Source organism: Hemibagrus wyckioides, linkage group LG18 (genome assembly GCF_019097595.1).
Source record: "Hemibagrus wyckioides isolate EC202008001 linkage group LG18, SWU_Hwy_1.0, whole genome shotgun sequence".
Classification (NCBI taxonomy): Eukaryota; Metazoa; Chordata; class Actinopteri; order Siluriformes; family Bagridae; genus Hemibagrus; species Hemibagrus wyckioides.
The window spans coordinates 22,156,395-22,282,177 of record NC_080727.1 but is presented as its reverse complement, the minus strand read 5'-3'; the positions used below and the strand labels follow the sequence as shown (position 1 = coordinate 22,282,177).

The window sequence follows — 125,783 nt, the reverse complement described above, 5'->3', positions numbered from 1 at the left end:
TTATTAATTTAACATCATTTCTATTTTCTTTGGATTTGCCGGTTTCAGTTTATAGCTGCTAAATGAACAGTACTTCATAACATATTTACAAAGCATGAATATCACAGTATAGACCTCGTGCTCTACTCATGTGAGTATCATTTAAATTAATTAATTAATTAATTAATTTATTTATTTATTTAAAGATTCTATTTATAAATAGCCAATCAATTAATTTTTCCCAGCTAATGTAAGTAAGAGAAAAATACCAAAAATCTAAATTAGAAATACATGAATTCAGTTGTTTTTTTGTGTGTGTGTCCTAAAGTGGGTATGGTGGCTTAGTGGTTAGCACATCCGCCTCACAGCTCTGGGGTTGTGGGTTCCGTTCTCACCTCATGTATTCCAGGGTTTCCTCTGTGTACTCCAGTTTCCTCCCCAGTCTAAAGACATGTGTTACAGCTTGATTGTCATCTCTAAATTGTCCATAGTGTGTTTAAAGTTGTGTCTTTGGCACCTTATCTTGGGTGTCCCCCATCTCCTGCTCTCTCAAGTCCTCTGGGATAAGCTCCAGGTTTCCTGTGTAGTATAAACAGTTGGTATAATTGGAAGTTCTCGGTGCAGAATGACTTGCGTAATAACATTTACACGATTTCACGTGATGACTGGAAAGAAAACTGTAAAAAAAAAAAAAGAAAAGAAAAGAGGATTTCACCATGCTCTGAAATTCAGCGTGAATCTGGAATATGGGAAACAAAATCGAATTCACTCCAGTTTAAAAAATAAATAAAAAGTATAAAATAAATTAACATGAATAACATTCACTTGTGAAGTATAAATTCTCTTCTCAATCAATGGATTCTTTTTAGCAGTATATAAATAATAATAATCAGTGTGAAATGTAAAATAAAATTTTTTTTCATTTTAGCACGCTGGTTTAGAATTTCAGGAACGTCGATTTTATATCAGCGAGCGATTAAAGCAGATAAATAAACCAGTTGTGTGTAAAGGTTTATGTGTAGTTGTGTGCCATGTGTTGTGAGTCGATTTCACAAATTTGCTTTAGTGAATTTTGTATCGGATCCAAAAGAGGAAACGATCCGAATACCACCTATGAAGAACTAGTAAAAATAAATCAGATTTATTACTCTGCAGCAACATGTACCGATTGTTAATCTATATGCAAACAACACGTGTTTGGCAGTTACGAGATGGAACTGTTCATAACCGAATCCTGCCGAGGCTTTGCCCCTTTTGGAGCTCCCTGCCGGTATTTTCAGTGTTAGGTCCTGAGTTCCCCCGTGAACATCTGCTCTTTTGGATGCGATCAGTTTTTCCCCACACCTGCACTTGATGGAGCTGCAGGGCATCTTTAATCGAGCTTACTATCTCTCCCCCCCATCGTGACCCGTGTTTACAAACAAGGCTGGCCTCTTGATGTGGCATGTGTCAGTAAATACCAAGCACACTTACACTGTTGTTGGACTAGAGGCAGCTTGTCGCAATTCACATATCCCAATTAGGGGAGCCCACTACAGCTGGTTCAGACAGGATTAAAGTTGTTGTATCAATAAAGATAAAAGTGGGAGCGTGTGGTGAAAGGACCGGGTTGGACAATGCTCAAAATATAGCTGTAGCTGTAGCTGTGTGTGGCTCTGTGTATGACTAACACATGCCTCCGCTATCAGATTGTTTTATATATATATATATATATATATGTAATGTGAAATGTGAAAAACTGGTGGAGATCATGGAGCCAAAACCCTTGCAGATCGGGGTTATTCCACCAAATACTGATTTCTTAATGTTATTTAGCCAAAGCATTAACACAATCTGTTTACAAATTATTTGCATTTTGTTTTATTTGAGTTATTAAAGCTCTGCAGATACTGCATGGGTTATTTTGATGTGTTGTCATTTCCTCTAAATATACACTCTAAATAACAATAGTTTTTAATTTAGTAATTTAGGAGAAATATTGTCAGCAGTTCACAAAATAAATGAAACAAAACTATTCATCTCACCAATACAGAAAAAAACATAAGAAACTCATTATTTTGCAGTGCTCTCTTATTTTTTTTCCAGAGGTGTCAACTAATATATCTCATCGCAATTTCTTAAATATTGTATAGAATGACTGAAACGTACATTTGGAGATACATTTATTTGACGGAATTATTTGTCAGAACTATTATAAAAACAGAAAGTTTGACTCCTTCGCTGAGACGAGGACGTAAAGCACAGCCGGGTGCTGATCTAAATCAGGCAGGCAGGCAGGCCACAGTAAATATCAGGCACACTTTCGTTGTAGCTTAGATCCAATCAATTAGATAAGTGTGATAAGTCCTAAATGGGGAGAATTTTATTGTGTGGAGATAGTAGAGGACTATGTTTTGGAAATAAACAGTACATAGAGGAAGGAGGTCAGGAATGTATACGGCAGAAGTGCCAAGAGCAGGAGACTGCAGCACATGCCACCTTTATCTGCCAATCAGAACACAACTGATCATGTCATTTACACACTGGACCACTGCGGGACTTCATTACCCAAATGAGATAAACATAATATAAATGTAATTAGGGCATTCAGCCTGACATCCAAAGGTCATTATCACCCTTTCTGGCATTACCGGTATAGTGTAGGTATATAGCTTGGATAATTTGCATTTCCCCCCATATACATTTTAAAGTGACGTGCTTTAAAGTAATGCCAGAATCTTTTTTTTTTTTTTTTTTTAGATCCTAATGGATCTTTTGATTGATGGATCATTAACTGTTTTTGTCGGTGCCAGAAATCTCTCATTCCACCACAAGTCTTTCTCTTCCATGACCAGATCTTTGGGGTGAATAGTTAATTCCGTTTATTGTGATAAGAACAAAAGTGGTTAATGAGTAAAAAAAAAAGATCCTTTAGGGAACCTTAAACTGTATTTTTCATCTGTCCATTGCTAAGTTGCAAATCTAAAGCTACTTAAAAACCATGCTGGTGTCAAAAGAATTCCAAAGCTATGAAATTTTAATTCACGACTCAATAATAATAACAATAAACAATTATGAAGCGTATCAGGGTCGTTTTTTTATTGACATGAAAATGATAAGCTTCATTTTTTTTGTTTGTGTTTAAAGAAATTGATTCTTTACAGTCTTAAAAAATAAGGGTTTTTGAAGGTCCCACAAGGTTTCCTATGATAGTAAAGGATTCATTGGCTAAATAAATAGGCTTTTATTTTCCTAGAAGGGTTAGACTTGGACTCCGGTCTGATAGAGGAACAGTAAGTTGTTTGGGATTTCATTTTTCCCCCCAAAAAGACAACTGAAATCGAATCTTTTTGCCTAAAGAGTTTATATTTTCCATTATTTTTTTAGATGGACCGTTGAGAGAGCTGTTAAAGACTGAGAACCATTAACGATCCCAAGAACATCTTTATTATTATTACAACGAGTACAATACACTGAAATTAGACTAAGAAACCGTGATGTTTCGCGTCTTTTAAAATGACTTGTACTGAGGGATGCGGTGTGTGTGTAGTAGCAAAGAATCCATTATATTAATATCCGTGTTTTTGTAAAGGAAAGCTGTGTGGCTGCTGTGGCCTGCCTCGCCAGAGGGAAAGAGTTTGAACGCCGATTCCAAGGCTGGGGAAAGTTAGCCAATTGATGACATCAGCATTTCCAAATGGATTTTTTCTGTGGGAATTTTTCACCACTGGCAAATCCATATTTGAAACACAAAGAGCCTTTTGTTGTAATTGTTATTTCTAATAATTGGGCATAATGAGCAGGAGAAACGTTTCTTTCAATTCCTTGTTTGTTTTAGACGACATGGAACCCCTCTGGAATTATTACTGGCAAAATAAACTGCTGCCTCGATCGCATTGATATTCAAATCAGAATTAATGAAAAATAATCTTTGTCTAATTGTCTGAGATGAGCTTATATGATTTCAGTCACGATTTTCAGCAGATATTAATGATTTATTAAGCAGATATGAGCAGAATGTACTGACACAGATATCCCTCACTGGGTTAGGTTGAAATTGTATTGTATTGTATTTTTTATTTTTATTTTTTGGTGAGTTTTCTTGTTTTAACCTAAAAGTTGTTGTAATTGTGGGGGACTGCACCTTGAAACCCAGATGAACAAGTTTTGCATCATTTATCTTTTTTTTCCCCTGCTGTCAAACCAGTCTTTTTCCCCCTTCTTTGAGAGTTTGTTGTTTAACGGATCCTTTGGCTATCCCCTTCGCACACCCCCACACCCGTCATGTGGATCAGTGACTAAAATAACAAATACCTTCTGTCTGCCACCAGCACTGACTTTAAAGCTTAATTAATTTTTATTTGCATTTTTTGTTTCCCCAGCGTAAAATATCTTGTTATTGTTTTATCAGATTTTGTGTTGTCAAAATGACTATGTATATATATATATATATATATATATATATATAGGATAATGTAAAACAAAAAGCTCTGTAATGTGTATAATGCGTATCATTCATGTTTCTTGATTTGTGTGATATAAATTACAAGAGAATGTCAGTTTCATTTTGTTATTTATTTCTGCACAGAATCATATACACACATAACTATATATCACAATAACAAAATATAAAAAAAGGACACAAATACATTAGAGTCAGTGCAGTTGAATGTACTACAACAAAACGGTTCATACGCTGGAAGTATTTTACAAAAAGAAAAAAACAAAATCGTCAGCACATTAAAAATACTTAGTCGTCTTCTGAAACGAGATGCAGTTGGAGATGAGAGTTGAGTGTGCGAGCATTCACACAGCCAGGGTCAATAGGGGGAAGGGGAGAGCTGGTCTATTAGTGCTGGATCTGCTGACTCAGACAACACTGTGGGAAATTAGGTAACTGTTTCAGCCAACTGCCTTGTCAAGTGCCAGGGTGGAAAACACACTTCTGACCTCTCTTCTACTCTACACGTCGGTGCCTTCCCGTGGATACACCATGCCAGCAGAGTCCAGGCCTGGGTAGAGATTGCTGCTGAACTGGCTAAGGATTGAGTCACTGTAGCTGCCTGTGTAGTGAGAGGGCGAGGAAGAGATGCTCGTTTGAGGCGGGGGAGGAATCTGCGCCTCCCACTGTGGTACCGTAGCACTCGGCGAGTAGGAGCTGAAACCCCCGGCCGGAGAGACCCTTTGAGCGTCCAAAGACACACCCAGTGGCATAGAGGGGAGCAGAGCACCCTCTCGCATGCTGCTTGAACCTGAGACCATCTCATTCATCTGAGACAAGAAGCCATTAAGGCAGGGGGCTGCGGCTGCTGAAACCGGAGACGGCGCTCTCTCGGATTCGTGACTGGTGTTGTTCAGGTCTTTTGGGCTGGACGCAGTAGAGTCTGTTTCCGTGTAGCCTTTTCCCTCTTCTTCAGGCAGGGAATCGGATTTTCTCTTTCTCTTGCGACGGAAGTTACCGTTGTCGAACATTTTCTCGCAGTTTGGGTCCAGAGTCCAGTAGTTGCCTTTTCCTGCGCGCAAATATTATGGAAATCACATTAGGACCATAAGCATTACTTGATTTGAAACACTTTGATACGATGCTTATCTCATGATATAACGAAATGAAAAGACGAACGTCTTACCTGGGTCATCATCATCTCTTGGCACCTTCATGAAACAATCGTTGAGTGAAAGATTGTGACGGATGGAGTTCTGCCAGCCGGCTTTGCTCTTGTTGTAGAAAGGGAAGTTGTCAGCTACGTACTGATAGATCTGACTGAGCGTGAGCCTGCGATTTGGGGCGCCGTTTATTGCCATGGCGATCAGAGCCGAGTAAGAATATGGTGGTCTGACAAGTTTCATCAGGTCTTCTTGAGAAGGCAAAGAAAACCAGCCAAAACCCCCTTCTGCGCCCCCCATTCCTCCAGCACCAAGATAGGGTCTCTGCATCCCGTAGGGCTGCGGCCCTCCTGCGAGGTTGGCCGCAGCGTTCAGCCCAGGGCTACTGAACCACAGGTAAGGGTTGGTGGGCGGGGTGACATAGTCCACCATGTCACTGGCAGAGGGCAATGTCTGCTGTGGGCTCGGCAGAGGCGGAGGGCTGTAGAAGTTGTCGTTGTACAGGCTGTACTCTTGTGGTTCCTGGCCCATGGTGTGGAATTGGGGGGACAGGGCTTGTGGCACAAACGACGTCATGCTCACCCTATTTCTGTCCGTTGCCTTCGGTTTTTCAGGTCAGAGAGGAAAACGAGCTGTTTGAGTAATGCAGTCTTCCTGGTCCCACTGTATATCCAGATCAGGTGGGTTGGTCAGGTGCACCATAACCTGCTACCTGTATCACCTGGAGTATTTATACCTCTTTGGCTACACCCTCTCTAATCTGATTGGCTGCTCCATGGACACCTCACACCAAATTTGTTTTTGACGAAATTAGAGGCGGGGTGGAAAACACCTTTGAGAAGTCAAGCTTGGAAGCAAGTTCTTGGAAATTGCCTCAAATTAGGAATTGTTGAATTGCTGCCACAAATAAAAATAAAAAAATGTTGTATGGCATACCGCTTTACTGAACCGTATTAACAGAGCTCAGGGTACAGGAATGACTTTAGCGCTTCCAAGAAACACATTTAAAGGCTCTCTATCACTTTTCTAGGTCTCACATTTGGTAAAAAAAAATTTGTTTGATTGATTTTTAGACAAATATAGACTAGTGCTATTAGCCTACATTTATCACTGCTTATTATTAATCAGGTCCAGTCTATTTCTACATATTACCCTGAATTAATTAGACTTGATATGTGTGAAGACAATTATTATTGTTAACCTTAACAATAACCTCTGTTAACAATAGCATTTTTTTTTACTCTTTTCTGGGTTTGTATTTGTTTTTCTATCTATCTATCTATCTATCTATCTATCTATCTATCTATCTATCTATCTATCTATCTATCTGTCTGTCTGTCTGTCTGTCTGTCTATCTATCTGTCTGTCTGTCTGTCTGTCTGTCTGTCTATCTATCTATCTATCTATCTATCTATCTATTTAAAGAAATAATTAATAAAGCAATTAAAATAACATAAATTAAATTAAAACAACACACACACACGCACACAAAACTAACCTTTTTTTTAATCGGAAAGAAATCTTTAAGCTTTTAGTTTTTAGAAAAAGCTGCAGCTTTTGTCTAAAACAAAACAAAACAAGAGGAAACGAAACGAAACGAAAGCTCGAACCTTCAACCACACTAACCAAAATGTCTCCTTTCTCCTCCTACAAAATACATAAACAACCACTCCAAGCATCACTTAACGTTAACCAAAAAGAAATGTTTCAGACCTTTTTAAAAAGTTTTTCAAACTATAAATAAATAAATAAATCTTTGCGCGCACCAGCTAAATGTCCACACACGGTCAGACATTTCAAACATTCCTATCCTTGTGGAGACATTTGGTCCCCAACAAGATATAAAAACACAGCACTCCCCCTCCCTAACCAGACGCGCGCGCGCGCACACACACACACACACACACATCACTGGAACTCTCCGTACCTTTCTTCGTGCACAGTGAAACCGGATCCGCGGTGAGGGCGTGCTCGCGCGCGCGCGCGCCATTCACCTGCTCGTGGAAAAGCGCGTGGCACATCAGCGCGCGCACCTGCAGCCCGCTGCTCCACTAGAGGCGAGGAATACATATCAAGGTGTCATTTACTGACTCACACAGAACATGACTCTAATCGCAAGTCAGGATGATTCCCAGAAATATGTTTTCTTTCTTTTTTTTTACGTTTTTAAAATATTTGCATAATATATCCCGAGTCGAACGTCAGCCATAGTCAAAACCAACACCGTCGTGTCATATCGTCTGTATCAATTACAGGCTAATTCGAGGCCTTATGGGATATTTACATAGCCCACAGCAATAGTTGTCTCCTAGCTCTAGCAAATCGTATTATCGCATTGTCATTTTATTAGGCTGACATGTTTAACAAATCACTCGTAACTGAATCCCTTTGTGCAGATACGCGCCCAATCCCTGATGACAGTTTGATAGTTTTTGTTTTTTATCATCTGCAGGTCGTTTTTTTTAACTGTCGAGATATTAATTGGAAATAAAACCGAAATCTTTGGCTTGCCAGAAGTGTCTCTCATGGAAACAGACTACTTATTATTCCTAAATAGAGTGCATATGGAGGATGTACACCAGGAGAGGTTCGAGGCGCAGAGGATTTTATTCAAGCAAGAAAACAGAAGAAGAGACATCCAAGCATTTCTGTTTGTTTGACCATACATGCAAAGACATAAATATTTTTGAAGAATATTTGTATGGAAATAAAAAGTTTGATAGGTTTAGCTTAATCCATGATTGACTCGTGCACTTGGTTTTTGTTTTTTTGCACTGGTGGCTGTCCAGTCTCCAGTTCTATATCTTCCAGTATATGTCTCTGTATACTTTCTTTTGTTTATCAGGCTGTGTAGAGCAGCACAGAATTACAAAATTTTTTTTACAGATCAGGCATGACATTATGACCAAATATGGCTTAATATTGTGCTGATCCTGTTGAGGCATGGTCTCCGTTAGATCCCTGAAGGTGTGCTGTGGTTTCTGGCCTCCATGTGCCCCACCTCGTAGCTTACAGGACTTAAAGGATACTTACAGGATGTAAAGGATAATTTAATAGATAGTGACCACTGCAGACCTACAAGAGCTGCAGTTTTGGAGATGCTCTGATCCAGTGGTCTAACCATCACAATTTGGCCCTTTTGGTCAAACTCGCTCAAATCCTTACGCTTGTCCATTTTTCCTGCTTCTAACATCAACTTTGAGGACAAAATGTTGACTTGCTGCCTAATATATCCCACCCACTAACAGGTGCCATGATGAGGAGATCATCAGTCTTATTCACTTCACCTGGACATAATGTTATGCCTGATTGATGTGTATTCATCTATAGCAAGACACATATCCAGCATATTGCTACGACATCAAAAATGTACAAGTAACAAAAAATGAAAACAATTCTACCGCCTCTTTATGATCCACCTGAGAAAATATCTGTTCAGAGTGATGTATTTTCCCTCTCATCAGGCGTGATTTAACTGCCCGCTCTACTATGTTGTCCTTTAGAGAGTTAAAATCCAGCAGGGTGAAGCAGAGTGCACTGGTTTTGTTGGCCTGTTCCACGGTTTTTAGCATCAATCAGCAGCAGTGGCATCTGCATGTGTTGGTTGATAATTTCAGTGACGCTTTTAAAAACCTGGTGAAGAAGTTTAAACATTAGTATAGTTGAAATTTTACTGTGTATATAGTGCAAATACTAAAAAACAAAACAAAAGGTGGTACTTAATGACCAACGTTACGTAATCAAGTGCAGGAGTACCTCGTTAGACTTAAGGCCAGTACCGAGCAGGAAGCCATCCTGCGCTTTGCGGATCTGAATGTTGAAGACTTTGTTCTGGTAAAGCACCATGAGTGTGTAAGGCTGACTGGCCGAGCCCTTTGAGCTGTCCCGTACTAAGAATGCTCCATCCTAATACAGGATCAACATGATGCAGGTGAAAATATCAGGAGTTAACCAGAGCATTTGGGTCTTAGCATTATAGAGAAGAAGAAAAAGAAAGACTCACCATGTTTACATGTCTTAGATTGCCTTCTGCCTGACCACGTGTAACCTGTCCAACATACCATGCAGGGTTCATACCCTACAGAAAGACAGAGAAAATATTTTCAATGGGTATACCTGATAACAAGTGCATCAGTTTATCGTTATCAGCTATACCCAATATCTCCCATGTCCATCAGTTATTAGGAACAACTATAGGCATTTTGGGTTGTGGTCAATTTTCAGCAGTGATGCTGACATGGTAGTGTGTGTGGTGCTGCTATGAGTGGATTAAACACATGAGCATTCCTGGGAACTAAAAAAGCAACCAAATATATCTAGCCAACACCAGTGCTATGGTCAGTAAGGGACACTGATAGAGAGTTAGACAATGATTGATACACTCCAAGATGATCTAAAATGTTGCTGATGTACTGTAGATTATCATTACAGAGGCGAATAACCAGACTGGTCTGAACTGGTAACTTAAATATCTAGTCTTTACAACCATAGTGAGCAGGAAAGCAACTGAGAAAGCACAACAGGTCAGCCCTTCAGGTGGACAGGCTAGAATAGCAGAAGATCACATCATGGTCCACTCCAATCAGCCAAGAAATGGAATCTGAGGCTACAGTGGGCACAGACTCACACAAACTGGACAAGACCAGGTGATGTTTTTCCTAATGATGATGTTTTTGCTCCTTTATAAGACAATATACATCGAGTGTTTATTACTGGGACTGGGGGAAAAAATCAAACCCTTTTTCCTTAGCTGTAAAGAACACTGGTGCTGCTTTTTAAAGCAGTGTGCACTTTTTTTAGTTCTATTTCTGTATATTTTTCAGCATGTTTCATTACAGTTCAGCTTTCTTATTTAAAAAAAAACTTACTAGCATGGACCTGAAGTGCTGTTTCTTCCTGACGGAACTCTAATGAAAAGGCGCCACCTGCTGAACACTCCACATAACAACAAGTTCTAACAACAAACTCACCTGCTCTCCTCTTGAGTCTAGGTCAGAAGGCCTCATTGGTTGTGGTGGAATTCTCGAGTTGACCCCTCTCATTGCTGTCATTCAGGAGAAATTGGTCAGGTTTATTAGTAAGGTTAATTGGTTTATTTGGTCAAAATCATGATTTTGTAGAGGTTGATGGGACGTACCATCTGGCAGTCTTGGAGGTAGAGAGGCAGTCTGACTAATACTGTATAAAAAAAAACAAAATATATATATGTATATATATATATATTATACACTTTAATATCTAAGGAATAAACCAAAGTGCTGTTAGGAAAAATAATAAACAATGGATTGATTCCTGAAGTTAATTAATTTCAGCACAGAAATTTGTCAACATTATTAAAAAGTTTATTAAAGAACCACGTGTTTTACTTTTTCTCAGTTTATAATTACATTCGTTCTGTGGAATGTCTCTGAAATGAGATCCTGTTAACAGTTATAGCATGACCTCATTATCTCTCTCTCTCTCTCTTGCTTTCAATCTCTCTTTTGCTCTCTCTCCCTCTCACTACCCCCCCTCTCTGTCTCTCTCTATCTATCTCCCCTTCACATTCTCTCTCTTTCACTCTCTCTCTCTCTTTCACTCTCTCTCTCTCTCTTTTGTTCTCTCTCCCTCTCACTACCCCCCCCCTCTGTCTCTCTCTATCTATCTCCCCTACACATTCTCTCTCTTTCACTCTCTCTCTCTCTTTCACTCTCTCTCTTTTGCTCTCTCTCTCTCTCTCTCTCTCTCTCTCTCTCTCTCTCTTTCACTCTCTCTCTCTCTCTCTCTCTCTGTCTCAATAAAAACTAGACATTTGACTTATTTTATCATGTTAAAGTAATCTACCATTTTGTATTTAAACTAAATGAGCGGTTGTTACAGAAACCTTCAACATTACTTAATCCTGAATACTAATTAGTACAAACAATACTATTAGAGCTGAAAGTGTAGAAAAAAACGTCAGAAATGAGAATTCAGCATCACTGTGGAAAAGAAGAGTTGATCGAGGTTCGATTAAAATGAAAAATATGCTGTCAATAACGCTGTCTAGACAAACATGCTGTCTAGACAAATACACTTGTTTGTATGATGAATAATTATTGTATTGAGGATAAACAGTGTAGAAATTAGGTCAGTTTTAAGGAACAACACCTCAACCACTTCAACTCTAATCACTATTCTAGGCATCTAGGCATCACTTTCAGTGAATTTGCACAATGATTCTTGTACCGAAGTTACCTGTCAGGTGGACCTCCGGATCCGTGTGGTCTTGGTGATGGATTCCTGGCGTGTTTGGAGTGAGGAAAGGTGAAGCTGGACCTGGCACCTGTGAGGAAGAGGTGGTATAGAGGTATATAGAGGTATATATAAGAGGTATATATCGATTGTAAACACGATGTTTTAATCAGAGAGAATCGCTGTGGCTAAAACAATGTGATGAAGAACTTACCATCATCAAAGAACTGTTCAGGAGAGACAGAAAACAGACAAAAACAAAAAACAGTGTAAAAGACTGATAGACATATTTGCTAGCTGTCATAAGAATGAGACAGAACTGTTAACTTGACAAGAAAATAACTTATAATAATATAACAATGAATCAAATTCCAAATAAATGAGATACAAAACCTGAATTTTAATGGACATAAAGGTCTATGAGCTTGAGTAATGTAATGCAAAAAAAGCAAAGGAAAAGAAAAAAATTAAAATACCTCAGGTCTGGGGTCAAGTGTTTGTCTGTCCAAAAAATAAATAAAAAATGTTATTATATATTATACGATTTCTGCCACTCTGTGCATTTTAAATCCAGATATTTGACTTAAAAAAGGCAAAAACGATTATACCATATGACAAAATTATGCAGACATCTGACCATGACCACAACATCCTGACAGTGCCCATTAAACCCCAAGAGCACCAGTGAGGAGGAATGGCATGCGATCAGCACACACCAGTTCCTCCCAGTGTGTTCATTAGGGTTGATGTGGTGGCTGTGTGTGGGTTGCTTGAGTTTGTCCACTCCTAACCAGACCCACAATTTCTTCATGGAGCTCTCTTTGTGCACAGGAGCATTGTCATGCTGGAACAGGACTGGGCATTTTAGTTCAAGTGAAGGGAAGTTCTATACAATTTTGTGCTTCTGTGCAACTATGTGGTAACAGTCTTGAGAAGGACCACATATGGTCAAGCATCCACATATTTTTGGCCATATATTGAATGTCAAGCTTCTTTCAGACTGCACTGCCATGCAAAGCCCATACATCAGTAACAAAGTAGACCTAAGTGAGAATAGCTCACCTGGCTTGACTAGGAGCAACAGAGGAAGCACTTCTCCGCACTCCTCCTGCAGTTGGTACTGGAGGTTTGGGCATTCGTGGAGGCTCCAAAAGTTTATCCATTTGAGCATTCCTGTTTATGGAAGCATCACATTTAACATTTAAAAAGGTAGAATAGCCAACCTTACTATTACTGAAAATACAGATATGTGCTGGACTAATAACTTGAGGTGTTGTAGAGAGACACCTTCATCTTTCTGCTTTTCTGTAATACATACGTTACACATTCCAGCGCTAAATAGACTAGATACTATTATTGTGGCGGAAAAATGTGATATCCAAATCGATAAATCCGAGTAAAGCTTTTACTCTACAGTAAACATGATCGTTCTCCATTTTCTCGCCGGTTAGTTATCTGCCGATTCCCACCCACTGATCAGTTCTCCTCTATCGTATGACATCAACCAGGGGTAGCGAAAGATAACATGCTTCCTCCATGACACATGAAACCAACCAATCAACCACATTTCAAACTACTTCTCATTCTGCATCACAGGGCAGTGTAGTACACTCAAAGGAAAGTGTTATCTGCCCTTTATCTGAGCTCATGGATGCCCACAGTGGCTAGTGTTACTGTGACAAAGATGATATCATTCCTCCCATCCAGAAAGCATGGCCTATTTTGCTTCTGTGACTTTCAGACACGATTTGTGAGGCAGAAATGCACACTTGTATGGGACATCATCTTTTTAATTTAGCATAGCCACCAGTCAGCATAGGTGCTGGTGAACCGCCAAAACACCAAAACAAAGCCAAGCACCCACCTCAAAACTGTGCCATCCACAAACACATTAATACTTAAACTGAAAGCCCATGCAGAAAGAGACTGACATGCAATGATGCAAATGCACAGTGGTTAAATTAACAAAAAGCCCAAACATGCCTGGAAACTGTGGTTTGAATGAGTCACCCCCGCACCAATTCTGGTTATTTGCAAACAGACTGCACATGTGTAGACTCTGCACTCAAACCTTACACTTTGCAGCAACAATACAGTCAGTGATGGATCAAGTACTTCTCAAACACTGATCCGGGCAAGTATCTCTTTTGTTTTCTAATGTTTTCGTAATGAGAAGAATCTGTCACTCTCTGTCACAAGAGTTACTGATTAAGTTAGCTTACTTAGCTAACCAAAGTGTAACTAGCCGTGCAGGAGATAATTAAGACAACGACAGGTTCCTTCGCATATGGAAGAAAATACTTGATTGTTGCGAGCTAACATTCGATTTTACGTTAAAGAAAATGGACATGGTGATTGTGCTCACCTCTACGTTTTCACAAATATGTGTAAAGAGGCAGTGCAGGAATCTGAATATGAAAGAGTCTTTCTTGTGTTTTAAACCTTAAAACAAATCCTGCAGGTCAGGCCACGGGCCATGGGTGTGCAGGCAGCTGGATGGGGTCAGGGTTTTTCTTCCATCGTAGGCTACACTGCAGTTTTAATGCTTTACTGAACCGTTTTAATGAAACCAGAAAGATACGTAGGTTGAAAAATAATGCACGGCGTGGGAGTAGAGAAAGCATGATGATGTTTTCTTCAAAATGTAGTGGAGTGATGTGACAGTAGAAAAGTTTCAAAAAACTTTTTATACTTTAGTAAAGTACAGATACTGGAAAAAGATTCTTAAGCACAGTAAGGAAGTACATTTACTTCATTACTGACCACCACTGCTTTCATTGTTAATCTAAAATGAACAGCATTAACACCCAAGTCTCTCAAAGCCAGACCTATCTCTCTCATGGTCAAACGTGCGTCACAAGAAGCTTCCGTACTGTTCTGAGATTGAATTATGACTTTAAAAAGCCAGATAACAAGTATTAACAGGAAGAGTAAAGAAAATAAAGTAAGCCACTAGATACAGATACTTTACAATGTCATGGATAAAATAATGAATAAATGAAAAAATATGACAGTACCTTCCTGGCGGCTTGGCGTTCTTTATGGGAGGTCATTTATTAGAAGAAAGAAAAACAGCAAGATGAATGTTAAAAGTGAGATTTAAATAAAGGTATTGACAAAATAGCATGACTTTCTTAGAAAAATCTTTGAAAAATTTGTTGAACTATTCTTACTGCTATGCAGTATAATATCCATCCTTTTTCTATACTTGATTTATTCCTAATAAGGGTCATAAGGATCTGCTGGAGCCAGGGGTACACCCTGGATGGGTTGCCAGTCCATCACAGGGCCACACACACTCACTATGGGCAATTTAGAATTACCAATTAACCTAATGTACATATTTTTGGACTGTGGGAGGAAACCAGAGTACCCGTAGTAAACCCACAGGGAGAACATGCAAACTCCACACAGAAAGGCCCCTGCCTGTTCGAACCCAGGATTTGACCCCAGGACCTTCTTGCTGTGAGGCAACAGTGCTGACCACTAAGCCACCATGCTGCCCCTTACAGTATGTTATAATGTTTACTATTATTGTAAAAAAAAAAAAAGTGAGTTAATGCCAACTTTATGTGATATAATAGAATAAGTTTCCCTTACCCTCTCATTTGGGATATTCCCACCTGTGAAGACATGTACTGTATTAATTTGCATCGTCACACAAAAAAAAAACAATGGATGAAAACTGTATTAAGTCATGCTGAGGCTTTTATATGATCTATGATCTCTGGTCAGTCATTTTCAGCTCTGTTTCTCTTTGTGCCTAACCAGTAAAACATGGTCATCACACTGCTCTCTTAAGTCACACTGTGGTTGAAGTCGCTGTTATACCATTTGCCTTTAAGACATTTTGACTTTAAAATGTTTATACTGTGTGTTTGTGGAGCACAAACTGATAAACATATGGCTTACAGGATAATGGTGTCTGGAGTAAAGATACACAGTGAGATGTCCATAAGCTGTGTCCATCCAGAAGGTACAAGATGCAAAATATACTTCTATACTTCCTTGAAGCTTATGAAGCTAAAGAGACTATTCATTTTATATATATATAATGATATATATATATATATATATATATATATATATATATATATATATATATATATATATATATATATATATAAAGAGACTATTCATGATATCTATCTATCTATCTATCTATCTATACACCAATCAGGCATAACATTGTGACCACCTGCCTAATATTGTGTAGGATCCCATTTTGTCACAATGTTATGCCTAATCAGTGTCATAATCATGCCTAATCATATAATCATATATATATATAAACGTCTAATCAGAGACTCTGTTCAGAGAATCAGAGCTGTCTGGAATCAACACCACCGACTGCATTACCATGCCTTTCAGGGAAAGTGCATTTAGCAACAAAACTGCACCATTCGTCAGGAAAGGCATCATTTCCTCTTGTGTGACATGAAGCCTTTCATGAAAAACTACATGACATCGTAACATTTACTTAGAACTTCACTCAACATTGAAAGAAGTTACCTTTATTAGTCGATCTTTCCAGACTTCCTGGCTTTTTACTGCGATCAGGAGCTGATAGGAAAAATGAAAAGAATTAATAATGGGTGAATGGGAAAATAAACGGAAGAACCAAACAAGAAAGCACTTGTTCTTACGAGGAGGTCTCTGAGTCCTTTGAGGAGACTGTTCTGTCCTTGGGTATGAGCCAACAATCTGGAAGAGAAAGATATTTATTGCCCTTATAATACTTAAAGAAAGTAGTTAAGGCAGAGACCATACTGCTGAGTAAGACTTACACTCGGGCGTCCCATAGCAGGAAGTGGAGGACCAGGACCGGGCCCGGGCCGTGCTGGAGGCACTGGTGGCTGACTGGTGACTGAAGACCGATCTAAACGCAAAACAAAGTAGGGATATGTAAAGCATAAAACAGATGTGTGCTGTTATAGGAAAATAATCAACAAAAAGTAAGCAAAGTGAATTATTTTTGAATATCAAGATTTTTTCCCACCCCAGCATTATAGTTTTCATAGATTTCCATCACAGGTGATTGCTTTAAGTCTACATGGGAAGCCTGGTCTCTTTAAAAATGTCATTAAAATGCAGCAGTGAAATGTTTCTTTATTGAATACGGAAATGTGTCTATATTATTCATCACTTTTTCTGAATAAAAAATATTTTAGCGAATCAAAATGTTGCCTGTTGGTTAATTTAGTGCAAGGTGTTTTTGGGTAAACAGAGCAGGATGAAAATCTTTTTTGAAGCACCTTCGTTAGAACTCTGTAGAGTTTCTATAGCTCTATAGCTGATTCAACAAGTAGACTTTGTTTTAATGGGAGAAAAAGATTGGGAGAAAACATTCACCGGAAAACAGGGGTTGATGCGTTGTTTTTAATGTCTGGCCCAAAAGCATGGCTTCACTAGGAGTCAACAAGTGAGCATATGAACAAGTTTTGCATAGAAATAAATATCTTTATTCAAAGGGCCTGAACCTCATAACCAACTGCTAGTCACAGAAACGGTAATGAACATCACTGACATCTCAAACATATTGACACCAGTCAGACAAGTCAGGTGGTCACTAGCCTAATGCAAAACGGGCAAACATTGTAAGTATAATGTCATGTTTGATTACTTGTGTTTCTTTTGTTTATTAATAGGTCTAGCTAGCTAGCAGGCAGTATTTTCCTCAGAGAAATTTAGCCAGCTAGTTAGCTGCTTAGCCGCTTTTTAGCGCATCATGGCAGACGCTGTTAATATTATAGACTCTGCTGTTCTAAGATACGCGGAGAGACAAAGAATTAAACATGAGGTTAAATCAACAGATGAAACAACACAAAATTCTCACCGATATGCTTTATACATCAATAACCACACCTGCACTTCTGCTATTTTAAAAACCACCAGCCACCACTGGTTCAAAATTAAATTAGTTTAACGATGTTGAACATCCGCAAGACAAGACGATAACTTCCCATTAACGCTCATTATAGAAATATTAATAGATGTTCATTTACTGCTCATGAAGTTTATGAGATAAGAAATGCAGCTAGTTAAGCTAGCAAGACAATACAAAGTCATCTTAGAAGTTTGATAAAGTTAGATTTATAAGCAATCCCTAGGGTCAGTTGGATTTTACCAGAGAAATGAAAATTTATTATATCAAGGAATTAGTATAAGCAGCAGCTGGATGGGAAAATCGCTTAAACCTTCTGACCAATCAGAGTTGTGGTATGACAACGGATACAATGATGGAAAGAGCTCCTGTTTTTAAGTAACATCGAACTGCCATGTTTTGGTTACCAATGTACTCGCTGTTGCTGTGCTTGGCAGCACAGATCTGGTGATGCTGGAGGTCATCGGGTGGCTCACTCGGGGGCGGCTCGTAGTCGTTATCGCTGTCCACACCAGCGTCTGCTGCCGATTCATAATCTCCACCACTGCCTTCTCCTTCATCGTTTGAATTTGGACTCTCATAATCATCGTCGCTTTCCTTCACATCAGCAGTGAGGTGTTTAAACATGAACAGGGTGAAATAATCAAAACAGGTGACAAGCAGGTCTAAAAGTATGACTTACAAACTCTTCAGATCCCCATCCTTGGTCCTCCACAGGCAAATCTATGGTAAGGGTTGGAATAGAAAGTAGTGTTAATGTCATGTTGTGATATGGAAAAGGTCTTTTATTACATACACTGATCAGGCATAACATTATGACCACTGCCAGGTGAAGTGAATAAGACTGATGATCTCCTCATCATGGCACCTGTAAGTGGGTGGGATATATTAGACAGCAAGTCTAAGGTGTAAGGTGTAAGGATTTGACAGAGTTTGATGAAGGGCCAAATTGTGATGGCTAGACCACTGGATCAGAGCATCTCCAAAACTGCAGCTCTTGTGGGGTGTTCCCGGTCTGCAGTGGTCAGTATCTATCAAAAGAGGTCCAAGGAAGGAACAGTGGTGAACCGGCGACATGGTCATGGGTGGTCGAGGATCATTGATGCACATGGGAAGCGAAGGCTGACCTATGTGTTCCAATCCAACAGACGAGCTACTGTTGCTCAAATTGTTGAAGAAGTTAATGCTGGTTCTGATAGAAAGGGGTCAGAATACACAGTGCAGGTTGGGTCAGGGCTGTTTTGGCAGCAAAGAAGGGACCAACACAATATTAGGCAGGTGGTCATAATGTTATGCCTGATCAGAGTATACTGGATAAACTCTTAATCACTAGAAAAATATCATGTAAATAACCAACATTTAACGTTAGCGCTAGAATTTGATTGCATTTGAGTCTTGATACTGGATAATGGAATTGATGCTAGTCTGTTAATTTTAGCAAATTGTTGAAAGTGACCTTAACATGCTTACTCCTGCATTTTGGATGTTTTACAGTTCAAAACTGCAGCGTGGGGAATTCCTCCAAATTCAAACAATTAAGTAACATAAGATAGCACTGACTACAACCGGCATGACTTTTCTACATTGAAGGACTTCAGTGGATGCTAAATTGAAAGAACTGGATGCAAAACTGAATCTGTTTTATTGATATAGATATAGAGTATAGTCACTGGCTGAATGAGAGATATGAGAAACCATTATTTGTAATGTCTAAATAAAAAAAGGAAGGAGTAAACGTTTTGTTTTTGGAGATTTGCTTAAGTAAGTGTACATATATTTATATACAATTATACTCAAGTATAAGACCAGCAAAATAATGTTTAGTTATAATAACAAACTACAATTACTCAAGTATTTTCCACCTTCTACTGTGTTTAGTTCTCAAAGCTGCTTCTTCAAGCACTAAACTAAATATAACTAACACCTTTTATTTCTAATCTATTTTCAGCTAGCATGATAATGACTAGCCGGATACTAATAGCTAGTCATCACAATACAACACTATGGGTCTCGTATCTATAGGATCTTGTTAAGATTCAGTGCAACTAAGTGACCCAAGTCTGTTCCAGCATGACAACACACAAACTGAGCTCCATGAAAACATGCCAAGGATGGAGTGGAAGAAATCGAGTGTCCTGCACGGAGCCCTGACCTCATCTATCTATCTATCTATCTATCTATCTATCTATCTATCTATCTATCTATCTATCTATCTATCTATCTATCTATCTATCTATCTATCTATCTGTCTATCTATCTATCTATCTATCTATTTATCTATCTATCTATCTATCTATCTATCTATCTATCTATCTATATTAACAGTGAAAGCACAGGATCCTGTTGCTGAACCACTGGTGATTAACAGCAAACTAAATAATTTACAAAACAAAATATCCCCTTTTTTTCATGCAAAGTCACATACGGCATACTACATTAAGAATTTGAGCAAAATCCCTTAATAAATACTTCAATATTGCTCTCAAGAAGACACTTGTGTAGATAAATGCACTGTGAAAGCACAATGTAGCTTCAGCCGTTTAAATAAACTGTTCATGATCTGCATCATCAATACCTGCTTCTTGGTACTTGGGTGCAGAGGATCTAAAAAAGAGAAACACACATATATATATATATATATATATATATATATATATATATATATATATATATATATATATATATATATATATATATATATATATACATATTAAAAAAAAACATTTTAAAACTCATCAGAGATTCATTATTAATACGGTATGTCTAAAACTCCTTGCCTTAATTGGAAAAATCCTCTCTTCTCTTCTTTTTTGTTGATTTCCCGGGAAATCTTGGAGATGAGTCTAGATAAGTTTAAGAAAGATATTTTTATTCACCATTCACCAAAGACTATATATATATATATATATATATATATATATAAATGAAGGTTCAGATGATGTCTCTATAGTAGTCTATATTGCAGAAAGCATGCTTATTATTTGCCCACATAGACAGTAACATGAATATCAAATTTGAATAATTCAGCAGTAACCTACATCAGAGTTCACCAAAAGCAGATCACAATTTCATGCTAATCTAGCAGCGGGTGTAACGGGTGGGCGCAGAACGCTGAGCTCGCACAGGATGTGGTAAGAGAAACAGTTCCCCTTTCCCCTGTGTGCTTTTATAATGCCCTACATATCAGCTTTCCTTACAGTGTCATATTCAACAACATTATACTTTATTCACAGCATGGTTAACATGACACGGGAACTCTAGTGCTAGTTTTCTCTTCCTTGAAAATGTGCACATTTGGCACGTTCATATCTGTGAAACGACGACTGAACAACACGTGACTCTGCCCCTGGATGGTTCCTGCCACATCTGCATTTGTTGCACTATCGTTGTAGCGCAAAGCTTCCTTTTGTTGTCAGTGCATGCAGCAGGACAGAGAACAGAGAGATGTATTTAGATTCATAAAGACCGCTCAGAGATAAAATGACAGGGCAGTAAAAATGCAAATTAGACATAAAATGCATAAAGGCAAAAGATGAAAGCAAAACACCAGACTTTTCAAAGGAATAACATTAATTAATGAACCATAACTAATTTGTTTAAAGACAACTTGAAAGGCAGGGCCTAGCCAGAGTCACCGTCCGGTCACCAGCAATACAACGGCATGACTTTTCCGACTTTTATTTTTTACAACTGCAGTGCAACTGGAGTTTGAAAGAGCTTTTGCACACAAAACAAACAAGAGGATAAAAATCAAGGCACACAAGCAGTTAAAAAGGAACAGGTAATACTCACGGGGCATGAAGTTTGGGGAACTTTTGAAGGTCATTATCGGACATGTTCTACACACGAGATAAGCACAAAATAATGCTCGGTTATTTGGAAATCATGCTGAGGATGAATGATAGGAATGAGAATGAGAAATATTAAAAAATGGAGCAGGAACAGGAAAATATTGTACTTCTTAAACTTACTGATTTAGCAATAGATTAAAAAATAGATAAAAAATTAAATATCTTTAAAAAATGTACCGAGCAAAAAAAACAAAAAAACATGCTGAGTAAAGTCATTTATATTAATCTCTCTGTCTCATTTCTTTCTTATCTACAGATCCCACGTCTGTTCTTTTTGGGGTTTTTACCCACTGAACCAATTTTTCAATAGAATTAGATTTTTCAATAGATATAAATGTGTAAATGTGCCAATCTAGTTATATATAGATGTAGAAATACAGATGTTAGGGGTGTAACACAATGCCATCTGCACCTAACCACTCCAAATATTTGCATTCATATCTATATTTGGATTTAAACCCAATTTGCAATTTCCAAGATGCTCCTTTATTTTTTACCTACCCATGATATTTTTTTTAACTAATTAACACGGTTCTGTTTTACAAACTATTTAAAGCATGACCCTGACTGGGCATTTACTAAGGATGATCTAAAACGTGTCATGCAATACTGCCACGTTAGCACTTTTGCTTCTTGTGTAACTGCTCACTCGTGAAAGCTCGTGAAACTAAACCCGGTCTCGTGCAGGTGAAGCTTTTGGGAAAGATTTCTAAAATGCAAACGAAAACAGTATTCGCCGCTGAATTTCTATTCATTTTAGACGTATTAGTGCTCTTTTATATCCCTGACAGATGTATTTTCACAGTACTATAACATACCGAAGATATTAGTAAAAAATGACCAAAAATCTGAAATCATAATAAAGTGCCTGAATAAGGTGACGCTGTGAACCACCCATATAGCTATAACAGGAAGTGAACTGGAGAGACAGAGCTCCATTCTTCCCTCTGTGTTTTGATGATACAAAAAAAAACCCAGATTATTAGCTCTAAAATCTTCAGTAGGATCTCCAGTCGGTTTGATATCTAGTTACTCTAAGAGAGTTAGATCTAATTACTCTCGGCTCTGAAGCTCTCAGTCATCTGCAGAAATCTGTATGTTGATGAGTAGTGTCAGTGTAGCCCTTCCAAAATGAATTCCAGGTCCAGACCAAATCAATCAAGTCTGTTTTTCCCAACATATTGCAGTCATAGCGCCAATAAATGCGACCAGAATTTTTCCACCTGCTTCCAGTGTATTTTCCCAAATTGCACGTTAATTATTCCTATAGAAATGTAGAATAATTGTGTTTCTGCCTCAATATTGTTCCCTCTTTCGATGCCACTTATCTGTTTCCTCTTGCCGTCTTGAGCAAATTTGAGGTTAGCATTCCCAGCGACATGTTTTATAAATGATAAACAGAGGACGGTGGAATATTAACTGCTTAACCTTATCACGCAGAACTCGCTTTAGAAATCTAGAAGCATTTATTCGGGTTTGATTTTCCGGCTTTAACTTGATGCCCATCTAGCTATTTCGCTGCCTTTGCCTAATCAAACGATGTATAAGTCTTTCCACATAAACTTCTCAGAATGTCACTTCCTTAACCCATGACAACAACTGGGACGCAATGACTAACTGTATAGTATGAAGGGGATTTTTTTGTTCATACACTAGTCAAGAGAAAAAAAAAAAGATACTAATTTTATGTAGTTCCTCTGTACTGTTCTAAAAATTCTGAAAGCCTAATGTCGATTATTAATGTTTCAGATTGTGTTTATAACTTGTTTATAACATTCAGTTGGCTTATTCATGTCTTCTGCCTAAAAAAGCCTGTGAATACGTAAGGAAAACAACTGGGTGGGGCATGCAATTAGGACAATGACATAACGGTGTGATGAGGCCCAAGCGTAAGTGTCAGTGCTTCAGTGTCTATACCAGCAATGTTTTATTCCTGTTATACCACAGCGAATTGCTTATTTGTTGATTAATGACATATACAACAACGGTTTAACTATTAAACTAAATGCTGTGAAATGTCTGCAACACAAGTTGCCCCCTTTAAGCATTTGAGCAGCTAAGAAGCAGTCATGATCTCTTCAGCTTGTATTTTCTCTCTTTCTAAAAGTTCTTAGAACAAAACAAAACCAAAACATTTTTTCATTTTCCCAAGAAATCTTAAAAAGCATTGTCCTTGGTCTTGAAGACTTTCCCAATGGGGACATCTGAAAGAAACAGTTTCAGACGCACTAACACTGGAGACTCCTTCCATGAACGTTACGTAAGCGTCCCAAAAGCGTCACGACATCACTGGGTGTTTGTTACAACTATTTTAGTTGCATTAGTGCGCATGACGAGGTTTAAAATGGCTTTGTTCATATAAACTTGTGATTTATCTCACAGGCTGCGGGTTACAGAAACTAAAACATCTTTTGTGTATTCATTTCTTCCGCATGTGCAAGTAAAATCACTTTTTTCTATTAAACCAGATGTTTAGAGAATGAACGATGTCTACTCACCAGAAATCTCTGCCCATTCATTCCACATTTCATCACGACTTTGTCACATCCACTCAGATCTCGCTGTTAACAAAGAATAAAAGTTAGATCTTTGGAAATAAGTAAAAAAAAGAGGACAAATCAGACACAACGGGGCACTATCAGTGTCGTTATCTGACCATGTTAACCATATAATAGTTCCTGACTTTTTTTTTCAAAAGGATAGAATTTATTTTAATGGTGTTTAAATGGTGTATGTTGATGAGAAGTGTTAGTGTTCATAAAGCCCTTTTAAAATGAATTCCAGGGCTGGATCAAATCCTTAAAAATTGCATTCAAGGAAAGAACAATGGTTTTAATTCCTATTAAATGCTGTGGCAGTTGCAAGTGCAGCAGAATAAAACTTACCCTTCTCAAAAAGTCAGCTAAATGAGGTGGATCCCAACCCATGACCTCTGATTTCGAAGGAATGCTATCAAAACTCATGTTTTCAAGTTTTGCCGGTCTTCGATGCACAAAATAAAATAAATAAATAACTCGGTTTCCGTAAAAGGAGCCTGTCCTTCAGACTGTAACTTCACGTCAAGCGTTACAAGTTAAATGACAGCCGAAGAGCTGAAAAGATGTTTCATCATCCATTGGTTAGCAGCCGACAGAAAGCAGAGAAAAAGCCTGAGAAGATCAACCGGCAAGAAATGTTGCAAATGAGAGACAAGCCAAAAAATCTTGATGGCAAAATAGGCAAAAAAAAAAGAGAAATTCCTAGATGGTCAGTGAAATAGTTTGGAAAAAACTGTCCAGATCACTCCATAGTACGTTGGTAAATCTTTCAAAGAAGCAGCACCCAGGATCTGACTTACTGAGACACTGAGAGAAGAACGAATAAGAGAACTTCCCTGTAGGTTTCCTGTTGATCACATTGGTAACAAATAGGGGAAGTACAAGTGCTTTAGCGAGAAAAAAATTAACATGTTTCTGTTAACTTCCCTGCCCACACTGTCTCAGCCAGAAATCTATTTTTTACCATTTAGCTTTAAACCTAAGAATACAGACTTTTACATCTTAAGACATCACAGATGACATAAACACTGCAGCCAGCATACGGGCAGAACAGGAAGACATATATGTTGTACGTATATATGGTATATTGCATGAATCTTTAGTGTAGAAACTTATTGGCAGACATTTTCACTGTGCACTTGTCCTCATGAACACCTTCATTCTTTTAAAAAAGAGAGTTTTGTAGGTTTAATGACCTTGGGAAAGTTCCTTACACTTTAGTCACTTTAACTGTAATGTGTAATCATTGTGTGGTGACCCAGTAAAACATTACATTTCATGACATAACACTGATTTATTTCCTCTTATAAATGTCATACGCACTGTACATGAATGAGAAAATGATCACGGGCACAAAAACATGGCGACGTTTTATATCTCTTGCACCGCAGCACTCTCGATACTCTTGATGAATTTTCTATGACAGCAGTTTGGTTCTGGCTACAAGGCAAATCACAAGTTTCTATCACTCTATTTATAACTCTCAGACCTAACTGATATAATGCTAAATAACATAACTGTTCATATGGTGAGATCTTCTGTAAGGAGATTATGGAAGAAGTCTACAGTGTTGTACATTTTCAGCCTTTAGGACAGAGGACCAAGTGGTACGTAATAAACTGGTGAAGAAACAGATACAGCGACATCTAACAATAAACTGTTAAGAATACGTACATCGTGTTGTTTATTAGAACAGTTTGCATATTCCTGTGGTTTAAGAGGGAAAGCTATACTCCGTTACGTGTTAAAGGAAAATAAACAGCGACGATGGAGTTTCGTGCCACCTAAACATTGATTATTTTCCATTAACAGCACACCCACATCAAGATTTATTCCTCATTTCAAAAAAAATGAAAAATGTTCTGATCGGCGTCATCCATCTTCAACCGCTCCCAGTTTTACTGTAAGAATTCACGAAGGAATTTCTTTCATTCCATTTATTTTCCATTTCAGATATTATACTACGAGGATTAGTGGTTAGCACTCTTGCCTCACAGCCTCAAGAAGGTCCCAGGTTTCGAACAGGCTGGGGAATTTCCCACAGTCCAAAAACATGTACATTAGGTTGATTGGTAATTCTAAATCACCCATAGGAGTGAGTGTGAGTGTGTGGTTGTCTGTCTATATGTGTGGCCCTGTGATGGACTGGTGACCTGTCCAGGGTGTACCCCTGCCTTTCACCCAATGTGTGCTGGGATAGGCTCCAGCAGATCCCTGTGACCCTAATTAGGAATAAAGCGAGTATAGAAAATGGATGGATGGATATTATACTACACTTTTTTGGGAAGCTAGCCAAGCTCTTAGTCTCTGTGCAATTAACATCCATATCTTTGTGCATTTCTGTGCTATGTTTGGTTCTATGGATTATATTGTTGTATTTCAATGGGAAAATTCTATTCAAGCCGTACCCTTTCTAACACGACTACAATAAACGATCGAAATAACTGTTGCAACTGATAAACAAAGACCTTCACAATGCTAAAAATAACACACCTACACTTTGAAAATCTGGGGTTTTTTTCCCCAGGACCTTTCATTTGTTAATGGAAATAGGTGAACTTTATGCACAGTGGTGTTTATCGTCATCAACTAGATTCATTCCCAGTGATAAAATCTGCAGTTTGTGTATCCTCATAACTTTCATATTCTCTATTACGTGCTACACGGTGTAATTTTTTCTTTCCATTTCCTGCCAGATGAAATGGGTTCTGGGTGTAAATGGGGGTGAAAGTGCGTGTATATGAAGTAACACAGGAGATTCAAGTCAAATCAAAGTCAGGGACGTAAACATACGTCTGTTTTCTCAGTGGTTTTTTCAAACCTATACACTGAATTTTCTTTCTATTTTAGATCAGGTCAACTCTTTATTATAGTCATGATGGCGACAAATAAGAGTCTGTCCTGATCTAATATAGAAAGAAAATCCAATATATAGGTTTGAAAAAAGAAACCCTATCAGCATTGAGAAAACTGTCTGCTCAGTTTTGTAATCTTGCACCTTTAACCCAGTGGTTCCCTCATACCTGTTCACGTGTTCTTAGTAGTGAAGGTGGTTGGGATATGAGATGCAAAAAGCTCAAATCTGTCAGTAACTTGGTGCATTAAATCATCAGGTCTTACCAATGGCTTATGGGCAAACTGTTCAGTTTGTATTGCCCCACTAGGTTCCTCCAAACAAATCTGTAATCCTTTTGTATTAAACAAAACAACCCTTACGGCTCCATCAGATAGCTCTTTGATTGGACTGCACGTGTTTAATCCACTTAAGTTCGTCTCGGAACATATGGTAATGACATTGCAAACAACCCTCCTCATTTACTTTCACGACACCCACAACTGTACTGCTAACTCAATTACTGCTAATGACGTGTTATAGATGTGTCAAGTGGGCTGAGAATATCAGCTCAAATAACGAACAGTTCTCGTATCATTTGGTGTGAAAACATGACGTTGGATGTAGAATGGTAACATTCTACATACATCGTAGTGCTGTTGTGTTTGGTTTATATATTTTACTGACTTATAGACCAGCCCTGCTTCCAAGCACTGTTTCCTGGATTAATTTAGTCTCAATGGACTTTTTCCTTTTCTAAACACAAAACCTGACTACGTCTTTATTTCAGTTCTGCTTCACTTTCTAAACAAATCGGATGATTATGCACTGCAAGATGTTTTTGTATAGGCTCCATGTTAATACCAAGTCATTATATAAGCTTCATTAGACTTTACTAGCAAATAAGTCTAACCCAAACAGTACAGTCTAATAAACACCACTACAGAGCTATATAAAGTACATTTCTCGAATTCTGTGGATCGTATTCATGCGCTTCATTCACAGGTCTTGTCTTTTTTTGTTAGTTAGCTAGCAACTTAATTACTTCATACACTCCATGACTATTTAAGTATGAACCGAAATTTGGACTAAAACAGAAATATTGACTTAATCCACTTAAAATCCTTGTACAATTTTGGTACACAAAAGCGCCACCGAGTGGTGACATAGAAGTACTGTAGCAAATCTTTCTAAAGGAAATTGGTATATTAACTGATTTTAATATTTGAGAAACGTACAGACAATGTGACACGTTTCTAAAAATAGTTGTAAAGTTGTAAAGGCTTCCTTCACCCTCTAGCTCGCTGGGTCTGGTTTTAACAAATTCCCACTCTTTACAGAGAGTCAAATCATTTGGCTCAGTATACATTCCAGAAGCGACTCTTTCAGCTCCCAAATGGCTAGTGGTATAATAATGGAGTCTCACAAGTATAGCCAAAAGTCAACAACTACAGAGTTTCACGTAATCTTAGTCTAGTTTCAGGTGCTATTTCAGTGGAGAAACACTACATCCAGATATATTCTTCCTTTTATAATAAGGGGAAGATTTTATTAGTGTAACTTAATTTTAAAAAAAAGCTTGCACACTTGCACTGATATCGAATGCTGAAATGATATTTTCACCGAAATGAAATGAATCAGATTAAATCCGATAGCATTTAAATATTTATTCAAATAAAAAAAAAAGGTTAAAAGGTTTTTAATGTAAAATGAAAATGAAAGAATTTGTCAGGAAACACATACTCAAAATTTCAGAAGAGGACCAAAATAATTGAAGGGTATAAAATAAAACAAAACAAAAATCCTGTTTTTATTGTCCGCTGGCCTTTTTATCCTTTAGCACCTACACACTTTTACTTCATGTCAGTAAAAATATTCATTAGTACATCACTGCCATATTGCTCGAGTTAACCTGTAACTCCAAATCTATATCAGAGACTGGACCAGGGAATGGAATACCAAAAGCACCAGACATAGACAAGTACTAAGATGTCAAATAACTGAGGATGACCCAAAAAAAAAAAAAAAAAGTGGATTATTTTGTTGGCTTTGTATTTTCTTATGGCTGTAGATGGAAAAAAAATTGAAACCAGTCCTCCAGCTGAAGGGAGCAGTGCAGCATCAGCATGGGTACGTGTGAGATATTTATATTCAGTGGCCCTTCTTGGAGGAACCGAACCCTGAAAATCCCATTACAGCAGCCATTTCGTCGTCATCTTCGAAATTAAGTTCTTCTTCTGCTTTTCGTTTCTTTTCTTTCAGCTTCTCCTTTTTGTATGCTTTTGCTTTTTCCTCCTGAAAGCACACACATGCAACAATATATTATGCAAAGAGAAACTATTACATTCATTATAATCAGTGTAACGAACAGTTCGTATTATTCATATAAAATAATAGTTGTTTGAAGAGATTAAAGAAGCCATCATCCCTCCCGACATACAGGCATGCATTTTGCAGTACATTAGCATCATTTCTTCAATTAACAGTGCTTCAAATCCTTCTAAAGATGGGACAACTCTTAAAGGGAAGATCTGTCGCATCTCTTTAGGAATTAGTCAGCTAGCTCAAAATAAACACATCTGTCCTTCCCCTTTTTCTGCACTCATTTTTAATAGAAGAAATCTTTTCAAAATGATGCTTCTAAAAACTAATGTGATCATTCTATAACTGGCCCCTAGCAATAATTTGGTTGTAGTGAAGACCTTTCTGCACACTTAAATAAGCGGTGACGAAAGAGCTTCAGTTACTGCTCGCATCAAACAAGCACTGAGAGGAAAAAAGGGAACAGGAACACCTTGCTCATGAGACATCAGAGGAGAACGAGCGGACAGGAAGGATACGGTAGCATAAATAACCATGCTTTAAAATAAAAATAATAAAAGGGCAGAAAAGCAGCTCATGTGCAACCCATCAAATGGACAGGCTGCAGCAGACCACATGGGGTTCAACTCCTGTCAGGCAAGAACAGGAATCTGAGCCTATCACGGGGTGTTCCCGGTCTGCAGTGGTCAGATATCAGAAGTGGTCCAAGGAAGGAACAGTGGTGAACCGGCATCAGGGTTCAGCAATTAGAAGGCTGGCCCGTGTGAACCGATCCAACAGACAAGCTACTGTTGCTTAAACTGCTGAAGAAGTTAATGCTGGTTCTGATAGAAAGAGGTCAGAAAACACAGTGCAGGACGGGTCAGGGCTGTTTTGGCAGCAAAAGTGGGACCAGCACAATTTTAGGCAGGTGGTCATAACGTTATGCCTGGTCAATGTATATACATCATATCATTTGAGATGAAGGAGAAACCGTGTGAGCTCTTTGCTATGGATCAGGTACACTCTACTATCTTCAATCCCATTACAAGTCGCTGCAAGACGTCACTCCATATTTGCATAAAGTTGAACTTTTCCCAGCTTTGTCACGTCTCTGGACACATCCACATCTTCTCACTGAAGACTGCTCATGTCACCAGCTCTCACTGAACAGCATTACAGTTCCAAACTTATTATGATGCGATTTTCTCGTAAGCTCTGTAAATTTCCTTCTCAAACTTAACCAACAAACCATCCTGATGTGAGAATAAGCTCGATTCCAGAACCCACCTCTTCTCGCAATTCCTTCATTCGCTCTTCGAAATCGTACTCCTTCTGTTTTTCCTCCAGCTTCTTTTTGTTCATCTCGAAACGTTTTTTAACTTGGTCCAACGAGGAGCGTTCCACTCGCATGGACATTCCCAGGTTCCTCTGGTCTGTACAAGAAGAGAGAAGTGAACAATAACATGTCACCTACTGCAAACAGCAAACAAACAAACAAACAAAAAACACTGAATACTCACGCTTCTTGCCATTGATGTGATCCAGAAAGTTAATGGAGTCTTTCACAACACAATCACAAACATTGCAGTAGTACCTAAAAGGAAAAAGTACATCATCACTTATGAGACATACACTATATTGCCAAAAGTTTTGGGACACCCCTCTAAATGATTGAGTTCAGGTGTTGTTTTTCAGGGGTTGGCCTCGGCCCCTTAGTTCCAGTGAAAGGAACTCTTAATGCTTCAGCTTTATACCAAGACATTTTGGACAATTTCATGCTCTTTGTGGGAACAGTTTGGGGATGACCCCTTCCTGTTCCAACATGACTGCACACCAGTGACCCAAGCAAGGTCCATAAAGACATGGATGAGTGAGTTTGGTGTGGAGGAACTTGACTGGCCTGCACAGAGTCCTGACCTCAACCCCATAGAACACCTTTGGGATGAATTAGACTGGAGACTGTGAGCCAGACCTTCTCGTCCAACATCAGTGCCTGACCTCACAAATGTGCTTCTAGAGGAATGGTCAAAAATTCCCATAAACACACTCCTAAACCTTGTGGAAAGCCTTCCCAGAAGAGTTGAAGCTGTTATAGCTGCAAAGGACGGGTCAACTCCATATTACATTCATGTGCATCTAAAGGCAGATGTCCCAGTTTTGGCCTGACTCCCAGTCTCCGTTCTAATTCAATTCAATGAAATTGTCTTGGTATGAAGCTGAAGCATTAAGAGTTCCTTTCACTGGAACTAAGGGGCCGAGCCCAACACCTGAAAAACAACACCTGAATTCAGTGATTTGGAGGGGTGTCCCAAAACTTTCAGCAGCATAGTGTATAAATGAAACATTAAAAAGTAGAGTTACAGAGAGAGTCCTGTTCACACATAAGTTTAATTTCAGCCTCTGTGTGAACAGATCATAAATGAACAGAGTGTGAACTTGCTGAAGTTGTGTAAAACCCACATGGCCAAATTTGGCATCATCATCGTCAAACAGTGACAAAGTCACTACTGTTGCTAGGGTCGAGGTTTTTTTCAGAATCGAGTTTTAAACTGTTCAGTCACGCTCTTGATCTTAACATTGCTATACATAAATGCAGGATACTTCTGTCATCACAACTATTCAAATTTATGATATCAAATGTAATATGAGTCAAATTCATCACCTTTAAGAAAGTGTATTAAAATACGGCCAAATTTAAAAATACTGTACAGTGTACAGGGTTTGGAAAGGGACAGATTTTGTTCAGAAAGCATGCAATGACATGAGCTTGAAACAAGATGTGTAGTCAGAATGTCAAATAAAGGCACTATCTAACAGTATATTTGGGTTTATGGCCATGTGCACAGTGTACAAGTGGTTTAAAAATTGTAATGATATTTTACCCATCCCTCCAGAGCTATCCCTATTTTTCAGTGGTGTGTAAATAACAGTTTAATAAGCAGGAAATAACTCAACTAAAATGGTTTCGAGATGCAGTGTGACTACACCGATCAGGCATAACATTCTGAACACTGCCAGGTGAAGTGAATAAGACCTCATGATCTCATCATGGCACCTGTTAGTGGGTGGGATATATTAGGCAGCAAGTCAACATTTTGTCCTCAAAGTTGATGTTAGAAGCAGGAAAAATGGACAAGCGTAAGGATTTGAGCGAGTTTGACCAAAAGGGGCAAATTGTGATGGCTAGACTACTGGATCAGGGCATCTTTAAAACTGCAGCTCTTGTGGGGTGTTCCCGGTCTGCAGTGGTCAGTATCTATCAAAAGTGGTCCAAGGGTGAACTGGCGTCAGGGTCACGGACAGCCAAGGCTCATCGATGCACATGGGGAGCAAAGGCTGGCCCGTGTCATCTGATCTTACACTGTTGAAGAAGCTAATGCTGGTTCTGATGACAGCATTATGGTAAAGGTGTCAGAATACACAGTGCAGGATGGGCCAGGGCTGTTTTTGCAGCAAAAGGGGGACCAACACAATATTAGGCGGGTGGTCATAATGTTATGCCTGATCGGTGTAAGCGAAAAAGCACATGTAGTTATGCTGCAGATATCTGTGCATCAGCGACCCACCCGCCCATCTCAGCCTGTGGCGTGGTCTTTGTGATGACGATGGTCTTTCCGAGCTTCGACTCCAAATCCACCTTGTAGTCTCTGTGCCGGAGGAGCTCTCGTTTGACCGGGGGGACAGGTTTGCCTAGGGAAGCGAATAGAGAAATGAATGTATCAATTAAACATGTGGCCACTTTATTAATGTCATGACCATCACTGAAATAATAAGATCTGAATTGATTGTTCTGAGTCTCGGGTGAGTCATTAGTCTTGCCAAGGTCTTATTTAAAGTCATGGAGTTTTTCTGTCAACACTTGATGCTGCAATAGACTACACTAACTAGGTTAAGTGTACATTAAGAGATTATACCCTGTATTATAATGTACTCACCATCTTTTTTCTCTCTTTCTTCTGTGATTCGCTTTTGAGCCAGTTGTTCATACTCATCTTTGTCCCACTTGCGCCGAAAATCGTTTTTTGCCTATTAAAGAAGTGAAAAATTATTTCTTTTGACAATAATCTTTTCAGACCTTTATCTGGAATTATTCATAGGATTATACATAACAAATAACACAAAAATCCCAAACATTTGAGTAAAAACACCAAAGCATGCTTTACATAGTGCAATTTATTTTCCCCTCACATTTTCTTTTCTTTACTTTGTTTTAAAGAGTCCATGTTTGTAAATTAATTCATTAATATACATTATATGAACACTGAATCAATGAATCACTTAACGCGGGTCGGAATCGATACTGAATCGAATTGTGACGCCGCCGCTGTGTAAACAATTAGAAAAATAACAAATACTGGACATGGGTGCCATAAGAAATGTAAATAAACGAACTGTCTAATACATAAAGGTTAACAAAAAAAATAAAATCCGCTGTCTCAAAGCCTTAGTCAGAAATCTAAAGCCATAGCGATCAGTTTATTTTATTTCTAAAAAGGAATCCCTACAAAATACACAGCTAAACAGCTAACGTTAGCAATGTGTGTTTGTGTTTGGATTAATAGCTAAAGTTGGTACTTCAAATCTTATTCGAACGCATACTTTTAATCTAGCAACAGTGACATTATTAATATAAGGCCAGATTTTTATTAAAAAAAGTATAATTCTGTTTAGAAATCGACTATTAAAACCAAAATAATTCTTACACCACTGCCGGACGCCATGTTGCACAGCAAATCTTCTTCCTGTGAATTAAACAGGAACTTTTACGTTTACCTTTACACTTCAAAATAAAAGCTCTGCTAGAGACACGCGGTAACACGTGACTTAACCCGGAGCGAAATGAACAAATTTATGTTTGTCAATTTTTTACGATAAATAAATAAGGTCAAATGGAGAGTATATCCTCATTGAATTCACCATTTCCCTTGAATCATGTCACCGCTGTAATGGCCGGAGTTCCATTACCTTACCAGATGCCTTGGCTGTGATCTCTTGTGACCTGTGTGATCAAATCAGCATGACTGTACACTTCAGTATGTTGTACATTACATTAAATATTGGGAATATTGTGCCAGAGAGAAAAACATCGATGAACCCCTTCTTGTAATGTCTAAAGGTTGGAGACACTCGGGCCATTTAGGACACTAAAGGCCAATACGACTCACAAACAGGAACAAATTCCCAGGAAGTTTTGTATTAGCACAGTAGAACACCAGAATAAATGGAGGACAACAGAAAAGCACAGAAATCTGACAGTAATTGGTGGCATTTGCTGGCTTATTTGTGTGGCTCCGCCCTGCAGCACCTGGTGCTGATTTAAAGGTCTTTCAAACTACGAGGCCTACTATGTGGCAAAGTCAGCATGACAACACACATTGAAACGCTACTTCAAAGTCCTTTGGAATCAAGGTCCAACTCTATACTTGATGTTCGTGTTAAGAATTTCACTTAAAATCTTAATTAGTTTTTTTTGTTGAAGTTGTTCTTGTCTTTTAGGGGCTTGTCTTTTCCCCCATGGCCCAACCCTGAACTACCTCAAGACATGAAGATTAGGCTGCCGCTTCCCCCTGGTAGCCCAGAGCCTTGGCTTCTCCCAGGCTGCAGCTCGGTATATGACAGCCTGGTCAGGTAAGAAGGTAAAGATCTTTGCCTTAAGCAGAAAGATCAAATCTGTGTTAACTGATTCAGCTGAAGTTTTGGTGGTTTGTGCAATGGGAAGGTCTGTTTATCTTCCTGTACAATTCTGTAGCTCTAGGACGCCTCAGTCACCTATGAGCGGCGATCAGAACTCTTCTACCGTGAACAAAGCTCGCAGGTCTCGTCTTCAGCTCTGCAGTTATGTTTACTTTGAAGCCCAAATTCCTGATATTTGCGTGTATCTGTATTTTAACTGGGTTTTTTTGGCATTAATTAGGTCCTCTATTCTTGAGAGGTGCATCCTGAAGATTTCTACAGCTAATGTTGCCGTTGGGACGGAGGATCTTGATGAGCTCAAGAGGTCAGGTGCATGGTTCCTACAGTGTGTTGGTCACGACTGAAAGGTTTCTTCATCAATCTCTTTTTAATCTTTTTGCTATCGTTTTTCCCTAGCTCCCCGACAAGGCTTCGATGGCGTTCTCACAATGTGGACCCATCGTTTTTTGAGACAAACGAGTCCGTGTTAAAGCGAAGACAAAAGCAGATTCAGTATGGAAAGAACACTTGTGGTTACCAGAACTATGTGAAGCAAGTGCCAAAGTAGGAATGACCTTCAGATCTATCTATCTGAATTTTTTTTAAATGCAAAATCTCCAAAATTCTGAGACTTCATTTGAATATCTGGGATTTTTTTTTTTAAAACTAAGAAATATCTTTTTGATGGCTATTTCTATGTTGCTATTGAAATAGATGCCTGTCTGATATTTGCCATGTTAACTCCATGTACAAAAAGTCAGATTTTCCTTGAGGCTTGCCTAAAATCAGCTCAGGTTTTACATAAACGTTATGCGTCAAATTCTTAATCTTTACATGACTAATTTAATGCTAGTGAGGCACAAGTAATATCAATATTTAGTTTAAAAAAATCCTTCTAATTAACCAATCTCAGGGGCAAAATTCTCTTTACCTAATTAACATCTAAAGCCATGTCTAACAACGTTTTATGAAAAACTTTTCAGTGACACATTTTTAATGGAAAAAATGTATTTGGAGCTGTTATAGATGGAAATTATAGGTGTGTGTACGCTGTACTTTCAGGCGTTTCCGTATCCCTGGGTTTCACCCGTCCACTCCCAACAAATATCGCAAATATAGCCGAAGATCTTGGGACATGCAAGTCCGACTTTGGCGGAGAGCTCTGCATGCGTGGGATCCACCTTTGACCACTCAAGAAAATGAAGGAAATGATCCAATTGACCAACTGTATGTATGTTTGCACTTGAGGGCTAAAGATAATGTGATGGACTTGCATAAAAAGTAATTTTTAGCCCAGAAAGACTTTATTATTTGATGAAATCCTTCTGAAAATTTCTTCTTCCTGGTATCGGAAGCCTATGGAAATGACCATTTGTGCACATGATAAATGCAATTATCTGAACAGCCAATCATGTGGCAGCAGCAATCCATACAGATGTACAGATATGGGTCAAATGCTTCAGTTAATGTTTAGCGGACATCAGAATACTGAAAATGTCGTCGGTGGCTTGGTTTTTGGTGCCAGAGTATTTCAGAAATTTCTAATTTCCTGGAGCAGCCTCAGTAGGGGGAAAATGAACTATCACTGGGTCATTTTGCAAACTTGAACGGTCCAATTTTGCTTCAGGTTCCTGATCTTAGTTGATGAAAATTCAGCCTGATTCAGTTTGATGTGCATTCTGAGAGATTTTTCTGCTTACTGTGGTTGTAAAGTGTAGTGATTACTTACTACAGACTTCAGCTTGACCCATTTTCTCCAATCCCCAGGTCAGCAGGTTCTGAAATACTCAAACCAACCCATCTGGCACCAACAGCTATCTGGATCTAGGCATGGTTGTTTAGTTCAGGGAATTTTTCTTGTCCTCTGGCTTGCTCATCAGCGACATATAAATTTCAATTTTAAAAAGTAGTTATTTTTATATTGCTTTAATGCTAAATGTTGTAAGTGAATTGAATAGCTCTATAGTACAGGTGCTAATAATAGCCAGGTTTGTATCTCATTACACTTTTTTAAATATAAATGGCTTACATGCATTTGCTCTTAGGCAGGGTTTGCTTGAGCAAATGAACACTGACCTTGGCGACGAAGGAAAAGGAGAAAAGACAAGGTTGTCTGAAACCTCTGACCTCAACATTTCTGTACTTGCTCAACCCACTGAGAGCTCAACCAACGGATTCTTGAAACCTCTCCTATCTCAAGTAAGTGGAACAAGATTTGACCTTTTGTATCTTTTAAGCAGTGTATGTTTTATTCTCTTCCCTTTTTGTTTTCCTTTCTCCTGTGCAGCCTGAATTAATGAGCCAGCAAGGCCCATCTTCTGGACTGGGCTATACCTTTAACAGTTGCCTAACTGCTGAGGAGAATGTTTTGGGATGGCTGAGGTTTCTCCTGGAGACTGACCACACGTGCAGTGCAACTGCCTTGCAGAGTGAACAGCCACTCTGGAGATTTTACTGACTTACCATGATTTCTACAGACCATGTGTGAAACCATGTTTTCCAGGGGAAATAAGTGTACCTTTTTTGTCTCGTATCTCAAGCTGTTGCATGCACAGAGCACGTTAGTGGTTGTTAAGCATCCAAGGGCATCTTCATAACATGGCTTCATTGTTAACCACCACAGCATGTTTTCACTTCTCTGTTGATTGAAGTTCTCATTTGTTTCTGTTCACGTGTTGTATTTTCACTTTCATAGCCTCTCGTCTCACTTACAATGCTGCCCCTAAAAGCACGCACTTTGGCTGTTCTGTTTCTTTCCACGCAGTCCTTTTTTTGGGTTTCCTTTTTTGTCTTTATTGACTTGGTAATTCTTACAATTCTTTTGTACCTTGCATATTTTTGTACAACTTTAAAGTAGTGGAAAACAAACCTAATAAAGATGTTACATGTTTGACCTTGGCATTAATGAACATATCCATGAGTACCTTACCTAACTCTGACAAATTTTTAACCTGTGCTGTAACTGCAGGTATTTTTGTACATGGTTAATGTTCCACTTGACCAAACCTGTATCTTGACTTCATTTATACAATCATGGGAAATGGGGTTCTTGAGGGTTCTTTGGAGAATTAAAGCCTCTTAACGTCATGATTGTAAGCTTTATTTGGCCCCATCACCATGGGGTCAACACTACTGAACCTTTGTTAGTTTCAATCCTTAAGGACTGTGATTGTAGATTTTCTTTTTCACTGCAAATGTATTTAATGTGAGTTTTATTGCTTTGGGGATTTTAAAGTACATTAAAATCAAAGTTTATGCTAAATAATTTGACTTGTGCCAGACAAAACAAAATGTTATTTTGGTCAATACCAGTAAAAGGGTCTGAAATGCAAAAGAAAAGACAATAAACCCACTGGAAAATATGACTCCATTATGCATGGGGTTATTTTGTGGTTGGTGATTCAGGCAGGCTGGTCATGCATTACACCCAAGCTCTGTTTTTAACCATCATTAAACAAATCAGCCTGTTCTACAGGTCTTTAGATTCCCTGGGACATCACAGGGCTTAGGACAACTTTCCTGGTTGTATTGATGGCTTCATGAATTCTATTAAGTACCTGGATATTTTATTTGAAACGCCCTTTATTACTTTTGTCTGACATAGAATCAGTGTTTTGCAGTAAGCTGAACCTTATTCTAAATCTTGTGGTGTCTGGTCGCGGTGTGCTACAGTACACCTGTGTAAAGCTAAAAATATACAGGAGCATGAGATTTGTATTCATTTGCATTGAGTTGCAAGATCCTCAATATATCTGCTTGATGGATGTAATGCATGAATGCAGATCTTCCATCAAACTATCCATAGATTATATTTTTATATTTTCTATACATGTTTTTGTTTCCTCTATTTTTATTTTAATTCTACTCTTATTCAAGTATGGCATGAACAGTTAAACATTGGGACACCCCTCCAAAATATTGAATTCATTTTGGACAATTTCATGCTCTTTGTGGGAACAGTTTGGGGATGACCCCTTCCTGTTCCAACATGACTGCACACCAGTGCACAAAGCAAGGTCCATAAAGACATGGATGAGTGAGTTTGGTGTGGAGGAACTTGACTGGCCTGCACAGAGTCCTGACCTCAACCCCACAGAACACCTTTGGGATGAATTAGAGCGGAGACTGTGAGCCAGACCTTCTCGTCATCACAACATCAGTGCCTGACCTTACAAATGCTCCGCTCTAATTCATCCCAAAAGTGTTCTATGGGGTTGAGGTCAGGACTTTGTGCAGGCCAGTCAAGTCTTGAAAAACAACACCTGAATTCAATGATTTGGAGGGGTGTCCCAAAACTTTTGGTAAAATAATGTATTTTGTGCCATTTTTTTTGTCTTATTAAAAAAGTTGAGTCGACTTTGTACCTATAATTAACTATTGTAATTATGAATGGATGAAATTACGACATGGCATTCTTTACTGAATTCGAGATCTAAACATCACACCACCGCTCCCGTTGATTAATTTTCAATAACAGCACGCCCCCAAGTGGTTTGTTCCTTTACATACTGTATGTCTATTCGCTTTATGACCTAGATCTTTCCATAGAAGGGTGCCAATAATTCAGTTGACCGTACATATAAATTAAAAAATTAACGTAAACGTTTCTATATGGCACATGTTAATGATGTCGGTGTGTTCAGTACAGCAGTAGAAATGGATGACATGTGCAGGCGCGCGTTCGCGTTGCGCGGCCGCGCGCTCTCTCCAGCGGGGGCGGGGAGGGGGGCTAGCTCGCCTCTGCGGATACACACTACTGAATTTCTACAACCGTTTTCTGCCTGTTTTACTAGCCGTGACAAAACGGGTAAATCCGAGTCGCATATTTATACAATCCCCGAGCCGTTTCTGTCGGTCATCTGAGTCGAATCCCGAACGTTATATATGTATAAATATATATCTAGCGGCTTGTTTGCATAAAGAGGACGGCAATTCACAATAGCTCGCCAACGTTACGCCATGGGTATCGGTTAGCTAGCGAGGCTGTTGTGTCTGAATTGTTTGAGCTCATGTAAGCAATAATAGCCCGTATTTATCCGCCTAATGCCTGGTGAAACATGCTGATCTGGCCTCGGATGGTGGCAAGGTAAGTCAGAGAAAAGAAATCGTCTCATAATTCGTGTGTTATTGTGTGGTCTCAATCAATCGGTTTCATACACAATACAGATGCATGTGTGTGTGTGTGAGCGCGCGCGCGCGCGTGTCATTGTATTTATTTATTTATTTATTTATTTATTAAAAAGAAATTGCTCTTTATTTTCCTACTCACATCTTATTGTTTATAACACGCTGTTATACTCAGAGTATGTATTTCCTGCATTATTTGGGAGACACCTTTTTTTGCTTTGCCAGAGAACTAGCAGGCGCTGAATGGCTGGAGCGAGTGGGCCTGTGCGTCTGCTGCTTTCTAGGCAGCCAGATAAACCCCAATGCTCATCCCTTTCTTCTCCCATTTGCCATCTAAAAATTACCTCCTCGCCTAGCTTTGTCATTTCCAGATCGCTGTCTCACCTAGCCAGTTGTTAGTATATCAGCAATAAGCACGGCACCCCGATATACTGTATATAGAAATATGTACACACTATAACGTTCTATATATTGGTCAGCCATATTTATTGCCATCCTGATAGGCACTTGGCTGAGAATCCACGCTCTATTTATGTGCATAGCTGTGTGACCGATAATCACACGAAAGGTTTAGCTATTGCTATTGTTAGATTTGCGATGTGCTAGACGGAAAAAAAATGGCTAAAAAACAAAAAAATATGAACGGCTGTCTGGTTATAGTTCGGATGCCTTACTCGTTTTGGCAGCACAAACCGGGACATGGCTTTGACCGCAGTATTGTCGCTAGCTAGCTTAGCTAAATAAATCAGTGCCTGGATACGCATGTGTGAAGGGGAATGCAAGAGCAAGCACGTCTTTTTTTGTTTTTAAATGTCATTTCAAATGAATCTACGGTGTTAAAAAATGTTTTTTTTGTATTCTAGACGGTCTATCAAGATGACTGTCTAGGCAGGCTGCCATTTGACTACATCTCCGTCACTTCCGGTTCATTAGCAGTTAATTATAGGCTTTGGTCTGTTTGTTTTTTTTTTTTTTTGAGCTGATTATCTGATTCATTTCTTTTTTGAAATATAAAAATGAGGAAAAAGAGATGGACTATACGTATAGGTGTGGTATATGTGTCTTGGTATCATACAAGATATTTCAAGTCAGTGAGATCTCCACGTTTCTGTCTCAGCCACTCTATCTGGCTCTGTGGCTCTATGTTTAGACAGGCTCGCTCAAATCCAGTTTTGTGACATGTTCAATTTGAGCCAGAAACAACTTTAGAAGATATAAAGAAACAGAAATCTGACTCCTCTTACAATCGGGCTTGCCCCAAATAAAATGTGGCTTCAGATCTGGATTTCTGGAGAAGATGCAACCTGTCCTGACTCGTGAGATTGGGTTTCATGTGTTTTTTTCCCCCCGCTGTCGTTACCAGCAGAAAATAACAATGCGATGGGATTAGAGGCATGTATATAAGTTTCTGTTGGAGATCTGACTTGCTCTTCTCACTTGTCGGAAGTCTCATCATTAGCTAGAGGTTGAAAGGAAATGGCTACAGGGTGGGTCTTCAACAGGGTGAGTCTTCAACCCGCAGATATCATCAGTGATATTCCCACACTCTGCCTGTTGAGGCTCAGAATACATTCACATGAATCACAAATAGTGTTTTTGACAGGAGGGGTGTTTAAAATGTTCCATAATATAAAAAATGTATCAATTTAACAATTCATCTCATTTTATACAACTGAGCAATTGAGGGTCAAGGGCCTTGCTCAGGGGCCCAGGAGTGGCAGCTTGGTGGAGCTGGGGTTGCAAACTCGCAGCCTTTTGATCACATTAACCACTACAGAAAACATACAAGATTATGATTATAGAGATCATATATATATACATACCGATCAGGCATAACATCATGACCACCTGCCTAATATTGTGTTGGTCCCCCTTTCCCATCCTGCCCTGCGTGTTCTGACCCCTTTCTGTCAGAACCAGCATTAACTTCTTCAGAAGTTTGAGCAACAGTAGCTCATCTGTTGGATCGGATCACACGGGCCAGCCTTCGCTCCCCACGTGCATCACTGAGCCTCGGCCGGCCATGACCCTGTCACCGGTTCACCACTGTTCCTTCCTTGGACCACTTTTGGTAGATACTGACCACTGCAGACCAGGAACACCCCACAAGAGATGGAGATGCTCTGATCCAGTGGTCTAGCCATCACAATTTGGCCCTTTTTGGTCAAACTCGCTCAAATCCTTACGCCTGTCCATTTTTCCTGCTTCTAACATCAACTTTGAGGACAAAATGTTCACTTGCTGTCTAATATATCCCACCCACTCTCAGTGGTCATAATGTTATGCCTGATTGAGAGAGAGAGAGAAACAAAAACAAGCCATCAAATCTCTTGTTTTTCTTCATTGACAGAAAAAAAAACTTAAGTAGTTACTGTAAGAAAAGGTTCTGTGCTGATTAAAAAAAAGAACAAAATCTACAGTTTGCAGAATTGCTTAGCCAAAAAAAAATACACTTTTGTTTCAGTCAGTAATGCCATGATCTGTGTGTTTGATATCCATGGAGGATAAAGTCATGAACATGTGAGAAGTAGCAACATAGAGGTATGTGACATGATCAGTCCAACAGTAGTGAAGTGGTGGGTGTTGTATGATTCAGGATGAGTCCTGAGCAAAGGGGTTGAGAACGTTTTTTGTGAGTTGAGAGGAACCAGGCCCAGAAGGGAACCTCATCCTCACTGGACAGTAAATAATGTCAATGTCCTTTCTTCAACAGCTTAGGAACTAATAGGACGGTGTAGTTCTTGAGTTCCTTGTTGACGTAACACTATTCGGCGAGGTAACAGTCAGATCATACACCAGGACGAACCGTGACACAGCTTGATACTACTAGACAGTGCTCTCGATACTTGGATTGAGCATGTATCGGCTAAATTTGAAGCCATGAACTCGGCTATGAATAATAGAGAAAGCATAATGACCAATTTAATCATGTCCTCCATTCAATTCAATTTAATGGGATCACCATAATCGTGTGCAAAAATACAAAATATCTTTGGCTTTAATGGGCCTGGGATAGTCCAGATCTGCACTGAAGACTGTGGAAACCCGTATGAACTGGCAGCAAACGTAGCGTATGCCTGTCTGTGCTAAATATATTCAGAAGCATGACTAGCCTTTATGTAAAAATAATCCATCATAGAGATATCACAACACATTTCACTGTTTGAACACAGTAAGAATATCGTGTGTTGGAATGTGTTAACCTTCAGACATTTATTCAAAGTTCAACATAATTTTTCTTTTCAGATGTTTGAACTGAAATGGACTTGATTGGGATTATATGCCATGAATCTACACAAACATCCATTAACCCCCCAGTCCCCCCCAGTCCCCCCCCCCCCAGGTAAATCAGGTAAATTCAGTTGAACTGATTGTGACATCAGAAGGAAACTGATTGAATTAGAACTAATTTTTAAAGCAGTGGGAGTGAATATTTACACAATCAACTTCTAATCTTTCTATTCTAAACAGTTAATAATAAATAATAAATTATTCTAAACAGTTAATAATAAATAATAAATTATTCTAAACAGTTAATAATAAATATATCTGGATCACATGGACATAATTCACACTGTGTAAGGTCTACAGTGCCGTTAAAGTAATATACACTATATTGCCAAAAGTTTTGGGATGCCTGCCTTTACATACACATGAATGTAATATGGAGTTGTCCCACCCTTTGCAGCTATAACAGCTTTTCTGGGAAGGCTTTCCACAAGGTTTAGGAGTGTGTTTATGGGAATTTTTGACCATTCCTCTAGAAACGCATTTGTGAGGTCAGGCGATGAGGAGGTCTGTCTTACAGTCTCCACTCTAATTCATCCCAAAGGTGTTCTGTCAGGTTGAGGTCAGGACTCTGTGCAGGTCAGTCAAGTTCCTCCACACCAAACTCATCCATGTCTTTATGGACCTTGCTTTGTGCACTGGTGTACAGTCATGTTGGAACAGGAAGGGGTCATCCCCAAACTGTCCCCACAAAGAGCATGAAATTGTCCAAAATGTCTTGAAGCATTAAGAGTTCCTTTCACTGGAACTAAGGGGTTAAGCCCAACCCCTGAAAAACAACCCCACACCATAATCCCCCCTCCACCAAACTTTACAATTGGCACAATGCAGTCAGGCAAGTACCGTCCTCCTGGCAACCACCAAACCCAGACTCGTCCATCGGATTGCCAGATAGAGAAGCATGATTGGTCACTCCAGAGAACGCGTCTCCACTGCTCTAGAGTCCAGTGGTGGTGTGCTTTACACCACTGCATCCGACGCTTTGCATTGCACTTGGCGATGTAAGGCTTTGATGCAGCTGCTCTGCCATGAGAACCCGTTCCATGAAGTTCTCTATGCACTGATCTTGAGCTAGTTTGGAGGTCTGTAGCTATTGACTCTGCAGAAAGTTGGGGACTTCTGTGCACTGTGCTCCTCAGCATGCCCTGACCCCGCTCTGTGATTATACCTGGCCTACCACTTGGTATCTGAGTTTTGAAACCTTCGGAGATGTCGTGTGTGGATTTCTATCTCAACTATCCTAGGAAATGTAAAAAAATGAAGCTAAATGTCAATGATGTCAGGAAATGATCACTCTGCGTAATTTGAATATAGATTTGAATAGTGGTTAGCATGTTTGCCTCGCACCTCTGAGGGTAGGGGGTTCGATTCCCACCTCCTCCCTGAGTGATATCAGTGATAAGTTGATTGGCTTCTCTAAATTGTCCCTAGTGTGTGAATGGGCATTTGAGCATGCGGTCAGGCTCTGTAACGGGTCAGCAACCCACTTTATACCCAGAGTCCCTTGGGATAGTCTGTAAGCTCCCTGTGACCCTGTGTAGGGTAAGTGCTACAAAAAAAAACCGGACGTATAGATGGGTTAATGTTCTACTGCTTGTGACTCCTTTTTGCTGCTTCCTCAGTGTGATTTGTTAGCACTACAGTAGAAACAAACAAATTTGTTAATTTATTATTAGTAACATGGACACATCAGATTGCCAATTACAGCAAAAGTCTCATTTGTCACTCTGTATGAAACAAGCCCAAAAACCTGTTGGATTATACGATGAAGATCCTCTAACGATAGCGTTTAACTAATATTAGCAATCAGCAATGTAAACCTGAAGGATTTTCAGATTCAGTGTGTAAACACAGTCTCGGTTCTAATCTGTGTCCGAGCAGTGTGTGATTCTGCCTCTCCTGTCTTCCCAGGTGATGATGAAGTCATGAAGCTGTTTAAAACTGGTCGGGCTTCAGTTCTCCGAGGAGATGCTGAAGAGAAGTCCATCGCTATGTGATTCTCTCAGCTGCTCTTCGTCTTCACTTTGGAGCTTCGCACACTCTGAGCTATGGTGATACTAATCCATAGCCTTAGCTCGAACAACAACAGCTGGTAACGTCTGGTTTAGATTCCTTTTAAACACAAAAGCACAAAGGTCCCTCTTTCTTGTATATTGATAATATTTCTTTTTCCAGCCTCTGCACGATCGTCACAGCCATGCTGAAACCTGCTGGTCCACAGATGGATTGATGCCTGGTGAGTTTTACTGACCGTTGTCACACAAGTTTTATATCTGACCACATGCATGAAAGTAAAAACACTGCTCTGTCAGGGAAATCGGGGCCCTCCCTGTGTAAATCGAAGCTTTTGCAGATTAAAAGTAGCAAAAAGTTTGTTGAAAGGTTTTTTTAGGTGGGAAGTGAGCACTGATTTCTGAGGGCTAAAACTGATGCGGCTTTGTTTTTTTTTCTTTCACAGAAAGCAGTTATTGGCAACTCTGCCCTTCCTCAAATTCTGGTGTGCAGGGCGTGCTGAGTTCCAGCTTCCCCCCCGGCCCTGTGCCTCTGGGACCTTCTGCTTCCCACCTGCCGGAGGGGGACAACCTGAATCGTCCGCTCGCCCCGAGCACCTCTGTGACGGACCTGTCTTTTCCCGGGCCCCCGCCTCCCCCCCCGCCACCCCCAAAACGCCACTGTCGTTCGCTGTCTGTGCCGGAGGACCTCTCACGCTGCCGGTACACCTGGCGGCCAAGTGCCTCCAAGGTCTGGACACCAGTGAACCGCCGATGCCACAGTGGAGGGGGCGCGGGGGGGCCGTGTCCGCTGCGTGCCCCCAGTTCCTCTCTTAATTCCTCTCTGCATTCTTCCTCGAGCCCCACTTTCTTCAGCTTGGCCCTTTCCCCGGATTCCCCGCTGCCATGGAGTTTCCCCTGGGACCCGAGTGACGCAGCCGGAGGCGGCGCCTGTTGTTGCTTCTTCCCTTCCGCTTCCTCGTGCTCTTCCTCTCCGTCTCCTCTTCATCCTCCTCCTCCTCCACAGCGACGATTCTCGCTGTCTCCCGTGCTTATCCGCGAAGCTGCCGCACACTTCCTCCCTCCGCCCCAGGTGCCCCTGCAGCCCGCGTCCCATCCTCCAGCCGTGCCCGCCTCGCCGTCCTCCGCATGCAGCACTCCATCTTCCGTGCGCCGTGCTCTTCCTCCTCAACTTCCGCGCTGTCACTCTCAGCCATGTGACCTCCTCCTGCTCAAACCCGGCCTGAAGCGTCGCAGGGACCCGGACAGACCATGTGCACGGCCTGTGCTAGACTTCGCAAAAATGACACAGGTAGCCTTTGATTTTCTCTTTGTATGAACGATTTTCTTGTTCTAAAAAGGACCATGAAAGCTAGCAACATAAAGCCAGTGTTTTGGGTCGGTGACTGGTTGTGGTGATCTGTAATAACAGTAGAATGCTGCATAAAATTCACAAAATTAGTATAAAAGATATTTAAACCTGCATGGTGCTTTATCTTTCTCACAGGATGACCTACAGAGCAAGAGAGTTCGCATTTTTTCCGATGATGTACAACAAAATACAACATTTAAAATACAACAAAAACACTCGTGTGTTTTAATTCCGATTCTTACATCCACATTTCTGTCATTTAGCAGACGTCCATATCCAGGGCCACTTGCATTTCCATCTTTTTATACAACTGAGCAATTGAGGGTTAAGGGCCCTGCTCAGGGGGAGTTTGGTGGACCTGGGATTCAAACTCACGACCTTCCGATCAATATTCCAACACCTTATCCAATAAGCTTCCACTTCACTTCTTAAAGTGTTTTACAGTGCATGTAGTGCACTAGGTAGGATCACTGGATTATACCCTAAATAGTGAGCAAACCCTGAACGGCAAACAGTTCGGCACTCTGACCTGACTTGGGTCCTAAATGTTTTTGTGTGTTGTTGTATTAGTAGAGCATGGAAACTGGAACTTGATATCAGTGATGACACTCCGGTGGGCAAATAAATATAACGAATATGAACTTAGACATTAAACAGTTTGCTATTGATGCAGATCACTGTGCTGTAGTAGGGAGATTTTTCAATGACTTTATCTAGAGCAGATATATTTAAGCAGTCAATGTTTTGGTCAGATTAGAAGAAGAACTGAGGGCATGAAGCCTTTATCATCGCCACACATACATTACAGCACAGTGGAATACTTTTCTTCACATATCCCAGCTGAGGAAGTTAGGGTCAGAGTGTAGGAGCAGCTACGGTACAGTGCCCCTGGAGCAGAAAGGGTTAAGGGCCTTGCTCGATTGCCCAACAGTGGCAGCTTGGTGGTGCTGGGGCTTGAACCCCGATCCTCCAATCAACAACCCAGAGCCTTAACCACTTTAACCACAAAAAAGTGGAGGAGCTTTTATGGGAATTCTTTGCAAAATGCCTACCGATTTTTCCGTAGATTTGGGCCAAGGTGCGTCATGTGACGCGCATTCAGCCGAAGCCCTCTTTGTTTCAAGCGCGTCAGACAATAAGTACAGCGATCATAGAGAGAAATTACATGTGTGTCTTCACTGGTAGGAGTTTGAAAGAATAATCCTGTGCTTGAAAATGCATCAAAATCTTTTTGGGCTGCAAAAAAAAACTCGTAAATCCAGGAGGGAACGTTTAGTATATCGAGGTCATGTATAAATAAATGGCAGCAAATCCACTCTAGTGCTTCTTAATTTTCTTACTTAACCTTCTTTTTCCCCTCGTCAGACCCGAAGCACAGATCCCCTTGGCTGTTTGGACCGCGGTAGACTCGCCTGCGGAGGCGACCTCTGCATGGGCCTTGAACCTTTTTTTGGAGACTTCAGAGGGTCATGTTCGCCTGCCGAAGGTTTAGGAAGGACGAGTATCGGACCACTGAGTGAAAGTGATGAAGAGGAGGAAGAGGAGGAGAGGGAAGAGGTAGACTCGTCGCGTGACGGAGGACAGCAAAGTGTTTTCGAGAGGGATTGTACAGAATTAGACATTACTCTCATTGAGGAGAATTAAAAAAGAAATTGTGTAAAGGATGCTCATCCCCTCTCACCCCTCTCTTTTTGCATCGCCAGCATTCAACCCATTCATTCACCACCTGCTCCACCGGCAGGCCTCTCAGGAACTCTGCTGCTCTCTCCCGAGCTGTCGCAGGTGTATAAAATCTCATTGATGCATTAATGAAGACTAGTAGCAGTTCTAACAGGTTAATGCAGTTGGTTATGGATGTTGACCCAATATCACATTTACATTCCAGAATCAGTTGCAAAGAAACTCTAAGGATGTGAATATTAGACAGCTGGTGAACACTCGCTAGAAATTTAGACGTTCTCTAAATAAACAAACAAAAATAAGTAAATAAAAAATCACGAAAGGCAGAACTCGAGGGGAACTGAGCGTCTTGAGCTTCTTCTTGCTGTCTTTCTTTTTCTTGTCTTTTTCTTTTTTTTTTTCCTTTCAACATGTTTTCTTAGTAGGAATAGTCTTTCGTGGATGATAGTTATGAATAACAGTGTTTTTGTTCAGTTTGAATAAATAAAAAAAAACAAAACAACGAAAAGGTCAACATGAGAGCTGTACTTTACTCTTTGGGCCTTTCTACTTCCTGAGAAAAGTCCATCTAATTCAGCATAAGCCTTAAGATGCCTTTTTCCTTTATCGAAAAGACTCTTGAAGGAAATGACTTGTGTATCTGTTGTCCTTCCTACTGTTACTTTTTTGCTGTCTCTTTTTTATCTTTTAACCTGTACAATGCATTCCTCTAAAGACTGAATACGTCGAGTGTACATTGAGTTATGCACTGTATCTGAGGCAGAAACAGAAGAAAAACAAAACAACCCAGCCACTGTATTGCGAGGGCGTGCCGAAAATGCCGAACACGTCGCATTGTACAGTATCCGTTGGAAACCGATCGACCGAAGACGGCACCTTGAAGGGTGGAAGGTGTTTGGGGGTTTTTTTTCTGTCTTTTTCTGTTGTATGTGTAATAAGATTGAAAGTTCTGATTCAGTTTATGCATAAATAAAGTTTATTTGAAATTATTTTACAGAGAAAGTCAAATGCAGGGTGTGGAGTGTGTTCCGAATTCATTTGGTTTCTGTTTTCGAATGGAAAGAGAGAAATGAATTCATGTGTTATGTTAAAGCAGGATAAGCTACCTAACTACCTGGTAGGCGTGATTTCCTCCCCCAGATTTTCCCATCAGGTAAGGATGTCTTGAGGATTTTCATGTTTCTGTCCATTTAAGTCCAGGTTTTTATCTGACATTCAGCTGGTGGTTTGTTTTGTTCTTGCATTCACGGTTTCACATAATCCCACACCTTTCAATGGAATTGCGGTTCAGAGATTCCAAAAGTGTCCCGGTATTCCATCTATCCATCCATCCTGAACAGGTGACGTGAAAGATTAGGCTTCGTGCGTCGTACAGATGTCATCCTGGAAACATAGCAGGGTTGTATTCTGCTTGGACATATGAAACAGAAACAGCTGATGTCCATCTGTCCAGGGAACTTATTTTGGTTGACCCCTCATATATATATATATCATTATAACATTATGCCTAATATTGTGTTGGACCCCTTTTGCTGCCAAAACAGCCCTGACACGTCGAGGCATGGACTCCCATTAGATCCCTGAAGGTGTGCTGTGGTATCTGGGACCAAGATGTTAGCAGCAGATCCTTTAATTCCTCCATGGGTTCCACATTGCAACTTGCAGGACTTAAAGGATACCTTTGATAGATACTGACCGCTGCAGACCGGGAACACCTCACAAGAGCTGCAGTTTTGGAGATGCTCTGATCCAGTGGTCTAGCCATCACAATTTGGCCTTTTTGGTCAAACTCGCTCAAATCCTTACGCTTGTCCATTTTTCCTGCTTTGAGGACAAAATGTTGACTTGCTGCCTAATATATCCCACCCACTAACAGGTGCCTTGATGAGGAGATCACCAGTCTTATTCACTTCACCTCTCAGTGGTCATAATGTTATGCCTGATCGGTGTATTCTTTACATATAAACTCACTTGGGTCCAACTATTCAGAAACACTGACTCATCTTTAATGTATCATTATTTATTTATCTGTATTCAACATTTGGTTAATGTTTTTATATTTTATCCCTTGATTTCTCTAACTACAATCTTCCGTTGCTCCTGTATAGTGATCCTCTTAGACTGAGAATACAGAAATGTTGGTTTTCAGGAAAGTTGTCTGGTCATTATAAACCGTACAGCAGCCAAAAAAAGTTCACCGAGTGTGTTCAAATTTGTGACCCAGCCCAATTGTAAACACTGCTTGAGGTTTGTGTTACACTTTAACACAGCTTGCTGTGGTTTTCCTGGTAGCGTCTATCTCGTGCTGCATGGCTAGACGAAATGTAGCACAGCACAATACACACACATACATGGTTCATCAACATCTCACCATATGCTACACTTTAATTACTGATTATTGGAACTTGAAAACCTTGTGTTTTGTAGGAAGTTTATACACATTTTACACTGATCAGGTATAACATTGTGAGAGGTGAAGTGAATAAGACTGATGATCTCTTCATCATGGCACCTGTTAGTGGGTGGGATATATTAGGCAGCAAGTCAACATTTTGTCCTCAAAGTTGATGTTAGAAGCAGGAAAAATGGATTCGAGCTTTGAGTTTGAACAAAAAGGGCCAAATTGTGATGGCTAGACCACTGGATCAGAGCATCTCCAAAACTGCAGCTCTTGTGGGGTGTTCCCGGTCTGCAGTGGTCAGTATCTATCAAAAGTGGTCCAAGGACATCTAGTCTAAACCAGATGCTCCAAAAATGAATAAAGAAGTGAACAGATGACAAAAAGGTTGCTCCTACTATTTATTTAATTTTTATTTATGTCTGTTAAAACTCATTATCTGCTCTTTCTGAACTGAATGTAACATATACAGCACAATAATTTAGTTTTTAACAGCAGACTTTAAAGGTACGCTTCAAACTAATCAGTAGTGCTGGTCTCTTTTTCTATTTCATCGTTTACCCAGTAGAGGGCGCTGTAGGACAAGTCCACTAACACCAACAAAGTCCTTTTTAATGCATTTCTAATACAGAACATATAGTATTATAGACCAGTGTTGCCCAAAACTGGCTCTGCTCTGATTTCTCTGATCCCAGCATACCTGAAATAAAGCAGTAAGTAATTATACTGCAGTGTGTCTAAATCTCCACACATCCTGTTTTCTACTGAAAGCTACACTTTCCTTTATTTTTGTATGAAACCATTAATTTTAGGCTAATGTGCTGCACAATGCTGTATAATTAAAAATATATTATACAGAAGAAATTTAAGTAATTAGCACTCCATAGGGGCTTGAGATCAACCGTTTGCAGTTATATTTTAATAATATACACAAATATACATCAGAGCAGTTCTGAGGACGCAACAAGACTAAAGACCTCTGAAATGGATCGATCACGCATGCGCATGTGTTACTGACTCATGGCGTTTATTCATTCATTCATTCATTCATTCATTCATTCATTTTCCACATCAGTGTGACTTTAATGTAGGCCTACATTTTCCAATCGCAAACTTACTAGGGCAGAATATAATGTGACTTATCCTGTATCTTGTGTAGGGTCCTGTATCTTGGTCTTTTCCTGGCTTAATCTTTGATTAAATACATACATAAATCTTAAAGGACGATCGATAGATAGATAGATAGATAGATAGATAGATAGATAGATAGATAGATAGATAGATAGTATTTCTATAGATATATATAGTATTTCTATCATATATAGATCTGTATTTCTGTCTGTTAAAACACATTATCTGTTCTGTATGACCTAAATGTAACAATTACAGCACAATAATTTAGTTTTTAACAGCAGACACACACCGATCAGGCATAACATTATGACCACCTGCCTAATATTGTGTTGGTCCCCCTTTTGCTGCCCGTCCTGCACTGTGTATTCTGACCCCTTTCTATCAGAACCAGCATTAACTTCTTCAGCAGTTTGAGCAACAGTAGCTCGTCTGTTGGATCGGATCACACGGGCCAGCCTTCTCTCCCCACGTGCATCAATGAGCCTCGGCCGCCCATGACCCTGTCACCGGTTCACCACTGTTCCTTCCTTGGACCACTTTTGATAGATACTGACCACTGCAGACCGGGAACACCCCACAAGAGCTGCAGTTTTGGAGATGCTCTGATCCAGTGGTCTAGCCATCACAATTTGGCCCTTCATCAAACTCACTCAAATCCTTACACTTGTCCATTTTTCCTGCTTCTAACATCAACTTTGAGGACAAAATGTTGACTTGCTGCCTAATATATCCCACCCACTAACAGGTGCCATGATGAGGAGATCATCAGTCTTATTCACTTCACCTTTACTACTTGTGTCTTTTTCTATTTCAACGTTTACTCAGTAGAGGGCGCTCTAACATCTGGCTCTGCTCTGATTTCTGTAGTAATTGTACTACAGTAGAGAGAGAGAGAGAGAGACCTGTAGATACACTATATTGCCAAAAGTATTCGCTCACCTGCCTTGACTTGCATATGAACTTAAGTGACATCCCATTCCTAATCCATAGGGTTCAATATGACGTCGGTCCACCCTTTGCAGCTATAACAGCTTCAACTCTTCTGGGAAGGCTGTCCACAAGGTTTAGGAGTGTGTTTATGGGAATTTTTGACCATTCTTCCAGAAGCGCATTTGTGAGGTCACACACTGATGTTGGACGAGAAGGCCTGGCTCTCAGTCTCCGCTCTAATTCATCCCAAAGGTGTTCTATCAGGTTGAGGTCAGGACTCTGTGCAGGCCAGTCAAGTTCATCCACACCAGACTCTGTCATCCATGTCTTTATGGACCATGCTTTGGTCACTGGTGCACAGTCATGTTGGAAGAGGAAGGGGCCAGCTCCAAACTGTTCCCACAAAGTTGGGAGCATGGAATTGTCCAAAATGTCTTGGTATGCTGAAGCATTCAGAGTTCCTTTCACTGGAACTAAGGGGCCAAGCCCAGCTCCTGAAAAACAACCCCACACCATAATCCCCCTCCACCAAACTTTACACTTGGCACAATGCAGTCAGACAAGTACCGTTCTCCTGGCAACCGCCAAACCCAGACTCGTCCATCAGATTGCCAGATGGAGAAGCGCGATTCGTCACTCCAGAGAACGCGTCTCCACTGCTCTAGAGTCCAGTGGCGGCGTGCTTTACACCACTGCATCCGACGCTTTGCATTGCACTTGGTGATGTATGGCTTGGATGCAGCTGCTCGGCCATGGAAACCCATTCCATGAAGCTCTCTGCGCACTGTTCTTGAGCTAATCTGAAGGCCACATGAAGTTTGGAGGTCTGTAGCGATTGACTCTGCAGAAAGTTGGCGACCTCTTCGCACTATGCGCCTCAGCATCCGCTGACCCCGCTCCGTCAGTTTACGTGGCCTACCACTTCGTGGCTGAGTTGCTGTCGTTCCCAAACACTTCCACGTTCTTATAATACAGCTGACAGTTGACTGTGGAATATTTAGGAGCGAGGAAATTTCACGACTGGATTTGTTGCACAGGTGGCATCCTATCACAGTTCCACGCTGGAATTCACTGAGCTCCTGAGAGCGACCCATTCTTTCACAAATGTTTGTAAAAACAGTCTGCATGCCTAGGTGCTTGATTTTATACACCTGTGGCCATGGAAGTGATTGGAACACCTGATTCTGATTATTGGGATGGGTGAGTGAATACTTTTGGCAATATAGTGTATGTATTTATGTATATCAAATTTAATCTACAGAATCACATGTAATATAATATGTGGTTGTTTAGTGGTTAAGGTGTTGGACTACTGATAGGAAGGTTGTAGGTTTGAATCCTAGGACTACCAATCTGCCCCAACCCGCTGGGCCCCTGAGCAAGAGATAAATTATAAGTCACTCTGGATACGGGCATCTGCCAAATGCCAGAAATGTATATGTAACATAATATTAACATTATTACACAGATTAGATATTTATATAAATAAGTAGATCTATTGCAGAGGGGCCAGAATCTACAGTGTAGTCATTTAGAGGCAATTTGCTGATATAAGAGCCATCTAAAATGATGCTTGTCAGCTTCGTCATAGCGGTCGTCAGAACACAAGTGAAAGTGTTTGAGTTTTGGAGAAGTATAGTTTATGACCATTGGCCAGCAGAAACCGCTACAGCAGGACTGAGCTCCCTTTTGGGGAGGAAAAATGAAAAAGCTGCTAAATATGAAATAATGATATTGTTTTCATTTAGTTTTATCTCTTTGTCTGCTAGGATTTCAACGCTAGCATCATTTTTGATTTAGCTCCTACAGGAGAAAAACAAGGACTATGATCTAAGCTGCTTTAAAAAAATGAATTTATGTTGGAAATTGAAACACAATGACCTGAAATAACAGCCATCTGAAGTCAACTTCACGCTGATGCTCTACTGTCACACATTCACTGACTTATAAAGTATCACAAATGGACAGACTAAACTTCAGCAAAAATGTTTCATACATAAGAATGAAACAGCCAGACAAATACTGAATGCAAACACATTATATACAGTACGTGTAGAGTGTTATGTAAGTCCTACAGTGCCATAGTGATGACGCTATGCAGTGAGCAAGAAGGCAAGCCATCACAGGACATTAAACATCAGTAAGAAGGAAGCATTGTGTTGAGGAAATAAAAAATATACAATTATGTATAATGTAAGTTACTTGTTTTTTTGTTAATGATAGAGTCAATTTTCATCTTTGATTTTTTGTCCAAACAAATGCAGCCCAATGTAGCACAACTCCTAATGTTTATTCTGTTTGGGGAAGAAGGCTTTACACTTTTTGTTGTTTAAAAGCCAAGCGATTTCATCCATGAGTCAGAGCACAGACACATCATTTTACTCCTTTTCAGAAATAAATACATGAAATAATGTATGTAAAACGACCTTCCAAGAGAAAAAGAGGAATTAAAATTAGTAAATGTGTCTTGAAATAGGGCTAATAATCTTACATTTCTCGTAACTTACTCATAATGAATCCTGATATTTATTTATTATACTTAAATGTTCTTATACAATTATCAGGCATAACATTACAACCACTGCCAGGTGACGTGAATAAGACTGATGATCTCCTCATCAAGGCACCTGTTAGTGGGTGGGATATATTAGGCAGCAAGTCAACATTTTGTCCTCAAAGTTGATGTTAAAAGCAGGAAAAATGGACAAGAGTAAGGTTTGGGAGAGTTTGACGAAGGGCCAAATTGTGATGGCTAGACCACTGGATCAGAGCATCTCCAAAACTGCAGCTCTTGTGGGGTGTTCCCGGTCTGCAGTGGTCAGTATCTATCAAAAGTGGTCCAAGGAAGGAACAGTGGTGAACCGGCGACAGGGTCATGGGCGGCCGAGGCTCATTGATGGACGTAGGGAGCGATTAGAAGGCTGGCCCGTGTGATCCGATCCAACAGACGAGCTACTGTTGCTCAAATTGCTGAAGAAGTTAATGCTGGGCTGTTTTGGCAGCTAAAGGGGGACCAACACAATATTAACCAGGTGGTCATAAGGTTATGCCTGGTCAGTGTATTTCAAATGTGTCCACTTGATAAGATTTCATTCTTTTCAGACATGTACAGTTAAACATACTTTACATATATAAACAGACAAACATACAACATCTTTGTGTGTGTGTGTGTGTGTGTGTGTGTATGCCCTGGAAAAATTATTCCAGGATATAAATATTCTCCTCCACTGGTCTTCTGGTCCGTATTTCGTAAACGATGTGCCTCGGCTCTTTTGACAGACTAAAACATGAAACGGAAAAATGTGTTAATGGATAAAATTACACACTCGACTCTTTGTTAGAAATGAGCTATAATCATTTATTGGCAACTCACCATCCACTATCAATGACCTTTGTATGAAACCCACCTGAATGCAAAACAATATCACGATGATTAGTGAGCAGAATAAGTGAAAGGTACATGATATAAGGCAGAATAAGTGATGGTACGTACGTTTGAAGGCCAGCAGGGCCAAGGCCCCCACCAAAAGCAAGAGCAGACTGAGAGACAGAGACAGCACGGGGATGTTGATCTGCAGCGTTATGCTTGTTATCGCTTCATCAGACTACAGCACACAAAAGAGAACGCATTACAACTTAAAATTCATCAGGAAGTCAGTGAAGCGATAGATGATGTGACCCAGATGTGTCATACTCACCAGGGTGAGGTTTTGTCCAGAAATGTCAAAAGCTGATGACTCTGCATTGCTGGTCTGATCTGAGTGATTAGACACTAAGAAGGGGGAAAAAAAGATGGGGTATAGATGCATATGCTCAGAAGACCACTTTCTCGAAATGAAGCCCACTGAGTTTCACACCTCAGACTGTGTGGTTTCTGTTGAGCAGTCGGTGACATTTCAGTTTTTTCTGATGATGCAGATAGAAAATATTACAAGACTTTGTTTGTTTAGTAGTTTAAAACAAAGACTGAGTAATACAAGGAGTCGGTCGTTTATTAAGGTGTATCCTCATGTTTCTTTACAGTTTTTTATCAAACACTGTTTACAGTTTTTTAACAAAAAAACGTTTTAGAAACGTGTAGCGTTGAGGAGGCGTCATTAAGTCAATTGGATTAGTTAAAAAAAAGGAAAGCAAAGTTTGTAGATTAAAAAAAAGGAAAAAAGTTAGCTAGCTAAACTCCTTTGAATTGCTAATAAAGAGTTCCTTCTTAATAAGTCTTTAACATTAACTGATATTTGACCAGGTTTTCCTGTAATGAAGCTACTTCAGGACCGGTGTTTTCCTCTGTCTGACAGCTAAATCTAACTCAAGTGAGAGGATTCATGGTTAGCTAGCTCCTATTTATTGTTAGCACCCTTCTGTTCTTGTTAGCTCACAACTGCTAGTGTTAGCTACCTCCTACTGTATTGCTGTATTTTATTTTACAGTGAAGTGTAAACTCTTAAACCGAGTATGGAAGTAAAAAGGACATGAACGATTCGCTAAAGAAGAAAAAAAACCTTTTCTGCCTCAGATCACGAGGCGATTTTAGGTACTGATGATAAATTAGTGGCATTTTCATTTTCTCAAGGCAACTGAGCAACATGCCAAAAACCCTAATCCAGGGTTTGTCCATCACCTTTGATATAGCTGAATAAGCTATTTTTGTTCGCACTTTCTGTCTTATAATGTCAATATCGAACTGTCATATTTTGCAATAAATCATTTTAAATTCACGTTAACTTTTGAGTCGAGTTAATTGATCAAACACAACGGGTTTGCTGACTGGACTTATCCATTATTATTGTCAGATTCCGTTCATTCGCATTGGTTCTGTTATTTATCAGCAAATTCTTACTTGCAAACCCCCGGCACATACCCTGATGACCTCAGCAAGACTGAAAAAGACTCTTTTCCTCAATAAAAATTGAACACCTTCGATACTGAAGGTGATATTCATTTTGAAAGCAGAGACCTGACATTCTTTTGGACTTGATTAAATATTAGTGTTTTTATGGCGTTCATATGCATGTGCGATGGGAAATATTAAAGAGTACTTTACTCTGAAACGTCTGGTTCCTCTCAAGATTTCTTCCTCATACCATCTAAGGGAGTTTTTCCTCGCCACAGTCGCCTCAGTCGCCTCAGGCTTGCTCACTAGGGATGATGTTGTCTAACATCTAGCATGTTTTTTTGTTTCTTATGTTCTGTGAAGCTGCTTTGGGAATATGTTCAAGGTTAAAAATGCTATACAAACAAAATGGATTGAATTGAATCTGAAACACCAGCTGCACTAATAAGAAATGTTTACAGCTCACTCGTCCTGCAGCAGGAGAGATTTTTACTTTAGCAGCATCCATCTATCCATTTTCTATACCCGCTTTATTCCTAATTAGGGTCACAGGGGGTCTGCTGGAGCCTATCCCAGCACACATTGGGCCTGGACCCTGGACAGGTCATCAGTCCATCACACACCACATATAGACAGACAACCACACACACACACACTCACTCCTATAGGCAATTTAGAATTACCAATCAACCTAATGTACATGTTTTTGGACTGTGGGAGGAAACTGGAGTACCCGGAGTAAACCCACACAGGCACGGCAAACTCCACACAGAAAGGCCCTGTCTATTTGAACCCTTGCTGTGAGGCAACAGTGCTAACCACTAAGCCATCATGCTGACTTTGGCAGCATCATAGCTTTATTCCTAACACTTTTGAATGGACCGGCCATGTGTTTTCTTTATCAGTTAACCAAACTACTTCTTTTTGTGTTTATAGATTTAAGTTTATATAACGTATATTCCATGTACGGTCTTGGTACTATGTGTGAAATCGACTGATGAACGGCTTTATTAAACTGCGTGTTGCGTGTCCATGCGCGGAGGAACAGGTTAATTGAATAAATTTGATTTGATCAGTTTTGTACAGATTCTGTGAAACGAGCTACCCAGAAGTGGGTCATGTTGGAGACCCCTGTCTTAAGCCTAGCTAGCATGATGTAAAGCTGATATAATGCTGTGTACACAGCAGCAAACAGATTACAGTGATGCACTTGTTTAATGTTACAAACACACGTATATATTTATGGAGCAATGTAGTGAGTGGAGAGAAAAGATATTTCTTTGGATTGTAGTTAGTAAATGTTAACAGTGAAAGTAAAATTTGGACATAGACATACAAAACGTACTTCTATTCCCACATCTGCTGTGAACATGTCTTTTCTAAGGAACAATCTGCTGGTTTATTTGTCTAGTATGAAAAGTTTTAGACCCGATATGTTACTCACCCGTCTGAGTTTGCAGCGGTTGCGTAGTATGAAGTGTAGTAGTTGTCGGTGCTGTTGTCACCGCAGCTTTAAGAAAAAATTTTTTGGGTTTCGTAATTCTCATCGTTTGAGAATATAAAATGGATGAAAAGCTTTAAACCTCATTCAGTTTATTTACCTTTCATAACCTTTAAAGTGTAGGTCACCTTCTTGTCATTGAAAAGGCCATCTATATTTATCCTGCAGCAGTAAGGCCCGCCGTCTGACCGTCGTATCCGCTGGATCCCCAGGTCCATTTGCCCGGAGAGAACATCTCCGATGAGTCTGTACCTGTCAGAGACCTTAGAGATGACCCCACTTTCGTCTGTCTGAACAATGATGTCATTGCACCAGAAGGTTCCACAGTCTCGACCCCAGCAGACGTGGCTCATGCCATTCTGCTTCACAGAGTACTGACAGGACAGAATCACGGTGCTGCCCTCGGTTACCTTGAATGGTGTCTCTGATGATCTGGCAACTGTTGGATACAAAGATATAGCATGATGCAGATACTAGTAACATCTGAATGCTTCATGGAACATTAATACAGGATTTAGCAGACACACTGTTAGAACGAAGAAGACATTTACATGGACAAATCAATGCTTTACTTCTTAAAAATTATCATTGGTTTTATTTACCCGAGACGTTGAGAACCAGAAGCCAGAGCAGCAAAGTCAAACCACGATAACTGGCAGCCATTCGGACTAGATTATGAGTTGTGGTTTTGCATTTTAGCAAACCCGGCTTTGTGCTGGAGGCAGCCTGGGGCATGACAATGAAAGTCTGTGAAAAGGCAGCTGTGTTCTCGAGACCTCAGTCTGTGACATCTCCAAGCAAGGCAGAGCTACTGAGTCCCTTACGAGCTCTTAACTTGTTGATGAGGAGGGAAGAGAGAATAAGGCCTTTGTGAAAGAGGCCATTTTCCAGAAAAAAAAGAAATAAAATGTATGCATGTATGTACAGCGGGTAAAAAACAAAAACACGTCACCATTTTTCTCAGTAAATATATTTCTAAAGGTGCTATCGACGTGAGATTTTGACCAGTAACAACCCATGCAATCCATACATGCAAAGAAATCAAATCATAGATGTCCATATGTATAATAATGTGAAAGGACACGGGGAACACATGAAGAAAGGGAGGTGCAAAAAGGCATGGATAGCCAAGACACCAGCTGAAATCAATCAGTAATTAGAAAGCTGCTGGTCAGTGCAAATTAATATCAGCTGGTTCAGTCCCAAATGAAGGTATCTCATCACCGAGGTGTCACACAAGAAACATCTCATGACGGGTAAAAGCAAAGTGCTCTCATGACCTTCCCAACCTTACTGTTGCAAAACATTCTGATGGCATTGGTCACAGAAGGATTTCAAAACTTCAAAATATATGTATGTATGCATTTATTTATTTATTTATTTATTTTCCTAGCATTTGTCCCATGCAATGGCGGTGTCTGCTGTTTGTAGCGGATCATTTGATCCACATGATTTGCCACAGGTTTTATGCCTAATGTACTTCCTGTCGTAACCCTCCCATTTTTATCTGGGCTTGGCACCGGCACTGAGAGTTAACTCTTCGGTGGCTGGGTTTGCACCCTGCCTGGGGATCGAACCTGGGCCACGGCAAAATCCTGCCACTGGACCACCAGGAGGCTGCATGTATTTATTTATTTATTTATCCTTGACAGATTCTGTCAGCTAGACATCGTGGAAAAACTGGTCTTATTTCCTATGTGAAATCAAAATCTGGGGGTATATCTCAATTTTTTCCTGCCTTTTAAATGACCTTTCTGTTGCTATGGAGTTTAACAGGAATAAAGGCAAGTACATCATGACTCTGTATGTATTTACAAAGAAATGGCGATCATGTAGAGCATATAGCTACATCTTGCTGGAAAGTGTTAATGATGTTTAAAAAACTATTGAGGCTCCCTGTAGTGCGTTATTGTATACCAGTGGACAATATTTCCTCAATCACTCAGTATATTATTATCATTATTATTAGAGTTCATCATAAATCCAGTGTACATGCAAAGCTGTGGATTCTAATGTGGTCTAATGTGGTCAGCTGTTGTAGCTCATCCACCTCAAGGTCTGCCATGTTGTGAATTCTGAGATGCTTTTCTCTTCACCACGGTTGTAAAGAATAGTTCTTTATGTTACAGTAGCCTTCCTGTCTGCTGAAGGTGTTCTTCCCTTCTTATTTACAGCACACCATCATGTAAAGCACTATGATGAACAGAATGGTGGTCCATTCTCAGTACAGCAGTGAGACTGACATTGTAGTTTGTGTGTGTGTGTGTGTAGTCTGGCAGCTATATTAAATGTGTACACTGTATTAAATGCATCCACCTTGTTGGTTCCCCTCTTTATGATTATATTGGGATGTGGTTAAGGTGTTGGCCTACTGGTCAGAAGGTTGTGAGTTTGAGTCCCAGGTCAACTGCAAGACCCTCCGTTTTTTAACAAATGTGATAATTCATTTTGTGGTGTTCAACCTCAAAGTCAGTTTCTAACAACACCAAAGCTACTGAACAGATATTTATTGCTCAGATGACCATTCTCAACTCTAGCAGTTTAGTTATGCTAAAGTCACAACAACGCTGTACTGCCTGATACACAGTGTCACTATTGTGCTGAGATTGATCCATCGTCCAATATCAGGCTAGTGGTCGTCCTGTGGTTTCTTACCACTAATGAATGTGGGGGTTGACCCCGTCCGTGCACATAGCATAACAGATGGGCTAGAGTTAAGAGTGAAGACCTACTGAGTGCCTTATATAATCGGTTTAAATTGGTGTGTTGTGCTGTAAAAGTGCAGTATGATATACATTAGAAGATACAACACCATTTTGGGTACAGTTATTTAACAATAAAGTGTATTTTAATCTGTAAGGACACAATTATTGCTTCTCAGAAGAGAAAACGTTGCTGTGCCTGTGTGTGTGGGCAGGAACTGTGAGCAGGCACGAGGAGTAAACTAAACTTAAAAGTGCTGGAGATGTGACTAATTCTAATCCTGTCTAACTTTGACTCATCTTGCCTGAGGCACCTTCTAATTCTCCTTTGTCATTATTTTTGTCTTGTTCAGATTTCACTTTCAAGAAAGGATTTATTTTTCTTCAAATAGATATGACCATACTGCTGGAGACCATGTGAGCTCATCATTTAATCACAGCAAGTTGTAGCAGCACATCAGTACTAACCTTATAGACACTACAGATCAAACTTTACACTTCAGATCAACGTTTACATACGCCGATCAGGCATAACATTATGACCAACTACCTAATATGTGTTGGTCCCCCTTTTGCTGCCCGTCCTGCACTGTGTATTCTGACCCCTTTCTATCAGAACCAGCATTAACTTCTTCAGCAATTTGAGCAACAGTAGCTCGTCTGTTGGATCGGATCACACGGGCCAGCCTTCTCTCCCCACGTGCATCGATGAGCCTCGGCCGCCCATGACCCTGTCACCGGTTCACCACTGTTCCTTCCTTGCGTCACTTTTGATAGATACTGACCACTGCAGACCGGGAACACCCCACAAGAGCTGCAGTTTTGGAGATGCTCTGATCCAGTGGTCTAGCCATCACAATTTGCCCCTTTTGGTCAAACTCGCCTGACTGGTGTATATAATGTAACATTTACAACTTAAACATTTACAAATGACACTTACACTACAGTCTAAACATTTGAATATCTCTAGGATAAAGAAATTGATTTAACTGGAAAAGACGATCAGAAAACAAAGTCCAAAGATGCTAGATTATACTGTACACTAAGTTCCTTAATTTATGTTGACCATTGTTCATATTCATTCTCATTGTCTATTTGGTAGACGTTTTCCACAACCATTGACCTGCTGTGCAGACCGAAGCTGACGTCTGAGTTGTTGTAGATGGCTGAGGGGTTTGAGTTCTGGTCTCTGGTGGGAGAGAATTAGAACCACATGTAAGAAATATTTTACATTCTGACTCTGTTATAAATGGTTTTACTTCACTGAAGCCATAAGGAACAAATGGGGAAGTAAATTAGCTAAAAAAAACAAAAACACATTAGATTTCAGGGGTGATGTTGGTCTTCGATTTCTACGACAGGGACGGTTTGTGATTAAATAAACTCTTCCATTACAGTTCAAGGGTTGTCGAAAAATAATCTTAAATGTAAAAGTGGATTGCAAAACATTCCTATTTTTCACAGAATAACCTTTTCACATGACTCAAATGAATGCAAATTTCCTTTCACTTACATTTCTAAAGATTCGCTGGTTCTTCTTTTTTTCTTCCCTGAAGGAGAGAACAGTCATTCAGCATGGACTTTAGATCAACATCGAAAGAACAACACTGGTGAGGTGAGCGTACTCACGTATCAGACAAACGGCAGCGACAGAGGCCAGGAGAATCAGCAGGATTGATACAACAGTCACAGGAACCGTATCAGAATCTGTTGATTCTGTCTCCTTCATAACAAGATCCTTGAGAATTAGTGAGAAAAAACATTGATATTCATGATGCAGTATTTCTGTCTGAAGTCATGAATACTTACAATTTTATTAGTCTCTGGAGACGAGGTGTTGGAGTACTGCCCTGTGCTAGCGGCTGTCACTGGAGTTCACCAAGGGAAAACCATTAAAGGAGAAAAGTTGCATTTTATATTATTGTATTCTACAAACTTAATATATAAGAGTATGTAAATAATTAAAAGCAGAAGCGTCCCAGTGAATGGCCGGACTTTATACTGTACCGTTTGTCGGTTCTGTTACCATCTCTGGGGTACTTGGTGATAAGGAATTCACTTCAGACGTGGGTCCTGTTTTTGAAAACAGTATTAATTATACATGATCATTTCTACACTAGCAACTTCCACAAATACAGCCAAATAAAAATAAAAAGCATCTGCAAATGAAGAATGTATCAGTTCCTTTTCTAGACTATTTTCCATTGATGAGCTGTCAGACCACTTGTTCACGTACACATTTCACACCACAACTTCCGTAGAACTCGCAATCTTGCTGCGTATCACTGCATGGGAATGAGTCAAAAACATATTTATCGGAAGATTCTGAAGAAAATAAATGACTGAATGATGGAAAACGATCAAAAACAAATCCTGTTCATGCCGTCGGCCTGTTTGTGACTCGTGATGCTAGAGACTGACAAAGACAAACTGCATGCACACCGGTCAGACATAACATTATGACCAGTGCCAGGTGAAGTGAATAAGACTGATGATCTCCTCATCATGGCACCTGTTAGTGGGTGGGATATATTAGGCAGCAAGTCAACATTTTGTCCTCAAAGTTGATGTTATAAGCAGGAAAAATGGACAAGCGTAAGGATTTGAGTGAGTTTGACCAAAAGGGCCAAATTTTGATGGCTAGACCACTGGATCAGAGCATCTCCAAAACTGCAGCTCTTGTGGGGTGTTCCCGGTCTGCAGTGGTCAGTATCTATCAAAAGTGGTCCAAGGAAGGAACAGTGGTGAACCGGAGACAGGGTCATGGGCGGCCGAGGCTCTTCGATGCACGTGGGGAGAGAAGGCTGGCCCGTGTGATCCGATCCAACAGACGAGCTACTGTTGCTCAAACTGCTGAAGAAGTTAATGCTGGTTCTGATAGAAAGGGGTCAGAATACACAGAGCAGGACGGGCAGCAAAAGGGGGACCAACACAATATTAGGCAGGTGGTCATAATGTTATGCCTGATCTGTGTACATTGCAACTGTAATATAGTTCACATTTTTTTTTATTTTTATAGTAGTAGGCTATTAACTTCCTTCACCTCACTGGCACAATTCCAATGCTAGACTATTAACTGTACTGTTGTGAAATTACACTGACTTACTGAGTGACCACTAAACCACACTGACAGCCATTCAAGTGTTTTTTTTTTCAACAAGGAAGACGGTATGAGGTGAAGAAAATAAAAAGTTATCAAGTGAACACTTGAGTGCAACACTGTAAAGACAGCGATCCCTTTGTGACTGTGGTTTATTTTGTGGTCCACTTCATGTATATGAAAATAAAATGGTGCTTCAAGGCTAAAGAACATGACGCTCGAGGCCTCGGTCTACTTCCACATTTTTTTTTAGACTGAGACCAACAATCACTTGGATTTGGGTGTAACTCATTTCCCTGATGATCTCAGTAGGTCTCTCTCCTGCTTGTGCCTTTGTTTCATTTTTAGTGTTTTTGTTGAGTTGTGACTAACCGGTTCCTTTTATAATCCTCACTCCAAGTGTCGAGGGGAGCTGTTGTGTCCTTCTTGGACCACACGATGTTTTAAATATTTCAGCTATAGTAAAGTAAATATGGTTGTCAAAAGGTTCTAGAAAAATGATTATTTTGAGAAATGAGCTGGGAATCTCACAGTCCATCAACAAATGTAAATGAAACCATAAAGAGGACTTACTACCTCCAGCTTGGTTTGCTTTCTGGGGGTCCAGATGTAACATATGGTCCAGATTAAGAAGGAAAAGCAGTGAATCAGCTCAAATTGGCTGAGACAAGCCGTGTGTGAAAAGACTTATACGATAATATTTCAACCTGAAACGTAGCGTTTTGTGTTATTTATCAGTCTGGCATTACAGATTTCTGAGAATCTCAGTCTTAGACTAATTTTGATCTACCCTGATTTGGTGTTGTTGTGCACCAGATGAAGGCCTCAGTGCTTATTTTTCAGCTGTGGTGTTCAACTTTTTGAGCTGTTTCTACAACATGGAAATATTTTTTTTGTCAATTTAAAGTTCAGCTCCAGTAGAGTTTCTGCAGAAGATTAAATCTGTATTGAGAATGACGATAAGAGGTGGTGTCCTTAATTATTGCAGTGAAGAAGCACAGAACTGTCTCGTAATTGTTTTCTGGTTCGTTTACATGAGGAAGTTGTATTCTCGCCACTCCAGAAGCACATGATGTCAATGTTGCTGAACAAATAGAACACTGTCAAAAAAAAACTTCCTCTTCTAATATAAATCGTGATGTGATGTGAATTGTGCTTGCTGTGGTGGATATCTACCTTTCATAATGACCAGATCGACTGTGATTTTTACATCGTTGAACAATCCAGGTACGTGCACACGGCAGCCGTATCTTCCGGAGTCTTCCAGCGTAGTGTTGTGGATTGTCAAAGATGCATTTCCTTCCTGTAGTTTTCCATCCAGCTGATATCTCTGTGACGTTTGCCTCACCGCTTTATCTCCATCAGAGGCAATGATTTCATTACCACACCCGATGCTTGGAATATCTCCCCTCATCCAACATATCTCACATTTCCCATGATACTTGAAGTCATACTTGCAGGGCAGAGTGACGTTCTGACCACTGAAGCCTGTAATAGTAATACCCCTGCATGGACAGACTGAACATAGAGGAACGTTAAGTTGTGTAGAAGTGGTTCTTAAACCAGGAACCTTCAGGAGTCCATGATTTGTAAATGTTCTTACAGTGATTCATCAAAATTGTATTTATTGTTTAATCCTGTTTTACTGTAAATGGTTTAATCCATTTTTTTCCAATTAATGTGTTTAAGCCTAAAAAAAATCAGGTCAGTCTAAAAATAATGTCAATTTATCAAAATTAATTATACCCTGTCTGTAAAAAAAAAAGGTTGAAAATCTCTGTTTCAAGCAATTAATGATTTAATGAGTTTTAAGCAATTAAACATCTGCACTATATCAGAGAAATATTGACTTGCTTCTTATAGTCTTTTACAGTTCACTGGATACAGAGAGTATATTTGTTATATATGTATATAAGAATGTAAAGTATGAACTTGAACCAAGCTAGAATGTTATTAAGCTGTATGAATACTTTAATAACTTTCTGGTCATTGTGCTTACCTCCGAGACAGAGAAGAAGCCAGATTGAGAAGATCCGAGAACATACCCCAGTCATGATGAATGTTTTGCTCTGAATGACACACTCCATTACTTCTCTTCTTTTCCTTTTGAAGGTTTCACATGTCAATGAAGCTGCATGTGACTTCCTGCATGGTGTCATAACAAAACATATCCCCTTTAAAGCTGTCAATTTTTATTAGATCTATTAGACACTGCATCGAGGTTACTGCTGAATTAGGACGGCATAAAATGACTCTTCCTTTTTATTAACAATTATAAATATATCCTATGTTTTACAAAATATAAGAATCATAATCCTTCTCTTTATAATTGTGATGTGTGGTGCAACACTAGGGGCCAGTATTGGGCTAATTTTGATAATGCCATGACCCAACCCACGTGTTTTTTTGATCGATCCTGGTTAAAACCACAATAAATCCAAAGCCTTTTCAGAGAACACTGGGCGTGAATCATCAGTGCACCCTGGATGGGCTACCGGTCCATTGCAGGACAACATTCAGCCACACACACACACACACTCATTCACATACTGACTCAAACATAGAGTCAGTTCAGACTAACAAATCCAACAACATTTTGAGGAGGCGGGAAGAAACCAGAGCAGCTAGAGGAAACCCACATGAATATCCACACAGACAGTAATTTGACAGCCATCATTTATTTTATTGCTCATTGATTGATTTAGAAATGATTTATAATTTTTATATATAGTGGAGCTGCACGGTCACTTTATTTGTCATGTCCTTAAGAAAGTAAATCTCTGGCTTGTTCCTCTGGGGTAAACCGTCAAGACTTCATGTTCAGAGTAGGCTCTTTGGATAGGGTCATGACTTTCTAAACAGATTCTACTCTCTGAAAGGCAAAACCTCTGTTCTACTATTCATAGAAAATTTAAGGATTCTCTGGGGAACCTGTTAAATTCTCCCTGTAGAACATCTATTTAGAATATACCTAGAACATTCCTCATATAGTGGATTCCAAGGAGAAGAAGTTTGATGAAGGGCCAAATTATGATGGCTGGACAATTGGATCAGAGCATCGACACAAAACTGCAGCTCTTGTGGGGTGTTCCTGGTCTGCAGTGGTCAGTATCTATCAAAAGTGGTCCAAGGAAGGAACAGTGGTGAACCGGTGACAGGGTCATGGACGGCCGAGGCTCATTGATGCATGTGAGAAGCGAAGGCTGGCCCGTGTGATCCGATCCAACAGACGAGCTACTGTTGCTCAAACTGTTAAAGAAGTTAATGCTGGTTCTGATAGAAAGGGGTCAGAATACACAGTGCAGGACGGGTCAGGGCAGCAAAAGGAGGACCAACACAATATTAGGCAGGTGGTCATAATGTTATGCTTGATCAGTGTATATAAAGAAGTGAAAGCTTTTTGTTGCCATTTTATATCATACATTTAGTACATTTATTATTATTTTCTTTCACATGTTTGTTACTAATGCGTAGATGAAATAAGAAAAATCTATTTGAGACCCATGTGGTTGTATTTTTATTTGTTTATTTATTCTTTCTTTTCTAGCACATGAAATGGAAGCAGGTAGGAATCGAAATACATGAACCTTGAGGGTACAATTTTAAGAGCACATGGGAGAGAAGTGAAAGAGCATTAAGCCACTGATAAGATAAAGCTGTTTGCTGAAACTTTGTGAAAGACTGTACCTCACCATCCAACTGACAGAAATGGGTAAAAATAATAATAATAATAATAATAATAATAATAATAATAATAATAAAATACATAATGCATATCACAGACAGAGGTTGTTCTACACATCACAAGTTACAGCAAAACAAAAATTGGAAACAGATTACATATAAAGTATTGATTGAGGGTTAAATGTGATTTAATCTGGTGACAGTCCCTCACATTAGAATGAAAGAAGATCTAGATGGTTAGATGTTCAGTTGGAAATATTCCATGTTTGTCGTAATGGTGTAATATTTCACTGAAACACATCATATCTAATGAGTACCCACATGTGCTACAGGCATGTGCAGGGGGGCGATGCTGCTGCTGTGGTGGCGTCTGGGGTATTTTCCATTTCACTGCCGTCTTCACGTTTTCTGGAGCGTCGCAGCTCTAAGGGCAGAGAGACTTTAGTGCATAGCAAGCAAAGTGCCTCATGAGTCATCTTTTTCACTTCCACTCTTCCAGAGAGACAGTGTCTGAGAGCTAAATTAAACCACCATGCAGCAGAAGGAAATGTGGAAATTTCCACATAGTTTAACCTCAAGAACCTGACAAACATAACCCCTGATTTTGCAGATGACAAATTAAGCAATGCTCCTTCTTAGCTTTTAATTAGATTTAGAAATCAAGTACTAGAGAGTTAATCAGAAAATGCTGCAGTTCTGAATGTTGCTTTTTAAAATGAATCATCTTGAGCCTGATATCTGTCTTATATTTGTCATTCATAGAGATCAGGCATAACATTGTGAGCAGTGAGAGGTGAAGTGAATAAGACTGATGATCTCCTCATCATGGCACCTGTTAGTGGGTGTGCATTTCACACCTAGGCCTAGGCCTTCACTGGTGTCCTTCCTGAATTAATCCACCTCTATACCATCATGATGATGCCACGGCAATAGATACTAATCAACCGTGAAATAGCAGTGTAAAAAAGAAATTAGGCTACAGTATTTCACAAGGAATAGTCAATTTTATTACAGTCCACCTTGAAAATGCATTTGTAAGGATGTCCGTGACCAAATCGATTTCTTCTCCTCTGTCAGCCATTGTGAGTTAAAATACATATATTATTTAGTTCGTGTGGTTCGCTGCCTCTGACTACTCCAATTATCCAATCAAAGGACGGGAAATTGCTGATGTAATCGTATGCCTGCTAGATGGCCCCAGTGACACCAACTCGAAATCTGATTGGATAATGTAACAATTTCATTGCCACTTATTTTAAGCTACTGGTGCTTGCACTATTGATTCTGAAGGCCTTAAGGCAGATTTCTTTCACCCTGGCAACACATGATGTCAGCCACTGGCTGAAATATGATTGGATAAATACTCTTATCATAAGTATACACTATCATAAATATACACTACTGGAAGCAGCGCAACCAAGAGAAAAGCTGTGAAATGTAGAGAATAGACTATTGGGAGTAATTTAATATACATTCATGGAAAAATATATTAAATATATTAAAATGCAGGTCAGTGATTAAGATCACTGCTGTTTAGGCCAGCAGAGAAGGTCTTGCTGGCCCTGATGGCCCACCACTGTTAGGCAGCAAGTGAACATTTTGTCCTCAAAGTTGATGTTAGAAGCAGGAAAAATGGACAAGCGTAAGGATTTGAGCGAGTTTGATGAAGGGCCAAATTGTGATGGCTAGACCACTGGATCAGAGCATCTCCAAAACTGCAGCTCTTGTGGGGTGTTCCCGGTCTGCAGTGGTCAGTATCTATCAAAAGTGGTCCAAGGAAGGAACAGTGGTGAACCGGTGACAGGGTCATGGGCTTATTGATGCACGTGGGGAGAGAAGGCTGGCCCGTGTGATCCGATCCAACAGACGAGCTACTGTTGCTCAAATTGCTGAAGAAGTTAATGCTGGTTCTGATAGAAAGGTGTCAGAATACACAGGGCAGGACGGGTCAGGGCTGTTTTGGCAGCAAAAGGCAGACCAACACAATATTTGTCAGGTGGTCATAATCTTATGCCTGACATATTTAGTTATATTTGAATATATTTTATGTAATCTGCACTGAACTTTTATAACACATCCATAAGCACTGCATAAACATTTTAAAGCAATACTGAAGCATTTATATATGTCAAGACCTATAAGATGACATTAAAAACCATATTTAATTCAGCATTAATTCAGTACATCAGAATTTTTGTGGATAAATTGTTTAAATATACCAAACTGATGGGTTTTTTTTTAAACAGTCTGAAAGATTCTAGAAATTGATGTAATGACTATTAGACACCTCTGATTGGTCAGTTGTTACAATTAGAAGTTAATTAGGAAGTCTGTGGACCTCCACAAAACGGTTCCTACCTAGGATTCAACCCTGTAGAATGTACCATGATTGTCTATACCAACAACTGGATGTAAATCTAATATACAGACCCCACAGACACTGCATTGTTCAGGAAGAATGTACACATGAGCTCCTAGGGATGAAAAAAACATTAATCTGAAAGTTTCAAGACAACAACCAAAGAAATGGTCGAAGAAGATGGAAGGAAGAAGCCCCTACTGCACGACCGGCATAAATAAGACTCATCTTGACAAAGACCTAGCTTTTTGGAGGTGTGTTCTCCAGTTACATAGAGCAAAGTTTACCCATGTTATCATGTTGTGAGGCTGTTTTGCTGGGAAAAAGATCTGAGGGCAAGAAGCTTTTATTATTGCCACACATACATTACAGCAGATTCTTTTCTTCGCATATCCCAGCTGAGGAAGTTGGATACAGTGCCCCCTGGAGCACAGAGGGTTAAAGACCTTGCTCAGTTGCACATCAGTGGAGGTTGGTGTTGCTGGGGCTTGAACCCTGATCAACAACCCAGAGCCTTAACCACTTGAGCCACTATTGCCCCTAAGAAGGTAGATACCCTAATTAATGCAGGGAACAGGGTTGAAACTTTTAAGCCAACTGTATTATTTGTATATGATGATCAAATTCATCATGTATTTAGAGACTTGTCCAGCTGCCACCTGTCTATTTGGGAGGTGTATTAATTATATCTACCTTTTAATATAGGACCATGAAATTGAATGCATGAATCTGGTGCTGGAGGTCAATTTTCAAAACTCTCATGAAACCTTTTTTTTTTTTTTTTACTTCATAATCTTATAATATGTGAAGGAATTCTAAAACATAAACTTGACATCAAATATCAAACTCAGTTGGTCAACTCAGAAATGGAGGCTGCTCTCTTTTCTCTCTGTCGTGAAAAGGTCATCTGATTAGTAGTAAAAAAACACTTTTCAATAATTATCCAGCATTGATTCATTTAAAGATTTATGCAGCGCTTATGTATGTTACACACCAATCAAGCGTAACATTATGAACACTGCCAGGTGAAGTGAATTAGACTGATGATCTCCTGATCATGGTATATTAGGCAGCAAATGAACAAAGTTGATGTTAGAAGCAGGAAAAATGGACAAGCGTAAGGATTTGAGCGAGTTTGACCAAAAGGGCCAAATTGTGATGGCTAGACCACTGGATCAGAGCATCTCCAAAACTGCAGCTCTTGTGGGGTGTTCCCGGTCTGCAGTGGTCAGTATCTATCAAAAGTGATCCAAGGAAGGGTCACTGGTGAACCGTCGACAGATTCATGGGCGGCCAAGGCTCATTGATGCACGTGGCCCGTGTGATCCGATCCAACAGACGAGTTACTGTTGCTCAAATTGCTCAAGAAGTTAATGCTGGTTCTGATAGACAGGTGTCAGAATACACAGTGCAGGACGGGTCAGGGCAGACAAAGGGGGACCAACACAATATTAGGCAGGCAGTCATAATATTATGCCTGGTCAGTGTAAAGGCACTATGTACCCTTAATAATACACTTAATGTAAACTTAATATACAAATTCTTTCACATGCATGTAAACTTACTCCATAGAAGTGCAAAGATTAAACCAGGGATGAATATAATGGCTCCTGCTCTCAGTACAGTCAGGATAAATGTTTCCACTCGATCCTAAATGAACAAGAGAAAAAAACCCAGTTGAAAAAGTCCTGGTTCATTAAGACTAGTACTGAACTGAAAGATATTGACACGAACCTCAGAGGGTGCCTTCCGTACAGCTGAACTGTATCCCGAGTTGACAGTGACTTCTGAAATGAGTTGATAGAGTTTGTTTTTTATCTCATTCGCTCAGCTTGGCTCATAAATACTGTACACTGGGATTACCACAGCTGCACCAGGATATTAATGACGTGGCATCAGACTAGCATTCTCTCTCAAGTGAAGACAATTAACCTGAAATTATTTCACATTTTTTTGCCATGTGGTCTAAAATCAAAATAGCTTTAAGTCTGTGGAATCATGTATATACAGTATAACAGTATATCTGTGTCGAAGGCTCGGGGAAAGACATGGAAAGTAAACATAATGTCAGTAGCCAGCAGAATCCCTGGAAAACGTTTAGATTTCAGAAGAAATGATGATGTCGATGTTCTCTACATGGAATACATTACTGTATGTTTCCAGAAGTAAGCTTTTAATGCAAGGTCATGTGTCTTAAATTGGGATAAAAGCGAGCTATGTTTATGTAAATAATTTTCATTATCTAGGAAAGATATAGAGTAGATGGAAAATAAGCTCAAATCTAAGCGCTGATGTTTTTAATTAAATCTGAAATTTAATAATTGACAAAAAATGTTGCCTGGAATGCCTGGTCTTAGTATTATTTACATTTGGCAGATGAAACTTTATTCAGTGACGTACAAAATTCTCTATCCATGAATGCATCGATGCTGGTCGGCTTGGTCACAGACTGGTCACAAGGATACCATGAGTCTAAAACTCTGATAGGAGGTAATATATAGCACCAGAGAATTTTTTCAACAAACAAGGCAAAGTTAAACAGGAAAGATGTCATGTCTGTTGTTGTGAAATGCTGACAGTGTTGTTCTCACTGACCTTGTGTTTGCTTCTCTGCAGAAGTCGGGAACAATTTTGTAATGTTGATTGTGTTGAATCCTTTGAAAAAGGAAGGAATAAACACGAGAAGAATTTAGACAAACCCGAAAGAGACCGTTAGAACGGCTACTTATTCTGTGTGGTCATGGAGCAAAGAAATGAAATACAGGCTTTAAATCTTGTCATTGTTGTCATTCAAAATATTATTATATGTGTGCTCACCATTTGTAATGATTAGGTAAAAACTGTAGCTAAGGTCATTGAAGAGTCCTGGTATCTCGATACGACATACATAAAATCCAGTATCTGCTTTTTGTGCCTTCTTGATGGTAAGTGAAACATCTCCATGCTGGAGTTTAACAGGTATACTGTATCTGTTTGACTCTCTGTAGTTCACCGTCAGTCCATCAGTGGCGATGAGTGTTTGTTCACAGCTGAACCAGGATTGATCTCTTCCCCAGCAGACATTTAATAAGCCGTAATGACTGACATCATATTCACAGGGTAAAGTAACCGTATCTCCGACTAATCCGACCACCGTGAGCATAGATGCTTCACACACTGGAGAGAAAGCACAGAGATTTCAGCTCTCAGTTCCTACAAAGACTTCATGTGAAATTTAGACTTTAAGTAGATGTTCGATGAATTACATATAAAAAGTACTTACATACAACCAAGATGCCTAATGTAATTAAAACCACAGAAGTCAGCATTTTCTGCAGCAGGACAGTCTCTTAAAGCACTTGCTCGAAGACAAATGGGCTGCAATCTGGAAATATTCTGACTACTTCTCTTTTCCATGACTGTGGTTCACCAATAGGAAAGATTTTTAAAATAGACTTAAACATGCCATTTGAGTCGCACTGGTTATTCATCCCACCTGCTGGTTTGACTAATAGTAGCATAAATCAATGTTATTTACTTGGTATTCTCGTTAATGGGTAATGCAGAACTTTGGAAAAGGGCATATCCACACATCAGTGCTGTAAACTGAACATTTATTTATTATTTTATTTATTCAGCTACACTGTATTGCCAAAGGTTTTGGGACACCAGTGAAAGGAACTCTTAATGCTTCAGCATACCAAGACATTTTTGACAATTTCATGCTCCCAACTTTGTGGGAACAGTTTGGGGATGGCTAGAATTTCTTGTCCAACATCAGTGCCTGACCTCACAGATGCGCTTCTAGAGGAATGGTCAGAAATTCCCATAAACACACTCCTAAACCTTGTGGAAAGCCTTCCCAGAAGAGTTGAAGCTGTTATAGCTGCAATGGGCGGGACAACTCCATATTACATTCATGTGCATGTAAAGGCAGACGTCCTAGTTTTGACCTGGCTCGCAGTGTCTGCTCTAATTCATCCCAAAGGTGTTCTATGAGGTTGAGGTCAGGACTCTGTGCAGGCCAGTCAAGTTCCTCCACACCAAACTCACTCATCCATGTCTTTATGGACCTTGCTTTGGTCACTGGTGTGCAGTCATGTTGGAACAGGAAGGGGTCACCCCCAAACTGTTCCCACAAAGAGCATGAAATTGTCCAAAATGTCTTGGTATGAAGCTGAAGCATTAAGAGTTCCTTTCACTGGAATTAAGGGGCCGAGCCCAACCCCTGAAAAACAATTTAATGATTTGGAGGAGTGTCCCAAAACTTTTGGCAATATATGTATTATATGTATTAACCAGTGGGTAGCATTTTTTAACATTTTTCAATATTTATTTCCTTAAAGTACTCCATACCCCATTTATGTTCTATTTAATTTACATTTACATTTACAGCACCCTTATCCAGAAGCGCTTTGACGTCTCTGTCAATGAATACATCCATACAAGTTCACTAGGTCACAGACTAAGAATATCGTCAGTCTTAAACTCTGTTGAGAGGAAGAACAGCAGGAAAAAGCACACAGACATATTTGTTTTTCTAGTTTCTACCTCAGGAAGAAATAGGTCTTTAGATGCTGTTTGAAGACAGCCAGTGACTCAGCAGAGGAAATTTGTTCCACCACCTAGATACTAGAACAGAGATAAGTTTTGGTTTGTACCCTCGCTTGTACCCTGAGAGATGCTGGGACCAGTCGAGCAGATCTAGAAGATCAGAGGAAGGGTGAAGCAGTGTGGGGTGTGATAAATGCATTGAGGTAAGAGGGTGCTGGTCCATTTTTGGCTTTGTAGGCAAGCATCAGTGTTTTAAATCTGATGCAGGCAGTGGAGGGAGTGCAGCAATATTCAGGTCCATTCTATTGTATTCAATTTTTTCAATTCAATTTATTTGTATAGCACTTTTAAACAATGGACATCGTCTCGAAGCAGCTTTACAGAAGTATAGAAACATAGAACAAAAAAATGATAAGTTTAAAGTTACTATTTATCTCTAACATGTATCGCTATTGAGAAGCCTGAGGTGACGGTGGTGAGGAAAAACTCCCTGAGATGATATGAGGAAAAAAACATTGAGAGGAACCAGGTTCAGAAGGGAACCTCATCCTCATTTGAATGACAATGGACAGTAAATAATGTAACTGGTGATAATGTCCCTTCTACAACAGCAACCAAGAGCTCTTGAGGATCTAATAGGTCAGTGTAGTTTCTAAGTTCATTAAAGACTCAGCACTAATTCCTTCCTGCAGAAAGCTGACCGATGTAACAGCAGTTCAGAGACGGCGTGATCGTCTCCAGGTGGTTCTATCCACAGCAGTCCCCTGGGTTATAGACTGTCCAAGTACATCTATCCACAGCAGCAGTGAGCACCATCAAGCAACCAGGGGTAGAGGATCTGGAGGGTCAGGCTGGTCAAACTGGAAACTCAGAATACTGGGAGCTCGGGAGTGGGAGGTATATCTTGACAGAGCGATACAGAGAGAGAGAGAGTAAGATATTAAGTATGCTTGTGATCATATGATGTTCAAAGACAATGCAGAAGTGCAGGCAGGGACTTTGGCAAGACTAGCTTTGACAGCATAACTATTCTTTTCCATTGTGCTGTGTTCTATTATATAATGCTTACCAAATAATAATATTACACACTGCATAGTACAACAAGCAATAACATATAGTAAAACGTGAATGCTTCAGACATCTGCTTGATCTATTTTTCCACCTTCACCTTTGTGCATGACGGACTCTCAAGGGACTGACACCACATTCCCCATGAGGTCAGAAGACAAAATGAACACTTGAGCTCATTTCACCCAAAGAAAGTTTTCTGTATCATATTTATCATATCAGTAAGTACAATGTACCTGTAGATCAGACCAGATAAATAAGTATAATATGACAGTCCGCACCGAGCAGGAGTCAAAAATCAAAAATCAATAAGTCATTGTATGTAAGCTGGCTCAGCTCAGGGTAATCTTTTTCTAAGCATATTTCAATTCCACAGACCTGTTTATACCACCTCACCTCATGTCCTTGTAAAGCTGCATGGCATCATTACCCAGTGGCTCTGTCCTGGACGATGATGCAATGAACAAGTGGTTATGAAGACTACATGCTGTTTTTAATCTTGAAAATAGCCAACAGGCTGAAAAGTCCTTATAATCTTGGATTTTGTTGTAAGAGGAGGTAGCAGTACCAATTATCAAGGTCAAGGTCTAGCAACAATTACACATATTAGGTTGGCGCATCCACCATCCAAGTGGCTGTGTTACTCTAGAAATGATAACAAGTGCGTCAGTATTAACCCCAATGAGGCTGGAATCAATTTTGTTAAAAAATAAATTAATCAGCACTTTCCGAAGAGTCAGAATGAAGCATATACGTATACCGCCTGTCAACATTGTCTACGCCTCAGCGAGGAGAAAACAAGTCTCCTTATTTTCCCTCCTAATTGTTTGTTTACTTGTCCAGAGGTAGTTTAGCTATTACCACGAGGGGCTGTCTTTAAGTGTCAGGAAAAACAGAGCTGGGTTTTTTTGTGTTGTGAGCACAGAAAATGGACTACAGAATATTAGTTTCAGTGTAATGAGGCTTGTGAGCATTTCAATCAAACTCTGATGAATTCCTAGTGAGGTCCAGTGGCCAACCTCGGATTTTTCAAGAATGAAATCATTCAGTCTACAAAAACAAATTCATACTTCTTGCACAATTACTAGCAGTACTGCAAGCCCTTCCTAAACCTGGTTCCTCAAGCTCAGAACATTCTAATGTTTTTTTCGATCCAACACACCCATATCACCTGGCCAGAACCTGAATTAATCAGATGTAGTAAACCGGGTTAAACAAAAATATACAGAGCACAGGTGATCAAGGATCAGGGTTGGGGATGAAGGCGCTACTAGATCAACCAGTGTAGCGATTGGCCAACATGCTGGATTACCAGTTGCTAGTCCCACTCTCTACTACACTGCTAACACTAATACCATCATCAAGTCTAGCGAATAGAGCACAACATAAATTAGCAATTATCAGACACGATATATACATCATCTCATTTTCATTTTCTTAATGTGATAGCTGAGTTTTTAGGAATTTCTTTCACAGGCATTGTTGTTTAGGAGCAATACATAAACTAATAACTAACTAAACACAAATCAGTTTATCACCTTTAAGATGCCATTTTTAAGGCGCTATGCATTCCGGTGTAAAATAAATGAAGTAACTCTTTCTCTCTCTCTCTCTCTCTCTCTCTCTCACCTTTATTTTAAGGCTTAATATAATCTCACTATCGCACTTAATATAATAATCACTAGCGCCCTTAAGCAGGATACACAGCTGTGATTAAATGGACTCTCAAGAATACTTGTCATCATGCTAGGTTCATTTCAATTGTATTTCAAGTGCCATCATTAGTTTGTCAAACCATCCTTAAAGCTGTGAATTATAAATTCAACATAATTGCTTTGTGCTCCTGATCTAAATTCAGGACTGTCACATAATGAAGCTACCTTTATCCTAACATTATTATGAAACACATACCTGGAAATGATTACTTACAGTGACTCTTACCCAACAGCCGTGTAATGATAATAAACAAAATTATTAAGCTAATGTAAGCTAATGCCTTACAAAAACATAACTGCCCCAATGTTTTAGATACTGGTCTGTGCAAAGCATGTATTTTAAAAAAAAAAACCTAAGTGAGTTAGTCAGATTTATTTAAATCATTTCTAGTTAAATGGAAAACTATTTCAGGAGGCAAAGGCAACAATGCCGTTTAAGTGGGGCGATTTGCATTCATGTAATTACTGTACTATATTACTATATTTTTATCTAAATAATAACTGTTTAGATAAAAATACTCATCTGTGGATAATTACCCTGTCCTCATTATATTTGGAAAATTATAATTATATAATTATTTTGTGCCTGCAATAATTTTGCACATTTTCGAGAAGGCTGAAAATAATTCTGTTCAAAGTTATCACTATTACTGTATGATTCACTATTCGGAAAGAAAATATATAATAAATTATGAAACTGAAGTTTGCAGTGATAAAAAATAAGGAAAGAATGTGTTTAATGTTTATTTTATGCCACATTTGCTCAATATACACCGATCAGGCGTAACACTGTGAGCAGTGAGAGGTGAAGTGAATAAGACTGATGATCTCCTCATCATGGCACCTGTTAGTGGGTGGGATATATTAGGCAGCAGGTGAACATTTTGTCCTCAAAGTTGATGTTAGAAGCAGGAAAAATGGACAAGCGTAAGGATTTGAGCGAGTTTGACCAAAAGGGCCAAATTGTGATGGCTAGACCACTGGATCAGAGCATCTCCAAAACTGCAGCTCTTGTGGGGTGTTCCCAGTCTGCAGTGGTCAGTATCTATCAAAAGTGACCCAAAGAAGGAACAGTGGTGAACTGGAGACAGGGTCATGGACGGCCGAGGCTCATTGATGCACGTGGGTAGCGAAGGCTGGCCCGTGTGATCCGATCCAACAGACGAGCTACTGTTGCTCAAACTGCTGAAGAAGTTAATGCTGGTTCTGATAGAAAGGGGTCAGAATACACAGGGCAGGACGGGTCAGGGCTGTTTTGGCAGCAAAAGGGGGACCAGCACAATATTGGTCATAATGTTATGCCTGATCTGTGGAATGAAGGGTGCCAATAATTCTAAAATTGATGCCATTTACTTAGAGTGTATCCATGCCTTTAGTCAGCATTTTTAAGTAATGTTGTTAGCTCTCATGCTGTAAGGTCTTCCTAAATTAACAAGATTTAAAAAATTTAGGTATAGAATTTTTTTAAAAAGTAGACTTAGTAGCAAAGCATCTGCAAAAGTGACCTTCCTTGCCCCTGTGCATGTAGGATTTTCAACCAAATGTACAATGTTTACACGGAATCCGTGTTTGCCTCATTTTCATGCTTTTATCCTTGTATTAAGGTGAACTCAGACATAACATATTGTGTCTATGTGTAATTGTTTGGACTCAGAGAGACCTGTTGTGATGAGACCATGTTAAACCCCAGCCTGTCCGAGTCTGAAATGAATCATTGAACTCAATTTAGCTAATTTGACTGCATGTCTCTCTCTGTCCCTGGACATAATGTATTCTCAAAACCTGCCATGAGCCTGAATTAATTATGCCATTTGTGTGAATTAGCACCCACTGTGTTCAGCTGGAACATGGTGGATAGGTTGCTTGAGCATTGATTTTCCACACATTTGAGGCACAGAGAAAGTCAAAGAAACTCGGACTTTCACATTGACAAAAAATAACATGTTATATGCAGAAAGGCTACATCACGAAGGTCAGAGGTTTTGCATCTTGTCAAAGACTCATTATTTAGTCGAAACACATCCCTGCGCTGAATACATGATCAACAATATCATGCATCATTAACTGTTTGTGGCTGGGCAGGTAATCACATATTCTGTCACACAGATTTCCATCAATTTTATTTAATAAGTGTTCACTGCAAACATGTATCATGCTATTAGAAGTAAAATAAAATTCAGTGTAACTGATTTATTTTAGCACCTGAAAGCAACTGATTGATTATTAGTGTTGAAACATGGACAATAATCCTGGACCATATACACTGATCAAGCATAACATTATGACCACCTGCCTAGTATTGTTTTGCTGCCAAAACAGCCCTGACCCGTCCTGTACTGTGTATGCTGACACCTTTCTATCAGAACCAGCATTAACTCCTTCAGCAGTTTGAGCAACAGTAGCTCATCTGTTGGATCAGATCACATGGTCCAGCCTTCTCTCCCCACGTGCATCGATGAGCCTCGGCCGTCCATGACCCTGTCACCGGTTCACCACTGTTCCTTCCTTGGGTCACTTTTGATAGATACTGACCACTGCAGACCGGGAACACCCCACAAGAGCTGCAGTTTTGGAGATGCTCTGATCCAGTGGTCTAGCCATTACAATTTGGCCCTTTTGGTCAAACTCGCTCAAATCCTTACGCTTGTCCATTTTTCCTGCTTCTAACACATCAACTTTGAGGACAAAATGTTCACTTGCTGCCTAATATATCCCACCCACTAACAGGTGCCATGATGAGGAGATCATCAGTCTTATTCACTTCACCTCTCAGTGGTCATAATGTTATGTCTGATCAGTGTATACTACGATGTATTGCAATTTTTCAACCAACTGGAATTGTGTGTGAACTGATAGTTTTCCATTTTGAGCAGTGATGATTTTAATAGCTTTCTCCTACAGATGAATTAGTGCAATGAACACTGTTAATACCTTCATTAGCATTGCTTCAGGCCACCTCCTTGTAAGTCAACATTCTTAAATGACACTAAAACCAAGAAGAGACTAAAAATTGCTCGGTACAAAGAAAATCTTCATTTGAGATGAAGGGAAAGAGGAGAAACCTTTTGGGTATGAATCTACATTTCACCTTGCCACAGGTCCTGGAATAATCATGATCGTCCTTCTATAATTATTTTTTTATTCTTATGGTTTGTTATTCTTTGTACATGCATCTAGTCAGTAATTCATAAAGCCCTTTACTTAAATTCAGGAGATTGAATGCAGACGTACTGGTCGAGCATTTACAATTAAGGTTAAGTAAATACAATTATCTGCTTTCTATTTTCTGGCAGCAGTTTGCGGAAGGCCCTTGCGCAAAAAACTGAGGTCCAGGCCAGGTTTGGTGGCCTGCACAGAGCCCTGACCTCAATCCCACTTAACACCTTTGGGATCAATTAGAACATAGATTGCAAGCTAGGCCTTCTCATTCCACACTAATGCCCACGGACACACTCCAAAAGCCTAACCATGCCAAAAAAGTGAATGGGGGGGTTTGGTGGGGACGTGATTGGAGTGGGATATGGGATGTCAACAAGCTCATATAGGTGTGATGGCCAAGCATTCCAATCCTTCTGGACACATAGTATACTGTATATAATAACTGACTGCAATTCTAGTGGAAGTGAAAGAATGTTTCATGTTAATGAACATCCTGATGGAGCATTTGGTGAATTTGTAAAATATAGCGCTGAGATTTTGATTCAGATCCCATCCTTTTGCTCATAACTGGGTCTTTGTTCAGAGTTTCGGTCCATGCAGTTCCCATATGTATTTCTTCATTCAGTGAAATTTCACACCAGTGGTGATTTGTATGTTTCACATTACTTCGGCTCAATATGTCTGCCAATTCCTGTCAGAATCATTGTGCAAGTCTTACTTTTCAGAGCTCAGCAGAGGGTTATTCGTGGCGGATCCAAAGAGAGCTAGAGGAAAAGTTTGTCAGTCAGCTCTTTTGTTCAAGTGTGATGAAAGTGAATGAGGCGATGTGGACTGGGGAAGGAAGCAGGGCAAGCAGCTCCATTGGCACAGGGATTGTAGATTCAGTCCCATTTTGTCTAGCAACGGTTGCCGTGCTGCTGACCCAACCCCATAACATGTACCTGCATTTTAATGAAGATATTTGCACTAGATGAGGACATCTAATTACTGCCAGATTTCAGACACCTCTTCAACAGACACATTTTCAGAGACTTCTCTTTTCCCTTGCACAGGAGATATTATATGAAACACTGTTTAAACCTGATTGCTTGATTGAGATTCAAGTGGAGGCTCGAGCTGAGAAATCGTCCCTCAGAGTTTCAGATTTAATGTCACTACAGCATATATGGTGTAATATCAAAGAGCTTAGCTTTTAGCGTATGAAAAGCTTTGAACTCCTTCTGGAAAAAAGCTATGTTCTAGGATGCTACATAGAATCTTTATGGATTTGCCCACAAGAATAGGACTTTATAAAATAATAGAATTCATTTGGAAATATAAACAAATGATTTATTTAACAAAGGAATATTTATTTAAGAACCAGAACCCTACAACAGTCAGGGTGCCCGTGCTGACCCCCCCTGTGAACCACCGAAAGCACCAACAATGTGCATGTGAGCATCAGAACTGGACCACGAAGCAATGGAAGAAGGTGTCCTGTCCTGATGAATCACATTTTCTTTTACATCACGTGGATGGCCGGGTGTGTGTGCGTCTCTTCCCTGGGGAACACGTGGCACCAGGATGCACTATGGGAAGAAGGAGAGCCGGTGGAGGCAGTGTCCAGCTTTGGGCAATGTTCTGCTGGGAAACCTTGGGTCCTGCATCCATGTGGGTGTTACTTTAGGTACCACCTACCTAAGCATTGTTACAGACCATCTACACCCTTTCATGGAAACGGTATTCCCTGAGGGCTGTGGCCTCTTTCAGCAGGATAATGCTCCGTGCCACAAAGCAGAAATGGTTCAGGAATGGTTTGTTGACCACAACAACCAGTTTGAGGTGTTGACTCTGCCTCCAAATTCCCCAGATCTCAATCCAATCCAAGTCCGATCCATGGAGGCCCCACCTCACAACTTACAGGACTTAAAGGATCTGCTGCTAACATCTTGGTGGCAGATACCACAGCACACCTTCAGGGATCTAGTGGAGTCCATGCCTTAACGGGTCAGGGCTGTTTTGGCAGCAAAAGTGTGACCGACACAATATCAGGCAGGTGGTCATAATAAATCCTTATGTTTACGTTTCATTTCAAATCGAAAAAGATACCAGATTTTCACCTCAGTGGTGGTATATCCCATATATATAAAATTCTCAGAAATCAAATGGAATATCTTTATAGTCATTGAGTAAAACGTGTGCATTATGGCAGTTTTATAAATCTGAGGGACTAAAACTAGGGCTCTGATTTTTGGTAAATGGAACATATTGCAGATTTCAGAGAAAAAAATACTAAGTCCTATATTATACAACTTTACTTTCTCTTAGCACTTATTATGTTGTCATTTTTTTCCTGTGAAATCACTGATATGTATTATTTACAATAAATCTTTTAGTCCCTCAGATTTATGAAAGTTACCTTCCTTTTTCTGTACATACATTAATTGTGGAAAACAAATTGTTTGGATATTACATACACACGTCTCTTCTCGTGATGACCTTCTGCTGACATAAAGATTGATAATCATTGCTATGCCTAAACCTAATCTTTACCACAACCTTAACCTCAGTCGTCTCAGTGGCATTATTTATTTATTTATTTATTTATTTATTTACTCATTAATGTCTTATTATCAAAGAAAATAAAAATTTAATAAAAAAGAAGTGCTATGAAAATGACCCCCAAAAGGTCAAAACACTCAAATCGCTCTATTCTTATTGGATTTTTGGTTTCCATCAAGATATAAAAATATGCCCACACACACTGGGGGAAAAACTGGATATTACTGTCATCCTGCAAAGATGGAGAAAGACGTATATTTAAATCCATGAGATGTTCATCAGTAATATAAACAAAGTGATTAGCATGTCCTTGTATGTGTGGGTTTTTTGTTTTTTGTAAATTGCTCCTGGTTCCACCTGGAAGAGAGCCAGTGTTTCTATGCTAGGCTTATGGGAATTACAAATCCAGAAGAGATTCCTTGGCCCATTTGAGATGAGGGGAAAGTTTTCCTGAGATGATATCCTCCTTGTTGTCTCGTTCTCATACGAAGAGATAAGTTAAGAGTCTTATCAGTAGCTCTCAGTCGCTCTTGGGCTGCTACTGTTTCCCATTCGTATGCTTTCTGGTCAGTATAAGTAACACGCATTTAGAAGAACACTACACAAGGCACAATTCCCGTAGTAATTAATTTACGACCGTAATGTCCGGGTTTTGTAGCCGCTTGCGGTCCTATGGCTCTGTTCCAGCTGTCCACTGAGCCTGTGAAATATTGTGTGTTTAAACGTATAATACTCATGCACCCCCCCACCCTCTCTATCTCTCAGTATATGTTTTCAGATGAAAATAGTATTGTGAGAAGTAGTAGGAGTGTACTTTTCCCTGATAACCCTGAGAATCACTCTTTTTTTATGTGTATTTGAACTCAATTAGGGGAAAACAGCTCTTTATTCAGCGATTTAGGGTTATAAATATAAAAAGCAGTCGGAGGAAAGAGTAGCGTATTTGTCTGATAAATACACAAAACATGCATTTAGGTGAAATATATATAATTGGTCAGCCTATGATGATATGATATGATATGATATGATATGATATGATATGATATGATATGATATGATATGATATAACAGGACTGGATGATGGCATGATATGATATGATAAAATGTATGTGGAAAAGCTAATTCAAGCCTTTGCAATTTCTTAAGCTTTGTGAGTGGATTTATGGCACATGATGAACCCAGCCTGCCTCAAGGCTAATGCAGCATTGTTTACCTGACCCACTATTGATTTTCTGATGGCCGTGTTGAGGAGGCAGGTGGTCAGCATGAACAAGTGAATTTTATACGAACCAAAAGTAAAACTAAGGCCAGGTCTAGACTCACATCTTTCATTCTTATTCATTCCATTCATTCATCCATTCATTTCTGTGGTTATTTATTCGGTTATTTATCTATATATAGCCAATTACTTGGTTGATGCTCTTCAATATTCAACCATTCTCGAACATTGTTCTTGTTCAACTGTGATCAAAATCCATCCGGTAAAATATATGTTGTTTGGCAGAACCTAAAGATGTAAGGTCACTTCTAGAGAGAAGTGGTGAGTGCATGCATGTGTTTGGTTAAGATGTATGTTTGACACTGAACTCTGCGTGACTGAAGCAACACCAGGTTTCCACTGCACCTCTGTTTATTATCGTGGGTATGTATCAGAGCTGTGTATCGGGACGAATGGACAGTAATCCTTTCATGAAAATTAAGCACAGACACAGCGGGCAGAGGAACATGAATCCATGTCGCTTTAAATATAGGCAGATTCAAATACACTTTATATATTTCGACAGACACGATGACAACATGTCATAAGCGGAGCAGTTGATATTGTGGCAAAGTGGCTTTATAGAAATCTGGATGGAGTTTTCGGGCCCTAATGAGAAAGCCAGAGGCAAGGGGAAAACTCCACAGGATGACATAACTGAAGAAATCTTGAGAGGAACCAGACTGAAAAAAAGGGGGAAACCCATCCTCTTCTGGGTGACACTGGATTACAGGCATTATAAATCAATCATCCATGAGTGATGAATAGGCAAAGACCAGCAACATTTTTTAGATGGGGAACAACGTGCTTTAAAACAACGAGCCATTAGGGAGATAAAGAGCTGACTCTGAACTTACTGCTGATTGCTCTGACTCTGGACAAACTCATCATCACTATTCTCTGCAGAGTTTTAAAGAGTGAAAGAAGTAAGCTGTGAGCTCTCCCACATCCTCAGAACATTACTCTGTTCAAGAACTATCAGTGACCTAGACCCATTATCAGTATGTGCTGGGACTCAGCATCATGTGCAGAGGTATAATCAGGGGTTAAATGAACGTCCCGTATTTTAATTTAATGGACATGTAAATAGCCCGACTCGGCGTAATGGTGATGGTAACGATGATGATGATGATGATGAAGTAATAGAGTTTCATACTGTTTTATTTTTCAAGCAAAATATGTTTATGCTGGGAGTTTAACAGCTTTAATCAGTCATGTTTCATGCTTTGCTTGAAAGGAACCATAAGATTTGTTTCACCAGATAAGTGGTAAAAATTCGCAAAATAATAGAATACTGAAAATTTTAACTCGGCCATAGAGGGTTACACATCAAACCCTTAGGATAGATTCCTACATTATCACATTTCCAAATGGAGCAGCTCTGTTCCCACGTTGAAAAAGTGGAGCTTTTCCACCTCCTCAATCCCAGTTTAACCCAATTGAGCCTTCATTTATCATGGATCATGCCAAGCGCACAGGCTCAGCGCTGCTGTGTTTTAGAGATGTAGTCTCAGCTAGCATGATGAAATATTATTTATCATAATGAATGATGATTTTTGAATGAGCATTGTTGACAGGCTTTTCTTTTCCAATCAAAACTTTTCTTTTGGTTGCTTGGAATGAAATAAAGCCATTATTTCTTGATTTTGTCACAAGCGTGGGAATGTTCTGACATTTCAGGCATCAGACAAAGCAAATAAATAAATAAATAAATAAATAAATAAATAAATAAATAAATAAATAAATAAATAAATGAACGTGTCACGTTGTTCATTTACTAGGAAGTAATATTGTGTTTTAAAAAAAGGAAGCTGTCAATGTGTCACAGCTGCTTTTGGAGCAAATTCAGTTCAGATGATTAAAGTGAGTCACTTGTTGACAAGTTGGTGGACGTTTTTATTCAGAGCCATGTTAATACGGTGGCTGTTCTTTTCTCTCTTTTTATTCAGAAAAACTTCATTAGTAACGATAACACGAAATATGCATAATTTTTTATAGTCTAAAATGCAAATCTAAATCTATTTTGAAAATCTGGGGCGGCACGGTGGCTTAGTGGTTAGCACTGTTGCCTCACAGCAAGAAGGTCCTGGGTTTGAACAGACAGGGGCCTTTCTGTGTGCATGTTCTCCACTGCATGGGTTTACTCCAGGTACTATGGTTCCCTCCCACAGCCCAAAAACATGTACATTAGGTTGATTGGTAATTCTAAGTTGCCCATGTGAGTGTGTGTGGCCCTGTGATAGACTGGTGACCTGTCCAGGGTGTACCCCTGCTTTTAGCCCAATGTGTGCTGGGATAGGCTCCAGCAGATACCCCGTGACCCTAATTAGGAATAAAGCGGGTATAGAGGATGGATGGATGGATGTTCTGAAAATCTAGAAATTTGCCAAACAAATAATTAAACGCTCATGGATGTAAAAAGACACTGCAGTGCTCAGTAAAGTGTAATTGCTTGAATTTAATTTCATGCTTTAGCTGCAATTTGATCTGTGTGTGTGTCTGTGTGTGTCTGTGTGTGTGTGTGTCTGTGCTCGTGCACATGATCGTTCACTCGGGAATAACACGATACACGTTCCACATTGAAAGTAATCACAAAAATCTCCACAATGATGCCATGATCATTTTGTACTGAGATGGAAATCATTAGCTTTTTCCATGGAAAAACAAAGACAACTGTCTGAGGAGCTCTCAGAGGCTATCTCACGTTTATCAACGTGTTCTTCGTGCTGATCTCTAGAGTAAAGTTCACTAAGTGGGCTCTCCTTAGTTCAAGGTTTCGCAGCTGAGTTGTATAAATAAGCCAGTTTTTAAAAGGTCAGCACAAGATCACGGTTGATTTTCCGCTCAACACGTTTACCGGTGTCATAACTCGCACGCTGACTTTTTTTATTTTCTTCACACTGTGAGAAAATCTAATCTGCTCGGTTTTTATACTTCAATGCATTTAATACTCGAGATCGGTGTATTAACTGAGACCCGGTGGTGTCAATGACTTTATAGCTGAAGCCAGCTTGTCTTCATTATCTAGACACTATTTTATAATACAGTTACAAAAATAAAGGTAAAGCTTACTGATGAGGAGTTTCTAGAAATATCCATTTTAAAAATATATATTATATTATATTATATTATATTATATTATATTATATTATATTATATTATATTATATTATATTATATTATATTATATTATATTATATTATATCATATTATATCATATTATATTATATATGTTAGTGGGTGGGATAAATTAGGCAGCAAGTGAACATTTGGTCCAAGGAAGGAACAGTAGTGAACCGGCAACATGGTCATGGGCGGCCAAGGCTCATCGATGCACGTGGGGAGAGAAGCCTGGCCCGTGTGATCCGATCCAACAGACGAGCTACTGTTGCTCAGATTGCCGAACAAGTTAATGCTGGTGTCAGAATACACAGTGCAGGACGGGTCAGGGCTGTTTTGGCAGCAAAAGGGGGACCATCGCAATATTAGGTGGTCATAATGTTATGCCTGATCTGTGTGTATATATATATATATAAACTCTCTCTTGTGTATTAAGTACTATCTCTCTCTCTCTCTCTCTCTCTCTCTCTCTCTTTTCATCAAGAGTAAAAAAAAAAGTACTTAAGTCTTCCTTAAATATTTTTTTACTCTTGAAAATAGAAATCAGATTCTTCTCTACATCTTTGGATGTTTTAAGATGGCTGTTTGTAGTTCACAATCAAACAGCAAATTAAACCGCTCAAGAAATCTAAACTCACATGGCTGTGCCAACAAAAAACAGATGGGAGAAAAGCGCTCCATGTCGTGTTTCATAAATTGTCTACATTTTCCATGCGACTGTTTATCTGTATACTAAAAAGTTTTGTCTTCAAAGTGATGAACAAATCTAATCAAAACAAAATTTAAACAAACGCAAAAACACGCACTGATGTAACATATAATTTTACGACTAACAATATCTCATTAACTACATTATATTGTGCTTCGAACCTAGAGGTTTTTATCAAACAGAGATATTAGTTTAGAGATGCTCATTTATTTATAATCTTTAATAAAAAGAACTTTTGACCACTTTTTACATGAGTACTGACTAAAATCTGCACTTCTTCTACCACTGAAAATAACTTATTAGGGGTTTTCCCCCAAATGCCATAAAGATTACTTTTCAATGTTAAAAATGTTAATCTTACCATGACGTAAAATGTATTATACACTATATTGCCAAAAGTTTTGGGACACCCCTCCAAATCATTGAGTTCAGGTGTTGTGTTTCAGGGGTTTGGGCTCCACCCCTTTGTTCCAGTGAAAGGAACTCTTAATGCTTCAGCTTCATACCAAGACATTTTGGACAATTTCATGCTCTTTGTGGGAACAGTTTGGGGATGACCCCTTCCTGTTCCAACATGACTGTACACCAGTGACCAAAGCAAGGTCCATAAAGACATGGATGAGTGAGTTTGGTGTGGAGGAACTTCACTGGCCTGCACAGTTCTGACCTCAACCCAATAGAACACCTTTGGGATGAATTAGAGTGGAGACTGTGAGCCAGGCCTTCTCGTCCAACATCAGTGCCTGACCTCACAAATGCGCTTCTAGAGGAATGGTCAAAAATTCCCATAAACACACTCCTAAACCTTGTGGAAAGCCTCCCTGGAAGAGTTGAAGCTGTTATAGCTGCAAAGGGCGAGACAACTCCATATTACATTCATGTGCATGTAAAGGTGGGCGTCCTAAAACTTTTGGCTATATAGTATAGGAAGTTATTTTGATATATTTTATTTTTATTTCGATGTTATTATGATGACCAACCCTGTAAATCGTATGCACTGTCCTTTGGATAAATTAGATTGGCAATATTTCTCAACTTTTAATAGAAAGAGTACATATATATATATATATACATGTTCTGAATTCTGCAATTATATAGCTTTAGCATTACAGCATTTTCTGAGCATATTCTAAGATCCACAAATGAGTTGATAGAGCTTGATAGAGAGGCATTAACTGATATTTGCTGTCTGGTGCCAGATGGCTATTGGCTGTATTTGTGAATTCTGAAAACTGTCTGTAACTGCCAGTAACCATGGGACAGCAAACAGACACTCATTTTGTTTCATTCTTTGCCCATGAACAAATGTTTCTCATGCCATTCTCCCACAGAGATTCGAGAAAAAGGGTTATTATAAGATCCAGTCATAAAATCTTAAATAACTAATGGTAAATAATACATATTTTCTGTATATTATCACAATATATACAGCAGTATAGTATGTTAGTATGTTTATTCTAGGGGTGTGCATGTGTGTGTGTGTGTGTGTGTTCTCCATTCTGGCTTTTGTCCACATTTTTATCATATGTTTTCGAAACACTACTTCACCCTTAACCTTCCCCTGGATTATACCAAACCTCTTATATACTTGTCAGCAAATTCAGGCTTATATTCCTTATTTCCGTAACTAATATAATAATATAATATTATATAATTACTATAATTCAGAGCACTTAAAACATGACATGCTATAGGATGAAAAATAAGTGAGGAGAGAAATGTACGCGTCCACATCTCTGACAGGAAGAAACGCTGGTGTAGAATTGCATAGAAACTTTTGGGAGTTTTCCCAGAGGGACAATCTAAATAACCTCAAAGTGGTCAAGAAGTACAGCGATCACTTCGATCTAGAGAATGTAGAGCAAGCTGGGGAAAACCTGTCAGATGTCACCGGGGCTGAATTCAACAGCAAAGGAAAACATTTTTGGACACCTTAACATTAGAGAAAACTCTAAATATATTACAAGATGATGTGAAAATATTTAACATTTATGAATTTATTTGTTTTATAATCTCACCCAGGCTGTCTGCCAGCAAGGATCATGAAGGTTTTGATAAACACGGTGTTATAAACAGTCTGCATAAAGATTTACTTTGCTCAGTCTAATTTCCTCGTCGGAACAAGTCGGTTCTAGTTATATGTCTCAATGAAACGGACATGCGTCTAATAAATTTCATTTGTAATCAAATCCTGGCTGTGAAAATGTCTGTAATGTTTCTGCGCCACAGCGAGAGTGGGTTCTTTAAATGTAAATGTCAAACTGTTATTTCTTTATCGGACTTTAATATGCTACAACTGGTTGAAATATTTGAGTAACCATACATAAAATCCCTGGTTCAAACACACTGTCTGTGTGGAGTTCTCCCCGTGCCTGTGTGGGTTTACTCCGGGTATTCCGGTTTCCTCCCACAGTCATAAAACATGCACATTAAGTTGATTGGTAATTCTAAATAGGAGTGTGTGTGTGTGGTTGTCTGTCTATATGTGTGGCCCTGTGATGGACTGGTGACCTGTCCAGGGTGTACCCCTGCCTTTCGCCCAATGTGTGCTGGGATAGGCTCCAGCAGATCCCTGTGACCCTATTTAGGAATAAAGCGGGTATAGAAAATGGATGGATGGATGTTTGCATGATCCATTACAAAAGCTATGCATTAGAATGGCCCAGAATTAAACATTGCGTTAGCTGTGCTCTCAGAGTCACGTAGCTTTCTGGATGTTTTCTTTTAATCCTGCGTTCTCCACTACCAAATATGAACTTCACATTGACTGCGGTGATTTCTTTATCCCTTGGAATGAATCTCGGAGTTAACGCTTGCTGTGATACTCACTTGTCTGACACAGAAGGGTTGGTTTTGCTTGTGGTATAAAGGAGTGTGGACTTCTTTTCGGCATATTTAGCAGATTCAGCACACTGCACAGTTCACTGGCTGTCAACGTCATTACCAGACCTTAAATATTTGGGGGAACGCTCGCTGTTTTTCTTCATCTAATACACTAGTATCCTACTATGACAGTTGGCCTATTAGCCAGATAAAGAGAAAGCTACTTTCTGAAGGAGGGAATGTGGGTGTGATTAAGTATTTGCTAATAAATGTTTTAATGCAGTCTGTATACTGTATATTTCCCAGGCCACGCATTCTTTCCCTTTCAAATACAGCGGGGGAGGACAGAGTAGCTCAAGACTAGGGAGTTTTGAGTTTGGGTCTCGATTCCAATCTTTCCAGAAGTACACATAGAATACTCCAGTAACCCTGCACAGCTATGCAACACTACTGTGGTCAGCTTTCCACAAACAGTTTGCTCATTGGTTAAACCCCTACTGTCATCCCATATTTGTCACAAGCCTCCGCAATAGATTGTAAATCATGCTTTCACTGATTTAAGTACAGTATTTTGTTAAAGCCACTCCACTCTCTCTCTCTCTCTCTCTCTCTCTCTCTCTCTCTGTCTTTGTCTATATACCTGGAGCACATGTTTTCTGCTCCGGTCCTTATGAATGGTGTATTAAAGTCCACATAAAAGACCGGGCGAAATTAAAGAATGCAGTCATCAGCGTGAAGTGGTCATAAATCTTCAGCGGCAAACGTGATGGCTCACTTCCCATAATCTACTGCTTGCTGTGGCTTTGTTTTCCACTGAATGTGTGAGGTGTTAAACAGAACTGATGGGTTTTCAGACACAGTCTGGGCAAAAAACAGCAGTTTTCCATACACAGAAAGTCCTTATTTATTAACTCCGATTTATCTTTGTCACTGAAAGGTTGTAATTGAATTTACAGCACCTGAATGTCACTATATCTACATATCTACAAGAAGGAAAACGGCAAATTTACAAAGAAAAAAACAACACCTTTTATATTGAGAACCTTGGAAATATGTTCGTCATGAAATATTTGTGTGTGTGTGTGTGTTTGTTAAATACAGTATTTCCTTATATGGCAAGTGGTGTTATACATAGACGCATAAAGAGCTCTCGTGGGATTATACCTTAACTGGTGTTTAAATCTCTTCCAGCATTGGTAGGAAAACAATTGAACAAGTATCTATGTATAACATAATGTTTTTCCCCTTCGAGCAAAGATGCGATTTTTTCACATCACGCTGAACGTTTTTGACAAACGGCATTGAGAAGTTGAGAATAATGCTAATCAGTGCAGTTTATCAGCACGGTGCTTCTTCCCCCAGCCACTGTTCAGCTCACTGTGCCACATTCTCTGCAGCATAGTGCGGCTAAACGTCCCGTGCCCCTGGCAAACATCCAGTCAGATGAATTACGATGACTTTTATCTAGATTCCAATGCAGGGCAATCTCAGAAAGCTTTTAATAGTTCAAAATTCCATAACAATCCCAGGAATATTTTTAGCGCTGAACTTGTCATGTTGAACAAACAAATAAAATAAAAACAACAGTAGTTCGGTCATGAATTAAGCCTTTATGTTTTCTGATTTCATGTAACGTGCTTAGAAATGAGAAGAAAACCTTATCTAAAAAAATATATATAAATAAGTATAAATAATCTCAAAATTATATTCAGATTTTTTCCCCCCCAAAATCGACATTTTAAATTTCTATTTGTAAAAACCAGTGTAGAGGGGAATAAAATGTGTACATTTTTATTAAATACACTGGAGTAAAAAAAGATTTTGGATATGGATATAGATATTTTTTATTTTAATTTATTTTTGTACATTTATATTCAGGTCATTTTGTCATTACAGTGCTTTTTGTGAGGTTTTAAAGCATCCCGGTTGTACATATTTTTAATGAAAGGTTTTGACATATATTAAAATAGTAAGCTGTTCCTTTAAACAGCGTGTTAGTTCAGCATTTGTGAGTTCCACTGGTCAAGAACATTTCTGGATTTTCTCCCTCAGTAGTCCACTTTCAGACACTGACATATATATATATATATATATATATTATATATATATAATAACAATTTATTTTTCTCCCTAATTTAATCTTGCTAATTTCCCCCAGCGGAGAATTCTTCCTTATCATACAACAACAACCAACTGCAGAGGGGTGAAGGCTAACACATGCTTCCTCTGTGGCACACCAACTGCTCTGGCTGTGGTCAGGATTGAGGCTCAATACTACAAACACGTTTCTCTTCTGGAGTCAAGGACAACTATACGAGTTGTTACGTGTAATATGTACGGTGGACTGTATGTGTGGTGGCCTGAAAACACAGCACACAGCAAATTGAGCCTGCAACCAAGAAAACCCCAAAGATCATCAGAAAACGCCGTCCGTCCATCCATATGTCCATTTCCTTCCACTTATCCATGATCAGGTCACGGGACAGCAGTCTAAGCATTGATACCCTGACCTCTCTCTCCCTATCCCCCTCCTCCAGCTCATCCACAGGGACACCCTAGGCTAGACCAGAGATAATATAATCTCTTCATCTAGTCCTTGGTCTGTCCCCGGATTTTTCCTCCCGACTGGACATTCCCAAAGCACCTCCTCAGGAAGACATCCTAACTAACCAGAAGCCCAAACCACCTCAACTTTGCTGCTTTGATGCAGAGGAGCAGAGACTCCCAGAAAACAAATAAAAACTAGATGCAATTTATTTACTTTTATTAATGGTTAGAGAATCTAATAAAAGGATCAACTGCATAAGATGAAGCTTCTTCATTTTGTGTCCTTTAAAAGGTTTGCCTCGAGCAATTGCCCTTGAGCAAACCTGAAGCATGGTTCACACCGGTTCTCCTCAATCCGTCACCCTGCATACATTTCCACCAGACGAACAACGGTACTTTTTTCCCCCACGGATTTATAAGAAGGGTAAATGAGCACCATATATATTTGAACTTTTTTTGACATTTCCTTATTACTTTGCTATTACTAACACAGCCCTGAATATCATTACCAATGTCTACTCTTCTTTTCTTTTCCCCCTTACTATAATTCACAGGGACATCGTGTGAGAGTTATCATGATTTACACACTTCATATGTTACCTTTGACACATTTTCCACATGATTTTCCCTGAATTTGCACGTTTTTTCCCACATATTGTGTTATTTCACATGCACATGTGTACATGTTACATTTACATCATTTACATTTGCATCACAATTCTTTACATTTGGCCTGTTTTTATGTTTTTACATGTGAACATACACACAATGAAATCATTTTCACTTGATTTTATTTTTTTAATTTATTTTTTACGTCAATTTTATTTGAATGATGTCGCATGAGCTTACGTGCAATTTCAGGGCATCATCGTGATTGATGCACATTTTACTCACATAATCATGTGGAAAAACTCTTTGTAAGATGTGATTTTTCTTTCTATGCGGGTGTGCACAATAATATCCTATAGCTCAAAAGCAGGGCTTGCCTTCAATACGTTCCGGATAACGTTCATCGATATCGGCAAACATGCCATAAACATCATTTCATTTCTTCAAAATCAATTGCTTCTGATGAAGCGGTAATATGTAATCCCTCTAGAAGGGTAAAAATGCGATGCTGCTCAGGGCACTTCTCGTTTATCTGTCCTGCGCCGTGACAAATGCAGGGTGCAGCACTGCAAGCAGACTGCATGGTTTAGCACATTACAGCTCACAGCTTAGCACCTTTCCGCCTCCATCTCTCAAATCAGCCGCTATTCATCAGCCATGGCTGCAAGGGCTATGAAATGTAAGCACTTCCATGTACTCAAAGCGCTTGTTGGTTATTATACCAGACTCTATTCAAGGTGCAGTCTGAATACTGTGTAAGCGGATGTGTGTTTGGACATGTACCTGCACACGTGGTTCCAGATACGTGTACGTATATAGGTTTGCGTGTAGAGCATGTGTTTACCTTGGCGATCCCCGAAACGACTGTAAATCATGTTCCTCCTGAGATCATCAACCATCTGTTATGTCAAAACGCACCAATCCTGGCTCGCATGCTGTCCGCCGTCCGTGCTGCCCCAACAGCTATAACTTTCCCCTCTCTGATCACATGTCCTGATAGCTCACGTTGCTCTCAGCAGCATGAGTTATGGTCGTTGAGACTTAGTTAAAATCTATTAATAAACAGAACAGTCGGGTCTAAATTTAGCACAATGGAGCAAAGTCAACTTTCAAATGTACACCACTCTCTCAAAATATATATATATATATATAAAATACAGACTCATCTGTCACTTTACTGCGTCACAATCATGGGAATGAGTTGCTAGTTATTAGCTTTTTGATGTTGTATTGTGAACTGATTAACTCTGACTGAAGTGGGATGGTGTTTCCAGGTTCCTCGGTTACAAATGCCTGGAATAATTTCCTTGAGATTTTTTGGATTTTCGCCTGTTGCTTATTGCAAGATCGTGTCATTATAACCAATTATAAATGATTTGAACTTTGCACTCCTTTTAAGCTGGCCCCCTGAGCATGTTTCTGAAACGCCATACCGTTCCGTCATCAGGTAGAGTTCACATACTGTACAATGCATGTGTGCATACGATAAGACAGCAAGAGCCATATAACCGGAATCAGTATCCACGGTATGTCCAGTAGGATTGCGACATAACAGAAACAAAAAAATACCATTGATTCCTAACCACTTGCGCTGTACCGTTCTACATTTTCACCAAATCTGATTGTGTGAAGTCCTTGTGTAACCCTAGCATGCTTATTAGACCCATAGCAACCCAGCATCCACAGTATTGTTCGTGTGTCCATAAGATAAACCGGGGAAAGACTCTAAGAATAGTGGCGCTGACAGACGCATTTGGCATGTTTGCCTCTGTATTGAATTACAATTAAATGTACTTTGACACACAAGTAGACTGGCTGGTGACATTTTGTCTCCCTTCCAAGCCCGGGGGGGGGAAAAAACCTGGAGCAACCTATTCCTACACTCATAGATACCTTCCTTGTAAAGCGTAATAAACTGAACCCTTCCTCGTCACTGGGGTGGTATCGTCAAAGGTGTCTTTGGTATACTTTGCCCAGAAATATGCATACAGTGTATGTATATAGATTTACTCAAAAAGGTACTATTATGTACCTTAAATAATTTTTAAAGGCATATATTTCACAGGTGGAAGAATGAATAAATGTACAGGAACCCAGTCCAGTGATGAGGGAATGTTTATAATCGTGATATGATATGCGCAAGGGATTTTTGTTAGTAAAAGTCACACAGCAAAGAAATATTAGTTTCTAGAGAACGCTTGTTTTTTGTTTCCCGAAATGTTCTGTGAAATTTCTGGGGTTTTTTTTTGTTGTTCATGTTTGGTTTCTCTCTAAAGTTTTCTTCATGACAATATATATAACATTCATATTTATTTACAGGAAATTTCATCGCACTTCATTATTGTCCCATTACTCCCATTACCTTTTTAATATCATTTGAATCTCTCCAGACGTTCCAGTGGTTCAAAGAATGTTCTTCTTACATTCTGGTCTAACCTCTTGGGAAGCTTGTACTAACTCAAGATGGCTTGGAAAACATTCCCTTAACATTAGGGAAACATTCCGTGAACCATTCTTAAGCAAACCTGCTACGTCCACTTGTAATGACCATGTAAAGGTGATCTCTAACCCTAAATATAAAAAAATAAAACTTAAAAATGAAATTGATGAACTTCCCGAAAGAGTCATGGATCATAAGTTTGTAGTTACAGGAATATATACAGAAGATCCTGTAGTGTATATTAAAGAATGTTATCTCTGTAAAGTTAGTAGTTTACAAAAATGCCTAAAGGCAGCCTTTGACCGTAAATGGTCTTTGCCTATTGTCATATAACCATGAGAAAATATCGTGTCCTCTGAATCTTTTAGGCTTAAGTGCTTTCTATAACACAAAACAGAACTGTTTCACGTTCACGCTATTAAAACGCTCTTAAACGATATTAAAAATATCCAAAGGAGAACCAAATATGCTAAGGGTTATTGAAAGATTCTGTGTACAGTCGTGAGTCCGAGTCTTTGACGTGTCCGGTAAGGATTAGTTTGGGGGAGGGAGGGGGCGGGGTTGGGACTGGGAGCGCATGGATGAACGGGCTCAGGAGCGAGAGCACTGCAGAGGACACAAGCAGCTACTGGGTAAAAAAAAGAGCCCTAACTGCAATGCAAACGAAAACAGCCAGGAACTTGGACACCGTTCTGGGGGATATGATCAACGACACGTCTGTGCTGTTTGGGGGAAATGGAGAAGTTTGACATTGCGCTTTGTACGCATGACGTGGAAAGACTTTGCATAACGAATAAAAGAAATTGTAAAGCAATGCAGTTTAAGTCTGCGCAACAAATGAGATCACACACTCACTGAAAGGTGAAAAGCAAGCTCACTTTTGGTATGGAGATACAGGCTTGCCAGCATGGATTCTGATCTTGGTGATGCCGCAAACGTGTGGAATAACGCGTCATTGGGACTGCACAGCGAGGTCCGCTCCTACGCGTCGTCCAACAGCTCCAACTCGAGCTCAGCCCCCGGGCCTGGCAGCGCACACTTCAGCCTCAGTCGGGCGCTGCCTGTGGGCATGGTTCTGGGCGCGTTTATAGTGTTCGCGATCGTGGGCAACATCCTGGTCATCCTCTCCGTGGTGTGCAACAGGCACCTGCGCATTCCAACAAACTACTTCATCATAAATCTGGCCATTGCGGATCTGTTGCTTGGTACCACCGTGCTCCCGGTGTCTGCCACGCTGGAGATTCTGAACTACTGGGTGTTTGGGAGGATTTTCTGTGACATCTGGGCTGCCGTAGATGTCCTGTGTTGCACAGCGTCCATCATGAGCTTGTGCGTAATATCCATCGACAGATACATCGGAGTACGGTACCCTTTGCAGTACCCGAGTATTGTGACGGAGAAAAGAGCGCTCCTGGCCATGCTGGGAGTTTGGGTGCTTGCTTTGATTATCTCCATCGGACCCTTGCTTGGATGGAAAGAGCCGCCTTCTGAGGATGAAACCGTTTGTCCAATAACAGAGGAGCCGTTTTACGCGCTTTTTTCGTCTCTTGGCTCTTTCTACATCCCCCTAGCTGTGATTTTGGCCATGTACTGCCGCGTTTACGTCGTTGCCAAAAGGACCACTAAGAATTTAGAAGCTGGAGTGATGAAGGAGCGCAATGACTCCAGTGAGCTCACACTCCGAGTGCACTACAGAGGCTCCCACATCCAAGACGACTGCAGCAGCACGGGCAAGGGCCAAATGAGGAGCTCGCTTACTGTGAAATTACTGAAGTTTTCTAGAGAAAAGAAAGCTGCCAAAACTCTTGGTGTTGTAGTCGGCATGTTCATCCTGTGCTGGTTACCGTTTTTCCTGGTTCTACCCATCGGTAGGTGCTTCATGCTCCAGCTCCAAACACCCTCCACTCCTTCAATCATCTTTATTTCCTTTACTATTTGTGTGTGTGTGTCTTTGCACTTTTCCTTGATCTTAGTGGCTTAAATCAGACCCACTGATTTTCAAGTTGTTTTCAAAAAAACTATTTTAAGCCACAGGTCCCATTACAGTACCCCTGTCCTGCACATTTTTTACTGCTCACTAAACACCAGATTCATCTAAACAACAGAGTCTTGTTAAAGTAGAACTAAAAATACTAAAGTATGCAGAACACAGGGTACTCAAGGACCAAGGTTAGGAAACGAAGGCTTATTAAGCTTTTGACTTTTTAGTAATTCAGTGAGTGTGCTATTATAAATTAGTCCTTTATAACAGCAATCCAGGCCTAGAAGCCCAGAGATTAGCATTGTTTTGTGATTTCCTAGTTTAATAAACTTTTTTTTCTTGTTGCTGGATTGGTGCGTTTAAGGATACACCTTTTAACATCTTCAAGGTGCATGTGCTGTACCTTCAATTAAATGTTAAAGATTTAAAGGTACTTCATTTATCCTTAAGGTCAAATTATTTGCATTCATCTTTAAAGGTACACTACATTCATGTTTTCTGGTAATATATATATATATATATAAGATATAAGATATATATATATAAGATATATATATATATATATAAGATATAAGATATATATATATATATATATATATATATATATATATATATATATATATATATATATATATATATATATATATATATCTTTTCTGGTAATATATATATATATATATATATATATATATATATATATATATATATCTTATATATATATAAGAAAGGTAGAAAACATGTCCAATGACCGCACCGCAGCAACATCAAGGAAAAGAGCAGTTCATTTCTGAGTGTGTAGTTGTGTTACAGCAGACAACAAATCAGCAACCTACAATGGCCTCTGAGTGTCCATGACTACAGCAGATGATGACATCTGTTTTCTATTACATGATATATCATGCTATGGAGTTCGATCCATGTGTCATGTACAGTAAAGCAGGTATAATAATTTAAGAAGAGACACACCAAATCCAGTAAAATAATACAGAAGATTCATGATATTTATTTTTTGTTTCTAAGTACTTGTGATAGTCATTCAGCTGACATCTATATGGAAGTGTCAAAGAAATAAAGACAGAGTGGATTTCCAGGTATTTCTACTTCATGCATCTAGAATGCAGTTGAACAGCCAGTAAAAACACACTGATTAATGTTATTTGTGTTGGAGAGAATGGTGAAGAAAATAAGTGATCCGGAGCAATAGAAAGGCTTTCGTGTGGGAGGGTTTATCATGATCTAACGCTAAGGTTTGTGTGATTTATTTGAAAGAAACAGACTTTTGAAGAGTTTCACAATTTCAGTGCGTTACTCACAGATGGAATATAAGGACGATCAAATTCATAAACAGTGGAAAATATACAATTAAATATATTAATAATTCCCAGTTGTCTCAGCTTCAGCATCCACTGTCTGCTCACTGAACCCAACCCCCCCCCCGAATTATCTGCTTCCGTATAGCACCCTATATATGCGTATCACAGACAATAAATTATTTTTATTTGTGTCTTGAGATTATTAATCTTACTGATATGAGTAAATATTACACCCATCCTGACTGCCCTTGCTTTCCTGATTACTCAGAAAGGTATTTACAAGACAAATTAAATATTAAAGGAGAAATCATTATTAACTAAAATGTAGAATAATTATATATATATATATATATATATATATATATATATATATATATATATATATATATATATATATATATATATATATATATATCCCCATCTAGTCCTCGTTGTGAGGTTCGTACAAATCTCAAATCTTCAAAAAACAAAATTTGTTTAGTGTCTAAATTTTTATCAGCCATAAACAGTAAGTCATAATCAAGCACCTTTAATAAGGATTCTTTATTCTTCTTGATTTTGTTTCTCTATGTAGAACCCTACAACAGAGGATCTTTCCTTTCCCTGAGATTTTAAGAACTTCTATCTTTTGAATAAGAAATGAAGAGAGTTTAACTTCAGCATTTTTTTTTTTTATTATTTAAGTGTTGGATCGTTAGAAATACTGAAGAAATGCTGAATCGAAGCCATTTAAACATGCGCGCTTATTCACTCATACATGTTTATAGAAGTCATTGAGCTCTTGGAAGCTCGTCAGACTGAAGTCAAGAGAAGTCTGAAATGGAAGTTATATGGAAATCATCGATATTGGTTTCATTTGCTCTTCCTGGTCTGATTAGGCTTGAAAGGTGATGAGAACAGAACTGTTTAAGATAAAGCTAGATGTTTATCTCTGGTTAAAAGTTAAAACCTGTTGGATCTCGTCTATTCAATTTCAAGCTCACGCGTTTTTAAAGATATGAATCTTTTTTATGGACTAATCACTAATAGCTTTCTAATGAAAGGTAACTGTACGTTTATTAGTACATATAAGTTCTCATCAAGGCCAACTTCATGATGCTTTATAAAGGACAACCATATATATCCCTCATCTATCTATCTGTCTACATTGTTTAATCTGCACAGGATTAATTGGTACAGGCCTGAATCTTGTTGAGGTCTCGTCGAGGAATGTAGAGGAAATGCCAATGTCTTTCGAAGGGCTCTCTAATTCCCAGGCTTTCTCCCCTTGTGAGCTGCTAGGAGAGTGCCGAGGTGTGGGAATACCGATGCGGTAGCGTTCCCACCACATATACGCCCAAACAGGTCAGGAATGAAGCATCTGCTTTCATTTTTATGACCAAAATGCTCCAGTCTCCTATAGATGGCCACCTCACACTACGGGTCACCAGTGTTTGTCCTGCAGGGACGATTTTGGAAGAAAAATTTTCCATGTGTGTGACCTTTGGGAAGTTAATCTTCCCTCTCTTTGCCCTTTGTCTTCGTATGCCATGCTAATGTAATTTGGATGAAGTCTGAATGCGAATGCTTTTTGGAGAGAAATTACACAAGGGGGCAATAAAAGACTGTAATTCAGGTCTGTTTAAGATCCTGTGCTCAAGTTATAATCCTGGTTGCTACTGTAGGATCGCTGATTAAAAACTATGTACAGACTGTCTCCTCTATAGTTTCCTGACTTTTGCAGTAAATAGGTAGCATGATACATATGTAGCAATACATACATACATATATATATATATATATATATATATAATTCTCCATTTCTAACCAAATCTGCTTATGAAAAAAAACATTACTGCCAAATTTGAAAGAATGATTTATTTTTTTAACATACTGAATGACCACATCATTAGGAAAACTGCATAGTGCTAACAGGAAGTCTATGGTCACTTAAATAGCCACTCTTTCTCACTGTGGTAAGCAGAAAAGCACACACACATGACCAGACCATGCAGCAGATGCACTTCAACAGCTGAAGACCACAACAGCTTCAACTCCACTCTACCAAGAACAAGAATCTGAGACTCACTGAAAGTGGACAGCTGACTAGAACCTGGTGGTTTTCCATCCATAAACATGTGAGATCCTTTCTGCTCAACACGGTTGTAAAGAGTGGTTATCTGAGTATCTACTATACCGTTGCTGTCAAGGACATTTCCGATGGCAGAATCCCAGGAGATCAGCTGAAAATGCTGAAAATACCAGCCTCTATAGCACCAAAAATCACACCATGGTCAAGATCAGTTTATATAGTGGCCAGTGTTTGTATATTTTGAACATAAAGCCGTTCCAGCTCCATAAACCCCACATTACTGCAGTCAAATTGCTGTTATTGCTCCTTGTTTTGAAGCATGCTAGTACAAACCATTCACTTACAGTACAACGTTGTTCCTCTTTGGTGTGTCAATGTGTAAGAGTTCATTCAGTGATTGTCTGAAACGCATTTTAAGGAGTTTTTGCTCTGATGGCTGAAATTCCTTTTGTTAAAGCCGTTTGATTAGGCCACTTGAAAAACCTTGAAAATATTTGTCCACTGTTGTGTGATAGATGGATGGATGGATAGATGGATGGATGGATAGATAGATAGATAGATAGATAGATAGATAGATAGATAGATAGACAGATAATTTGTTCATATTTATATATTTTCTTCTAATATAAAGAAATCGTATACATGTGCCGAAAATGTACGTCAAGGCAGTGACAAACCTATAGTGCAGTTCGCGCAGTACTCTGGGTGAAATTTAATCACTTTGTTATTAGCGTTTTGATGTGAAAGGTCTCTGTCTCCGTAGTATTAAGAGTAAGTTAGAGAAGGATAAGAAGGCTTGATTTAATTGAATAATGCCCTTGAGTTAATGGGAGTATTTGCCTCCCTAGATGTGAGCGTTATTGATGTGTTCTAAGGAAGCTACTTACAATTGCAGATTAGGAAGCCCCCCCATCCCGAGCTCACTGATCTGTCAAAGCACTTAAAGTGCGCACTTGTCATATAGGCAGAGGAACGTGGTGACAGATAAGTTATATGGCAGGTGAATCTGTCAAGTGAAACTGCTCCTGTTTTTCCTGTCAGTTACTAAAAGAAGAATATGATCATGCTAGAACACAGCTAGGATGAAGGCCATAAAAGGATACAGGATGCACAACATCTCAAAAAAAAAAAAAAGAATTCCTGTGGGATAAGTGAGATGGGGTGAGTGAATGGAAGAGTTGAGAGGGAGACATTCGGATATGCCCAATGGATTTTCATGACCTTTTTGTAATCCGAACATCCGAAACAGACGTATGTAGAACATCAATCTGAAAGTCTTCTCTGTTTTCTGGAACATCTGCTGTAGTTCATACACACAACGTTTTGAAATCTTTTTTGTTTTGTAATAATAGAACAAGAAAAGACATGCTAAAATGGAGGGGGGAAGAAAATGACCATAAAAACAATATACATACTCACTGACCACTTCATAAGGAGCAGTGGTACAATGAACAGGCTGGTCATTGAGCTGAAGGCTACAGTAACTCAAATAAGTATTCTTGATAACTGTGGAGAGCAGAAAAGCGCACAAGCGAGGTGGTGTGTATTTTGAAGTCCTTTCCTGTTCACTATGTTTATAAAGTAAGGTCAATTGAGCTACTGTAGCCTTCTGGTTAGCTCCATCCAGTTTGGCCATTCTCCTCTGACCTCTCTCATTAACAAGACGTTTCTAATCACAGAATCCCGGGAGATAGTCCGTTTCTAAAATACTTAAACCAGCCAGTTTAGAACCAGCTACAATACCATGGTCAAAATCAACAAGATCATAATGTGATTTTTCCCATTCTGATGTTTTATGTGAAATCTCCTGTGAAATGTATTAACATGATATTATGCATTGTTTTACTGCAACACGACTGGCTGATTCAATAATTGCATTGAAACTGCAATTCAATAAATGTAAAAATGTTCCTAAGTAAAATTGAAGTAAACTTGCTGGTAAAATCTGAAGCCTGACACCCTCCACCTGAACCCTGTCACATCAGGAAAGGAGCTCCATGGTGTGTCAGTTTGTAAGAGTGCATTGGTTATTATTGATTAATGGAGATGGAGATTTTGTCCTGTTTCAGTACAACTTTTCATTAAGATTTGTGCGTGATTTTCATGGCAGTGGTAAAGCAATGATTTAATCATCAATATGTGCATGAGATTCTGTTTTATTCTTTAAAAACACCTTGATATTTCCCAGAAACACCCACCTGACTTTTGAATCTTTCATTAGCTGAACCATGCCATCTGTTGGTGCAAAGGAAAATAGGTGAAGGTGTTAAATGGCTGTGGTTTACTGTTTTCAGGTTCCTTTAATACCAACCTGCGTCCTCCAGAGACATTTTTCAAGGTGATCTTCTGGCTCGGCTACTTCAACAGCTGCCTAAACCCCATCATCTACCCGTGCACTAGCCGCGAGTTTAAACAGGGATTCATCCGCATCCTGCGCTGTCAGTGCCAGCAGCGGAAGGGATGGAGACCCTACAACTACCGCTCCCACATGGGTCCCGCCAACCAGATCTACATGGACAACAGCTCAGTTTGCATGAACGGCAGTCACGCGTCTCCCAGCCCTCGGTTCTTCAGCAGAGGCACTGGCTCTAACACAGCATCGGGTCTCTTACCAGGCTGGAGTTCCTCCTCCACCTCTCTGTCCAGCAGTTCCTTCCCTAGGAAGTTCATTGCCAGCCCTGGACCGGCGTGTGAGAATTCAGACAAATCCAGCAAGGTGACTCTTCTTATTCCTGACGGGGTTCCATCGACAGATCCCCAGCATTCCAACGGGCAGAACGTTAATGAAGAAGTGGAGCCAGACACAAATTCCAGACTCACGCCTGAAATGAAACTGTAGGGTACACGCTGTCTAGCTTTCGCACTTGTTTCTCTTCTTTGTTTTTATGGTGTACGTTTGACATCCTTGTCATAGTTGAAGAATCTTTTTAATTCCGCATGTCTCCATTGTGAACAAAGTTGCTCACATCAGTGGCTGCTGATGTTCAACGGCGAATTAATTAAGAGTGAATATTTCTGCATTTTACTTATCTTGGATTTTTAACACATGCATTCTGTCTCTATTTGTGCTGTAAAATTATTATTAAACAGGTTTTTTTAATTAAAAGTCATGACCTTTGTATATAATATTATTATTATTATTATTATTAATATATTTTATGGAATATTATTTTGTTCTGGAAGTGCTGTACATAGCAAAGGTAAAGCATGATGTAATTCAGTCTGGTTTCCAGTAGCAGAATTTAGCACTTGCTAATGTGCTCAGTGACTTACTGCTTGCTTCAGATTTTGGATATTTTTCCATTTTGGGCACTGTTGGAATGCGGCATTTGACACTATTTACAAGGGATGCATCAGTACAGATACTGGTACCAAGTATTGGTCTGATTCTTTGCATATTTACTTTCCTATGTTCCTGATGACAGCCAAAAAATAACAGCAATCTGGAAGTATTTCAGCAATAATCCCGGTAACCAATGCGAAGCAGACTGAGATCAGACTACAGCAACTACATAAAACATTTTAAACATAAAAAAACAAGGTGTTCATTGCTTAGGGGAGGATAACGAAAGGTGTTTTACTCACTGCTGGACTGAAGCTGGACAAAACTAGGTCTTCTCCATTGCAACCTTACTCGATCCAAGGAACTTGTGTAGCTAGCTAACATCAACTTACCTTAGAAAGCATGAGTCTAGTGCTTGAACCGGGTACAACATAAGCAGAGATAAATAATATGTTTAATGATAATAAGATGGATATTAAAACACACACACACAAATCTTTCTTATTTTGTCTGGGTCAGAATAGTATTGATGCATCCGAGCTATTGGCCATGATATTTTTATAGAGAGGCGTAAAACATGGTCGGATTAGACAGATGAATTCTTGCATGATCTAATTTGACGACCTTTTCCCAAGACGAATACAGATTCCTCAGAGCCTAAGTGCAGTATGGTGTCTCACAAGGTTGTGCTGTTCTTCTTCTTCTTCTTCTTCTTGTTATTATTATTTGAATTTCTTGCTTTCGACAGATACATCACGAGTATTATGTTGGCTCTCACTTCTGTGCTATCCTTTGTATATATTGACCTTATTTATAATAAGCTGTGTTCGTCACTGTTATCGAATATATAGGTTCGTTGTTTTGCTGAATTTGCTGGTATCTTGATTTATCTGTGTTTGGTGTGTAAAAGTGGCTATGAATTTGGGAACATTATGTGTTACGTTACAGGGTTTAAGATGCTGGAGATTATTTTTTATTTCCTTTTTTTCTACGTTACGATTTTTAAAGCTGTATTGCTTTAAGTCATAACCCCTTCATCCTTACTTAAATCGGAGTCTGAATAAAGAGTCATGATGAGATTATAATCTTACTAGTGCTTTTTTTCATTTGCCTTTAGTGGCGTTAGGTCAGATTTATTCATTTTCTAAAGGGCTTATCCTTCACCAGGGAGGGCGTGGGGAGCTCCGGGGGCACAAGGTGGGGGACATTCTAGACAGTTGGAGTCCAGCACCCTGGACCTTTACAATTGCACATGCGCTTGTTCACACACCAGAGATCATTTTTAGAGATGATGATCGACCTACTATGCATGTCTTTGGAGTAAACCCAGCAGAAACCCTGAAACACGGGAGAACTCAGGGTGGAATCGAACCTACAACCCTGGAGGTGCGAAGCAAATGTGCTAATGTCACATCTAGAATCGAATTTAGACCTTTTATTTACTCAAATGTGCACAAACCAATAATGTAATTACACAGCCGGAGAAATAAGCAGCTTCTTGGCTGCTAGACGCCCTCCTGGCTAAGATACAGTACTTTTAGGACTGTGTATATAAAAGGCTTTAAATCCTACCTTAGCCAAAAATACCCTCGAAATAAAGTGTACCTTCTGCACCACAGAAAACAGTGTCAAGTTACGTGCCTGTAGACTTGGCTGTAGACATGGTTTTCTATATTTTATTGCCATACCTTTTTGAAAGACTAACCTTGAATGAACTAAATGCAGTATTTCCTGTACACTGACTAAGGTATCTAACATTTCCGCAGTTTTTATTTGGAAAACGTATCGAAAAGTTCTTTTACTTGGCATGTACAGAAGCTGACAGTGCATTCTTTTATTTGACATGTATAAAAGATGACAGCAAATTGCTTGGACTTTGACCTTTTCCGACAGCATAGATTATATATATTACACAGGATCTGAAAAAGCTTACCGTTGCGTCTGAGCCACTCGTACCAGCACCACACCCACGATAATATGAATGTCGCTGCAGTGCTGAAAATGCTCTACCACCCACATGATTTCTCATCAGTCACGCTTCCATAGAGCCACATTTTTTATTGAGAGAAGGGTAAGGAGGGGGCAGATTAATTGTCCTTAGCAATAGACGGGCTATAGACAGTAATTGTTCACCGACAAGGTGACCTGCATGCTGGATGTATCTGATTAAATGTCCAGTAAGCAGAGATATGGTAAGGAAGGTACACTTAATAAACACCAGGCAACATGCGTGTGCTCTTGTTCTGGTGCGGTCATTTTCATCTACCTATCGATCTGTTGAACTCAAACCTAATTAGAAGAAAATCAATTAGGTTTGAAGAAAATTTGTTTTCAGTATATAAAGATGTTGTAATTGTGACGATAATAATGATGCACAACATAAGGTCCAGAGTTTACTTACAGCAAACGCAAAGCAAAACCAGCAAATACAGGGATCGTTATAAATATCTATTTTACATTATTAATCGTTATAAATATCAACCTCAGAACAAATTCTAAATCAAATTCTTTTGGATATATGATATAAAGGTGTTTGAATATGAATTTCATATATTTGAATTCTATATACAGCACATATGACCACCTCCCTAATGTTGTGTCGGTCCCCGTTTTGCAGGCAAAACAGCCCTGACCCGTCGAGGCACAGACTCCACTAGAAGGTGTGCTGTGGTATGTGGCACCAAGATGTTAGCAGCAGATCCTTTAAATCCTGTAAGTTGTGAGGTGGGGCCTCCATGGTACATACTGACCATGAACTCCCCACACCCCACAAGAGCTGCAGTTTTGGAGATGCTCTGATCCAGTGGTCTAGCCATTACAATTTGGCCATTTTGGTCAAACTCACTCAAATCCTTACACTTGTCCATTTTTCCTGCTTCTAACACATCAACTCTGAGGACAAAATGTTGACTTGCTGCCTAATATATCCCACCCACTAACAGGTGCCATGATGAGATCATCAGTCTTATTCACTTCACCTCTCACTGCTCACGATGTTATATCTGATCGGTGTATATATATAGATTTTAACCTAAAGAAATTGCAGTACAGAATAATTACATAGATTAAGCCAAAACTGTAGCATCCAGTATTCTGGATATAACTTTCCAGTAATGTTCCTGTATTCTTTCATGGTCTTATAACAGGAGGTGGGTATTATTTTCACAAGTACAAACTAATGTTCTGAAAAACTTCGCAAAAGTTTCATACTACTAATTCATTGTAGTTCTTTCCTGTATGCAAAGATATTTCTGTATACATTTAGATATTTACAATGCATTATCGTCGATTAATATATACGGAAGGCTCTGGGACAAATCCCAGGTTACCAGAACTTTAGGGGAACGTTCTCTAAACAATTGCTGGTCACTGCAAGGTTCCCATGCGGTTCAAATTATTTAAAGGAATGCTATAGGGGAACATGACGCACAAAAGCACCATAATGAAATGCACAGGGAAACAAAAATGCAATATTTCTGTAAATAAACCTTCACTGAAAGCCAAACATGAACTTAAAAACGATCTGTTCTCAGGTTTCAGGAAAGACAACACAAGTTCCCGGGACATTCCTGAGCACTAATCTGTGTTAGCAGGAAACCAAATTAAAGCCTACTTGAAAATGTAAGGTTAATAGATATTTATCCTGCTTTATATAGATGTACATCTTCATTCATGCTCTCTACCTCTTTCTACTTATAGCCCTTATATTGGCAGGGATGATCCAGATGGCACAGAGACAAGCCAAGCAGATCCATATAGCGGAAAACAGTGGACGTCAGCACAACTACTCATGCCATGCTTTCAACTTGTAAATAAATTAAGGTATTCTGAGGGATCCGAGGAAGAAGAGGAAGGCTTCCAGTATCCTGCGGCTCATCACAAGATTGCTCTGTATTTTAATGAGATTACAGCGTCTGCTCTGTGGAAAGTGTGCTAAAGCTTGCATGTGCTAGAAACGCTCAGTTTAAGACAGGAGCCAGGAGATCTCATCCTGAGAATGTAAAACCCTGCTGAAAAGCCTGTTCCGTCTGATCTGATCGGCTACCAGCTGCCAAAACACAGTCAAGATCATAGGAGATTTTTTGGCAACTGTTTATTTCCTGAGATAGAATATGTTTATGGCTACAATAAAATATGTAATGCTTTTTTATTCTGACAGTTATAAAATCATGCTAGCTACGCTAATCAGGCTTTTATCCTGAGGTAAAAGTAAGTTTTTGGCTACAATACAATATATAGCTACAATGTGTTTTGTATTAAGACACTTTTAAAATCATGCTAGTTATGCTAATCAGTCTTTTATCCTGAGGTAAAAGAAAATTTTTGGTGACAATATTATATCTACTATGGGTTTTGTATTCTGACACTTGTGAAATCATGCTAGTTACGCTAATCAGCCTTTTATCCTGAGGTAAAAAATACATCTTTGGATACAATACAATATATAGCTACAATGTGTTTTGTATTAAGACACTTTTAAAATCATGCTAGCTACGCTAATCAGGCTTTTATCCTGAGGTAAAAGTAAGTTTTTGGCTACAATAAAATATATATCTACAATGTGTTTTGTATTCTGGCATTTGTAAAATTGACACTAATCAGGCTTTTATCCTGAGGTAAAAAATGAATTTATTCAATACAATATATAACTACAATGTGTTTTGTATTGTGACACTTTTAAAATCATGCTAGTTACGCTAATCAGCCTTTAATCCTGAGGTAAAAATAAATGTATTCAGTACAATATATAACTACAATGTGTTTTGTATTTTGTCATTTTATTATGAAATCTTTTTACCTTGAGGTAAAAAAAGAAAAGAAAAGCTGCATAGCCACAGTATGTTTACAGATTTAGGTAACCCTTGAGCTTTATGTACACCTACAGATTGTATCTAACCTCATTGTCCATTTTAATATTTTGTCTGAATCGGTCATATACTGTATGCTGTTCTTCAGTCACCCATTATCAATAATCACATTCCACTCTATCTGATCAATGGATAGACAGGGACTACTGCTGTCCTGATGTTATCTGGGTGGAGATTAGCATCTGTGCCATTGACATGAGTATTAATTAGACCAGCTTTAATGGGACTAAAAAGATTAAAAAGCTTTGTGTCCGTGAGGTAGTCCAGGAAGGAACACAACAACAGCAAAAGCAATGACTACATCACATTATGTGTTGAGAATGGACCACCGTCCAAATAATATCTCATCGGGAATGGTCTTACTTTAGAGAGGAGTGGTCGAGGGAGGGGGGTTACCATGGATTGACAGATTTAACAGATGGACCACAGCCATTTGATTGCACATCAAGTGGTCCCTGATTCAAATCCTAGTGCCCCCTGCTAGTCCTTTTCCATATGGTAAAGCAGAAGAGATTTTAAGACCCAGCACTACCAACCTGCTGCTGTTTAGCCCTCTAATAGGGTTTTACCTCAGTGGTATTCTTAAACCCTGACCTATTTAACTAGTCTGAGGACGACTAAAAAAATACACTATAGCCTTTCATTCAACTTTACTCAAGAGCATCATACTACCATAAGGAGGAGGCCCTTGAGGGGCTTTTATCTGGAAATGCAGTTGGACAGAACAAAAGATATGGGTCAGATGTGGGAGGGGAAACTGTACACTCACAGACTACAAATCCCAATAACACACTTTAACAGCTGCTAGTGCATCACTCCCCAACGAACTGGATGCTTTTATGCCTGCTTTGAGCTTGCTAACAAAGACCCTCCTCCTCACACACACACACACACACACACACACTGTAGCATTGCAGGAGATTATACCTGTGTTGTCTATGAACGATGCATGACGTTCTTTCAGCAGAATCAACATGCAGGAAGCCGGAAAAACGCGACTATTATACTGTTTAAAGTGTTTTAATGACTACTTCCCCGTAGCTCTCATAGCAGCTTTCATAACGATGAAATGCTTTAAGTGGTTGGTGCTGAAGCTATAGCTCAGTGTTTCATTCCAATCACATAAGCTACTGAATTTAGGACTCAGCCCCAACCTTACGCAACCGGATGTACGTGCAGATAGGCATGAACACCTCCTCGTCTCTGACTCTCAACACTGGCACCCCGCAGGGCAGTGTACCGAGCCTCTTATTTTTACTCGCTATTCACACACGATTGTTTGGCTAGATACAGTTCAAACAGCATCAAGGGGCTGATTACAGACAACGATGAGGCAGCCTACAGGGAGGAGGTGAGAATCCTGGCAGAGTGGTGCCACGATAACAACCTCTCTCTCAACGGCCGCAAAACTGATCGGTGACTACAGGAAACAGAGAGCAACACACACACACACATCTACAGAGGGTCGACACCTTTAAATGGGGTCACCCTTAGCTCTACTCTGAAGTGGACAGAGCACGAAACAGCCGCCATTAAAAATGACCCACCTGCATCTACACTTTCTCAGGTGCCTGAGGAAAGCCCGGTTGTCCACTCCAATCTTTAACAATTTCTACAAGTGTGCTGTAGAGTCCGTGCTCATGAGGGGCATCGTATCCTGGTGCTGCAGCTGGTCAGCACAGGATAAACCTCTGAACTCTGTTCACAACCCTACAGCACATTTATTCCACACAAATGACAGGTCGCAGCATGAAAGACCAATCCTGTGCATTTCCCATCAAGTAAGAGATCCATCAGTACACGCACTTCAAGACCAAGGGATGGATTCTACCCCATATCTCTTATATAACACAAATAAGACTAGCGGACACTTCACTGACCATGCCATTACATTCTGCACAATCATTGCTGCTTCATTTATATCCCTATATCTAGAAATACCTCTGACCAGGTCAATCCCTTCCAGATGATGATAAGTTCATATAGATACGTGTGTTTTGCTGCTCTATAGCTCAGCCCTGAGCCTGGGTTACTGTGATTTTGTATTAGTGTACACAAGTATACACTACATTGCCAAAGGTTTTGGGACGTGTGCCTTTACATGCACATGAATGTAATATGGAGTTGCCCCGCCCTTTGCAGCTATAACAGCTTCAACTCTTCTGGGAAGGCTTTCCACAAGGTTTAGGAATGTGTTTATGGGAATTTATGACCATTCCTCTAAAAGCGCATTTGTGAGGTCAGGCACTGATGTTGGACGAGAAGGTCTGGCTCACAGTCTCCGCTCTAATTCATCCCAAAGGTGTTCTATGGGGTTGAGATCAGGACTCTGTGCAGGACAGTCAAGTTCCTCCACACCAAACTCACTCATCCATGTCTTTATGGACCTTGCTTTGGTCACTGGTGTGCAGTCATGTTGGAACAGGAAGGGGTCATCCCCAAACTGTTCCCACAAAGAGCATGAAATTGTCCAAAATGTCTTGGTATGAAGCTGAAGCATTAAGAGTTCCTTTCACTGGAACTAAGGGGCTGAGCCTAAACCCTGAAAAACAACACCTGAATTCAATGATTTGGAAGGGTGTCCCAAAACTTTTGGCATTATAGTGTATACACATATATACGTACAAATAATAAAGACAATCTTCCCGTTTTCAGTGGCCACGTGCTGATACACTTGGACTACACCTCCCATAATCCTTTTGCCACAGGCGTGTCAGGAGACCGGAAGACGTTTCGTGTTGTTTCTAGAAGGGAGCCGTGAGGAGTATCTGTAAGGTTTGTAATAACATTTTGGTTGCTTTCTGTATTTATTTCCGAGCATTGTTTTAAACATTACTTAAAATCACTCGCCTTTAAATAGCGGATAAAAGTTATGCTAACATGCTAAACATCTAACGCGTGCTGGAAAACAGTGTTAAGCTAAGCTAGGTGGTTGTGGCTAGCTACATTTTAGTGCGTTTTTAACATGTTTACCTCACATTAAGTGTTTAGCCAGGCTTAGGAATAATATTTGTTTTTATCTAAATGTACCTGGAAGGTTTAGGTAGCTGTCACAGACTGAATATTAATCATAAAACACCTGTGTTTTGGATTATTAGAGATTTAAAAGCATGAAGTCAACGTTAAAGAGCTTAAAGCAGTCATGCCCGGCTTTCCTGCTGTCTCAGGGATGACCATTATATGTGTTCTACTCTCATTGGCGATTTTATTTTATACACTGTAATTACAACATAGCATATACTATAAGGTCAAAAGTATGCAGACACCTGACCATTCTAAATGACCTTCTGAGACAACTGTCATGAGAATTTGTAATGATGTTGGATGAGAAACCCGTCTCGTTATTGACGCTCCTTTTTATTCCCAAAGGTGTTCATCTAGGTAAGGGGTCAGGGCTCTGAACCATGTCTTGAAAATGACGGACCTCACTTTGTGCACTGTCATGCCGGGCCAGACATCTTCAGCCTTGTTCTTCAAGAGTTCTGTCGCATTAACATTCACACCATTAGTCCAAGCATGACCGATCACTGTGTGACCGTTCTTCACACCACTGATCTCAGGCTTGTGTCACATTCCCCATAGGACCTGGGACACAATTATTGTTTTGCTGTTGCTTCCGGAGGCAGTTCTGTATGTCGGCACTCGGCTGCTTCGCCCTGCGTGTTTGGGCAGTCTGCCGAATCTTGGCTGAGCTGCTGTTACTCCTGGATGCTTTCATATCATAATAATAGCACTTACAGCTGCCCATACACACACACACACACACACACACACACACAGATCATAGTACACAGCACTTACTGAGGATTTTTTTTTTGGCTATTTTCTATGCCCAGTTTGCCCTTGTTTCTCTATCCTTGTCCTTGTTTTCTTGGTCTTCTGAAGGCGTCACATAGGCAGTCACGTGGGGTTTGATATCGTATCGGGAAAGGTTTTTGATTTTTTTCAGGTGTCACGTGGAGAATCGGATGCAATTCCACGTGTATTACGTCTGTGCGGCGTTAGAATCGTGGAGAATCCTGCCATCATGGAATCTGAACTTTATAATAAATAATAAAGTTTGTTATTATTTAGAATTGTTATCCTATTATTTTAAATTTCCATGGCAATAATGACTTCACTGTCCAAATGTCTCCAACCTCATGATTTTCAGAATGTTTTCCATGTTAATTTTCATTAATTTGGCCTTCTACAAGTGTTTGAAAATAATAATAATAATAATACTAGTGAGGTCTATGCTGACTGACCGTGTAACCTTTTAATAAATTGTCCAGGAAGCACCAATGGAGGGCGAATCCGAGACATTGGCTGCTATGGCCGATTCTTTGAAGGTCTCGGATACGAGAGGACATCCAGATGGCCAGAGCGCTAGAAAGCAGGACGAGGACTGTTTCTATGACTGTGTGGAGACCTTTCATGCAGAGACAACGTCACAGGCCTTGAATCAAACAGAGATGACGCACAGTGAAGGGACAGTAAATGAATCACAAAGAGAATCTGTCAGAAACCCTGACACGGGTGAAGAATCTGTGCAGGCTTCTAATCCGTTTGAAGGAAGTGCTGCTACGAGGAGACATGAGCCACCGGAGAACGATACGGTGCCAGGAGAGGAGGAAGATGAAAAGACGACAGACAGCGACTCCGAATTCAAGGAAGAGGCAGCAAAGCCTACTGAGTATGATGACGAGCATTTACGAGAAGCTCAGAAAAGCCTGACCGAGGAGGAGAAAGAGGTGAGCATCACATGCTTTACAGTGAATGGATTTATTTAGACATGAATAAACTATTAATTATTAGAGGGGTCTCATAAGCAGAAACCCATCATTTCTAAATTACTTCTTAAATTTCTAAATGTGGAACTTTTAAAATATTCAAATTGTATCTTGATATTAAAAATGATCTCCAAGACTTTGGTTGTTGGTGCCAGATGGTCTGTACCGAGTGTTTAGGTAGCTGCTGATCTCCTGGGATTTTCAATCACAGAGGAGGAGAGTCCTGTCATATCCGGAAAGGGCTGCTGTGATGGCATGGTTTTCGTTCCAACTATCAGAAACCACACCTCAGTCTGTTGATTGAACAGGTGGAGTCATCTGAATGAATCCCTGCACCCACGTCGGCCTTTTCCGGATAAGATCGGGGACACCTGGACTAGACCTTGTTGATGAGAAAGGTCAGAAAGAGGAGACACAAACGTGGTGAGCATCTCAAAACAAAGGAAAGATGAGAAAAATCTTATGCTGATCAGTCTGGGTCAGTCTGTGTCCAGCGTTACCTCGGATTCCTGTTCTGTAGCCCCTTCACCTCTGAGATGAGATGCTTTTCCGCTTACCACGGTGCATAGAGCTGTTATTTGAGTTGCCTTGGTTGCCAGATTCATTTTTTTCCACCGCATGCACAGATGGATTTATTTTGTAATATGTGATTTCACCAATTATTGTAAATTTCTTTTCTTTTCTTCTTTGCTATTTCTGTTACAGAGTAGAAAAGTAGAGAGTATGGCGCTGAAAGAAAAGGGAAATGCACACTTCAAGAACCGGGGTGAGAATAGTCTCTACATTCAGCAACATGTCGTTTTTTCTTGAAACACTTAAAACATAACAATTTCTGTATAGTCCAATAGGAAAGATTTCAATGAACCAAATTCTCTGTCAAGAGAGAAAGATAAATACTCATTTCATTCTGTACTTGCTGACGTTCTCAGAATATGTAGAGGCGCAGAAATTATACACCGATGCCCTGGCAGTGTGTCCTGTGTGTTACAGCAAGGAGAGATCCTTCCTCTTCTCTAACCGAGCGGCAGCCCGGATACACCTGGTACACTTTTACACATCCTACCAGCTTTTTATTAACTGGTGAACATGTGAATCTGTTGAAAGCCAGTGACATCTTAGTTACTCTTGAGTTAATATTATTCTCAAGTGAACACTTGTGTTTTGTTTATTTGTGTCTCCATTAGGAAGAGAAAACAGACGCCATCAAAGACTGCACTAAAGGTATAAATTTTTTGATTTTCTGGACAATATGATGATATAATATAGTGTATACACTGATCAGACATAACATCATGAGCAGTGAGAGGTGAAGTGAATAAGACTGATGATCTCCTCATCATGGCACCTGTTAGTGGGTGGGATATATTAGGCAGCAAGTGAAACATTTTGTCCTCAAAGTTGATGTTAGAAGCAGGAAAAATGGACAAGCGTAAGGATTTGAGTGAGTTTGACCAAAAAGGGCCAAATTGTGATGGCTAGACCACTGGATCAGAGCATCTCCAAAACTGCAGCTCTTGTGGGGTGTTCCCGGTCTGCAGTGGTCAGTATCTATCAAAAGTGGTCCAAGGAAGGAACAGTGGTGAAGCGGCCACAGGGCCATGGGTGGTCAAGGCTCATTGATGCACGTGGGGAGAGAAGGCTGGCCCGTGTGATCCGATCCAACAGACGAGATACTGTTGCTCAGATTGCTGAAGAAGTTAATGCTGGTTCTGATAGAAAGGGGTCAGAATACACAGTGCAGGACGGGTCAGGGCTGTTTTGGCAGCAAAGGGAGGACCAACACAATATTAGGCAGGTGGTCATGATGTTATGCCTGGTCGGTGTATATTGTGATGAATTGTGCACTTTTCTAACTGATTATTAGTAACTAATAACAATTACAAACTGTAAAAAAAATTTTTTTAATTAATTGATTAGATGTTTTTTCCCTTCAAAGGCACAATAGTCATTTTAAGTGGCTCAGCAAAAAAAAAAAGAAGAAGAAATGAGAAAACTCGTTATATATTGCAGCAACATTTTGATGATGAATAAGTCGATTGCGTGCTTTTAGGCATTTTAAAGTCATTAAAAGTTTCGTTCCAAACAAGAATCCTGTAAAATAGAAGGTGAGAAACAGCCAAGTTTTGCCAAATGAATAGAAAGTGAATCTATTGTGGAAATTTGTCAGGAAATCTTTCATGTCAGGAGAAAGCTCTCGCTAGAAATAATCTGATATGTTGTCCAGATAGCTGAGTCCGTGTCGTCATAGAGATGCCGAGAAAAACCTGCGTCATGGCCCAGGGAACTTGCAGAAAATGCATCTCTCATATCTCTCTCCTCCCTTCTCCAGCTATAGAACTGAACCCAGACTATGTGCGCGCCATTCTACGGAGAGCAGAGCTGTATGAGCAGACGGAGAAGCTGGATGAAGCTCTGGAGGACTACAAGACCGCTCTGGAGAAAGACCCAAGCATCCCAGTAGCAAGAGAAGCCTGCTGTGTAAGTAACTGTCACCTGCTGCAGGACTCAAGCTTCAAACCCAACATAAAACATTGTTTATGTAATTAAAAGGCAATTAAATGATTACAGCTACACTATATTGCCAAACGTTTTGGGACACACGTCCAAATTATTGAGTTCAGGGGTTGGGCTCGGCCCCTTATTTCCAGTGAAAGGAACTTTTAATGCTTCAGCTTCATATTAAGACATTTTGGACAATTTCATGCTCTTTGTGGGAACAGTTTGGGGATGACCCCTTCCTGTTCCAACATGACTGCACACCAGTGACCAAAGCAAGGTCCATAAAGACATGGATGAGTGACTTTGGTGTGGAGGAACTTGACTGACCTGCACAGAGTCCTGACCTCAAGCTGATAGAACATCTTTGGGATGAATTAGAGCGGAGACTGTGAGCCAGACAAAAACTGGGACATCTGCCTTTACATGTACATGAATGTAATATGGAGTTGTCCCGCCCATTGCAGCTATAACAGCTTCAAACTCTTCTTGGAAGGCTTTCCACAAGGTTTAGGAGTGTGTTTATGGGAATGTCTGACCATTCCTCTAGCATCTGTGAGGTGAGGCACTGATGTTGGACAAGAAGGCCTGGCTCACAGTCTCCGTTGTAATTCATCCATGTCTTTATGGACCTTGCTTTGGTCACTGGTGTACAGTCATGTTGGAACAGGAAGGGGTCATCCCCAAACTGTTCCCACAAAGAGCATGAAATTGTCCAAAATATCTTAGTATGAAGCTGAAGCATTAAGAGTTCCTTTCACTGGAACTAAAGGGCCGAGCCCAACCCCTGAATTCAATGATTTGGAGGGGTGTCCCAAAACTTTTGGCAATGTAGTGTAATTGAATTAACAATGCATTTTATTATCAGCGTGTCCAGGGCTACATTACACACTAAATGTCCAGCTGTACTCATTAGATGATTACTAACAGATTGGTTCTTGAATAATTATTCATGACAGTTTGGTGTGTGTGGTTGCCTGCTGTGATGCAGAGTTATTGTTACTACTCTGAAGATGATTATTTCCCTATAACAGCGTGTCCCAATGTATACCACAGCAATTTTCCTAACGACCCTTTTCCATTTATTAAAGAGCATCAAGTCATATTTTATCTGGGTGCATGATGGGTTGAGGCATATTGGGTTCTAGCTGCACTAGAGGCTTGACGGAAGAGTGGTGCAGAGCGAGGTGTGATGAGTGCCTTCAGGTAGGCAGCCGACGATCCACTTTCGGCTCTGTGGGCGAGCATCAGGGATTTGAATCTGATGTCGGCAGCTACAGAAAGCCAGTGGAGGGAAAGCAGAAATGTGCTGGTGTGGGAAGACTGAAAACTAGTCACTGCAGTCTGAATCAGTTTCAAGATTTAGTGCATGGGGCAGATCTGATCTGAAGGGCAAGCTGCAGTCTCAAAACGATAATGGACTGAAGAAGCACCTGAGTGTCCTCCTGATATTGTAAAGGACAGACCTGCATGACTGATTCAAGATGGTGTAGAGCCCCAGACTATGCATACTAAAAAATATCTGCAGAAAACAGAAAAATTCCGCATAGTCAGTGCTGTGCATTTTTCTTTTAGAAAATTTCATGCACGTGAGATCATTTTCTAAGAAAATGAAAGGAACAAAATGTTTTGTTCTGTTTCCACTGCACGCTCATCATGAATGCACCGCTTATGGTTCTGTGCACACCACTTATTTACTACTTTTCATTTATTGTTTTCTTCACGAATAAAACGGCATATATTTTTTACACTTTCAAGATTTTTTCAGAATGTTAGACATTTGTCCAGAGACTACCCCAAGGTTGTGATGCCAGATGGCGTGATCCGAGATCTGTCCAGGGAAATCATGATATCTTGACATGCGCCTGCGTCTGGGATTTAGTTTCAGCTGATGTCCAGCAGATGCAGAAACTTTGGAGGAAAGGAGATGATGGACACTATCAGTCTGATATGAGCAGATATTGGTTATTGAAATGAAAGTACAGAAGAGAAGCTAAATAAGTGTTGAAATATTATATCAATACACTTAAAAATAGTATTTAAGTAGTGCCTGAGGTCATGGCATCAATCTGTAATAATGTGTTGGAAGTGGGGGGATCTGTAGGGGCCTTTTAGTTACACTGAAGTTCAGATGAAGGAAATTATGCAATTATATACGTGAATTAATGCGTCTCTTTTGTATTTCTACTTTGGGATTTCAAGTATGACTGCTCTCTTCTTTTAAAATTATTATTATTATTATTATTATTATTTTGTTGTTGCTGGTGATTTATTAATTTTTTTATTTGTTATTTTTATTTATTTATTTTATTTATTTAATCCAATGTGGTAAGTAATTAGCTTCCTGTGAAAATTCACATTTTAAAGATTCAAATAATAAATAATATTCTTAAATATTTGTCTAGTAAATATATATATATATATATATATATATATATATATATATATATATATATATATATAATGTATATGTATGTATGTGTATATATATATATATATATATATATATATATATATATATATATATATATATATATATATATATATATATATATATATATATATATATATATTAAATTTGTCTGATTTATTTCCCCTCCTGTTCTTACATAAATTCTTAATTTATCCTGTGCCAAATCCGGTTCAAAAGGATTGTCAGGGTGACACGCAGTAGCACAAGAACACCATGTCCTTACGAATATTTTCTACATCTTTAATAAAGCTGCGTTAAATTTTCATTATGTCATTTAGAACCCGCAGCTTCTAAAACACAAGAACATATGGTGAATGGAGCTGCAACACACACACACACACACACACCCTTTACTGTGTCATGCACAAGTCTCAGAATGAAATCTAAACCCAAGCCTCCTTGCTGGACGAGTACTGACACTTCCCTTATAACTTGACACGCCATTCAGCGTCGTAATCTGCATCAGTCTTCCAGTCACACAAATCAGATTTGGAAAATAAAGCTATCATTGTACATTAGATTTGATCCTGCATTACATTTACACTGTAGAGGTTTACTGGATCATGTAATTTGATGTATATTTTATTCTTTCCTGCAGAGATTACCACGACAGATCGAGGAACGAAATGAGAAACTGAAAGAAGAGATGCTAGGTAAGAGTTCCTTTATTTTTTTTGGATATAGGATGTCTTCTGCATAGAGAAGGCTAGTGTATTTTCTGTGTGTTTTTGTCTATTAGGGGAACAAAGGAGGACCTTGGTTTGTTATTTTCCTTCGGCTCTGTTCATCTAATCTAATCTGTGAGCTCATGACTAGGCTAAAGGCTAACAGAATGAGAGCAGAGGGACCAAATGTGCTCGATGTTCCCGAGCAAAACACTCTAAACAGACTGCAGTAGAGAACATTTTTATTTAAAAAAACAAAAATAGGAGGATTACTGAAGCAGGTCACAGTTTCAGCTTGATAATCTTTAATCATTTTGAGATGACAGTCACGAATACACTGCAGGTCAAATATGATTTACATCACTCTACTGTATAATAATATACACATATCAGGCATAAAATTATGACCACCTGCCTAATATTGTGTCGGTCACCCTTTTGCTGCCAAAACAACGCTGACCCATTGAGGCATGGACTCCACTAGATCCCTGAAGGGGTGCTGTGGTATCTGCCACCAAGATGTTAGCATCAGATCCTGTAAGTTCTGTAAGTTGCGAGGTAGGACCTCCATGGATCGGACTTGTTTGTCCAGCACATCCCACAGATGCTGGATTGGATTGAGATCTGGGGAATTTGGAGGCTGGGTCAACACCTCAAACTGGTTGTTGTGATCATCAAACCATTCCTGACCCATTTCTGCTTTGTGGCACGGAGCATTATCCTGCTGAAAGAGGCCACAGCCATCAGGGAATACCGTTTCCATGAAAGGGTGTAGATGGTCTGTAACAATGCTTAGGTAGGTGGTACGTGTCAAAGTAACACCCACATGGATGCAGGACCCAAGGTTTCCCAGCGTTTGCCCAAAGCTGGACACTGCCTCAGCCGGCTCGCCTTCTTCCCATAGTGCATCCTGGTACCATATGTATCCCAGGTATGAGACGCACACGCACCCGGCCATCCACGTGATCTAAAAGAAAATGTGATTCATCAGACCAGGCCACCTTCTTCCATTGCTCCGTGGTCCAGTTCTAATGCTCATGTGCACATTGTTGGAGTTTTTGGCAATGCACAGGGGTCAGCACGGGCACCCTGACTGTTCTGTGGCAATGCAGCCTCATACACAACAAACTGTGATGCACTGTGTATTCTGACACCTTTATCAGAACCAGCATTAACAGCAATTTGAGCAACAGTAGCTCGTCTGTTGGATTGGATCACACGGGTCAGCCATTATTGGTCGTAAAGTTATGGCTGATTGGTGTATACAGTATGTTTGCTTCATTTGTCCTTAGCAATACATGCTGAACGTGTAGAATTTAAACTCAGATCTTGACGATACCACATGGCCAGTAACCACTTCAGCAAATCTGGCCTCTGAGTGGGAGAGATGGTGTACTTCCACTGTCCAAAGTCAAGCACTAGCCAAGTGTAGTTTGCGAATGGAATTCTTCCCTCTGATTGGATGAGACATCGGTCACTCAGGATCTGTAGGAAGTCCAGCAGTAGCTGCAGCAGTAGAAAGTGGATTGGTGTGTATACGAACGCAGCTCTGTTCTTATAGCACTCCCTACATCCCTTAATCAGGAATAGTTGAATAGTATGAAAATGGGTGTGTTCGCCCACCTTGCTGTCTCTCCACGTAACATTAAATGACGTAATACTACGTAAAATATCTTCTGGAGGTTGGAAAAAAGCACATTTTATATCTCATTGACCTGGAATGAATAGTTTATCGGCATGAAGATTTTAAAAACATGAGCAGGTTATATGGTATAAGTTGGTGCTTTATAAAAATAGTATGAGGATGGAACAAAAAGCCAAGGTTCTGTCAGCCGTGTTGCGCTCCACAGCCAGGTTCTGCTACTGTTAAAACAATTCATCTGCTGTCTAAAGCAACTGTGCTGTTAAAAAAGGCCATAATATTCAACGTTTGCCTTTGGGCTTCTTTCTAATGAACACCAGTGCCAGACTACAAACTGCAGCCATTTGCACGTTTACGATCTTAAATCATACGCTGAGAGCAAGTCGTTTAAAACGACTGACATGGAGATCTGACACGTAGACTTTTTAAGCGCTTATGATTCTGGGTCGAATTTGTTTCCTGGTGTTCTCACTGTTCCCGTGAGAGTTTAGACGCTGTGTGTCAAGCTTGCATCATGGAAGGACTTAATCCGTGTAATAGGAGAAAAAAATGTATTTTCTCGCTAGCCATTTTCTAGAAACATTAAACATCGAATTAACAAGAATGTAGAGTAATTGAGATGGCGAACTGTAGACCCGAAGACCCAGAATGCAGTGCAGTTTATTGATTAGTTGGAGATCTAGGAGATGATGAGCGTGATGGAAAACGCTCGATGACAGTGGAGTGTATAAAATCGTGCAGATATGAGCCAGGATCTTTTGCATCCATCAGTATGGGGAAAATATCATTTCGGTGATTTCGACTATGAGTATTTATTGAGTATTTCTATAACTGCTGACCTCCTGGGGTTTCACGCATCTCTAGAGTTCACTAGTTAATGTTGCAATAAAGAAGAAAACATCCAGCGAGCATCAGAGCACCTGCTGGATCCAGACCAGATCAAACTGACTGAAGTTTCTGTGAGCGGGCAGTCAGGGCCGTGTGTCTGCAGTCTGATCAATAAGGAATATTTATGCAGTCACAGCTTCACACAAATATAACATCCTGTTTTATTGACCCGTTTTCTTTCTCTTCTGAAAACAGGTAAACTCAAGGATTTGGGCAACATGATTTTGCGTCCTTTCGGACTCTCCACTGCCAACTTCCAGGTCAATCAGGACAACAACACGGGATCCTACTCTGTCAACTTTGTTCAGAATCCCAACAGCAACAACAGATAGCAGCACGAAGCTCCTTCTCCAGCACAGCAGCAGCTACCTGACTAAACGCCGCAGCCCACCAACCACACGTTTGCCAGTGTCTTGTCGTGTAACACTATAAATTCTGCTTAAATTATAAGTAAAGACGATTGTGGACCATCACCACTTGGTCACCGGTTGTCTTTAATGGTGTTGAGGTTACGTTTACAAAACTCCTTGCAAACTGACTCAAAAACCTAGACTATAAATCACATAAGCATGAAAGAAAATAAATCGGAGATTGCATGACAAATGCTACAGTACCAAACATTTATTTATTTTATGGAATGTAATAGTAGATATCTGAAAATACAAAAAAAAACTATCCAGCAAAAGTTTGTACCCCTTTTTTGTTTTACCCCCTACTGTTTTAACGTTTGGAATGATCCAAGTCAATTTGTCCCCTTCGAAGGACAGGTCACTGCAAATCAATAAAAGCTTCTCTGGGCTTATTTACTTTAATCCTATCATTTCTGTCCCTATGGGAGTGGTCTCTTGCAGGATGACCCCGCCTCCGTTCACAGGGCATGACGGAACGGTCTGATGAAGATGAGAAAGATCAGACGATGAATAAGATGACGTGACCTTCTCAGACTCTAAATCACACCCCAGCTGAACACCTCCAGGGATTCTGGTATGATGTTAGCCTGAGCTCTGCCTTTAAAACAACCACTGAGGGTGGCTTGTAGTAGCCAGACACCCTATGCTATTGTTTTTTTCCTTCAAGCGTCTGTATACAACCTGCCAGTTAGAAGGCAATTCAGAAATGTTAGCGTTTTTGGCATGTGAATGAATTATAAAGGCTTCTGTAATAAAAGGTGGACAGACAGTTTATTACAGGATATTAACACTCACTGGCCACTAACAGAACAACATCTGATGTACAACGGTCTTATTTCAGAGTTCTATTTTTAGCATAGAGGACAATCTGAGGTGGTCTTGTGCTTGTTGGAATCCATCTGCCTCAAAGTTGTCTGCTTTGAGATGCTTCTCTACTCACCACGGTTGTAAAGAGTGGTCATTTGAGTTACTCTAGCCTTCATACTTTGATTTCAGTCATCAACAAGGTTTCTACATAGAACGTCTGCTCACTGAATGTAGAAACAATTTTGCAGGAGCTCAGCAGTTTCAGACAAACTTACCTCAGCCTGTCAGGCACCAAAATCCGTGCCATGGTCAGTCACTGAGCTCACTAACCCCCGTTCTGATCTTTTATGTTTTGATCAATGCCACATGATTGACTAGTACAGGTGTTCCTAATAAAGTGGCTGGTTCCTGATTAAAAACAGCACTCAGATGTTGGTACAATGGGGTGGGTGTGTGTGGGGGGGGCAGGTTTATTTTATTGTCCATGTCATAAAGAGTTACATATAAAGTACTAATAAAATCTCTTTGCAAGCCCACATACACCATTTTTATGCATGTTCACAAGTTGTCCGATTGTACTGAGACACAGAAGGGAATCTTCCAGAGAGAAAGATGAGGGGAAACTGTGTGTGTGTGAGA

General features: G+C 39.7%; 10 protein-coding genes across 14 annotated transcripts; 4 read left to right on the top strand and 6 right to left on the bottom strand.

Annotated features, from left to right (window-relative positions):
• Nucleotides 1–4,518: 4,518 nt before the first annotated feature.
• foxi3a (forkhead box I3a) lies at nt 4,519–6,748 on the bottom strand. Its single transcript, XM_058415560.1, has 2 exons — nt 5,586–6,748; nt 4,519–5,471 (listed from the first exon to the last, which is right to left on the bottom strand). Exons 1-2 carry the CDS (start codon nt 6,136–6,138, stop codon nt 4,921–4,923), a joined length of 1,104 nt encoding a protein of 367 aa, XP_058271543.1. The 5' UTR covers nt 6,139–6,748; the 3' UTR covers nt 4,519–4,920.
• A 1,186-nt stretch (nt 6,749–7,934) lies between these two features.
• On the bottom strand, nt 7,935–24,886 carry lcp2a (lymphocyte cytosolic protein 2a). Of its 2 annotated transcripts, XM_058415558.1 has the most exons (21): nt 24,396–24,886; nt 24,009–24,071; nt 21,452–21,498; nt 20,437–20,502; nt 20,235–20,263; nt 18,342–18,382; nt 18,067–18,256; nt 16,563–16,654; nt 16,422–16,479; nt 16,288–16,338; nt 15,376–15,398; nt 14,793–14,812; nt 12,838–12,948; nt 12,252–12,276; nt 11,990–12,002; nt 11,779–11,866; nt 10,700–10,740; nt 10,533–10,606; nt 9,566–9,640; nt 9,319–9,468; nt 8,129–9,195 (listed from the first exon to the last, which is right to left on the bottom strand). In XM_058415558.1, exons 1-21 carry the CDS (start codon nt 24,471–24,473, stop codon nt 9,070–9,072), a joined length of 1,461 nt encoding a protein of 486 aa, XP_058271541.1. In that variant the 5' UTR covers nt 24,474–24,886; the 3' UTR covers nt 8,129–9,069. The 2 variants fall into 2 exon arrangements, with proteins under 2 accessions (XP_058271542.1, XP_058271541.1); XM_058415559.1 differs by lacking the exon at nt 12,838–12,948 and having other exon boundaries at nt 7,935–9,195.
• Nucleotides 24,887–28,532: 3,646 nt separating this feature from the next.
• On the bottom strand, nt 28,533–34,013 carry zmat2 (zinc finger, matrin-type 2). Its single transcript, XM_058416468.1, has 6 exons — nt 33,888–34,013; nt 33,120–33,210; nt 32,751–32,874; nt 30,705–30,778; nt 30,472–30,617; nt 28,533–29,175 (listed from the first exon to the last, which is right to left on the bottom strand). Exons 1-6 carry the CDS (start codon nt 33,903–33,905, stop codon nt 29,032–29,034), a joined length of 597 nt encoding a protein of 198 aa, XP_058272451.1. The 5' UTR covers nt 33,906–34,013; the 3' UTR covers nt 28,533–29,031.
• A 142-nt stretch (nt 34,014–34,155) lies between these two features.
• Nucleotides 34,156–38,086, top strand: slbp2 (stem-loop binding protein 2). The gene is made up of 8 exons (XM_058416467.1): nt 34,156–34,593; nt 34,681–34,812; nt 34,934–34,999; nt 35,099–35,182; nt 35,275–35,421; nt 35,920–36,084; nt 36,903–37,056; nt 37,145–38,086. Exons 1-8 carry the CDS (start codon nt 34,547–34,549, stop codon nt 37,313–37,315), a joined length of 966 nt encoding a protein of 321 aa, XP_058272450.1. The 5' UTR covers nt 34,156–34,546; the 3' UTR covers nt 37,316–38,086.
• Nucleotides 38,087–39,549: 1,463 nt separating this feature from the next.
• On the top strand, nt 39,550–49,304 carry fam53c (family with sequence similarity 53 member C). Its single transcript, XM_058416070.1, has 5 exons — nt 39,550–39,943; nt 45,184–45,364; nt 45,448–45,508; nt 45,731–46,575; nt 48,001–49,304. The coding sequence occupies exons 3-5, from the start codon at nt 45,502–45,504 to the stop codon at nt 48,277–48,279; spliced, it is 1,131 nt and encodes a 376-aa protein (XP_058272053.1). The 5' UTR covers nt 39,550–39,943; nt 45,184–45,364; nt 45,448–45,501; the 3' UTR covers nt 48,280–49,304.
• Nucleotides 49,305–51,033: 1,729 nt separating this feature from the next.
• timd4 (T cell immunoglobulin and mucin domain containing 4) lies at nt 51,034–59,907 on the bottom strand. Its single transcript, XM_058414937.1, has 7 exons — nt 59,712–59,907; nt 59,210–59,548; nt 59,053–59,118; nt 56,476–56,549; nt 56,271–56,382; nt 56,151–56,184; nt 51,034–56,057 (listed from the first exon to the last, which is right to left on the bottom strand). Exons 1-7 carry the CDS (start codon nt 59,842–59,844, stop codon nt 55,976–55,978), a joined length of 840 nt encoding a protein of 279 aa, XP_058270920.1. The 5' UTR covers nt 59,845–59,907; the 3' UTR covers nt 51,034–55,975.
• A 1,762-nt stretch (nt 59,908–61,669) lies between these two features.
• Nucleotides 61,670–67,062, bottom strand: havcr1 (hepatitis A virus cellular receptor 1). Of its 2 annotated transcripts, none has more exons than XM_058414805.1 (7): nt 66,911–67,062; nt 66,088–66,429; nt 63,819–63,884; nt 63,621–63,679; nt 63,441–63,549; nt 63,325–63,361; nt 61,670–63,000 (listed from the first exon to the last, which is right to left on the bottom strand). In XM_058414805.1, the coding sequence occupies exons 1-7, from the start codon at nt 66,996–66,998 to the stop codon at nt 62,868–62,870; spliced, it is 834 nt and encodes a 277-aa protein (XP_058270788.1). In that variant the 5' UTR covers nt 66,999–67,062; the 3' UTR covers nt 61,670–62,867. The 2 variants fall into 2 exon arrangements, with proteins under 2 accessions (XP_058270788.1, XP_058270789.1); XM_058414806.1 differs by having other exon boundaries at nt 61,676–63,000; nt 63,441–63,534.
• A 1,361-nt stretch (nt 67,063–68,423) lies between these two features.
• havcr2 (hepatitis A virus cellular receptor 2) lies at nt 68,424–74,359 on the bottom strand. Its single transcript, XM_058414981.1, has 6 exons — nt 74,217–74,359; nt 73,772–74,110; nt 73,550–73,609; nt 72,689–72,741; nt 72,520–72,604; nt 68,424–69,019 (listed from the first exon to the last, which is right to left on the bottom strand). The coding sequence occupies exons 1-6, from the start codon at nt 74,260–74,262 to the stop codon at nt 68,922–68,924; spliced, it is 681 nt and encodes a 226-aa protein (XP_058270964.1). The 5' UTR covers nt 74,263–74,359; the 3' UTR covers nt 68,424–68,921.
• Nucleotides 74,360–98,382: 24,023 nt separating this feature from the next.
• adra1ba (adrenoceptor alpha 1Ba) lies at nt 98,383–110,848 on the top strand. 3 transcript variants are annotated; one of them, XM_058414685.1, is made up of 3 exons: nt 98,383–99,343; nt 109,657–109,744; nt 109,823–110,848. In XM_058414685.1, the coding sequence occupies exons 1-2, from the start codon at nt 98,383–98,385 to the stop codon at nt 109,701–109,703; spliced, it is 1,008 nt and encodes a 335-aa protein (XP_058270668.1). In that variant the 3' UTR covers nt 109,704–109,744; nt 109,823–110,848. The 3 variants fall into 3 exon arrangements, with proteins under 3 accessions (XP_058270668.1, XP_058270667.1, XP_058270666.1); XM_058414684.1 differs by lacking the exon at nt 109,657–109,744; XM_058414683.1 differs by lacking the exons at nt 109,657–109,744; nt 109,823–110,848 and adding an exon at nt 105,135–107,219.
• Nucleotides 110,849–113,659: 2,811 nt separating this feature from the next.
• ttc1 (tetratricopeptide repeat domain 1) lies at nt 113,660–124,729 on the top strand. Its single transcript, XM_058415206.1, has 8 exons — nt 113,660–113,766; nt 115,266–115,724; nt 116,469–116,529; nt 116,693–116,805; nt 116,948–116,984; nt 118,093–118,241; nt 121,331–121,385; nt 124,123–124,729. Exons 2-8 carry the CDS (start codon nt 115,275–115,277, stop codon nt 124,257–124,259), a joined length of 1,002 nt encoding a protein of 333 aa, XP_058271189.1. The 5' UTR covers nt 113,660–113,766; nt 115,266–115,274; the 3' UTR covers nt 124,260–124,729.
• Nucleotides 124,730–125,783: the final 1,054 nt, after the last annotated feature.

Excerpts from the sequence above, each read along its gene's own strand:
- fam53c (XM_058416070.1), top strand. Across the intron at positions 46,576-48,000 it reads ACTTCGCAAAAATGACACAG|ACCCGAAGCACAGATCCCCT; the intron begins GTAGCCTTTGAT and ends TCCCCTCGTCAG.
- zmat2 (XM_058416468.1), bottom strand. Across the intron at positions 32,875-33,119 it reads AGAAAGAGAGAAAAAAGATG|GCAAACCTGTCCCCCCGGTC; the intron begins GTGAGTACATTA and ends TCGCTTCCCTAG. Across the intron at positions 30,618-30,704 it reads TCACATCAATGGCAAGAAGC|ACCAGAGGAACCTGGGAATG; the intron begins GTGAGTATTCAG and ends CTTCTTGTACAG.
- foxi3a (XM_058415560.1), bottom strand. The coding sequence starts at position 6,138 with ATGACGTCGTTTGTGCCACAAGCCCTGTCCCCCCAATTCCACACCATG. Across the intron at positions 5,472-5,585 it reads AAGAGATGATGATGACCCAG|GAAAAGGCAACTACTGGACT; the intron begins GTAAGACGTTCG and ends ATTTGCGCGCAG.
- havcr2 (XM_058414981.1), bottom strand. The coding sequence starts at position 74,262 with ATGCTGACTTCTGTGGTTTTAATTACATTAGGCATCTTGGTTGTAT. Across the intron at positions 73,610-73,771 it reads TTACCTAATCATTACAAATG|GATTCAACACAATCAACATT; the intron begins GTGAGCACACAT and ends CCTTTTTCAAAG. Across the intron at positions 69,020-72,519 it reads AATCTTTGCACTTCTATGGA|AGCTGCGACGCTCCAGAAAA; the intron begins GTAAGTTTACAT and ends CTCTGCCCTTAG.
- adra1ba (XM_058414683.1), top strand. The coding sequence starts at position 98,383 with ATGGATTCTGATCTTGGTGATGCCGCAAACGTGTGGAATAACGCGTCA. Across the intron at positions 99,344-105,134 it reads TTTCCTGGTTCTACCCATCG|GTTCCTTTAATACCAACCTG; the intron begins GTAGGTGCTTCA and ends TACTGTTTTCAG.
- havcr1 (XM_058414805.1), bottom strand. The coding sequence starts at position 66,998 with ATGGAGTGTGTCATTCAGAGCAAAACATTCATCATGACTGGGGTATGT. Across the intron at positions 66,430-66,910 it reads GCTTCTTCTCTGTCTCGGAG|TCTGTCCATGCAGGGGTATT; the intron begins GTAAGCACAATG and ends CTCTATGTTCAG. Across the intron at positions 63,885-66,087 it reads CGATCTGGTCATTATGAAAG|GACCCACGTCTGAAGTGAAT; the intron begins GTAGATATCCAC and ends TTTCAAAAACAG.
- lcp2a (XM_058415558.1), bottom strand. The coding sequence starts at position 24,473 with ATGAGTTTTGATAGCATTCCTTCGAAATCAGAGGTCATGGGTTGGGAT. Across the intron at positions 9,469-9,565 it reads ATCTAAGACATGTAAACATG|GATGGAGCATTCTTAGTACG; the intron begins GTGAGTCTTTCT and ends ATCCTGTATTAG. Across the intron at positions 9,196-9,318 it reads CTGGCCTTAAGTCTAACGAG|GTTTTTAAAAGCGTCACTGA; the intron begins GTACTCCTGCAC and ends CTTCTTCACCAG.
- slbp2 (XM_058416467.1), top strand. The coding sequence starts at position 34,547 with ATGACAACACACATTGAAACGCTACTTCAAAGTCCTTTGGAATCAAG. Across the intron at positions 35,000-35,098 it reads ACCGTGAACAAAGCTCGCAG|GTCCTCTATTCTTGAGAGGT; the intron begins GTCTCGTCTTCA and ends GGCATTAATTAG. Across the intron at positions 35,422-35,919 it reads TATGTGAAGCAAGTGCCAAA|GCGTTTCCGTATCCCTGGGT; the intron begins GTAGGAATGACC and ends CTGTACTTTCAG.
- timd4 (XM_058414937.1), bottom strand. The coding sequence starts at position 59,844 with ATGCCCCAGGCTGCCTCCAGCACAAAGCCGGGTTTGCTAAAATGCAAA. Across the intron at positions 56,550-59,052 it reads ACCGCTGCAAACTCAGACGG|TGTCTAATCACTCAGATCAG; the intron begins GTGAGTAACATA and ends CCCCCTTCTTAG. Across the intron at positions 56,058-56,150 it reads AAGGTCATTGATAGTGGATG|TCTGTCAAAAGAGCCGAGGC; the intron begins GTGAGTTGCCAA and ends TTCATGTTTTAG.
- ttc1 (XM_058415206.1), top strand. The coding sequence starts at position 115,275 with ATGGAGGGCGAATCCGAGACATTGGCTGCTATGGCCGATTCTTTGAAG. Across the intron at positions 115,725-116,468 it reads TGACCGAGGAGGAGAAAGAG|AGTAGAAAAGTAGAGAGTAT; the intron begins GTGAGCATCACA and ends TTTCTGTTACAG. Across the intron at positions 116,985-118,092 it reads CATCAAAGACTGCACTAAAG|CTATAGAACTGAACCCAGAC; the intron begins GTATAAATTTTT and ends TCCCTTCTCCAG.